The sequence below is a fragment of the Brienomyrus brachyistius genome, chromosome 15 (assembly GCF_023856365.1).
Source record: "Brienomyrus brachyistius isolate T26 chromosome 15, BBRACH_0.4, whole genome shotgun sequence".
Lineage (NCBI taxonomy): Eukaryota > Metazoa > Chordata > Actinopteri > Osteoglossiformes > Mormyridae > Brienomyrus > Brienomyrus brachyistius.
Genome location: NC_064547.1, coordinates 3,823,702 through 3,934,226, shown reverse-complemented (window position 1 = coordinate 3,934,226; position 110,525 = coordinate 3,823,702). Strand labels below are relative to the sequence as shown.

General features: G+C 44.2%; 4 protein-coding genes across 17 annotated transcripts; all 4 read left to right on the top strand.

Annotated features, from left to right (window-relative positions):
* The first annotated feature begins 3,809 nt into the window (after window positions 1–3,809).
* zgc:101100 (uncharacterized protein LOC445169 homolog) lies at window positions 3,810–7,813 on the top strand. 2 transcript variants are annotated; one of them, XM_048977592.1, is made up of 4 exons: window positions 3,810–4,963; window positions 5,404–5,604; window positions 5,830–6,005; window positions 6,172–7,813. In XM_048977592.1, exons 2-4 carry the CDS (start codon window positions 5,430–5,432, stop codon window positions 6,637–6,639), a joined length of 819 nt encoding a protein of 272 aa, XP_048833549.1. In that variant the 5' UTR covers window positions 3,810–4,963; window positions 5,404–5,429; the 3' UTR covers window positions 6,640–7,813. The 2 variants fall into 2 exon arrangements, with proteins under 2 accessions (XP_048833549.1, XP_048833550.1); XM_048977593.1 differs by having other exon boundaries at window positions 3,810–5,604.
* A 991-nt stretch (window positions 7,814–8,804) lies between these two features.
* Window positions 8,805–38,534, top strand: LOC125708578 (casein kinase I-like). Of its 4 annotated transcripts, none has more exons than XM_048976224.1 (12): window positions 8,805–8,948; window positions 17,645–18,499; window positions 24,233–24,302; window positions 26,687–26,835; window positions 27,172–27,406; window positions 27,780–27,865; window positions 32,973–33,057; window positions 33,364–33,512; window positions 33,926–34,009; window positions 35,028–35,129; window positions 35,862–35,968; window positions 36,130–38,534. In XM_048976224.1, the coding sequence occupies exons 2-12, from the start codon at window positions 18,266–18,268 to the stop codon at window positions 36,182–36,184; spliced, it is 1,356 nt and encodes a 451-aa protein (XP_048832181.1). In that variant the 5' UTR covers window positions 8,805–8,948; window positions 17,645–18,265; the 3' UTR covers window positions 36,185–38,534. The 4 variants fall into 4 exon arrangements, with proteins under 4 accessions (XP_048832181.1, XP_048832180.1, XP_048832183.1 ...); XM_048976223.1 differs by lacking the exon at window positions 8,805–8,948 and adding an exon at window positions 8,977–9,180; XM_048976225.1 differs by lacking the exon at window positions 8,805–8,948 and adding an exon at window positions 9,303–9,645.
* A 6,551-nt stretch (window positions 38,535–45,085) lies between these two features.
* LOC125708566 (nuclear factor 1-like) lies at window positions 45,086–85,388 on the top strand. 10 transcript variants are annotated; one of them, XM_048976191.1, is made up of 4 exons: window positions 60,464–61,065; window positions 63,034–63,096; window positions 83,504–83,554; window positions 84,004–85,388. In XM_048976191.1, the coding sequence occupies exons 1-4, from the start codon at window positions 61,063–61,065 to the stop codon at window positions 84,583–84,585; spliced, it is 699 nt and encodes a 232-aa protein (XP_048832148.1). In that variant the 5' UTR covers window positions 60,464–61,062; the 3' UTR covers window positions 84,586–85,388. The 10 variants fall into 10 exon arrangements, with proteins under 10 accessions (XP_048832149.1, XP_048832148.1, XP_048832151.1 ...); XM_048976194.1 differs by having other exon boundaries at window positions 60,465–61,065; window positions 63,039–63,096; XM_048976189.1 differs by lacking the exon at window positions 60,464–61,065 and adding an exon at window positions 61,074–61,505 and having other exon boundaries at window positions 63,039–63,096.
* On the top strand, window positions 84,896–86,605 carry LOC125709334 (splicing factor 3A subunit 2-like). Its single transcript, XM_048977655.1, has 4 exons — window positions 84,896–84,905; window positions 85,385–85,877; window positions 85,965–86,051; window positions 86,226–86,605. Exons 1-4 carry the CDS (start codon window positions 84,896–84,898, stop codon window positions 86,302–86,304), a joined length of 669 nt encoding a protein of 222 aa, XP_048833612.1. The 3' UTR covers window positions 86,305–86,605.
* The last annotated feature ends 23,920 nt before the right edge of the window (window positions 86,606–110,525 follow it).

Here is a 110,525-nt window from a genome sequence, read left to right as displayed (position 1 = left end):
TCTGATCACCTTTGACTGCTGGGGGGTCAGTAGGGGTTGTGACGGCGGACACAGGTCTGGAGAAAAGCCTGTGGACCCCCTACTGGGGGGGGGGGGGCTACTTTCAGCTTTCAGGCTGGTGCAGGAACAGCTCACCAGCAGATCTACCCCCCCCCCCCTCAAGTATCTCTTACCAGCTTTGTCATGTTTTTAAATTATTACTGTTTCAGAATCTAAATGATTTATTTCTTTCATGCGTGTTAGGAGGTTGGCCTGGCTGTGCCATCAGAACCTGGTGTTGCCAGTGATGATCTCCTTAAAGCAGCGTTTCCCTGCCCAGTCCTGGGAATCCCCCAGACGGTCCATGTTTTTGCTCCCTCCAAAACAGTCCATATTTAGGGAGCTGGGAGGTAGAAAAACGTGGACCATCTGGGGGACTCCCAAGCACTGGGTTGGGAAACACTGTTTTGTATTCAGCCATCAGGTCTGAAATCGTGGTAAAATCATTCTAAGTGCCTGTTTGCACACCACCTGCTTCCATGAAAACTTGACCTTGAAGATCCTTTGTTCTAAGATACGTTCACCTCAGAGCAAACTGTCAGTAAGACAATGGACAGAACATTTCACCCATCTCTGTTTTCCAAGTGGCACATCTCATAGTGCCCTCTGTGATTCTTCCATTGACTCTCCCCATGGGATCCCAGAGCTCCCCAGCGCATAACGTTCTGTCATTAAGTCAGTGTCCCCCCTTGCTCACAATAGCTGTGATCTGTCAGCCTCTTGTTGCCCAATTAGGGGGACCATCAGACCTCCTGGATTTTGACCCTCCGCTGGATAATAGAGGAGATAATGGGCGGATGGGTGTATCTTTGCTTTGTCGATAAGATGTACGATGATGGAGCTCCCTGTGGAGAGGGTTTGGGGGGGGCGGGGAGTCATTTTGGGAAACTAATCTGTGTGTCCAACTTCCGGTACCTGACACAACGCTGGAGCAGTAGTCTTGTTCCAGAGAACCTTATGCATTAACTAGTATGACGTTACAGTTCTTTTGCAGAACCTGGACAAATGGGCCTTTAGTAAGCTTAGTGTCTGAAGCTGTGCTGCTGGCAGCTTGGGGAATGTGTGTGTGTGTGTGGTGTGTGTGTGTGCGTGCGTGCACACACACACGTCTACGCTGGTGTGTCTGCTCTCAGCATGGTCTCCGCTCTCGGTGGGGCTTAGCATGACCCAAACTGACCTTCTGCTCGCTCTCGCCAGCTCTGCCGGGTCACACTCTCACTGGCCTCATCGATTTCCCCCCAGTGAAGAAGTCCTCAGCCCCTCCTGTGCCTCTTACCGCCCTCCTGCCCTGCTCCTGACATGGCAGCCATCAGAGACATCCAATTGTGCTGGGCTGCGATCGATGGAGCCGCCGTTCGAGGGGCCTCGACGTTAAGCGGCTCTCCCGCGGATGACTGACAGCTACAAAGCTCCCGTCCTGACAGCCACTTGTCAATACAAATTTCCACTATTGATAAGCATTTAAATGCAGAGAATGAGAGGGACGTGGGGGGTGTCCCTCACTGACCGTCTTCCGTTTAAACATCTGTTAAACAGGCACTATAAGCTAAAATTCCGCTTTGAAGAAAGGCTCTCTTTCATTCTGCCAACAAGGCCGATACACAAAAGATTCTCTAAGCTAGTCATTCAAAGTTTAAAACCTATGCTTTTAAAACGTAATTCCTGAAATTTTAAACATCTTGGTGACAGTAATACTGCAGTTTTTAGGGTAACAAGTCAAAGAAATAGTTCATAGCCCCGTGGCACAGAATCCTGTAATGGATCTCAACACTTTACTCACAACTTTGAAATTACTTTTTCTTTTTTCATAAAGGCATCTAGATAAACTGTATCTTCTTGGTATATGGCAGCTGTGTTCAGACAGTTGTTACATGTGTTGACAGGCATGTTGTGTTTTTGCACATGGTTCTTTGCATTCACTGAACCTTTTGGCTAATTTGGACATCATAATTATAGACTGCAGAGTATAAACCTCAACTTCATCTCAACTTTCCCCAAGTAGAATCAAATGACTAGTGATTTTATTGTCCTCAGTGTTAAATACTCCCCTCACTGGCCTCTCTCAGGGTGGCAAACCAGTGTCTGGATTCAGTTCTTGCCTGTAATCCCAGCATTTGTCTGATGATCTGTTTGAAACGGCATAACTCGAGCCATTTTGGGACGGGCCACGCGACCCAAGTCATCCCACGTAATGTGGCCCTGGTTACGCAGAATGGCTGCCGAGTGAAAGACGTTCGGGGGGGGGGGAGATGCCCTAAACGCTGCGGCACCTCCGCTCGCTGAGGACACGGGCCACGGCAAATGCAATCGCTTTTTCTTGAGGGATGATGGTAGTTTTTAAATGGATTCACGAAAAGTAAAGAGACCTGTCTGGAGGGCTTCTAACATTGGGGAGGATCAGCAAAGACGTCCCTCGTCTTGAGTAGAACCAAAAGTGATGCCGGTGCTGGGGGTGAGCTGGGGTGGGGGTGGTGGGGCAATGTGCCGGGGAAGGGGGGGGTGCACAACTAGCCTCTTTGTGTGCTTCTAATCCCCAAGCCAACACAGCTTTGGCCAGGTTTCATGATGAAAGTGCTATAGAATAACTACTCCTCTCTTTTTTCTAGCAGTAAATCTCCCTTAATCCTGAAGGCTGAGCAGACAAAGGCCCGCGGGCCCTAATCCTGGAGCTTTTAATGGGTTTCGGGCCTGCCTCTTCTAAATGACTTATTTTTATCGGACACTAATATAGCTTGACAGCCAAGAACGGGGGAAAAGAATCAGAAAGAAAAGGAGGGGGGCTGGAAGGACGTCAGCGGAGCACATTCGTGGTTATGGATTCCGAAGCTTTCCGTGGCCGTCACACCTAGCGATTGCGGAGAGCGCTGACAGCTGCGGGAAGCGGCGATGCTGCGCGGCGATGCTGCGCGGGGGCCCTTTGTCAGCGCCAACCCATGGATACATGTTAAACTGCTAAGGGATCAGGTTCGCTGGCTAGGAACAGGTGATAATCAGCCAAAGCAGAATGAGACCCTGCGTGTGCTTCAGCTGAGAAATTAGAAGTCGGTGTCTTCAACCTCTGGCAGAATATCCATCCATCTGGTGATGGCTGATCCTGCTCAGAGTTGTGGAGGGTGCCTGGAGGGTATCCCAGGGGGCACAGGGCACAAGGCTGGGGCACAGTCTGGACAGGATGTGATGGATGGCAAAATATGCCTTTGTGTAACTGGTACTTAAATGCTACTGCTGTCGCAGTAAGAAATACCACGGTCTGGATTGTATGGCGAATGCACAGGCAGCATAACACAGTATTTCTTGGCCAACCTGGATAAACTCGGCTTGCCAAGGTGCAGGAATTGTCAAATCGTAGTCTAGAGGTTTCAGAAAAGCAGCATGTATTAATTAAGCTGAATGCAAATGGGAGGAGCAAAGTCACAGTTTTAACATTGCCCAGATGAAGAGGGTGAGCGTTACGTATATGTGACGTTCTTGTTCCTAGAGAAATTACAGTATAAAAATAGTAACTGCAATAGTAATCAGAGCAGAGGAAACGGTACAAGCTAAACTGCTCTGGAGGTACAGCTACACAGTTAGGGTAAATATCGCTTGACTGTAACTAACTGATTATCAAAATGCCACTGGTTGATTCAGGCTAATAAAACTGCAAAATAAAGACAGATTACAATATACTTTCATTGAAAATGTATTGTTCCTGCAGCTGGAGACCGGGGCCACGGCGTTTCAAGAAAGTGGCTGCAGTCCTAGCATCCAGTGCTGCCTGTGACCCCCCCCCCCCCCCCCCCCCCTCGCTAGTGCTTGGCTGGTGATCTGGGTGCCTGTGTAGCCATCTGAAGGGAAATAACGCCCCAGGATTCTGGGATACAACTGATACTCGTGGGAAACATAATCTAGCCCTCTGCCTGCTTTGCTTTTCTGCCTTAAGCATCACAGAACTGGGCAAAGGTACGATTTACATCTCTAAACCTCACTCATGACCTAAAGCTAATTCCGATTTGCTGAAGATGATCTGGAGTGCGTGCCTGTTTAGATTTTTGGTCAGCCACTTTTTAAAGAAGTAATTAAAAGTCGCGCTTTTTAAAAATTTTATTAGCCAACTTATAATTTTGGGGTATTAGGCAACAAGAAGAAATATTGTTTACTTTGAATTCTTAAGTGGACCTTCGTTAATACTGTATATCCAAGACAGGAAAGTTGGGGGAAAAAAAAATAAACATCAACTTTTACGTTTTGTTTTGTTTTTTTTTGCTATAGTTGTTTTAGTTTTGATCTTAAAACATTTAGCAGGAAGAAAATTTCTTATTTAGGGAGACTAAAGTCAGAAACCAGACTCAGTGGGATGTGTCCAGTTTGCATTTCATGGGCTGAGTCTCTATGTGCAAAATACGGTGCCTGTTAGCAAAACAAACCACCGAGCAACCCCCAGAGTAAAGACTTAGACAGAGGGAAAAGATCGGTGGGGGCGGAGGGGAGTATCAGAACACGGGACAATCAAAGACTGTTATTTTAATCTGCTGGGCCCCGAAGATTAACGGACCACATTGTTTTAATTGTTTTAATAGGAAGGAGAGGAACGCCCGTTTATTGAGGGGGAATCTTTGCCGCAAACCTACCAAGTTCAATAGTTTCAAAAACTCGAGCCCTTGGACCCCCAAGCCCCCATCCTCGGACTTTTTTTTTAACCTCATCCCAACTAATCCAGGCTAATGCCTTTCTTTCTATTGGCTAATGGTTGAGGGAAAACTGGAGTTAATGCTTCTTAAATAGTGGAGGGTGAGAATGTGCCACGAAGAACTTTAATCCTAACCCGACAAACGCAGTACGGAGAGAAGATACCGAGGCCGCAGCGTTAATTCAGCTGAGCTATCCGACCTACAGCTAAAACAGCTGTTATTTGTGCGCAGTATCCTAACCGCCGAAAACGTCCGTAAGTATCATGTATTTTATACCAAACTAAACTTAAAACTAAAAAAACAGCCTTCAGTACTTTTTCATACTTAACTATTTATCGATATATAATTATGAAGATTATTGCGTTATAGCTACTGTACATATTATACTACAGTACTATATTATTATTAAACAATACGAATCAAATTCAGGCATAAACGAATTCGTTTTGTACTCTTTACATACTTGGATATGCAGCTTTTTCAGATATGTTAATTTTTTTATGTACATCATCCATATTTGTCTTAGATTCTGCTGAGTAGTGTTATCAATGACCCCAAGTGGTGATTTGTGTGCTATCTGCTATTTCACTTTAAATTAAATAGTCAGGAATATTACAGGTCATTTTGTACAACTTAATAAAAGAATCCGCACTGTTGGGCGTCATATTAAGATGACATAACGCTTGTTTTTCAGAGACACCGCAGTCCGCAGCTGCCGATATGAATTCCGTATATTTTTGCGGAAGATCGGGGGCCAGCGGCGCCTATCCGCAGCACGGCGTCACTTCCCTGGCTGTTATTTATGACCTGCACCGCCAGATGGCAGGACAGCACCGGATTACTTCCACGGGCAGCCCTTCGGGTCACACCGTCTCAGTTGCCGAGAGATTAGCAGGTAAAATCTCACTCGCCACGCAGTCAAAATGCAATCAATCAAAACAGAACGTTTGTGACAGAACTTGTATAACATTTAACTAATGACGTGACATGTACTTAATATAGGTTGCTATAGCAGCTGATAAATTGCAGTTGTAAAACATCGCTCGAATATAATAATGCGTTTCAGCTTCCTCATTTTACTAATGGGCTTTATTGCTGTATGGGTTTATGGACCTTGTAGAGCTGATCCTGGAAGCACGTTACGGGAATCAGCAGAAGCAGCGTCGCAGTCGCACGGCCTTCACCGTCTCGCAGCTGCAGGCTCTGGAGAAGGCCTTCCAGCAGACTCCGTACCCGGATGTGGGCATGAGAGAGAGGCTGGCCGTCTGCATAAACCTACCCGAGGCACGTATCCAGGTTAGTGTCCTCTGACTCTCTAAAGATGTAGCTTGTGCCGATGTGTCTAACTTAATGACTGCACACTCATCTTTGTCACCTTATCTGTCCTGCCTCCTGGAGGCTAGGCGATTAGCTTGTGCATCATATCCAAAAGTTCTGAAAAGCTCTTTGCTTGTACCTCAAGGTGTGGTTCAAAAACCGCCGGGCCAAGTTCCGCAAAGGTCAGCGGTTTGGTACGGCTCAGAGGGAGAGGTGTGCAGATGAGCCCCAACACATACTGGAAGGAAGCGAAGAGGACAAGGGAGGAGACATGGACTCCAAGCTGTTGAGCAAAGCTTCTCCTTTCAGGGGCATCGGTGATGGGTCTGTCGAGCCTGTTTCTGTAGATCCTGGGGCAGCCCACCCTTATGTAGGCCACCTAACACCCACAGTGTCTCCCTTTGGCGGCCGGGACTCTCACCTCCACATGCAGAATCATCATTCTTTGGGAGTATTTTCGGCTGGCCTGCATTTCACCCCTGGATTCTGGCCCCTGTACCAGGCACAAAACAGTCCTGCGTTCGGCCTCCCTCCTACAGGTGCCGGCCACAGCTTCACTTTTCAGGCCGTGACCCCTGGCGCCGTCCTACCACGTTCACAGCTGGACTTGTAGCGCAGCCCCAACCAGCACATGGTAGCTGGCACTGGAGGGGGGAGGGGGGGGGGGTTCGCGTGTGCAGATGAAGAGGACAACAAAAAAGAGGAACAAAGCGGGAGCCGAAATGGTGGAACCCTACTGTAGCTTTCAAACAGCAAAGGGAATGCTTTAGCAAATCCTGAAATGTTAATTACATCCCAACCCAAAGTTAGAAAATGACACCTTTGTGCTGCTGGATTACTGGCACTTCCACATGTGCTGTTTACTTAGCAGTTATTCTTGTATTAATAACACGGCTCTGAATGAGAGCTGTCTGAGCTCGGTCTGTTTTCAGACTATAATAACTGCCCTTTCTAGGTGTTGCCCATGTCATGGTGTCAGTCAATAATGGAAAACGGAGGTTGCCGAATGCTTAAGTGGGACTGATGTAGAGGTGAGTGGAAAAACAGACATGGTATGAACTCTTTATGACAGCATAGGTACCTAGAAGCACTAGGATTTTATTCATTATAACTTCTGTGCACCAGAGGCCACAATATTAAATGTCTTTATTTAATAAATTGTTTCTGTAGCGTTCTGAGGCTTTAATGAGGGCAGCACATTACATTTCAGAAAAATGACTAATGTTTCCTTATGTACATACCTATAAGCAGTGGCACCTGCAGAAAATTTTGATTGGGGTGGCCGACGGGGAACAGCTATGTTTCGAGGGGGGGCTGCATGGCACTCTGTCTCCTCTATGGTCCTTCTTAGAAAGTACTTCACTGGACACCCCTCTAAGAATTTTCCATTAAGAAGTACAAGATGCATTTTGTTCTGATTTTGGAACAACGTGTGCCTCCATTTTCATCAGATTATTATCAAAGGAGTCCGAAGGACGTGATACCCTGGCAGATTCAAGGGGCACAGCACTTGTCAGGGAGCCTCGAATATGTAAAATAAAACACAAAAAACTACTGAGAATATTTACACACTGTCTTTATTGTGGCCAAAGTGGATTGTAAGTTTAACTCGTTGATATTCTGAAAAATCTTGTTCTTCGTCTAAGACCATGGTTATGATAGGAAAGATCAGATGATTAAAAGGGAAATCATCTCGAAGTTTTGCCAGATTACTTCCTCCAGACTGGCTAGTAAAACAATGGAAGAAAAACAGACAAAATTCACAAATTAATGTTATTTTCCTAGTTTTTCCATGGCTGTGAATAATGAATATTTAGTTCAGATATTCCACTGAACAATCGTAAACCCTTGAATAACAACACGTGCGTTACTTTTAACATTTTAATTAAAGGTTAAAATTATTAAACTATCAGTATCCAATTTCAATAACAGAAATATGCAACGCAAATAGTTTTTAAAATTGCGCACGTACTTTTCAGCAATGTGCAGATTCATATAAATTGCTTGCCCGAACGCAAGTCCTTAAAAATCAATTTGTAAATTGACCTTAGAGTGGGTAACCCTATTTGAGACTTGTATTGTAGTTACTATATGTAATCTAAATTGTAAAAACTCTAAATGTCCAATTTTAATGAAGATGGTCTTAAAATCTATCCAGATGGATGCATCTCACCGTCTTGTACTACAGACACGGATCCGGTGGCTTACCTACGCACACATTTGTAGTCAATGACAGAGAGTTTACCTAGCTTTACGAAACATTTTACAGTTTACAAGTAACAAAGGATTCCTACTTTATAAAATCGTCAGTTAGGTTTTAATTTTTAATGACTTGTGATAACCGGATACATTTTATTATACTATGCTTATAATTTCAGTAGTATTATTACACAAAATACCAAATTGTTCTGATATTTTGTGTAGGAATGACGGACTCTGTAACTTCTCAAACATACATAGACATGGTCAGATCTACGGCTTACACCGTGTCTCGGACTGCCAATGCATGCCACCCAAATGCTTAAGCTGTGAATTAAATGAAAACTAATAATACGAGTTGTGTGCGCAGTTGACTACCGGCGCATTATCTTATTAGTATTCAATTTATTAAACAGCTCTGTCGTCTCCTACGATTAAACGAAGCAATATCATAATGTAGTTTAATGTCTGTATTCATTGTAGCGTTCGTTCATTTGACTACTCAAAATACTTGCATGCGAAAAGCTACTAAGCTCAGCCATATCGATCCTGCGTCGGGATGAACGAAGTAACGCGCTGCATTCGCCTCCGACTACGCCAATAGCGTCGCAATCCGCCAAATCCGGATTCCTTGGGTAGCGCTACGTCAGATACGCAAGGAAGCGCCGGTTATCCTGCTGGAAGAGTCGCGCTAACGCTGCGCACTACGATCCCCCAAAGGCGGTAAGGGCCCTTTTCCCTCCGACTACTTATTCGCAAAACCAGTTACGCCAGTTTTGCATCGTAACGGCAGCGTTGGGATTTCAGTGGAACGTTGAGCGGTCGCCTGTGAACTGGTGGAGCTTAAAGAGACAACAGCAAGGCAGAGCGAGGGAGAGGGATATGCAGTCGCGAAAAATTGCACCGAATACCGTCAAAATGGGGGGTTTCCTGCTGTAAACTTGCACTTGAACAGGTAGAGTTCCCCCCCCCTTTAACGGCCGGCGGCGCGCTCGACGGTGTTTGTCCGTTAGATCGACTGAAAGACAAATTAAATGGACCTCGGTTAAGGATTAAGGAGTTGCCCAGTTGATATTACTGTTGTATTGAAAATAAACGCAGCTTAAAGAGGCACAGGCGGTCATTTTCGGTCGTTTTCCAAAGGCAAACGCATGTGTATGGTATCTGTGGGCAGCGCAGCTGGTAGTTAAATGACTACCAGGCTGAGTGTGAGACCTTTCCGATATTGCAGCTATGTCCTGTTTAAACTTGTTCCGGCAGCAGTGGCTCAATAGGCCACATAAGCTTCTCTTGTTGCCTGCTGGCTGGCTGGCTAGCTAGCTAGCTAACGAGCTAGCGGCTAAAATAGTTTTATATAAATGGTGGTGGGGGGAGCCACGCACCAAAGCGAAGGTCCATCGACCGCAGGACGAGATATGGAGTAAGCGGGGCGTTTAGCGTGCTTGCAGTTTTATGCCAGACCGGGCTGTTAAGGCTTGAAGTTTAGCAACCCGCTAGTTAGCTGCGTGCTTTTCGTTTTATTTACAGCGTATTTTATTTACTGGTTTCATCCAGGTTGGTTATGTGTGACGATCTAGTACCGATTAACTGCTTTGAAATTAGGGGGGTCATCTTGAAAATATGTTGCCTTCAGGAACTCGGATAACGCAACTTGCCGTAAATATAGAGATCTAAGCTTACCTATAACAATAAGTAGATTGTGGGCCACTTCCAAAAGTTACCCGGCTACCAAGTGCCGAGGACGTTGCAGCTGAGTGCCTTTTGTTTTAGTAATGGGCGTACAAAGTAATGTTTTTAAAATGATTCAGTGTATTGGAATAGGTAAAGGACTTTGTTCAGGCTGTGTGTTAAAGATCATTGGACAACTTTTAGAGAAATGTGACGAGTGTCTTAGTGTGGGACTGTAAAATATTTATTTAAAGTTTATACAATATTGCTAGCCCTCACTTAAAATGCAAAATGTTGTTAATTTCTTTTATTGAGGTCAGTGATACTTGTTCAGTTGTTTTTCAAATATAATTAGCAAATGTTTTAGTCTTTCGGTTAATAAAATGAATTAAACTAAGAACGACAAATGACAAACAGAATCATTCTGAAGAATGTTGCTGTCCAGTTCATGTTGCTTTGATTGTAAGAGAAAGTGGTAAAAAGAGCTTGTACAAACGATTAACTGTGATCATATGCACCTGTATTCCCCAAAAGCTTCAGCATGTCTTTGTTCTTTATGCGCTTACTCTTTTCAGGCTTATAAGTCGAATATTTCAAGCACTGGGTGGCATTTGTCAGAGTAATGTATCGTTACCATTGACTGCGTTCACTCACTTTGTCCTGGGGTCTGTTGTATTATTACTAATGAGAGCAACATTAACCCACTTGGAATCCATATGGAATCCTTCATCCAAACAATGAAATTTACATGGTGTATTTCGCGCTTGAGAGGGAATGATGATTCTCCACAGAGGTGCAGATCATTCAAGTCATGTTGATTAGACAAGACCTGCACTAATATGGAAATAGCAATGAACTGGGGAGGCTGTGAATGGTTGGTTGTACACTGACACTGCCATTGAAACACCACTCATTCCACAGTTGTTAGTGCAGAGCTGTCAGCTGTATTAAGCTGGATGTAATTGCTTGTTAAGGTCAACTCAATTTCCTTTAAATAGTGGTATTATCGTGTATTTAATTACAATAATCAATTTTCATTACCTAGCATTAACTTCACAAGGCAAATGTGCATCTGTGTAATGCCTAATTTTAATTGAACAAAATTTCAAGGCATGTTAAAAATTAATACAAGTTTACTAGACTCCTTTAAAGTGTGTAGTCTGCGACTGAAATGTGAAGAAATGAAAATGACTCTGTATTCGTATTTCAAGCTGATATGGAATGATGAATGAACAAATAGGTACTCGGTAGATAAAACATAGCTATAAATTAAGCTATTATAATTGCAGAATTAAGAAGCTGCTTATGTGTGAGATTTTTGTTTTGTTTTTGTTTAAAAAGTTCTAATGTCCAGAGCTTATAAAAGTACGTGCTTATTTCCTAAAATGATGATTAAATTATCGCCTTCTCATGTTCTCCTAACCGGGTGTTTTTGTGCTCCATTTTTTCTGCAGGTCATGCCCTTCATTTTTTTAGAGAGAAGCTCATCAGGGGTTACAGCTGTAATCCTTGAGAGCTGGAGAGTATCTGCAGACTGTATCCCGTTTTATTATAGTCATTTCACTGTATTTCAGTGTTAATGGAACTTTTATACATTAAGTCCTGGAGGTCTGTGTGTTTGAGAGTAGGATTAATTTTAATTGTACATTTGTGGTTTTGCATGTGCTGCACTTGCAGATAGTTTTTATATGTTTGATTTCTTTTTATCCATTTTTACACTGAATTATACTGGGGAATTATAGATTTTGAACCTTTCTCAGACACTACAGCATGGTCATTCCTGTTCTGAAGTGGTTATCATGTTTCAGTCCACATTCTTAGCCCACAAGCTGCCTGCGGTCTCCCTTTCTAATCTCATATTCCTTTTGTTTTGGTTCAGTATTTCTACTGGCTTATTCGGAATTATTCTCTATTTTACATAATTCATATTAATATATGAGAGTGTTTGTGCTGACACGAATTACTGCAAACGTAGAGATTTTCATGGTCCTTTTTGTTACTACCGCGAGCCACTTTTATTTGTATGGCCTTTTTTAAAAATGTAAACTCGTTCATCGGCAAATGTATGTCTACTGTAAAATGCTCTTAATTTAAATAATTCTTCAAATTATTTACAACCATGTGATACTAGTGGCCCCAGTCTGTCTGATGATTGATGAACTCTCTGCTGTCGCTTTAGATCAGTCAGCAAGATAAACCCTTTTGGTGTGTCTCGCAATGTATGCTGACCCCCTTCCCATAGTGATGGCCATTAACCGGCCGTAATGGCAAGGATCTCAATGTGAGCATTTCAGATACTGCTCAGTTTAACTGTGCCCATTATCCATCCATGCATCTTCCAACCTCTTAGCCTGGACAAGATCACAGAGAGCCAGGAACCTACATGTAAAGCAGATTCAGCAAGGCGAGGGTGCATCCTGAGAGGGGTGTCAGGCCATAAACAGACTTAATGGGAAGCTTAGTCATGGCAGTTTACCTAAATGTCCATCTTTGAACTGGGGGGGGGGGGTGTACAAGCAGGAAATCCTTGCGACACAGACTTACACAGGTTGGGTTGAGTTGACAAAGCTGCCCTCTTGAGCGACAGTCACCTTTAGCTATGTCTGGTATTAGAAAGTTTACATCTGCAGAATAAATTTCTGAAGATGATTTAAATTCTAAAATCTAATATTAGTAATTCATAATGATTATATGTGTACATATTTACTACATTTACCTGTGTACCTGAAAGAGGAGCCCGTAGAATAATAAATAAGAAACGAGAGTGATTCAAAATAGTGTAAATTCAAAGAGTAAATAAAAATGGAATTGCTTTGGACATTGCATTTGGAATTTAAAGAAGTAAGTATTTCAATGGAATTTGCGTGTTTTCAATACTGTTGTATGGTAATTCCAGTTGAGGGACTCCTGCTGAAATGAAACTTTGCAAAGAAACGTTGGCATAAAGTGTGAATTGGAGAACTTGTGGAAGGATAAGCTTTTAGGTGCCAGTAACACATGAGAGTACACACACTCCCACTTCCAAAACCCTTAATAGCTTTGCCACCCTGAGGATTCCTGCACTGTATCGTTTTATCCAAGAATAGATCATCTCAGATCTCCTGCCAGGCTGATGTCACTGTCAGGTTTTCTGAAGATGATACAATACAGACGATAAAAGGTGGGAAGGTAGTTGAATTAAGAAAAATGTTTTGTTTTGCTTTAGATATTGCAATGAGAAATGTACTTCATAATGTACTTGTGTGACCCATCGGCTTATCGTTACTTTGATTGTCGTCGTGTGTCACTTTTAAACCTGAACTACATGTAATAAGTCTTGTTTTGAAATAATGGGAAATACTTGAGGAAGTTGACTCTTTGATGGCCAAATTTCGCATGGTTACTAAGCTTCAGTCAGAGATGCGTTTGCCAATTTAAATGTGTTTTCTAGTAGTTTTCTGGGTCTGTACTCTGAAAGAATCAGGACAGTCAGAGAGATGGGATATGGAATATGGGGTAATCTCGAGGTGTAGCTGATCTCACTATTCATCATAAACTAGATTTATCGGTAAGCTTAATATCCATAAACCGTGACTGCACTGTTTTATTTGCTCTTGAATGGTAATGAATGCACTTGTTCCTCCAGGTGCTCTGGTTTTCCCCCCCCCCACAGTCCAAAATCACACAGGTTAATTGGAGTTACCAAATTTCCTGTAGGTGACTGGTGTGTTTGTGTGCCCTGCGATGGGTTGGCGTCCCATCCTGGGTTGTTCCCTGCCTTGGGCCCGTAGCCTCCAGGATAGGCTCTGAACCCCCCACAACCCTGAATATGTTAAGCGGTTACAGAAGATGGATGGATGAAAACACATTTTTTGTTACATATTGGTTTGTTTAATTTGGCCCATTCTAAGTATAATACAGGAAATGTCAGATGAAGCTCTAACAGGAAATGTCAGATGAAGCTCTAACAGCAAAATTCACGTGGCAACCAGGTATTTCGCTTTGCAGATTTGTGTGTTTGTTACTAAGACACAAGTGTGTCCTGTCGAATTGCACCACTGTATGACGTGAAGAACTGGAGGTTCAGGATCTTTGTGTAATCAATTTGAGTGTATGTGTCATGTCTAGTGCAGAGTGGTGCATTGAGAATAAATATAGGCTTTTTTTTTTTTTTTTTTTTACCCCACTTTAAGTTTCGCAAGGTTAAGTTAAGCAGGAACACAGAACTTATTTTGTAGTTGTAGAAAAGGCACATTTGTACTGGTATTGATTTTATTTATTTTTTCCTCCCCAAGGAAATAGTATCAGTATTAATTGTACTCAGATTAGGAGTGCTCGTGTAGAAGACAGTGCTTGTTGAGCAGACTCCAGCATAATACAGACCTCTTGGTATGTCCTCTGAAAACAGAAACGGCCTTAGACTGTAGGAGCGTGCACCTCCACATTTGCCCAGGCCTTCCCTCTTGTATTTTTAGAGGCAGCACTCAAGAACACTGAGATAATGCTTCCTGGAATGGTGATTGCTGCCTTTCTTTTCCTTGGTAGCTCTCAATCAAGCACTTTTTTTTTCCTGCTGTATTTTGAGCAGTGGTAGAGCAGAAGCAGACTGTGTGTGTGTGTTTTTTTTTTTTTTTTTTTAAGCTTATCTTCCCTTCTGCAAGGGGGATAAAGAATGAAAATAATACGTCTTTTATAAGTGATATTTGCTTTACATAACTAACCTGTTTTAAACCTGTTCGTTTTGCCTGGATAGTCAGTCTGAGTCACAACTACAAACAAAATGAATGAAACTTCCTTTTAATTTAAAGGTTAAAAGTAATTGTTTCCTTTGTAAAACTATTGAATTACTTTTCGAATAATACATGATTAAGAATAAATGTGGTTTCTGCCTTGGTTTTGAAATGAGATATAATGAGGATTACTGAGAACTCATTAAATGCATGTATATTGGTATGTAAAGAACATCTTTAGGGTAGTGCTATGCAGTGTCAGTTTAGATAGACTGAACTAAGGAGATTACAAAATGTTACTTGCTAATTCTTTTAGAATTAGTTTGCTAAATTTCAGCTAGAATTACACGTCAAATCTTATTACCTCCTGTTAAAGGCTGCTTGACAATACAAGGCTGAGTATCAATATGCTTTTTTTTAAAGCTCATACTAAGTGGAGTTTGCTGGCTGCTACAATGAAGAATTATTGTAGTGTTGTCGCTTATACTTCTGAGATGAATTGAATCTAAAAGTTGTATGTATTGGTGATGCGTTTTGAGTATATGCTCAGAATCAGAGCGACGAACATTAAACATGTTGTTAGTTTTAGATAAATAGCTTGCTCACATAAGTTTGTAAGGCATCCCAAAGCTTAGGTGATTCAGGTGTATTGCCGTTCTCGTGCCTGCTTCTGAAGCAGGTGTAATAAGCAGTTCCTGTCATCTTCCATAAGGCGGTATCAGATGCTGGTGTCATACCTTGATTTTGGCTGCATTTCTCTTCTGGTAGCTGGTATTTAAGCACTGGCAACAGCCGGGACTCACAGCGGACAGCACCTGACCTGCAGACATCTTGTCCTGCTGGTGTTCGCCTGAGCTCTGCTAATGCTGACGTCGCTACTTGTGCTGTATGCGGCTGCATGGTGTCTTGTAGCAAAACTTGCTGTTTCGTCAGAATTTCTCCCTTCTCATTCAGTGTCCCACAGAGCAGTTGAGTGTATTTGCATGGCTTACACATTCTCTGCATAGATTACTGGAAACGTGCTGAGTTCACCCTAACGCATAGGTTTTTAGTACAGCTGTATCGATCCTGCAACTAATCGTTAAATTGTGATTGTTGGTCACATTTTTTCATTGATTATTTTGAACCTTTGCATCAGTTTTATTAATTTCATTGCTGGCCGGGTCAAATGTCTTGTTCTACAAACATTTTTTCAGCCTTTGCTAATTTAAAAATATGCTGTTTATGTAGCCTAAGTGGATTACAATGTGAAAATGCCGTGAAATATTTACCTCTGAAATGTTAAAGTTCATTCTTAAGTGTCATTCTCTTGCTGTTTTAAAACCAGTAATGTGCACTTTGTATGCAGAAAGAAAAGCATAGTTTATGCAGTTGGGAGTTGAAGTGTGCAATCGCTTTAGTCAGGATACTGACTCATCCTTGGTATTTAAAAGCAGCCTGTTAATGAAATACTGCCTTTTTAAAATTTTAGCAGGTCCAATATTAGGGTGTTAACCGCTAGTATATAATGGTAATATTGTGATGCACTGTATCGTGATTAGTATTGTATCATGGGGTCATATTTTTAGAGTATCGATAATACACTGGCTATCTATTGTTGCAGCTAGCCTGCATGGTTTTAGAAATATGTTGGTTCTAGTAGGCCTTAAGTTTCATCTTCCTTTGTTCCTTCGATTTTTCTTGTCAGTCTCGTGTAAATATATTAGCATTAAAGCAGTGTTCAATGAATGAGAACACTGAGGATTAGCAACAGTAAATTTAACCTTGTCTTTCAAACCTGTAGAGCAGGGGTGTACAGTCTTATCCGCAAAGGGCCAGTGTGTATGGGATAAGCTTTAGGTCAGCTGTTCGAACCCAGGTATGAGGACTCTTCAGCCAATCAGTCCCCTAATTAGTAATGTACAGCGGCTCTTTCTGGATAAGAATGCCTACCTGTGTTGTAGAGTCTGATTGCTATATGAAAATGCTTCTGAATAGGCAGTTGTTGACACCCACTGTATTAAAGGTTGTTTATTGCCTTTAGATAATCAGAAGCAGTGTCTTTATTTTGTGTGTTAAATATGATGTAGTGTTAGCCATTGTGATCACCGCATATACTAAGACTGATGGTTGTCATCTAACAGGAGTTGCTAGAGCTTAAGCTGGAGCAGTTTGAAATGTATACGGTATTTATTTATGCCAGGAGTCTGCTTTATATATTCTATAGAATTATTAGCCTCATTTCCAACTCACAAAAGTGCATTGCTGACGAGGCAGTTTTTTTCAAGTTGTATATTTGCCTGTAGAAAAGCAGAATAGAGGGAACCTTCTGTGACCAGGCCAGTGCACCTGGTAACCATGAATATACCAGTGCACCTGGTAACCATGACCATGAATATATTTTTTTTTCCCTGTTATTGGCAAAGGATTGCCCCTAAGTATTTATCAGAAACTGCCGAAATGTCAGTCTGTTGGTTTGTTTTTGTTTATTCAAGCCAGATAATAAATTAAAAGCAGTGAAATTTCTAATTCGTTATTATGGTCAGTAGTGGGGTTACCTTGAAATGACAAGAATGAAACTCTTGTACATCGCCTAGTATTGTATTAAATTAAAATCAGTTGATAAACTCATTTCTGTTTCTCACTTTCTGCAACTCTGCCGGACGTTTAGATGTTTCCTGCATTTTTGGAGCTTTGCTGTTTGTCTAAAGCAGCTGATGTGACCAAGATTTTCCTATGTTATCTTCTAAGATTGCGTGGAGTTCGGTTAGAATTAAATTTAAATGAATTTAATGAGGGATAAATGGCTATTAAGGCAAGTTTAATTGAGTCCGTAGAACTTTAATATTTAAGTTAAAATGATTGGTCATAATATGGGATTTGTGATTTATCATCAAATGCTGAAGGATTGAAGAGTTCTGGTCCCATAGCACCACCGGCTGGGAACACAATTTAAAATTGGATTTTGTTTTTTGATCTTGCGTTGGTCAACTGCAATTCCTGAGTAAGGACAGCCAAGTTGATAATTGCTGTTTTTTTTCTCCTGTTTTCTATTTCTTCCAGGTATTTGGGAATAACGGCGTCCTGGGACGGCCCCGCCCCCCTCGGCTGCACGTCGCCGTCGTCTTTGTCACCTTTGTCACGGGCTCTGCCTTGTTACGATGAGAGATGTCCGTCAGGGATTGAGCAGCCGGACGCCATGATGGAAGAGGCAGCATGTCACCTGCCAATGCTGTGGATCCACTAGCTGGCAGCTTGGGCGTGTGAGTGTGTGTGTGTGCGTGCGTGCGTGCGTGTGTGAGTGTGTGGGTGTATGTGGCTCTGTGGCCGCCCAGGGCATGCCTGCACATACACGGACGTAACCTGCCTGCTTCGGTGGGAGCCTGTTTCTCTGAACCGGAAATCTGGGAATTGCAGGAACGACGGGAGAAGGAAGAGCCTCCTTTGTAGGAGGGAGGAGAATAGGAGACGATTTGTCAAGAAGTTCCTGCTGCTCATGCAACTGTCGCCGCAGGTTTTTAAAACATTTTAAAACCACGACTACATGCGTATGCATGTCTGAGAGACCTCCTCTGTCTCATCCAGTACACCCTCCCTCTGCCTCAGTGGCCCGTTAGTTGTTCCGGCAGCTCTGGTTTGCCTGGCAGCAGCGTAACCGTGGAGAAGCCTGGGTATCACAAGCTTATGGATTTTGATAAGAGAGGAGGGAAGGGAGAGGCAGAGGAAGGGAAGAGGATGTCCAAGACAGGCGGGGGCGGGAGCAGGACTGCGCATGGGGGCCGGAGTGCAGGGGTCAACTCTGGGGTGCTCATGGTCGGCCCCAACTTTCGTGTGGGGAAAAAGATCGGCTGCGGCAACTTTGGGGAGCTGCGCTTGGGGAAGAACCTCTACACCAACGAATATGTGGCCATCAAACTGGTAAGGCTGGTCGGAGGTCACTGTGGCCCTGTCCCCCTGTGCGTGGTTTCAAACTCCTCCTAGAACCAGGTTTCTGAGGTTTCATCGTCATGAAATATTTTTGGTATGTGCCAAGCAGGTTTTGACCTGGATTCTGTGTGTCCCCTTTTCCGGGGTCTCTGGGTGCCTTGGTTGGTTACCCCACCCCCCTATGTTTCCCCTCCTACACAGAAACCCATACACACTTACCCCTGTTTCCTCCCATGAACACTCTGTATGAATCGCACTCCATATTCATCAGAAAAGAAAAAAAATTGCACTGCTTCACTTTCTCAGGTGGGTGTTACACAGGTAAGGAGTCACCACACATGTTGGTCAGGGAAAGGTTGATCTCGGCTGTGTCTGCGCCGTATGAACAGTCGGGCCTGCGTTCAGTTTTTGGGTTGCGAGAGGGGAACTGTGGGCACTTGGCACTCAGAGAGCCGATGCTTCCAGGTTCGCTCTTTGGTATGATCCTGCTGGGTGAGATGTGACATGAGGCTTCTGCAATGGCAGACTGTTCCTGTTGGTCAGAGTCATCCTTCTTGGTCCTCTGGAACGGTGTCCCAGTGTTTTCAGTTTCTTAATGGCAGTGGTGCGGCATCTTGGTACACTGGTGATTGTCGTTTCCTGTGAAATAACTGATTCAGCCTTGGAAATGCCTGTTAAGCGGATCTATGTTGCAAATATACATTTGTACAGAGTTGAAGATCACAGGAGGGGAGTGTGGAATTTTGTGTGGAAGTTTAAATGTGTGTACTGCTGATCTAAGATCACTGCATGGGCTGTTATGTAGTTGAAAATGACATTCGGTGGTTGATTTGATTTATAAATACATGCAGTGGAAGACGAGATTCAAATAGGAACGTTAAGCATCTGAACTAATGATGAACAGATGTTGGAAGTTTTATAGGTTTATTCTAATGTGTGCAACAATTTCCTTTACGTGTCTCCATTTCTGCCATGGTTTTATTCTGCAGTACAGAATAATGAAGCTTGCAGGAAGCTGAATCGGTGTCCCTAGAACAGCACCAGGCTTCCTCTGTGAGAAGCTAAACATCGGCATTGTCTTGTGGTACCATACCATCGTCATTGAATCTGTCCACTTACACTACCGGTGAAAAGTGTTGGAGCACATCAGCTTTTCTAGCTTTTTGGAAATGAAGGCAGGTTTAATATCAATGTTCAGTGAAATCAGAGCTTGGAACAAATAAGCAATAAGAAATCATTGTTTCCAAAATAACCACCTTTTGCGGATGGCCAGATCCATGTGACATTTTTTCCTTCATGGGAAATCATATATTCCAGAATGTTGTTCCTGACTCCTGCAGAAGTACCTGTGAATGTGTTGCACTTGTAGGTTGCTTTGCCTTCACCTTCCTGTCCCATTCATCCCAAACCAGCTGAGGACTGTGATGTCCACTCCATGTTTTTAAGAATATGGTTCTTCTGATGTCGTTCTGACACAGCCTGGAGGTTTGCTAGGCATTGTACCGTTTCATCCGTTATAACAATTTTAATTTCCTGTACAGTATCAATTTGTCATGTACCACCATAACATAGCTGAAACCACAGCTGTAATGCTTCAATAGGCAGCAAATATATAATAATGTTTGCTGCTAGAAGTGCTATGGATGGCTGTGCAGAGTGTATTGTGGCGAGGCCCCTGTTATCTCCGTGTTCCCTTCTTACTAAATTATAACTTTATTATGCAACAGTGCTCCATGTGACACTTGGTTTTTGTTGTTTTCAGAGTTCACAACCGTTTTCAAGGCATTTGTATTGTGTTTCAGTGGCAGGCTATTTGCATAACCAATAGATAGATGAAGCGGTTCAAGTCCCACCCCAGAGTACCAAAGTGATGTACCCCAGCTGGTTTGGCATTTTTATTACTGGAACTTTTGGTACTGGACTGGAAGTTTACTATCGGTAAAGCAAAATCCCTGATATGATCAATTTATCGTGGTAATTATTAAATTCATGCTGGTTAAGCAAACATGTTACCAAGAAAAATATATGCTTATCAATGAAATGCTGTCTGGCTAAGTGTACATTATTAATGTTATAAAATGTCAGTGAAACCATTATCAAGTACTGTTATAATCAATAAAACATGACAAACAATTTTTAATTAATAAAAACACCTATTGATGTAAACATTACTGCCACCGTAAGGGTGAAAAAATCCCATGAAACACGATAAATTTTTGGTCATGCTGCCTGCCCATCACTTCCTGGATGTCTGACTTGGGTTATTGTCTTGCTGTATGATGATCCCCTGACCAGCTAGACACAGACCAGTGGGTATTGCAAGGTAACCCTGTTGGTTCAGAATGCCCGTCACTCTGTGTAAATCATCAACTCTGCCTCCAGCCAAGAGCTCAAGACCATCACACTTCCTCCTCCGTGTTTGATGTTCGTGTCACACACTGAGGAGCTATACAATGGCCCTGTGTGATGAATCAAAGATTTCAAATTTGATTAATCAACTTTCTTCCTGTCTTCAGTAGTCCACTGGCAGTGGTTCACGGCCCACGCAAGCCCTTTTCCTCATTTTGCCATTTTAGCAATGGCTTTCTGTCACTTGACCTGTCTAACCTGCCTTTTGAAGTCTTCTCTCCACAGCTGAAAGTGAGACTGGCTTACTTTTTAACACTGTTAAGCTGTGGTCGAAGCTGTAGTCCAGTAAGGCATCTATCACACAAGCTGGTGACTCAAACTTGTCTTCTGATTTGTGTTTTGACTTTGGGTCTGCCAGATCTCTAACTATCCGAAATTTCTCCAATTACCATTGCCATCAGATGGTGTAGGACACTGTGCTCACTGACGCTTGGATATTCTTTGCAATTTCTAAATGAAAACCCTACATATGTTGTCCTGTCTCATTTTATTTAATTGCCATTATCCGAATATACTGCTTCCTGCAGTGCAGTATAGTTCAAACAAAACTTCAGAGTCTCTTACACAATTAACACAATCTCTTACAGAAATTCCATAATACTGAGGGTTTGTACCATTACATGCATGTGTCATTATAGCAGTTTGTTTTTAGTCCCCTAAAATTTTATAAAGAGCTATAAAACAGCTATAAAATTGTACATTATTTTATATAAACCTTCTCCCTCTTCATGTTTTAACCTTAATTCTGGTGGTATTTGGTTCATTTTCTGCAATTTGTCATTTGTCAGGCACTTCCCTCTCTCTCTCTCTCTCTCTCTCTCTCTCTCTCTCTCGTATGTGTGTTTTTTTTTTTTTTGTTTTTTTTTAATAAAATATTTCTTCTGGAAATGTCTAGGGCACCGTTTCTTAGGTTCTGGACAGTAGTAACTGCAGCTTCCATGTACTGTGAAGTAAATTTTCCTACTTTTGTGCCTGTTTGTAATTGAATGAAATCATCTGGCCTGCACTGTCAATGTGGCAATTAAGAAGTGATGAGTGAATTGACTTTATACAGTAATCGCATCTCCTAAAACCAGGGCAAGGTTTAATCAGCGGGGAGACAAGTGAAGAGTCATCATGGTGTGTTTAAGATTAGTTGTGGGGGGGGATGTTTCCATCTTTAGTTCTGTCCAGTCATTAATACATAATTTTTTTGAAGGGATTACTAAACCAGCAAATGCATATGTGAATACCCTTTGGAAGGCGATCTCATTATCTGTAAGACCTATAGATAGGTTGAAGTGCTTCAGTGAAAAGCTGAACTGCCATCACATAAATGAACTCCTCAACGTCCACACAGTGGAGGCCTCACGGCCCCCAGTGTCTTTCAGAGCTGTCGGTGCGACTGCTTCATGTTGCAGCAGTCTGTCGCTCCACCTGGGCCTGAATTTCAGTCCTGACTTGGGGACACTGTGGACATCACCCAGTGGCTGATTTCCCCATTTGATGTCTCCCCAAAACATTTCTTTTCATAAAACATGCCAGTTGCCCTCTTCTCTTCAAATGGGTTCTGTGTGGTATTTTGCCTGCAGTACCTGTTTGTACAGAGTTATTTTTGTATCAGTGGAAGCTGTTAGATATGTGCTTTTGATGTTGGGTGATCTATCTGCCGGGGAATTGTGTCAAAGTAATTGAGCAGAATGAATACATGTATCAATATACTGCAATCTTTATACGTTTTCAGGTCAGTTTTGTCACGTGTCGGCTTCATGCCACTGTTATACTGAGAGCGTCACAGGTCCAGATCTGGAACCATAGAACCCATTTTCTCACTCTGATAGAAAGAACATGTCACAAAAGACAGAGAGGCGCTGACCTCTTTAATGACTGCATCAGAATCTTTAGATCCATTTTAGATATACTTTTTAAAAATGGCTTAATAGCTTAAGATGGTTAGGGAATGCATGTATATTTTTAGAGGTGGTTTTATTTGGTTTTATCATAGTAATGAAAATGTATATGAATGGCCTGCTTGCATATCTGAGAGGAAAAAGCCTTTTGATAACCCTGAAAGCTCAAAATAAATGCTTAGAAGCTAAAATGATTAAAAAGAGTAATATTGTTAGGGGTGCAGGAATATGATGGTAGATTTCAGTCAGTTTGATCTGTGATGGACTAATCATATTTAGACCTTGTCTTTTGGTCTCAAATTGCAAATGAAACTGAGAACAGGAATCATTTATAAAGCAATCTTCATACAACTGTTAGGACGGTCGCCCTTTGGCGCACTGTCCGTGGAGTAAGCATGATTAAAAAAAAAAACGGGAAATCGCTATTGCTGTCGAGTTAATGAAATGAACGATATTTGGTATGATAATGATGGAGAATAGCATGAAATAATAGAAAGTTAAGGCTCTTACATTCCCCCCCCCCCTGCAGTTTTTATGTTGGTGATGCTCCACATTGTAAATGTGTGACTGTTACTAGACAAGTGACCTGAATCTCAGTGGCGCACATGAAGCCTTTGCTGTCAGCCGCGCACCAGAGGCCTGTCATTGTCAACATTTTCCAGAAACTTCATTAAGTCAACGTGAAGCCAGAATCTCATACAGCGCAGTAGGTGTTGTATTTAGTGTAGTAGATAATCTGGGACCTGTCTGTTCATCCCCATCTGCATGCTTACCTTATGCAATCTGCAAAGATATCAATTTATTGATTTTAGTGGATTATTTTTATTTACATGTGTAATCTCTGGTAATTTCAGATCAGGTTAATCACTCCTGCAGGCGAGGGTGCAGCCAGTGCTGCTCGTGCCACGTAGCATTGACATGGGAAGGGGCTTGTTCCTGGGTTGACTCAGCACAGCTCATGCTCAAGAAGTTCATTTTAGCATCAGCATTTCAAAGCAGCCCGGTCAGTTAAAATGGGCTTGACAGCTGGCTAATTTTGGCGTCGTGCATTAATTGCGGTTGTTCATTTCACAAATTGCATCATTTGCAAATCTTTCACCCGTTAATACATTTTATCTCATCTGTAACAGGATTTGTATGCAGGTGTTTTCGGTCTAACCTACCACTTTGGCAAATGACTTGTGCATTAGTGGAAATAGATGTTTCCATCTTCTGGTCACAAGATGCTACATTGAGATTTACTGATGTTAAAGAATAATGTGGTGGGTTAATAAGTCTTGGTTTATAGTATTTAATGGTTTATCAACCCTTATAATTCAGGGTCAGTGCGGAAATAAGCCTTAAGGCAGTTTTCTACATGCACTCCAGTCCTGCATTATGATCTCCATTTTGTTATTGCTCACTCTCTTGTATGTCTATTTTTCAGGAACCGATAAAGTCCAGGGCTCCTCAGCTACATTTGGAATATCGATTTTACAAACAGCTGGGAAATTCAGGTAAGACAAAGCTGCCTGCGATTCAGTTAATGTTTGATCCTCCAGGAGAGGTTAGGGAGGCCTCATTTCTGTCCTTGTTTTTGTAATGCAGTGTTCCGGTATCACTGGGAGGTGGGATGAGGTCATATTTGCTACCGTTAACATGAGCCAGCATGCTGACTTACCTCTGAATAGTCGGACTTGTGTTGTGTTCTGACACCTACTCTTCCATTCCTCAGAACACGGGGTCCTAAATTACCTGTCCCTCCCTGACCCTGTGCCTCCTCAGCCATCCCACGGTGTGAATTACACTCTTGCTTTTGTGGGAGCGAGGGCTCCCCTCAGCTAAAAATAGCCTTTCTCCGTGTCTCCCTGTCACTGCTGAATCACCTTGGATGTGTCCTCCACAGCTCTGAGGACATTCCAGTGTGGAATGAGCAGTGCACTCTGGTAGAGCCCACAGTTTGCATCTGTGCTTGGATGGATTTGTCTTATCGTCATGTTAGTATCTGTTAACTTATTTGTCTTTGCTAGGACATATTTAGTTTATTGAAACCGGACTGTCCTCTGGATCTTCTGAATCTGCTTGTGGTTAAATGCTTGTTACACATTAATAGGGGAAGGATCAAACTCTGGTTTGAATATACACATAATCGCTGTACAGCAGTAATGTCCAGTTAGTGTTTATGGTGATTGAATTATTTGTACTTATGTTGGAAATGCTGTAATTTGGGTTTGTTTCCAATTTGACACTTGTATAATGCAGCTTTTGTTTTATAGATATGGTTGTGGGAGTTAACCTTAGTCAGATCATTGAGTTCTTAAATTGTAGAAGCCTAAGGGGCTTCTCTGTCTGCCCTAGATCTAACCTATGAAATGCGTGTTTTAATGTGAATGTGCTGCTATCATGAGGCGTCCAGCAGTCAAGGCCTCAACTCCTGCTTCTGGGTAACAAGCCTTAATTTAAGGTGCTTCACAGTTTGTTGATTTTAACTACAATGTAAGCCTGATACATGGCTGATACATGAGGCCTGCTTCCATGCATGGTGCATGGCCGTCACCATTCCCCCAACGCTTCCATGCGGTGTTGGACACTGCAGATCTTTTATTTACTGGGTGATCACATTTCATCCTGGCTCTGCTTCAGGATGCCTGGCTCGTTCTGTCAGGGTATCTTTCTGCTCTCAAACGCACTCTGAATTGTAAATTTTATCCCAGCCTTCCTTTGATTAATGTAAAATTTTGCTTTCGGTCCAGTAACAGCGCAGTGTAATTCCAGAACGCTTGTCAGTTCTCTCATACTTGGTGCATGCAGGATTTAGGTTGAAGGAATGTGTTTGTCTCCCAGTAGCCATGAATCTTTAAGTCTGGGCATGCACTGTTTCTGGCCAGTGTGCTTTAATTTGCACCTCCGACAGCAGGTAAGGTGACCTGCTGCATGCTTTACTCAAGCATTGTAAATTTTGCCGAGGGTGAGTGAAAATTAGCACGCTGTGTGGCCCTGAAGGACCAACGCTGGGACCTTCTGGCTTATAGGAACGGACCGCTTGTCTCTGTGAGAAATGAGCTCCACTCGTGCACAGCTTTGTATCCATGTGATAAAAGTTAATAGTTTTTAAGGTTTTTTTTTTTTTTTTTTTTTTTTTTTTTTTTTTTTTGAGTGTTTGCAGTAACTGCTCCTATTTTGTACTTCAGTGAATTAGCCTCCTGCTGGTGTCTCTCTCTGTATCATTAACACGTAACGATCATAATTACTCATCACATTTGAAAGCCTGTGGGGTAGAGATGTTGCTTTTTACCTTCCAGGCGGCACTTGGGTCTTGCGTGAGAGTGACAGTGCTCTAGAAATGGGTAAATCCCACTGTAATCTCTCTCATGATGATGCAGGGCTCTCCTTGGCACCTTGCCCATGATGTGGTATTGCTGCTGATTTTGTACAGCCCCTGCATTCACAGATTACTCTCTTAGGGATTATGCATTGTAGGTCCACTGTGCTGCATAAAATTAAATGGTCAGGTGAATAGGTAGCTCTTTCTGTGGTGGTATATTAACTTGTGAGCCTTGCCTATTCTAGCAGGCTCTCTTGGAAAGACGATCGATTCGTGACTGCACAGGTGAGGTCACTTTTCCCCTGATCCTAACAAAGTGTGTGAGATATGAGTGAGGTCACTGCTGCCTGGAACAGCTGCGTGCAGCCCAGCAGAGCCGATTGATGCGGACCTTCTGGCAGTAAAAGCCGATGTGTGCTCAGGGTCACAGGGGCCACACATTGTCTGTTAAATCGGCAAATTGATTCAAGTGACCTGGGACATGAAGGTCAGGTGTGGGATGCAGACTGGCAGGCCGCTTGCTGCCGTTTGTGGTTTTAATATTGCATATTGATGTATGTCTCGCACGCCCGCCAGAGGGCATCCCTCAGGTGTACTACTTTGGCCCATGTGGAAAGTACAACGCGATGGTTTTGGAATTGCTGGGGCCTAGCTTGGAGGACCTGTTTGACCTCTGCGATCGCACGTTCACCCTCAAGACGGTCCTCATGATCGCCATACAGCTGGTAAGCCGTCTGCACTCCCAGGGTACTGAAACACAGGGCAACTTTTTGAGCAGAGTTGACAGGCAGTGTTGCTGACCGGTGTTTCTCGGTCACATTCCTATTGATGACAGAACACATTTCTATTTGATCGGCATTGGGCAACTTTTCGTGATCCTCCAGATCCAAATGAGTTGCCCTCTGTCTCACCTGGTTGGCAGCTGCCCGGCAACATTACTCAAAAAGCTGTCCAGTGTTTCATGACCTTTCCAGATACCCAAGAGATGAATGATTTACATGCAATTTGTCGTTGAAAATGTGTGTTGAAAGGCTTAAATCTCGAACATGTCTGTTTCCTAGATAACACGGATGGAGTATGTTCACTCCAAGAGCTTGATATACCGGGATGTCAAACCTGAGAACTTTCTGGTTGGGCGGCCAGGTGGCAAGAGGCAACACACAATCCACATCATAGACTTTGGGTTGGCCAAAGAATACATTGACCCTGAGACCAAAAAACACATCCCTTACCGGGAGCACAAGAGCTTGACGGGCACAGCGCGATACATGAGCATCAACACGCATCTTGGCAAAGGTGAGAATGGTGGTTTCTGTTCTGGACATATCCAATACATCTGTGTGATTCCCGTGGAGAACCTCCCCTGTAGGGTGTAAAGAATAAATCCCGTATTTCAGTGTTTCCCAAATCAGTCCTTTGGGGATCCACCGACAGTTTATGTTTTTGCTCCCTCACATCTCCCTGTCAGGCAGTCATTTTTGCCTGACATTTTTGCACCCTCTCAGCTACCTCCTGGGAGCTAAGAGGGTGCAAAAACTGGGACCGGCCATGGGTCCTCTAGGACCGGATTGTGAAACACTGCTGTATTTAATGCACTATTCTGCTTATGCATTTTTTAGTATCTGCAGCATGATGTCTCCGTGCTAAAGTGCTTTTACTCCTAATGCAGAACAAAGCAGGAGGGATGACCTGGAAGCGCTTGGTCACATGTTCATGTACTTTCTGAGAGGCAGTCTTCCTTGGCAGGGCCTCAAGGTAAGCAGCTTAATGGTCATGTGGCTTTAACGATGGTTTGATTGATTTATGCTCTTGATGATGAAAACACGCATTTCTGGGAAATGTAAAATGGCTGCTTGAAGTCATGATGCTTGTGAGCTGGTGTGGCAGGTAACACACAGTGGGGCACAGACCCTGAACGTCAGCAGTTCCTGGCCCTGCTCCATTACCACTGAGAGAGGTACTTTACCTAAATCACTCGGTATAAATGGGTAAAACCTAGGCTACTGGGGGGGGGGGGCGGAAAGTGTGAAGTATCTTATTACTGAATTACTGTTAACTGATTTCTCAAATTAAAATTCAGATGCTGCCTCTCAGTAGTTGTACCAGAAAAATTGCAAAAAAAAAAAAAAAACCTCTTTAGGGTTTCAGATTTTTTTGTAATTTAACAGAATGCTTTGCAAGGCTGCTTGCTATGTTGATAAAGAACAAGAGCACCTTCTTGAAGAAAAAGCATGCATTTAATTTTTCTCTCCTGTCACTTCCCATAATGTAGATGATTCAGCTCTGAGTGCCGGTGAGCTGCATGCAGGAGCCTGCTGGAGGCTTTTCACATTGTTGTGTGCTAGGATTTCTGCTCACAACCGCCTGAATGTGGCGGCGTTCCTAGGCCACTACCGTGCCCCTCTGCCTGACCTCGTTTGTCAGCACTCTTCCCAGTGCCTGCTAACTGGTTCATATCTGGGAGGAATCTGCTTCCCTGTCTTTGCTTGGCGACAGCTGCAATAATGAAACACCCCAACTCCTTTACGGAAATGCCGCAGGAAGTTACGGCAGCCGGCGGCCTGTACGGGTAGCATCTCTGCTAATTTCTGTAAAAGCATTTTGCGTGACTCGGCATGTAGGAGCAAGCTCTAGATACGCCTCCGAAATGATCCCAGTTCTTACATTATCTGATTCTGAAAAAAGGACACCAGGGTAATGTCTTATGGATCTCTGATAAAATGTCACCCCAGTAGACCTGCCCACCTGAGTCCGCCCACTCAGATACTCACCATGATGGAGCGCTGAAGTATCTCTTGCACTCAAGCTCTCAAATTCTCACATATCAGTTCATATCATAACTAACATAACTAAGTTTTAGAATGAACTTTGTGAGCCAAGATTTGCTGTACAGCTTGAAGCTGTCATTTGGCGTGATTCAGGTCCCATTTCCTCACCTTACAGAAGGCATCCTGCAGATGCTCCACATTTTTCCTGCTTATTTTGACATAAACCAAGGAGAGGTGTCCATCCCCTCTTCCTGCCTGCAGCCATTCGCCTGGCCCTCCTGTGTTGTATCACCCACAATCTCATGTTTGCAGATGACATTCTTAGAGCTGTAACACGTATCACAGCATTTACCGAAAAAGACCTCATTTTCTGGATGGTTTTGTCCTCTGAGGTCTTAGGCCTGACGAACATTCATGATGGGGCGCCACCTCAGGTCATTTGAAGCACTCCAGGCCTCCATCTCTTTCTTTATTGGGCGAAGTTAAGATTTTACTATAACCACATTGCACATTCCCTGAAGATATTAGTTTGTCATGTGCAAAACTTCTTGAGCAATAAGCACCCTAGTTTGATGATGAGCAGTAAGCCAGGGTGGGTTCCCCTTCAGTAATTCAAGCACATATACATGTAACTCAAGCAGAATATTCTCTTGTTGAAGTATTATTTGCATTACAGACTGTCCCCCGAAATACTCGGTTACGCTCCATCAGATGGTGTGAGACTGAGATTGGGATGGTTTGCCACACAACGCTCTGGGTGGAATTTAAGATTCGCTTTAAAATCCTGGTAGTTATATAGAGCACTAAATGGTCAAAATCCAGTCTGTCGGTCTGGTCTCCACCTCAAACATGCTGTTTCTTGTGCCCTTTGATCCTAGGATCATAATTTCTTAGTCGTTCTCTGCACATGATCAAAGACTAGGGGAGATGGAGCCTTTCAGTCTCCCGGGCTTTGGAATCTCCCGTCACAATTATGCTTGGCAGACTGTCGATTTTTAAGTTAAAAACGTTGTTTAATCAGGCTTTTGTTTAAATTTTTAATATAAACTGTATTATTGTGTTATACTTTATTTTAATGCATGTCTTAATATTTCTTGTTTACTTTTATTTGATTTTGTTGTACAGCCCTTTGTGACTATGTGTCTGTGAAAGGCACTTTATAAATAAAACTTACTTACTCACCTGGTAGTGTAGCAGTCAGGTGTACCACCTTCCAAACTGGAAGTAGAAAAATTTTAAGAAACTCAATATATTTTAAAGAAATTTGGACAAGAATCCACACTGACAATTCCAAGGTAATTTCACAAGCTAAAGCAGTGTTCTAGCATGTGCTATGCAGTTTTACACAAGTTCAAGAGCAAATTGTTATATTTGTTTAGTTTTAAGTATGACAAAAAAGGATTATGATTAGGTAGTCCTGTCATGGCAGCATCTGCATTGGGGTGTGCACCGTTTATTGGCTGTGTGAACAGGAATCGCCTTCGACACAGCGGTTGTATTGATTGGCAGAGGACAGAGATGGTACCATTTTCAACCCAAATTCCAGAGACCTTAAAACTGAGAATGAGATGTGGGTAATGCTCCTCAGTCAGCCCCGTGTTGGTGTTCTGGCATTGTCTTACTGATGTGATGAGAGAACAGTGCATTAGTTTGCACTTTCCATGTTTCCTTTCATTGATGTTAGAATATAAATGGATCCTTTCCAGTCTGTAAACCAGTGAGTTTTTTTTTTCCACATCTGCTGGCAAAATTTAGTTTGCACTTTGATTCTTTAATTGCTTATAGTATTTCTTTTGGAATATCGTCTTTCCTCAGGGCTGATCTCACCACCTCTTCCATTATTGAAGATCTTTCCATGTACTGACACATTTCCTGTAGGGTTCCTCTCTGCAGCCTGTCCATCTTCGCTTCATCCTTGTGCCATCAGTTATTTTTCCAGCTAATACTCGAGGCCGGAACTTCTTTCGAACTTTATTGATTTTCTGAAAATTAGCCCCTTTTCCGTGTTTCTTTATTTAGTGTCTTGGTTGATGTAATATTGGCTTCTCCTGGTAATTTTCTGGAATCCGTGATTCAGTGCTTTTAAGATGATCCTTCCTGAATCTGACTGTTTCTCTTGCGGTCTCCACTGTGCTTTCTGTCATCCACTTTAATTTTTTTTGGCTCATTTTGCCCATTCTGATTTCTTTAAATTCCATCCAGAATTCCTCTGGTTTCGCAGGTCTAGCATCTCAAATCAGGTTCCAGTGTTTTCATTGAAGTCAGTGAGTTATTTCTTGGAATTTATATGGCCTTGTTCAGTTTTACTTGGAGTTTGTAGTTTGTGATCTGTTGTACAGTATGATGTTCTACAGTGTCCTCCAGGTGATGTGACATGATAGATACTGACAGTTGAGTTTTTCTTTTTCATGGACTTTGTAGTCTATACTGGTCAGCGGTATTTTCCACCTTGCAGTCTTTAATTAATTACCAGGAGTCTTTCTCATTTGCTGCTCCTGTCAATTTCCACCTGAACCTGGTTGCAATTTTTTTTTCTTAATTTGCATCAGATATTAGGGCATAAACCTAATTTTCTGCTGTTTAAGGGATTTGCTCCTTGTTTTAGTAGGTGAAGCAAAATAAATGTCTGCCAGATTGTCATATCCTGGTATTTTTGGTTATAATCCCAATCCACGATATAGATTTTTTTAAAAAAAATTGACAATGTATAATAATTTTAACATTCTAACCACTTAATTGGCAAGTCTGTCCTTACAAGAAACACTGCTTGTAACATAATAAAATTTATCATGGTATGTAAAATACTTTACATATGAAAATGACCTATCATAGCAAAGGCTTTTCATTTCATTTTAATTATTATTTTTTTTAATATATATTATGGTTTCAAAAGTTTGTGTTCAAATGAACTTGTATCACTTTGGTGAATAACTGAATGTCTGAACACAGTTTACAACAAAGAATGGATACATATTAATATTGAGAAATACGATTTTGAGTTTTTTGCGTCAGTAAGGAGTTTTGCTTTGCTTTGGTTACTCAAAATGTGTGGAAAGCTCTGCATTTCAAGTAGATCATAGACCTGGAGAGAGAGAGTCCTGCAACGCAGGATGTTCTTGCACATATATCCATGGCCAGACATCCCACGGGTTTGGGGACCCGGGTTTTCGGTACTGAAAAAGATTGCTGTATTTCCACCTGTTGTATGAAAACTATCTTTGCAAAGTTTGCTAATTATAGTAGCAGGTCCATGTTGGATTTTGCAAATACAAACCATTTCCACACAAAGTAGAGCCTGTCTGAGCTGAGATGCTATGCCGGCTGAAACCGCCTTTTTTCGCATTGGTCTGTCTTTGTGGTTGTTCTGTTGCGGCCTCTGAGCATGCAGGAACTGTGTAATAGGCGGTTGCTGGTTTGTTGTATTGATCATAATAGTGTTAAGAAACACTCTTCTAACTGGACATTCAGAAGCTCAGCTGAGCTGTATCTATGCCTAATGGACTCCACAACATGTTTGTTTGTAATGTACTAATTGCTTTACTTGTGCGTTGCTTTGGACAAAATCGTCTGCTAAATTAAATTTTAGTGCCGTATTGTAATTCTTGAGATTAACTCTGAAATGTGTGTCGTAGATATAGTTATAACTGGTTACTGTAAAATATCGCTATGTCACCCACCACTAGCTTACACCCTGAAATTACACTTTTGTTCATGTTCTGTTGATCTGGTGAAGGGTAGAGGAAGATTTTATTTCCGAAATATGTTGCGTTGCAGGATTCCGCTGGCACTTCTCTCTGTCTATGATCTACTTGAAATAGTGCCTTGGCATCTCTTTACATGGTATATCCTTAAAATATTTTTCCTTTCTGGGCCAGTTTGAAGTTATCCTCACTTTGCATTAAGTCATTTTACTTTTGTCAGTATCCACTTTAAAGGGATTGTGTAGAGAAACTTGCATATTTTGTGAACTCAAGATACACTTGCATGCATTACACCCTGTTATGGTCGCTTCCATTCAGTACCTGAATGCTTATTTGTAGTATGCTTTGAGAAAGGTGGAATGCATGCAGCAGACCTGTCTGTCTCCATCGCAGGCGGACACACTGAAAGAAAGGTATCAAAAAATTGGAGATACCAAGCGAGCCACGCCCGTCGAAGTTCTCTGTGAAAGCTTCCCTGGTGAGTCGTGTTTCTGTTCCGTACCTCTTTGAACGGTACCTTGTTAGTGCTGCACTGTCATTTCACAGCATATGCGTTTAAAACATTATTTCTTTCACATCCCCTCCCTGCCCATTTTCATTTCTAGTCACCTGCGTTCCCATTCCTCTACACAGCCCTTACACCCACCTTCATGCTTTTTAATGTAGTAGTTACACTCATCCATGTCTGCCGGTCAGATTCTGGCTTCTTTGGTCTGACAGATTTGCATCCATTTCTTGTAGATCTTAAAAAATCATTTCCTCTCTTTCTTTTTCTGGTCTGCAGAGGAAATGGCTACTTATCTGCGCTACGTAAGGAGGCTGGACTTCTTTGAGAAACCTGATTACGACTACTTAAGGAAACTCTTCACTGACCTCTTTGACCGGAATGGCTACATCTTCGACTATGAGTATGACTGGGTTGGAAAGACGCTTGTGAGTGTCAATCCTCGCCTCTATCCCGATTGTTCAGTCAGTCGCTGATTTAGCCTCTGACAGCTGCTGCTTCTTGCAGATGCTTACTTTCCCACCCCCTACGCCAACTTGGAAGAAGTGGTATATTGTTATAAACTAATAAGCTAGGCTGCACATTGATCTGAGCAGTTTTTGTTCTGTGTGCAAAAGGCAAAAAAGCATTTTCGGCTGTGGAATCTGACAGATTGGAGGTGGTTAGCCATGTTGTCATAACTATGAAGCCCCCCCCCCACACACACACACACAGCCTGTTTCTTTTGTCCTGTTAGTACTTCTGTCTGGGTTCTTCTGTAGGAAGCGGTCTGCACTGAGGCTATTATTAGGCTCTGCTCTGTGTATTTGTTTTGAACTTCCTGTGTTGCGCCCCCCCCCAGCCTACCCCAATCGGCCCCATCCCAAGCGACACGCCCCTCCAGCCCAGCGGCAGAGACAAAACACAACAGCAGACCAAAAATCCGGTAAGCGCCGGGGTCCCGTCTTGCTGAAGGCACTAAGCCCTGGTGGTTTGGGTCTGTCGGGACCCTCACTCTGCCTTTTATCCCTTTAGTAAAACCGGGACGGAAATGTGAATCTGGCTTCTAGCAGCAGCGACGCTGAGATCAGGGCTTACGACTGTGATCTTGTATCTCGTGCAGCATCTCATTAAGATGCTGATATGGGTTCAGTTACGAAGAAGCATCTCTGAATGCCACAGCGAGTTCAGCTGCAGCAGTGCGCTGGACAGTGTGCAGTGCCCTCAGTTGTATTAATGTGTCGCTGTGGCTTGCCACTCAGATGCTGTGCCATCGTCTATTTCCTTTGTGGCCAATGAGGGTGACACTGTCATATGTTTTTCTCTGTCTGTCTATTTATTTATCTATGTCTTTGTTTATGCACATTTGGCTTGTTCATTAAGATGTGATGAACTTTTGTGTGTAAACCCGTCCGCAAGTGAACTCTACGGGAATTCGTTAGGCACTGAAGTACGAAGGATGCCCTGAGCAGTGAACTTGCGGTTAAAGACATTTGTCCGGATTCCGATAAGCTTAGAAGCTTCTGGCCTGAACTTGACGTTGATGGATGTCGCTGTTTCGCATATACGAATGAACAGATGCATAAATAGTGATGTTTTGAAGATGAAATTCTGCTGAGAATTAGCCCGCATCATAATGGCCAGATGGGTTTTTATTTGCTTGCTGGGATTTTTTAACGATCACATTAAATCCTGCGTAATGAAGAGCATCCATACAGTGGCAACACTGTTTCGAGCTGTCAGGTTGTAGTTCAGGTCTCTATTCCTTCAGCATGCTGTCTTCTCCACTTAATTCCTTCTTCCATTGCTGTTGCCTTGGTTAACATGCCTGCTTTTGCATGCGATATGGTCTGTAATTTTTTTTTTTTCTTATTTACTTCTCAATCCCCAATGAAACCATCTCTGACCCCCCCCCCCCTCCCTCCTGCCCCCTTACTACCCCCTTTCCTGTGGGCCGGCACCAGTCGCCCGAACCCAAAGGAAGTGAATCGCAGCCCACACCAGGGACCAATAGGGAGATCTTGGGATCTCATCTGACATCTGATAGGCTGGGGGGCTCTGTCCAGGTACCGCTAGCTGCATGGCCTGCATGGTCTTCTCCGTTTGTGTTTTAGCTGAGCCACACTTGGCTACCGGCGAGATGTAGATGAGGCCATGCCCTGGTCTTCATGGTTCCTGCAGTTCTTTACATGCCCGTTCCATCCTCCTGTTCAAGAACATAGATTTAACTTGTAAAATTCACTCGTCAGCTTTAGTACTTAGATGGGTGAAGTTTTACATTCAGTGGTTCAGTGGAGTTCAGTGGTCTTCTGTGCACTAGAATAGCTTGTCTGGTAATCAGAAGGATGCTTCTGCTAATTAGTTACTTGTTTGCAGTTTTTAGCAGCAGTGGTTCAGGTAAAGCAGCACCTTCTATCGTTCACCTTTTATCCATATCTAATGGCCATTGAAGATATTTATACTGCAGCGCAGTGTTTGGTGCCATCTAGTGTTGTGTTCTGAAATTGCACTGTTGAGTGGTCAGCATTGCCTGGTTTCAAATGACTCGTCCTGTTTCTGACTCTAGTGAGGCCACTTCGTCATTCAGGTACAAGCAGTGACTATGAGTAACTTTTGAACAGGCAGTCCAGTCAGCTGCTGTATTTAAGAGTTTATTAATATGTCTATGATTAATATCTCCACCACCATGTACTTTTGAGGGCTCCTTCAAACAGTCCTTCGCTTGGTATCCCTGTGCGCTTCACACCCTAATGTCCGTCAGGCTCCTGCTGACACCCATGTGTGTTGCGCGTGTTCAGGTGATGAGCTCCACCAACGGCGAGCTGAACACTGATGACCCCACTGCCGGACACTCCAACGCTCCCATCACAGCGCCGGCCGAGGTGGAGGTGGCCAATGAGACGAAGTACGCAGCTTCTGGTTTTCCTACACTGACCCTGCCTGTGCATCCCTCAGAAATCGCTATTCCTTGTGTATAATTGTTGTCGTTGCTTAAGTCTGAATCGGCCGTTCATTTGCGACTGTAGTCGCCTTCAGCCGGCAGTAATCCTTTCCCTGCCCTCGCAGGTGCTGTTGTTTCTTCAAGAGGAGGAAGAGGAAAGCCCTCCAACGGCACAAGTGAAGAGGGGACATCAGCGTGAACTTGACACATTCTCCTTACTGTCTAGTTTTAAACCGGGAGCTAACACACAGGACGTACCCATCCATTCTCTGGTCTTTCGATGATGCGCCCTGTCTACTGGTGTTAACAGGAACAGAGCTGACCCAGCTATGCGCTGGGTCGTAAAGCAGACTGTGGTTCCTTAACTGAAAAAAACAAAAATATATAAATACGTAGGATAAAATGTGGGATTCAATAAAAAAAAAAAATAACCATAACGATACAAGAAACACCTTGAAGTGAATATAAAAAAAACTGCTGTTTGAAACAGCTATTGTTTCCTAGGTGTAATGCAGAGCTTGTGATTTTATCTGGTTGGAGAGACATAAGCAGATCAAGCACAAGACCATGTGATCCATAGAAATAGTTACTCGTGGGATCGAAGTCAGAGGCATTGAATGAACTATTTAAGTAGCGACCCCAGCATCAGTGAGAGCACCAAGAGCATCGCGTCTGTACCTGCATCGAGACGTGTGTAAATTCATTTTTCTTTTTGTAATTTAAGTTGTCTGAAGGTCTGCTCTCGTCGTACTTTCATGCTGTAGCATTCTGAAATTACTCTTTCCACCTGTCTGTTTTAACTTTTTTGTTTTATTTTTTTTTTGGTAAACGTGGATTTTGTAGCATGGTCGCTGGCCTTGAGTACTGTGCAAGACAAACTGATAATAGTCTCATACTTTTGGGAATTCGGAAAAAAGTAAGAGTGAAATATCGGGTTTGAAATGAACGAATGAAAAAAGAAATGGATAAGAACTGTTATAGGAAGCTTCCTTTACCAGGGACTCTGTACGGTGGCGGAAATGACGGGGAGGATCATGTTCTGTTTAGTTTTATTTCTCACGTCAGAATGATTTACCAGGAAAAAAAAAAACATAGTTTGTGCCTTTCCGAGTAAAACGTTAAAAGCTGAAGCCTGTCTCCCGCAGTGAGTGAAATGCGTCTGTGTCTGTCAGTCTGTGTCCCGTCCTGCTGCCTCTCCACGCTCACCTGTAGGCCATGCTGTCGCCTCTCTGCGATGTTGATCTGCCTCTGCTATGACAATCATGGAACGTTCCAGATGTTGAATGTTGGCTTCTGGGCTCTGTTTCTGATCATGGGAGTTTTGGAGGCCCTTGACATTTTATTATTATTTTTTTTTTATGATTTAAAATTTGTCTTTTTTTTTTTTTTGTGTTGTATAGTCTGAATTTGTTAGTCTATACAGCATATCAAAGCCGTGACTGGAGCTGTGGATGGTTAAGGTAAAACGCAAAGTTAAACTGAATTATTAATTTAAACTAAAGCAGTGTTTCCCAATCTGGTCCTCAGGGCCCCCCAGATGGTCCATGTTTTTGCTCCCTTCCAGATGGTCCATGTTTTTGCTCCCTCTCAGCTCCCTGCCACATGATCCATGTTTTTGCTCCCTCCCAGCTCCTGGTAGACAGGAGACACCCTGCACACAATCCCGGTAGCAAGCTGGGAGGGAGCAAAGCCATGTCTGCCTGGGGGGTCCCGAAGGACTGGTTTAAATGCTGAACTAAAGGGACTCTGTGTTTGAAATTATTTGTGATGTTGCAAATACAATGTGATGCTTGGGGTTTTTGCTTGTCTAGCCTATGCCGTTTTCCCTGTAGAGCACATGGGTGGTGATGATGAAGCTGTTGGCTTTCCTGTCCCTCACTCATACGTCTGTGTGTCTCCTTCACCACTATGGATATATGCAAGGGTTTCTGGGTAGGAAGTCGGCTATTCATTTATTCCAAGAAACTTTTTTTTTGACATCAAATACTGGCAATATTTGCAACCCAACACTTCACCCAAGATCAGCTACGTTGTGCGCCCCCTACTGGACAGTGGTGGTGTTTGAATATTGACATAGTGTAAAGCTCCTGAATACAATGTAATAAACTTACTTGTGCTTTTAGAAGTGCTTTGAGGAAGCTTGGTGTTGTGGCCAGTATTATCGCAATAGTTGTTCGGATCCCTGATTATTTCATGCAGTGTACAGTGAGACCATCCCATCCTCTTAGCAGTGTTCAAGATTGCGCTGTATGCCCTGCCTTTGCCATCGGTTCACATGTTTTACCAGCTGCTATTTCCCATTGTACTTTTAATTTGGAGCCAGTTTCCATCTGTGTCTTAAACCGCAATCTAGCCAACAGAACACTGTGATTCCAGTGAACTTGACTGAGCAGTTTGGTGTTGTGACCAAGCACCTACAATATGTCCAAATCTCGTAAGAACAGCATCCATCTGGAATTAATCACTTCTCAAAGAAATAGTAGTTGGTATTTCTGGTGTAGTTAACTGTTTATTAAAGTTAATAGCCCAATGGTGGTGTTCTATTTTTTTAATAGGAGATGTGGATATTTCAAACAATATTTGAAGTACAGTCGAACCTCGTTACTACGTACAAGACAGGATATCAAAAACATGTACGTTATAAGCATAGAACGTTGTAACCACTTACCGGTCGAGCCAACCGCCGCTTGCATTAAAATTTACAATGTTCAGCTCTCGCGCAATTTCGGTTGATTTTTCAGTAAGCAGAGAACCGCTGATTGACACATGTTTGCCTCTCACCTGTTCAAACCATTTGTACAAGGCCTTTTCCAATTCAGGGTTAGCCCCCCCTCGAAGCCGTTTGCCATCTTTACGTAGCCGATTGTTTTCAAATTCAGACATAGTATTGTCTTGATTATGTATGATAGTTGAGATTGTGCTTCTTGCTAGTCCATTGTCTTCAATTAGTTTCGACTGTGACACACCATTACGATATTGCAGAATTATTTCTGCTTTCGTTTGTAAATTGATCTGCTTTCGTTTTGGAGGAATTTTGACACGTGCTAAATGACGAGGAAAAACGTACGGGGCGCACTGCAGTTATTACCGGAGTCCGGCCGTGACGGAATAAAGCCAGCGTTGCCAAGCAACGCAATAGACAAATGTGCATTGTCGGGCGAAGATCAGGTAGATACAGGTAGATGTAGCGACACAAGTTGTGGTGGGCGGGGAGAGCGCTGTACGTTGTAACGATGGTTAGTTTTCGTATTTTCTCTAGAAATTTGGATGTTGTATCGAAGTTTACGCTGTAAACAATGGCTGCTATTGGAATAATCCATAGCCTAAAAACGGGAATTAGAAACCTGTACGTTGAAAAGGTGAAAACGTTGTATCCGGGGTACGTAGTAACGAGGTTCGACTGTACTTCCTTTGAAGTTACCTCAGTCACTTGAAGTGTCTGCTTATTTTGACACCTTTTTGCATAAACTGAAAAATGCATTTCCAGTAGTTTCAAAGTTCTGTGTCATATTTATTGATGAGAATTATTCATTACATTTCAAGGGGGGAGGGGGGCGGGAGATCTTTCTCATGGTCAAGGTTTTCTGTAAATGGCAGCGCTAGACGTGCAGATATTTGTGTTTAACGTTGCGTCATTGGGATGTGTAAAACTGGGGGCAGTTCATGGTAGAAACTGGCTGCGGAATGACGGGTAAGGTTGGCTGAGGTAATGCTGGTAAAGTTATCTGTTTTGATATTTCTATGAATGTTTAAAATACCAGAGTACAAAGATCCTTACATGCCATCCTCTTCACTGCATAGGAGTCTAACAGAACGTCTGTTTTATTTTTGTGTTTAGCTGACATCTGAACCAAATGTACAACTTAAATCCCTTTTATAGTTGGAGTTAATCAAGTAATTTGTTCAAAGGTACAACAAGAGACCTCTTCTGGGACCAACCACCTTGCTTCTGGTTTGTTATGCTTAAAGATTTAATTACGTTTTAAGACCCCGCCGATCACCATATTTTCAAAATTCTGCTGTTACTTTTACCTGTACTTTAGCCCTCAAGTAAAACACCTGCGCTTGCAAGATTGCAGGTAGATACCTGTAGTCTATAATAAATTTGATGAAGGAAGTGATGTTTTCTGGAAGGTGATGTGAATGGTGTCTTTGTTTATTGCGTAAAAAAGCTCTCTTGCATAGTTACCAGTGGGATCCTGGCTGAAGAGGACTTGTGCCAGTTCATCACACCCCTACGGTGGGGGTGATTGTCTGTGCTTTTGGGAATACTGACTTCCGTGTCATTTGTGAGGTTTAGTTTGCTATCAGACGCAACACACACACACACACACACACACACACACACACACACACATATACATAAATTTAACTTGAGCTTCAAAATTGTGTGTGTAGCTTCCTGAGTGTGTGTTATGTATTATGTAACCATTCAGATATTTCTCGTTGTTACATGTCTTGTTGGAAATACTTTTCCAGATGCAATTCCTTTTCAAGTATGATATGATATACACCCTTATTTTGAGAATTTGGAACAAATGTACCTCCAAGAGAATTTGTTAAATTATTTGTAACTGAATTTAAGTTTAATTGGGTTAGTTAGAACCAAAATCCAGGTTTGGGGGAGACGTGTATTAGAAGTGGTATCCAGTACCAGAAGTGGTACCACTGCTCTCTAATGCAAAGGGCGAGTTATGTAACTGCAACTCAACATGTACAGCATGCAGGCAGTTAAGGAGCTGCATGCTACCACACGTGTTCCTGTGGTTTAAGGGTCTGGGGGGGCCGCATACCCAAAACAGCCACCTTCATCTAGAAATGCACTTATGACAAACTTCCCAATTTTTAACTGAATAAATGTTACGTAAATCTGTAACATATAACATGCGTTTCTGCATTTGGACGTAACTCTTATCGCTACCTACCTCTGTCATTATAGTGACTCCCTGGGCAGTTGAATTGACCGGCTCTTTCATCTAGTGACCAAATAAAACTAGAGGAAACCTATGAATTACATTTGATGGGAAAACCTGGACTGTCTTGATACAGGCACCATTATGCTTTGTTAATAAATGGGAAATAAAGGTGCCCACATTCTTGCAGGTGGTTCGTGGATGAGTGGACTAAGCCTCTGTGCTTCTGATCGCTGGTTTGAGGCCTGTCTTCAGCAGGGCAGCAGCATGTCTGTGGGCCTTTGAGCCCCAGCTATGTACTGTAGGTGCTGCAAGGTGGCTGTGCTGTGAGGAAGACTGGGTCAGGATCATAGACCGTAGACCTGGGGGGGGGGGGGCTGGGTAACACAGGGTAAAAATTGCCTACAAATTACTAAATGCAAGCTATTAAAACTTTTATAAAAATGTCAATAATACCCCCCCTCCCCCCCAATGCATTCCGCAGCCTGTGTTCAGAATGGAAAGTGCTGCATATAATTGCCCATCCATCCTCATATGTACCTGTCACCTGCCTGCCATGTTGCCAATGTTCAGAGTCGTTACTGCTGACTGTGTTGTCCAGCCGCAGACAGGTAAGAACCCGTGTAGGACGTTCAAGAGGAAGGAGCCAATGTCTGGCAGTATAGGGTAGGGTGCCATGCAGACATTTAGCATTGTTTTGTAGAACTGGCTTGCTTTGTTAGATTTATTTAATCAGGGATTGTCTTCAGGCTTCAGGATACATACAGGTATTGTCTATACCACAACAAACTTGTAGAACATTCTGGCAGTCTGCTGCTCATTTTGGAAGATCTGAGCCTGCACTGATCTTTCTTGAACAGCAGTCTAGCTACCCTGACTGCCTTCCTTTGAAGAGAACCTCACTGATTAGCCGGATTTCCTGTGCTGTTCATATAATCCTTGCTACCAACTTTGACTCATATAGATCATTAGTGCATAAACTCGTCTATTATGGGGCAATTAGTGACTTATTTTTTTCTCCATGGCAACGCTCTGCAATCAATCACCCTGTACCCCTAAGTAGATTTAGATGAAGTCTAAGAGTTTATGTTACGTGTAACGCTAGTCAACTTCATTTTAACTCCACCGCTGCCAGTAGAGAGAGAGACTAGGAGCCCGCAAAAAGATCGAGGCGTGAATCTGATGTCTGATGGTTTAGCCTGGCGGGTCTCACATGTCCTTAAAGCAGGTCAGCGGCCATTTCTTTTTCTGTTTGCCGAAGTGTTTGTGTAACGTAAGCGCAATGTTAGGAAAATCGACATCTGCAAGGCGTTAAGTCGTGAGCGATGCTGCCTTTTGTTTTGACAGATGCTGCGGAATTATCGTTGTGGTCGTCGGTTTTGTGTGCCCTGCAGTGGGAATGTTGTCAGCATGTTCTACGTGACGGTGTGGTCATTCCCCTCCAATCTCAATACGGTGCTGTTCTTTCCCGATGATTTTGTGCACACAACCTTGTCATATGGGTTTCATATCTTAAAAATAGCAGTTTGAAATTTGAACTTACTGTCATGATTCTGAAGACTGGGCGCGGTGACCTGCCTGGCCCGTTTGGTCATTTAGCCCTGCTTTCACCATATAGTGATTAATTACGTTTTAGTTACTTTTGCCTTTCTAAAGAAAAAGAGGGAAGAATGGATTTATGGATTCAATTATATTGAACACCCTTTTATACGGTGTTGAAGCTGTGCGCTTTATGTAGCAATTTTTGACACCAATTAAATACAAAATACACCAGGAGTAATGTATACACTCACATGGTGCATGTGATGTTGTAAATCACTGTTGTAAATCACTTTCCAAACAGATATAGCAACATTTATTTACAGCTGGAGAACAAGAATGAACCTTTTTCTTGAATTATACCTGCATGTAATGCATCATTTTTAAAGGGAGCTGTTTTTTGGTACAGGAGTATGACGTGGTTTTTCTTCCTCATACACCATCTCGCTGTCATTCCAAGGCACAAATGCTTAGAGGTTAGGGTGAGGCTGGGGATCTGAGCACAAGGTCAGCTGTTCATCTGTGCTGTGCGGCATATTCTGGGATGTTATGTGCTTTGATGAAGGACTCGGTGGAGATTTGGGACTCGAACCAATGACCAACTTGCTGAGCCACACACACACACACACCAACACTAAAATAGAATTTTTTATTTCTTTGTTTCCTTTTAAGCGTAAAGCTTTATATAAACTATATATTCCCCACCAAAAAGCAATGCAGCCGCTCATCTTTCTTAATGTTACAAAATTTCCCTTTAGGTTACTCAGTAATGTGACCTTATAAAACTTGGGGTTTTATCTATATTTAGCCGAATTCTCTCTTGCTGTATTTTGAAAGTGTTTTGGAAGCAGTTGAGTTTGCTGTGAGCTGAATTAAAATTTAATTTGACCAAAATGTATCTAAAAATGAAAATGTTAGTGTTCAAGTGGTTTGTCTGCTTTTCTTTTGGGCAATGATTAGGCAGGGTTGTTGATGATGAGGATGACTGCAGATGGTCCTTGCTTCTTTTTGGACCACTTTGTGTTTAGTGGCATGGAAAAAATGGACGCTGCTGTTTGCTGGTGACAGACTTTTGTGGATGCCTGGATAGAACGATTGCTTAGCTGTGTTTTGAACAACTGCGAGCCTTTAAATGCGCTTACAGCCTCTCATGCGGGCAAGGATATAGCAATTTTTTTTTTTATCTATTCTTTTGAAATGGTTTTCGCGGCATGCCTCTGAAAATGCCACCACGGTCTTGCCACGTTGTCCTAATCAAAATGAAGGAAAGTGGACTGAGAACTATAGAGGGAGAAGTTGCTGTTAAAAACCTGTCATTATTGGTGGAGCAGGGATATGCTACCATTCAGCGTGGACGGCCAAGACATGCACAAAAGCCGCAACTGCGCCAGTGCATAGGTCACATATCCACATCAGACCTGCTAGAACCAGAATTACAACAGCCTCGTAGCTTACAACCTAACTATATTACAATTACCACAATACCACGCGTACTGCTGCCAACCGGTAAGTTACTAGTTTGAGTACCAAATCTACTATTCCTGGCCGTTCATCCGGAAATATAAAAATGGTGACAAAGATTGTCATGGTATTTCGATATTTATGCTGCACAATTGTGGAGCAGTGTTGTCCTTTTTTTAACAGCTCACCCTACGGGCCCCGCTGGGCCGTTACTCAAAGCAGGTGAAGAAACAGGCGATTCACGGTGATTCATCGCCGCTGTAGCACCAGTGCGACTCACTGGTGCTGTTGCTAAATCCAGCTTCTGTTTCACTCCGGTCCCAGAAAGGCTCAAAATAAAAGAAAATAATGTCCAGAAAGTTCTGAATATTATTGTGAATGACTGCTTGTCGCTGTGTAGCGCGCATGGCATCTAGATTTATGCTTCTGTTGGCGCTTATGTGACGGAACTGTTGATTCTCTGGATTCTCTTTGTTTTTAGACATTTAAAATTGTTTCACGGTGGTGAAATGTCATACCTGAATGAAAAACTAAGAGTATGTAAACAGCAGATACTGCTGAGACCATAACGGTGGGCACTGGTGGGTGAAGTGTTGAATTACATGGACAAATTGAAATAAAAATGTAAAAATCAGTCTAAAATGCCTTAAGCCTCATAACGCAGTGCGATGAGCCCATGATTAACACCTGCATAGAGAGAAAGGGGGAACAGCTGGGCTTTGCCAAGTGACTTCAGCTTCATCTCCTCGTTGTGATCCCGCCCATTTCCCAGTGTCTACCCAGGGTGGACTTCCCGTCATGTGACCTGTCATGGGGCTGCCCCTAGCCATTGCAGGTGGGCCGCTGTGAGTACGTTCCCCTTCAAGGCCTTCACTTTCTCCCTTTTCCTCTCTGCCGCTTCTCCTCGGCCATGTCGACTGACTGGCCCACTGTTGTTTTGATGCATGTGCTTTGCGGTAAATACTGCAGACTCACCTTTTCTTGTGCTGAGCCTCAGTCCAGCCTACGCTACGTGGTCATGTGGTTAAAGGGGAGGCTTTTCTTAGCCCCCCCCCCCCCCCCCGCTCAGTACTGGAACATATCTATGAATGAATGCACAATTGGTGTGTTTCTGTTAGTGCAGCTGGCCCAGACTGGGCTGCCTATCATTCTGCGGGAGCTTCCTGTTTGCCGTGCTTCCGCACGCTGCAGTGGGACCTGCTGCCCCCGCTCTCCCAGTCCTCCTCGCCTCTCCCTCTCGCCTGGTCTCCTGCTGGGACACCCAGGGGGAGGACAGGATGAAAGGTGGGAACGCCGGCGAAGGCAGGAGGGACACACCACCTCTGACCTAAAGGCACGTGTCCGTCGTGCTCCTCTAGGTGGCTGCGTTCCCGACGCGGCACTCGGTGCCCCAGATGGACCTCACCGGCATGGCGCAGGCGAGGGGCCGCTCAGCGGAGCAGGCAGTCAGGTGGCAGCTCTGCTACAACATGACAGCCAAGACTTGGTGGATGGTGAGTCCTGCTCTCTGGCTTCACGTCTTTCGCCGGTTGTCAGACCCTGGTGTTTCTCGAAGGCGGGTTTCCTCACTTGATTTCTAACAGGTTTTTTGTTGGGTTAATTCGTTTTATTACCTGTTTGCAATTTTCTGCTTTTGTGTCCTCTGAGACTTGGAATTGGGGATTTTGCATATCCTACAGCTACTGTTTAACTGTTGCTCAGTGCTGACTGGACAGATTTCTGAATGGTGTCAATCTCTCCATACCCTGCAAGTGTACATGTTCAAGGTGTCTTACATTTACTGGCTCGTGTTTCTTGTGGAGGAAGAGCAGGAAAAGCTTTTATCGTTGTTTCCTTTGTGTTCTGGATTAGTTTACTTGATCTGTAACAATATATTACTGATTTGCTGCTGTCAGTTAGATGATTTTAATTATTCCTCTGAAAATTCTGCTTTCTGCATAAAGCCTTCATTTTGCAATCTGTTTCAACCAAATGCCGAAGTAACTTTTTGGTTTTTTAGTGGTTCCTTCTTATACTTAAGAGGAACTGAATGTATTTAGACCTTTGAGATTTTCTTGGGACTGGGGTAAATGTTGAGCACGTCATAATATTAGTCCATTCACACAGAAAGCATAGTGTTTCTTAAATTTATTTTTCTGCATCCCCCAAAGAAAATAATACTGACAAACAGATGTATAATAAACAATTCAAGTATATTTTTTTATAGAGAACAGAGAGCACAGCCATCAGACGTCCTTGTGCTAAGTACTGGCCTGTGTTGGGAATGTAATAATATGTCACAAATCAACACCAGGCATAAATCTACTTCATATTTTCCCCCACATACCCATGTTTTAATTCTTGGCTGTTTGCTGGTAATGTTAAAGTTTATCATAATTCTTCTAAGAATATTTCAAGATCTAGAGTAAAGCTAGTGCACAGTGCAAAGCTATACAGCCGCACTGTGTTGCCTTTTGCTAACCTTGAGCCGAAGCCCGTCTTTTAAATGGATTCACCGTCACAGAGCTCCTGACCTCAGTCCTACTGAGAATCTGTGAACTGACTTCAAAAACTGCTGCCCATAAGCAATTTGCAGTAACTTGAGCACATTTTCCCAGCCGGGTTGGTGAAAATGCATCAGACCAGCTTGCTAAGTGACTGTAACTGTTATTTATTATATGACATTTTTGTTATCTGTTGCACTAAAGCTTTATTATAATGACGGCAAACTAGAAATAAAATCACCACCATATCTTCCATTGTTTCTTGTGCCAGTTTCCAGGGTGTCAAACTGAGGTGTTGCAGTTTCCAAATTAGAATATTAATTCTATTATTCTATTTTTGGTATGAAAAACGCCATTTTTGGCTGTAACTTTCTTCAATTTCCTTTGCGCCTGTCATCTATCTACCAATCATCTATCTACAATTATCTATCAATCTATCCTCATTCAAATCTGATGCACTGTCATTAACTTTAACCATGTCAGGAAGATAAGAGTTACTGACCCAGATGTTATCGAGAAATACTGAGCGAGCAGCTTAGGAAATTTTTAAAAGAATGTTTGTATCGGCGATCCTAATCCTCACTCAGTGGGGAAAGCGTTTTGAGTATTGAGCCTCTCCATGTAACGGATGGCCTCACACAAACCCCCAGATATCAGAGAAGGAAGTCTTTGAAATTCTCCATTTGTAAGCAATGTGTTAAATGTGTGAATTTGCAAGTTCAGCATCTTATTTTAAATCTGGACCCTGCTTTTCGCTCAGCCGGGATTCAGCTGTGATGAGTTAACACCACCCCCACATCGGTATTAAACTTCCCCTTACTTCATTAGCCACCCACGTGTTCGGCTAAATCAGTCCGATCCGCACGGCTTTCTACAAGCTCTAATTAATGAGAAAAGTTGTCCTTTTGATTATTTTTGGGACTCAGTTTGAAGAATTATGTACTCACAGGTCCCGCTGTTTCACACATGGTGACTACGGTCTGCTCGCTTTTGATCTTATAATAGCGAGAATGAGCCATAGTTCTCAATTTTGTCAGCATTGTATGAAAACTATTTTTATTTATTTCCTGAGAAGATGCCACTGCGGTGCTGGTTCGGATCTGCCTGTGCGACCATATTAATGACTTCTGTAGTACAGTAGACTAGACCACTCGTTTTCTACATCAGTTGTCTCGCTGGCCCTCTTTTAAAGGTGGATTGTGAAGGTACAAGAGCACATAATATTGTCAAAAAAATGGGGTATCGGTCGACCTTAAGGACAACAGCATAGTACAATAACATACAGCATAGTACAGTACTGTATGCAGTTACTTAGTTATTACCTTATAATTAAGTGGCTGTATTTTTCTGACTTACCTACAAGTTTGACTTAAAGACATACTTAGGGAACCGATTTCGTTTGTGTCATGGGGACCACCTATGTTCACTGTAGGGCAGTGATATATATATATACACACACACACACACACACACATTCATATGTTTATGAGGACTGTCCAGTCATTTCTGTGGGAAAGACCCTAATCCCAGCAATGACACCCTTGACTCCCACCCAGCCCTAACCTTAACCTCAAATAGCCAAACAAAATACAAGACTTCTGGCATTTTTAGTTTTTTGATTGTGTTCACAAATTTTTCTAAAATTGAGTTTCATTTTGTGGGGACCAAAAAAATGTCCCTACAAGGTCAAAATAGCAGGTTTTTATCACATTGTGGGGACGTACGCCTCTGTCTGGGAAGGCATAGAATGCGCTGAATCCGCTGGCTGTCTACACAGAAATCCGGCCCTGATAGGCCTTTGACTCCAATGCTGTATGTTGCTTTGGACCAAAGAGTGTGTTGAGCAAATATATTTAATGTATGTGTTAGAAAAGGTTTGGTTGCTAGATATTGATTTCTATCAGCAGATTATAAATTGTCCTTCCCGTGGGCCAGTCCTTACAAATCCGTGTGCTGCTGGAGAAGATTTTATTCCTCCATTCCCCGGCTGGCTGCAGGGGTAATCAGATGTGTACTGGACTGATGTGGTCTGCAGCGATTTCCAGGGTGACTGGGACACATGTTGCAGTTTGGAGCAAAGTCTTGCCACTTCAAGACAACAGCAGGCTCTCAAACACAAGATTTGTGGATGTTATGGCTCTGCGGTCGTGTAATGGGTCGCGTTGTTTTCTAAGACAAAAGCTCTGGGAAGGATTATCAGAATGGGATGAGAAACACATTTTATAGTGCTTGCGGTTGCTCTGTTTAAAATTGGATTTACAATTTAAAACCGGCTTCTCGTTAAGTAGCTAAATCTCACACAAACATGCCAGCCATACGGACCTATATGGGCGTCGAGTTTTAATTCTGGTTTCCTAACTTCAAAGTCAATCCTTAACTACCTTCTCTGACTCTGAAATGTAAGGTGTAAGCAGTCATTTCATGTTCTGAAATTCTAACAAAAGGCCAAAAAATGGTTACTTTGACAACCATCTATCTATCCATCCATCCATCCATCCATCTATCTATCCATTTTCTGAAACCGGTTAACCTATTCATACTCACGCACACACAGGTCACACGCACGCCATACACTCACACGCCGTTCACTCACACACGAAAACCAACAGGAATTTCTTCTGTTCTCTATAGAGTCTCTGATATCTCCTTGGATGGCTAGATGATCACCACTTCAGTTCCCAAACCTCTCCTTGGGGGCTCCCCAGTCCTTTTCATGTAGTTGTTAAATTTCACAGCCAGCTCACTTAATGAATTTAACTAGCATAAGTCAATGAGGTATTGATTAGCTGAATAAGGTGTGCTAGTGGTCGAGTTAAAAAAAAAAAAATAATAAAAATAAAATTAAAAAAAAATACGTTGCTGTATTGGATGGTCGCTGCAAACACTAGGGTGACTTTAGGAGAGGTTTCGAAGTGGCCAAGCTGATATTTTAACAGACACAATATCACATATCACAGTTTTGCACCAACATTTTACATACAAATAAACATTTTAAACAGCATTTTCTTTGACTTCCTAAGACTTTTGCACAGTTCTGTACATGTTATATACAGAGACAATACAGAAGACAGGGACTGTTAGGAATTGCTATGGACATGACGGTGCTCCAGCATTCTTGCCCTGTAGAGGGCGCCCAACCACATCCTCACTGTCTCTTTCACAGTATACTTCAAAGTACTCTCCTGCTGTGAGACCATTTCTGCACCCGGTTTACCGCTGTATAGAGAACAGAGGGCTTAGAGACACTCAGGGCTCGGGTGTCACCGGTATGAACTGCTAGGATGGGCCTGCATTCCCTGTGTTCCTGCTTCAGCTTTGTACTGTGCAGATGTGTGGTAAACTTCGATCGTTAGAAGCTAGGTCAGGGTCCAGGCTTGTCACCAACGAGGGTGACGGAACGTGTGGTGAATCTTTCCCTTGTTCTACAGCAGCAGGAAGGTCAGTACTCTGGTCATGGTTCGACTCCACAGCAAGTCGCCCAAATTTAGGAATCCAGATGGTCACTTCCTTTAAAGTATAAAGGACCTTTTCTGCCTGTGTGTTCATATTCACATTTACTTCAGCTCTGCTGGTTTGACCTTGGGAAAACAAAGGAATTTATTGTGATGCGGAGGAGAACTCGGATTTCTATTCTGTTTAGTTGTTTCCGTGTTAGAATTACAGTTCATGCTAATTCAGGATGATTATAACACCAGATTCAGTATGCTGAAGTCAGGGCAGGAAAAGCGGTTTTATATTTCTAGGTTTTGGCTGAACAGCAAGCAAACTAATCTGCTGGAAGGTCTGTGTTCAGAAACGGCAAGCCAACCCTGCGGCTGTGTTTCCGTACACGCACACCACAAGTGTCTGTCACAGAACTGAAAGGTACTGATAAGGCAGTCTAGCAAGTTGAAGATTATACTCCTCTTCAAAGAGCAAAACATTTCATTTCACAGTCTTGGAAAATGGCCCAGGTTAATCTGCACAGTATCTGTACCACTCAGCCAAATATGCTCTCTCTCAGTAGCACATCCTGTCTCTCTCCTGCAGTTTCATTCACCCCGTTTTCTATCATTTGCTTCCTCTTGTAGTTTTCTTGAAGCTGATCGCCGAAACCTTGCGGCGCACGAAGGGATGTAGCCAACCCTCAAGAGTAAAAGTGCTTCTGCTTTTCAGCAGATGAGGGATTCGGCACCTGTGTCTAATGAAAAAAACTGACCATAACATTTCCACCCATCCATCTTCCAGCTGCTTACTTTTCCCCAAAAACTTTTTCCTGCGCGGTCAGCATGCTCGAGACAGCAGCTAGCTAGCTTTGTATCTGATTGGTCAGGTGAAGAGTATTAAAAAAAAAAAAAAAAGTACCGTAATCTTCAGACACGTCCACAGACTCCAAAACCATCTGTTTCGGCATGGAAAGAGGTAACTGGGAATCCAAAAAGACAGAGACGGAAATAAATTTGTTAAATGGTGGTTAGATGGATTCATCCGCAAGTACAGCGAAAGATTTATCAGTCTTCATATATTTGGTCCAAGCAATTTAGCTCTTTGATGGAAAACCTGACCACCTCCTAAAGACCATAAACAGCTCTGATTGCTTTTTCTGAAAATGCATAGGCGACAACGAGCAAATCTTAGGAATTTTTGGCATCATACAAACACAGGAGAGAGTGCCAGGAGCATTAGAGTAATTCATGCAATTTCCAGAAAGCCCATAGACTTTTTTTAGGTAATGAACATACCCAAAGAGAACTGTATTACATGCATCATGAAGAGAGAATTGGAACCTCTCTGAAAATGTTTTCTCTCCAATGCCCAGATGTAGCCCAGGAACCCCTTAGTGGGGGGTACCCTAGGATACCAAATTTTTTTATTTATTATTGGACTGGCATCCCATCTGGGGTGTCCTCTGTCATGTGCCCTCTGTATCTAGCTCCCTCATGACCCTGTACTGGAAAAGTAGTTGGTCAATGGATGGATGGATGGATGGATGTATTTTTACTCTGATACTGTGCTTCAGTCTGTTTTTTAGGCTCACTGTCGACATTCACTGTACGTATTTCTGTGTTCTGTTTGCTGTTATGTTCACCGTATGAAAATAAATAACAGGAAACTATTTTTCCCAGTTTAAATTCCGGCTGCTTCTCCTTGGTTCTCTGGGAAATCTTGGCCCTATGAGAAGGAAAGACTCATTCAGGTGACATAATGAAAATATGGAAACATTACGACTGCTGCCAGGGAGTGACATGCCTGGAAAGGCAGAAATGCGCCCTTTCTGTGAGAAACACTCTTGGAAGGACTGAAGGCAGAGACGTTACCAGTCACTTCATCTACGCGGCTCGGCTAGTGGAAAAGGGAAAAGCTAATCTTTAGGGAGAAAAAATAAAACCGCCCTTTTCGTTTTCCGCAAGTGGCAGAGATGTGCAGACTTCATTGCGGACCACTGGGGGGGAGGCAGTAGGACACGTGACGCTAACACTGGGCGCGGGGGGGGAAATGTGCCATTTCCTCTCTTACTACTTATTTCCGAAGTGTCACCAAGCACTGGTGGCACTGGGCAGCGTCCAGAGCACCACTTGTCCAGCGGGAAAGTACCACTGAACATGTGGATGGATGGACCACCCTAGACGTAACACTAACCACTGCTACTTATTAGCAGTACTGGATTTATTTATTTAAAATTAAATAAATATACTTTTTGATATTACTGGGGGATGAGGCTTCATCATTACAGACTGTACTGGACCACAATTTGCATGTAGACTCTAAAAATAATGTCAGTAGGCCATTTGGTGGCACCCTACCGATCAGTTAACCTCGTGGTTTTTGCTCGGATATATTTACTGCTTATTAACCAGACACTGAATAAGAAGTTATTTAAAAAATTGACTTTCATAACTATTACATGTAGGAATTGATAAAGTATGATGTTCAAATACAGACAAAGATTTTGAATACACAAAACATGAAGAATGGGTACATTATTACTGCTATTTATTCGCTTAATGTAAATATTCTGCAGAATGGATGATTAACAAAATGCTTCAGAGCACGGACAAGCTTCGAGTCAGTGAGACAACTGGCATCTTTTCATGTAACCTCTTGGGCTGAATATAGACAAATTCTCAAAATATAACTTAACAACTACAATGTTTGAATGAATAAAGACAGAAATATGTATGTTTGTGTCTATTGTTCCCCTTTAAAATCTGCGTTGACTTGTCCATCCGGCCCCCAGCCAGAGTAAATTGGGGGAGGGGGCGGGTTGGTAATGTTACTATGAATTAGTTGCTGTTGACATCCTGGCCCCACCTTAGCGTGCCCAGGTCACCCGAGCTCAGCTGTCATATCGCCGTATTTCCTGCTGAATATATTGAATAGCAATAGAAGTAGGACGTTTCTTTAAATGACCCCCCTGAATGTGGGGCTCTTCCAAAAAAAAGTTTCTAAAATTTCAAATAATTTCGAGTTCAGTCATTTCAAAACTGTTTGCCAGGAACTTTTCCCATCCCTTCAGAATTACTTTGTACTGAAAGATGTGCACTTATAGTATGTAGATGTATAAAGATCTCAACCAAACAACTCAACATGCATCTCAATTTTGGTTCCTTTATGGCTTGAGCCACAACTGGTTTTTGACTAATCATGTGACTTTTTTTTTTTTTTTACCTCTCACTCTAATATAAAAAAACTGAGCTGACATTTAAGCATATAAACCAATAAGCAGTGTGTGATGCAGCTGCTTGGCTTACACTAAAGTTTATGCTAATTCTTTTGCCATTTGTACGATTACGCATTCACAGGCATTCTTTCTCTATGAGACCACAGTTTGGGGTCAGGGTACATTTTTCTGGCACCCCCTCGAGCACTTTTTGGGGTTAAGAACCTTGCTCAAGTTTGGAATGTGCAACAGTGATACAATCACCCTGCCAGCCAGGGGTTTCAAACCAACAACCTCCCGGGCAGAGGTACAGACTCCGAACCTGCTGAACCACCCGCCACTCAAATGGCGAAAGCTACTCTTATTTTGAACTTTAAACGGGAAACACGTTCTAGTACACTGCTGTCAGATGCTCTCATCTTTTAGCAGATTTCCCCTAAAGTTTCCTCCGGAGTATGTTACCCCTTACCTCTGAAACATCGGTGACCTTATGCTGTTCTTTGAGTTTGCCTCTGTGCCCCTCTCTCTGGTAACAGTAAATGTGGAGGTTTAGCATTTGTGTGTTGTTGCCCTGTGCTTCTGTGAAATTAGAACATTTCAGATACACATTCATATGCTCTTAAGCAGTGTAAGTAAAGAGAAAGAATTTGTGGTTTGGGGCGGATGCCAGCGGGCCGCTTCACACACCATTCTGTAAGCCGATCCATGGGCTGGGAACAATGGCACTTGCGGTGCAGTCAGAAATTAAATTAAGTATATTGTCAGTTATCATCAACGTTGAAGTAATGCAGTGAGGCTCAGTTCTGGCCAAATTTTCTCAGAAACGGGACTATTTCAGTTCTGTTCTGCTTGGCCGCATCGTCGATCGCATTGATTAGATTATTATAAATGTGATGTTTGTGTTCATGTATGCTAGTTTAGCTTGAATTTAGTTTTGTAACGTGAAGGGCTCCAAAATTTGTGAGAGGGGGCCTTACTGGTGGAAGCGATTTCTGCATCAGTGTAGGGTTCCCATCTAAGCTATGTATGTATCCTACACGGCTTCACCCATAGAACTGTGCAGGCTGGTGCTGTCAGATGCGGAGCCTCAAATGTCTGCTAGTTCCCAGTGGGGTAGCACCCCGTTCGGTACACACACACTGGAATATACAAGGTTTGTCAGGCCTGGCATCTGTTTTTGTTCATTATTCTTGTAATGCACCCATTGACCACTAGTGGAGGCAATTGTTCCAGGTTTGTTCTATTGTCCTGTAATTTTACATTTCTGTCCTTATGGGTGCATTGGGGTATCGTTTCTTTTTCAGGTGCATATAATTGCTGCCAGGGAAAATAATTATATTCATAATCAGGGAGTATCCTCTCGGTGCGTTTATGTTACAGAATCTGTTGCCCAGAATGCAATTGTCTATGTGCTCGGGAATTGCCAAGAGTTACCAGATGTCTCACTGATGACAGTCAACTTCTGTCCTTTTCATTAATGTCTTCCTTTGGCCTGCTATGAAGATGAATACAGCTGCTGGAATCTATTGATTTATACAGTACATGGAAAGTCAGTACCCGTCTAATGCATTTTACAAATCATTTCTGTGCCATTAATACACACATAAGATTATATATACATATACAAATAAAAATATGTACAAACTTAAACCCAAATGTAGGTATTAAAAAGTATTACAAGATAGACAATGAACTGTGTACACATTAAATTAGAAGAAAGAATTTGACGCTCTAGAAAAGAGAAAATATTATCGAATTCTCAAAAAGTCTATTGGTGTTGCAGTAGAAACCATTCTGCTGAAAGAGACACAAAAGCAGCTGAGATGAAACAGATGTACTTAAATAAAAGAAAGATATGCCCTAAAGAGTATGAGAACAATGTACGCTGAAGATAAAGTATGAAAGGAAGCCAGCAGAGCTACGCTGAAAGGAGAGGCCAGGACCGGCCGCTTCCATGTGGAGGTTGTGCTGTGACAGAGGTGTACAGTGATGTCAGGCTACGTTGAGCACTTAAGATATGATGCAGTAAAAGTAACAGCAGGTAACGTGTAGCTCTGTGGCAGAAATGAAGACGCCTGAAGAAAAATCTTTGGTCTACAGTGATTAAAATGATGCATATTCAAGTAGGTCATGCATCGGTCGCCATAATAGGGGCGTTCAGCTTACTAATTTGAGAACAGTCACACCAACCGAAGTCGCATCCGTGACCGGGCAGCCTCGGCTCACATGTTGACTGCTGCGTAGCTTATCGTGGGGTTAACCCGAGCTTCACACGAGCTTTCGAGAAATGTAGCAGCAGGAAAGGTGCACTGATCGGGTCGAAAGTGACTCCAAAAACTCTCAAACGAAAAAAAAAAAAACTCCCCAAGTCAAAGCTCATAAAAGAAAACCAGAAGTTACCGCCATCAGTAGGAATCGCATGCAAAAAGTCAAACGGCTGCATTTTCAGACTCGCAAGTCTGTCGAAGTCAGGTGACGCGCTGGGATGAAAAGTCAAGATACTGCGGAACTTCAGTAACTGAAAGTCCAGGCCGGCCTGGTATCTCCATGCCAGCCAGCCCGCTCATCCTCTCGAAAGGATCGCTGGGGGCACAGGTGCAAAGACACTGCTGCTGGACACCTGGCACGGCCCCCGCGTGGAAGCCGTCGGGCAGGACGCGGCACAGCCTCACTCGGGGGCATCTGCTTGCCAGGCTTTCAGGAAAATCCTTTTAATCGCAGCGGCTCCCATTGACTGAGAACTATTTAAAGCGACATGGAAAAGCTGCAACTGAAATTTAGGAAAAATCCCTGCCAACCTCTACATGGGCCACCAGCTATTTGCCAGATACTCAGAAAGAAGAAGAAATATATATCAAGTTATTTACCACTTTTTCAATAGAAGTGCGTGTCTCTTCTACCTGAAAAGCTGAACAGTTTTATACTGTAGGAAGAATCGTTTTAGGTACGTGAAACAATGGCTTCAGTTTTCTGCCCCAAACCTAAGAGCAGTCTGTGAGTGTTTTGGCCAAAGCTCTCCCTTGGCTAGGGAACGTTCCAAATTGCTCTCTGTTCTGGAGCAAAAAATGTATCAGATCAATGTTTTCTACTTTGCGGAACTTTTTGAGAGCAATCTGTATATTTTGCATGCATACGAATCCATTTTGTGCTCATATTCATTGGGAGCATGAATACCTGCATTTATCATTAATGAATTTACCAAACACGTAAAGAGAACATTATTCAGAATTATTTCTCACTATAATAACATGGACACCACAAAGAACATGGATTAACGATTAGATTTAACTTCACAGGTCGAAAGTGTACAATGAAAATCTGCAGATTACATTTAAAGATACAGTGAGATTGTTATTCTTAATGAGACATCTTCACGTTTGTATAATTGCATTCTGTGGATTGTGTTATGCGAGATTAGACTATTGAAGATAATAACATTGTCGGTAAACGGCGCGCTGCTGCAGAGGTTCTGCGGGCTGCTCGGTAAGAACTGCCACAGAATTTCCATGACACTATAGCATGTTGTCGGAAGGTCTGTGGCACAAAAAGATCAACATGATAAAAAAAAAAAAAAACGCGGTGAAAAAAATACAGCAGTATCCTGGCTATTTGCGTGGTAAACAGGTATGACATTATTTGCATTAACGCCCTTCCATACATTCCGAAAAATTAGTTTTCTCGTGACGAACATTACTTTCATACAATTTACCGCAGCACTTCTGTCATGCTCTCATATTTACGAACCTTGTGGATTTTAGCAAGGAATACTTTTGTGGCTTGCTAGATACAGCATGCGTATGTTGCACCGAAACTAATATAACAATATGCCGGGGCAGGTAACAAGGGAGTAGGGTTAGGTTCAGCATTGATGGGGGGCAAATCATCCCTGAACTCCCCACCCCCCTGCACATATACCGTGATGTATAATATCGGTAGGTCCCTACTGTCCATACCCACACCTACGCCCTTGGCAGGTAGAGAGAAGCGTTGTCTGAATGAATCTACATGTAGGATGTATATGGCAGGCGGGGGGCAGGAATGAAAGCTTAATTCCATCTGGGAGCAGCACCGTGTGTGAAAAATAAGATGATAAAGAGTGTAGACGGTAAACAAAAGGGGATCGGAAGAAAGCGCGAGCAGCAGTGAATACAGCTCTGATCCATGTTAGTGGATGGCCGTGCATTCATGCTTGTTGAGATTCCTTAAAGCAACTCATGCGGCAGTCTTCCCCAAATGCGCCCAGCTGTCAACAACTTTGAATTAATATTAAAAGAAGAGCTGGTGGTGTGCGAAACCGAAAGGCCGAGCTGTGGAATCTGCCTTGAGCCCTTCATACTGAGAAAACTGTGTGTGTTTTTTTTTTTGTAGTAAAAACAAAGGATTTATTTGCTTTGTTTTTTTGTTACTCATTTATTTAACCAATGGAATTTCAAGTAACCAACATTTCCCTGAGGACAAGAGTTGAGTAAACGAGACTGGCAATACGGTAGAGTTTAGGAATTATACATAAAAAGATATATTTGCTTTGGTAGACAGCTTTGTTTAATATACATGTGCTGACTGCCGCTGTACACCTTAAGCATCTGTTGGATATTTGCTAAAACCGTTCAAATGTCGCGTCCGGCGTGGGAATTACTGAGACCTGACCGACCTGTTGATCCAGTACATATATGTGAGAGAGGCGGTTTATCTGAGACGTGTTTGCAAAGTGAAGCTCACCACGCTGTCCTGAGTCCTTCACTGTGACAGTGCGCACTGACCGGCACCGAACCTCAGGCTCCCCGCAGCGCCTCCACAGTCCCAACAAAGTTCGTGTCTGTGTTGGAAGAATTTTAGATGCATTAACTAACTCCTTTCCATGTTGGAGACCACAGTTTAAAAAATATATAATTGGTAACACAAACAAAAGTAATCGGTTTAAATATGTTTCATTTTTAGTTTTGTTTTTAGCGGGAGAGTTCCTAGCCGTTGAAAAGACCAAGTCAAGTTTACCTGCATGGGATTTGACGTTTTGTCTATTACTGAAAGAAGATCGAGGCTAAAATACAAGCGATCTTACCTAACGACGCACATGGGTTTTAGTGCGGTCTTCCAACGAAACACGTTAATTCAACTCGAAACATCTTAATTGCCCCTAACAAGTGTTGGTCTCCAACCACAAATCTATTAGCCAAAGCATATTTCCATTAGCCGTGTTAGTAATTAGACTACGTTTCTATCATGTAATATACTTTCACGGTAACTATTACACATAAAATTTAAAGACTTCATATATAAATCTAATATATTTTTTCGGTTAAAAGGGTTAAATCTGGTTGCACAAAAATAATAATGGTGGTTTAAATGCTTGTAATACTGTTGCAATCTGTAGGCATAAATCGTACGACCCCCCTCGGGTTGTTGAATAATATAGATACAACTCAAAATAAAATACAAGCATTATACTGTCAACTGAAGGGAACCTCTTCAATGCCAGAATATATTTTCAGTATTTAAACATGCAGTGTGCCCCAACCGAGGTGAATAATTCACACAAAACTGTATGATGTATGTGTATCTAAGAAACGAGACTAATTATGTTACTGGAATATGAAAATGTAATAAGAATGCTGGACACAGCGTAGTGGCGTCAAGTAAAATCGTACTAAGATATATTTAAGAAAATAAAACATTAAAATGTTTATATAAAGAATGTCTTAAATAATAGCAAAACATAAAAGAAACTGCCGCCCTAATAACGAGTTATTTTAGTAATTACATTTTGAGTGTGGAGGAAGTATTTTAAATGATTTTTTCAATTTTGTGCTGTTTTGTAACTTTGTGATTTTACGTTGTGTGTTGTATATTCTGTGCAAAACGACAGTGATAACGTTTTTATTAACGAGCAATTATTTGCTAGAGCACACAAATGCATATCATTTTCTGCAATATAAGACTGCTTAAAAATAAATCAAAATCGGTATTTTGGCAAGTTTGGTTGATACATGAGAATCTACAACAAGAAAGAAAAGGACCGGACTTTGACAACGCATAAAATCTGATCTCAGCATGTAAACACTACGGGCCAGTTTAACTGTACAGCATCTGAGAGAATGTTATTGGAATGTTACAAATATTTGGTGCCTAAGTTATATTTACATATATTAATAACGCTTATTTATCTATGTTGGGAACCCAAAGATGCCAAATAAATAAAGTGCAGAACTTTAATATTTTGCAGTTAAAATGACTAATATGAAATATAAATAGGGTATTCAACAAGAAATACTAAATCTTAGTTATTCTGTAAGTTGTGCGGTCTTTCACACACAATTGGTAAATCGCATAGAACTATTCCTTTTAATTGAAATAAACCAGAAATCCGCATTGTCTTTGTAAGGCATATACAACGCATTTTAAGAGGGTGAATTTAACACGCTTAACTCAATCTCTGTTGATTAGTCTTGGTCACGAAAAAAATCACTTTCCCCTTTAAAAGTGAGATGCCCAAGTGGCCATTTCATTACATTTTACACTGAATTTTATGTCCCTTTCAAAGCATTTATATTTATTTTGGTTTCCATTGATTTATCGGACTTGTACAGCAACATATAAACTTGCAAAGGACATGCAAGTTTACTTGGTGTTTACTCGATATGTAATAAAGCAAATGCTACGAAAATTGGTTAAATATATATATATACACGTTTCCTGTGACATGAAAATATGCTGCCCACAACAGCAGTGATATATGACTGTAAATTATAGTAATAAAATATTAAACTTACATAATGCAGTGTCTAAATAATTTAGAAATAGTGTGTAAACAGGTGTAAGGGGTCATATAAATTATGGTTTGGAACAGTCTGTCCGACTTGTACGTAATAAAATATGGAAATAAGTATACTCATGTATTGCTTATTTAAAGACATTTTACGCACTTCTTTTGAAAACGGTCTTATTCGGCTGTCATTTCTTACATATTGATCACTTCTGGCTATCACACTCCGTTTTTTAATTGTCGGCCAATTAAACTTGCTGTATAGAATAATGAGAACAAATTTTAAGCCAGCCAGTGCTGTATGTGCGGTTGAAAACACGGAGCGTGGAGCAGTGGAATGGCTCTGAAGGAAAAAAAGAGCTCAGGATTTTAAAACGCGAAGGAGACAGCGCTGGCGGATGCCATAGGCACTCTCCGGGAAGCAAGCTTCCCTCTTTTGGACTAATAAGAAGATTGTACGTGTTAATATAACCTCGAGGCACACGTATGTTGAAAAGCATTAAGTGCCCCACCAAATATAATACAAGCAAGTCAACTAACCGAATATTTGGGGCTGTTTTTATCCGGTTGAGTTTACTATTTCTGCCGCTTTCTCTGGCAATAGGCTGTTCTTAAGTGTTTTTAAAATCTCTTCTCCCCCCCTTTTATAAACTACGCCATCAAGTGCAATACTAATATATTACCAGCAACACCCCCCCCCCACTCCGTGCGTCTCATCTATTCCTTCTCCCAGGCGACAGTAAGATCTCATAAGGAACCTCTGTTCGGGCCGCCTGAATGGACTTTGGGGAGGAAAAAAAACGGACGATCCGCTGATACCATCAAACAAACCAATATATCTGGACAATGTTGCTGCATGTATGAGACCGAGGACACGTTACTGCAGTTTTACACCAGCACGATACAGCAAGACACTATCAAGCAATATACTGGTAGCGGGCAGCCAGGCAGCCTACGATCCTGCCACAAATTGTACAAGCTGTATAATATTATTGTAAGATCTCTATTTTGTCCTCTTGTACCTTGTAAGGGAGGGGGGGGGGGTTCTGATCGGATTGCGGTAGACTTCGTGCCGGACGTTTCTGTTTCATCTGCACGGGTTGTTTCTCCCCTCCGAAGATCACGGATTACTTCTTTGCGAAGAGATATGGATGTATAATAATAAAAACACCAACATCGACGAGATGACAAGGCGCTGAACTGTAGTGCCGCTAAAGCCTATTAGCTCCAACTTTTAGGGGGGTTGGCAGTTTCGCTTGGCAATGGTACGTTAACAAATAAATTTCATCATTATTTGTCGTTATTCCAATAGACGCACTGCAGGGCTTGTTAAGCGACGTGCGTTTTGAAACTATAGTAAATATAGCGCACATGTATATTTGTTTTTCCTTCTTGTCTTACTGGAGTTGCTCCTTTTTGTTGATCCTTAGCCGGAACGAAGGTTTGTGGGAAGCGCTACTATGCTAAATACTGGCGAATATTTCTGTTATAATGTGCATATATGTGGAAATGCGTGGCCTCGCTGCCATTTTCTGCGCCGCACAACTTATCGGCGTTATGTGCACCGTGCTGCGGAGACGCATCGCCGCCGCGGGACCCTCGCAGGCCAAGTCGAAGTTCAAAGCGAAACAGACTCGGTAGCCGGTGCGGAGTTTGCGGAGCTACGGCAGAAAATGGCCGCAGCCGGAGCCCGAGGCGCGCCGGCGTGAGTGTGAAGCACAGACCGGCGGAGGCGCTCGGTCGCGGTGCCCATGTCACACTTAGCCTGCCGATGTCACACAAACTTGCAAAGATGGTCCCTGTCTGGGCCGGATACATAAAATAATCTTCACTTGCGCAGTTTTAAAATTTAACTTCGGGCCTAAAAATACTATGCTGACAACTCTTAAATGCCGGAATAATCGCATATGGAAATGTCACTTGTATGTCTGGCTTAAAGCGTAATAGTAGCTCATCTTATAAGTTTTTAGAAGATAATACTTTATTCCCAAACGGATGTTAAAATTTTATTTTGTGTCCACACTGATAAACAAATATTGTGAAGTCCCGCTGGTTAAATGTCAATATTATCTGCATTTACTTTTATAGGGCCTAAACCTGATTAAGTTTAACAACTGGGATACGTATAAGTTTTTATACAACAATTTGAGAGTTAATGCATTTTTGCTGGTCACCACTATTCTATGCATTTGTAATATATCATTAACAATATAATTTAAATAGTCCTCTATTTAAATTGCATTATCCTCTTAGTTAAATATAACTCTGCATACAATATTTAACTAACAGACGTCACGTAAGGGGTTATGGTGATAGGAATAGCTGGTGATGTTCAGTGGTCTTTGCTTATTCCTTTAAAGTCATAGTTATCCAGAAGTAAGCCTACAGAAAACATTTAAATCAATATATTTATCTTGCCTAGCAAATTTAGTTAGGCTGCCGTATTAACCCCCTAATTTTGTATTTTCTCTGTTACCCCTTGTCCCTTTAACCGAATATGCTCGTCTATTATGTGTTTCTGTGGATAATTCCCGTACAAGTAACCGTCACCTGCATATTATCGCTAAACCGGGCGGTTAAGATGCCTGCAGATCGCGACTGGTCCTTTGGCCGGGCGATGAGGAGGAAGGAGGCACGCAGACAGACTGCCGGGGGTTCATGACAGAACCCGGATACCAGGGTGGCTTCTTACCCAAAGCTGCTTTATAAGCACGGTTAATTGGACACATAGATAAAAATAGTACATTGGCTTAATTCCCTTAGTTGTGGTTCCCATGTAATCTATTCTGTTTTTGTTTACGCTATTCCCGACAGACCGGAAAAGTGCTTTTTGTGGTCTTCATATTTTGCTTCTCAGATACACTTGTGGTTCACAAACGGAATATTAATGACCTACCGGAGAGCCACTCTGTTTTCGCAACTGTAATGTTTCCGACAAATAGAAGCAGAAATGGAAAAAAATGTATAAAATGTAGGCATTTATTGATTTATGCGTTCTGCGGCCTTTAAAGCGTTATTAAATTAAGTCTTTTAAACCCGAACGCTTTGACATACACTTTCTCGCTGTGTTTGTTTAATTAGATATTTTATGCACAATATACCCTCATCACTAATAAACACTGAATTAGCCGTCTAGGTCAGTGAGGCTGCATTCTCATCAGACTTTTTTTTTGTACAATATTGTCTGTAAAATGAGCGACCTAACTGAAGTGAACTGTTGTATGACCACTAAGGACAGAATCCTTTGGACCCCTGCAAAGGCGGACCCCCTTCACCCCATGTGTGCGCATTTCTCCGTAAGTGATCAGACTTTTCTTAATTTCTTTATGATGGATAATCCGCGTCCCCTGGCCGTCTGTGCATCGTGGCCTTAAACTCCTCAATTTGGGACTATAACCTGCTTATAAACCAAGCAAACTGAAACTCGTATAATTATTTGCTACTATACTGTCGATTTTTGACTGGGGAAAAGGAGGGAGGGTTTGTGTGCGTATATATGGAAAACTTCAAGTCATATTGTTTCTGTTTATACCCTGCGAATCAGCCTGTAGGCTTGTCACTCGTTCTATATTGTGCCGTGTGAACGGATGACTCTGCTCTGTGGAAATCAGGGATACTGCATCTTTAAACTATTTTTTTTTCTGGGATGGGCTATATTCATAACGTCATTTCTCGTTCTTTAATTTTTTTCATCATTTCGTAAATGGAACAGATTTGCCAACACTCCACCTTTCCAAGTGTCCTCTGAGTTTTATTCAAGTTGTTATTGCTATCCTCCACGAACTTTGCATGTGATCTATGTGATCTAGCACGTCTCATTCCGAAGCCGTGCAATTCCAGCGGACCTAAAAGCGAGGCAGATGTGATGATAATGACGGTGTTGAAATGTGAAACAAATATTTTGTAACTTTCTCCGTCTTTTGCCACATTTTCAAGTCATTTCCATTGCATCATGATGTATTCGCCCCTCTGCCTTACTCAGGTAAACGCTTCGTTTTTGCCTCTTTAGCCATAACTTTCAGCGTGTGTGCGCGCAGTCTGCGTGGCTGAAGCGTTTCAGACGCAAAGGTGAGAAAAGGGCGGGTTACAGCTTCTCCAGCTTCTCTCACCTTGCCGGGTTTTTTTGGATTTCGGTTATGATTGTTTAAATATGAAAAAAAAGTTTTTTTAATGCCTCAGGGGAGTGCGATTTAATGTGTGTTGTTGTTTGTTTCTGTCATCGCTTTATTAAATCTTATTAGATATAAAAATATTTAAATGATGTGTGCGCTGAGGATTTACGGTGCATATTTGAAATCACATTCTCGTTATGTGTGTGGGCTTGCTTTCAGTGTTACGGGGAAGGTTGCGGTGGAGATACAGTAGCTTACTTAAAATGCGCTAAACTGTGCGCCAGAAAGGGGGGTGTTTTCTCCGTTGCTGGCATCGCTGATTTAAAGTTGCAAGTTACCGTGCACGTATCGCTAAATAACTAACAGTAGAAAACAAACGTGAAAACTTTTCCAGACAACTTCCAAACCCGCTGCATTTCTGCAGTTTTCTGCTTTTCAGCTTGTTTATAGCTTAAGGCGCATTCTGTGAGCTGCATACAGCGTTTAATGGACAGTAAATGACAGTAAAAGTAATTGAGACATTTAGACTGGACCGCCGGCAGAGATACTTAAATGTATTGGAGCGCAGATGAATGTTGATTGGCAGGGAAACAACTATAAGTTTTCTTTCATTATTTATGTCAGTAAGTTATTGTACTATGTGGAGGCAAGGTAGACTTTTCTCGCTAAATAATAACATGTGTACAGCGTATATTCTTGAAATATACAGTTCACGACGTTCTTAGTATTTTGTCTTATAACCTAAAAACTTAACATAGGGATGTTCTCCTCTAAGTACGACAGCATTGCCTGGAATGAAGATGTAATTTGTCCTAAATTCCTGCCATCTTACGGTAAGGAGTATTTCCACAGAAGCGTGCATGCGTGTGCCAGAAACAGACATATCGGCGCTTGTCTTTGGTGAGGCACGAACGGAGATTTAGTCACATTTACATTTTGTTCACTTGGCAGCCGGTTTTAGACATAGAACAAAATGGACTCGGTTCTACGTGATGAAACAGAATGTGAGTTCGTATGCTGATAATTACAGAACACTTATCAGAGTAGGAGTAGGTCTTCATGTCCAGCATGATAGATATATATGTGTATGAATGTATATGTGTGTTTATATATAAAACTTTAGCTTCTTGCAGGGTTAATGACTGACAAATCCCTGGACAATAAACAATTTAACAGTTCCAAAACGAATTAAATTGTAGGCATTGAGACAACTTACCCATGATCTTTAGCTTGCATAATTAAAAAATGTGTTTTTGAAGTTTACTTTCCATAAACGGTTTCATAAATTATGAAATATGACAGCAAAAATAAACATTGTAAATTTCTTTTCATTGTGCTCCAAGTCACAAATCAGACCAATATGTTGGCTGTTATGGTAATCCTGTACGTAACTGAGCAGTGGTAATTCTAAAATTCAAGTCGCTTTTCACTGAGATCTGTCCTGGATTCGGGGTGCAGTAGGAATCTCACTTTACTTGAAGGCAGCTTCTGCTTCAGAGGGCTTTAGGTCCAGCTTTACTGACCGTGAGTAAAATACGCAGGAATATAGTTGGATGAAATTTGTAAGCCGCTTCGGATGAGGCTGTAAAGATTCAAAGTGTGAAGCTGCTGTGTTTGTCGGAGAAGAAGTTATTGAACGAGAGTCACGGGACGCGGCCTTTTCGTGTTTTCAGTGAATTTATAGGTGATTATAAAAGCCTTTGATGGAGAGCTCCCTGCTAAGTCACAGGAGTTACATCATCCTGAGGTAACGAGGGGGTGTGAAAGAAAGCCATGTGTTCTGTAGGCAGCAGAGAGACAGTGTGTGGCCCGGCAGCCACTATGTGGTCACCCCCTGCACACACAGCCTTGGTAGCATAGCCCCCACTTCAACACATTTCAGGTGCCACCTTTCCGCAGACCTGCTTCTGCGGAGACTCTTTGCGGAATCTTTGAATCAACCAGTTTACCGTAAACATGGAAAGTGTTTTAACGCGATTGTTCATATCAAGGTTTCCTGGTGCTTATGGTGCTCCGGGGGTCCTGTTTAAAGACCTTTAGCGAATTTATGTCAGTTTTAAATGTAAAATATATTGTTGTTATTACTTTTAATACAAGACCTTTGCAAATGATTTCATTGTACAAAAAAAAAAGAATATCCAGGGGTTGAAAATTCAATTTTAGGTTCTTGTGGGGAAGTAGAAGCAATAATATGAATCGATTGTGTGAAACTGCTCAAAAATTCTGAAAGCTATATATTGATGAATAAACAGGCGAGTAAGATTTGCTGGCTGATATTTTGAAACCACAGTCTTACACAATTATGATGTAACCTTTTAATTTCAAAATATCAGTTTGCTCTTTTATCAAGGTTACAAGCCCCGCTGTGAGACGCTTTTGCAAACACATTCATTAGCCTGTCGTACGTTATTTATGATCCTTGGGTCCCCATCACTGATTCAGCTTGAAGAAGAAGACTGACTGTGATTGCTGTGGTCCGGCCCGGTCCGGTCCAGCTTGGCCTGACTCTTTCTTGGGTGTGGAACCTGTCGCAAGGCCTCCCCAGTGTGGCCAAGTTGGAACCAATTTTCTAGCTACTTGTGGCTGGCGATGTGAGCCTGATTAGATAGCAGGGTTTGTGCTCTATAACAGGCCAGCTCATAGGATACCTGCCATGTGTGTTTAACAAAGGATATATTTGCTTAGATTTACTGATGGATTGTTCTGCGTATGAAGGTATATAAGACATATGTGATTATATGCCTTCAGTTATGTATTTTTTTTGGCAGATTGGTTTATCCAAAACTACATACATTTTTGAGAAAGCAAAGTCTGCCAGTCCCTGAAGCAATTTGGGGGGGGGGGGGGCAGCGCTAAGAGCTTCACTCAATAATAACGTCCTGCCAACTTGGGGATTTGAACCAGCGACCTCCTGATCACAAGCCCAGCATTCTAACCCAGTGAGCCACCCATAGCTCAGCTTTCCTCCTGACTTGACTTCAGTTCTCCAATGCTAATGGGTGATTTTTGTTCTTCATATACTTTGTCGTTCACATATTTCTGAGTTAATCGCCTTGGCACATGAGATCGTAGGCCTGTGTTTATTTCTGTAGGCACATTACATTTTACCGTAAGAAGACACTGGCTGCAGAAGCACATACATTAGTATTGGATTAAAATGCAGTTCTTTTCACTTTAGAATGCCTTCGTCAGCTGGTTGAGTTATGTCTTTTCTATCATCGATAAATGATGTTTTCTTAATGTAAGCAGATGGTTGGGGCAAATCCTTTTGGAACCGGTTGACTCTGCTAGTACTGTCCTGATCATTATGTCTTTGCTGAAGAATGCATTTGAACTGACTTTTAAAGAGGACTCTGTGTTTTTGAATGTCACTACTATATTATAAAGTAATTAATCCCATTGCTTTCAGTTCTTTTTGACCGATGGTGTCCTTTTAGATAAATTTTATGTGCCGGAAAATAAATATAGTTTGTCGTTAAGCAGTGAACAATTTGTGCATTGTTTTTGTGTGCTCTCAGTGGAATTGGTTCTTAAGGTTTTACAGCTATGAGCAAACACTTTTTCTCTTGCGCTGATGCCTCACAGTTAGTCCCCATTTATTTAATTAGTCATGTGCCTGTTTTGACGGCCGGCACGGTATGGAGAGGGACACCTTGAGGGAAACTGCTGAAGTGTGACTTGTTGGCCATAAATTTGAGTCTGTGTAACCTTTACTGACTCTTCTTTACATTTTTAAAGATTTTGTTATTTTTGAGGGACTTTTTGAGAATGAATCATGAATTTTGTGAATCAAATATTTAATTTTGCCGTATTTATCTTCTCTGTTATTGCAGACTCCTTTCAACCTGCAAAATTTAGAGTATTGCATTTCTACCGTCCATTCGAGATGTCAGTTCTCCTTTAAAAACAAAAGTCTATCTTTCATAAATCCTGTTGCATTATCATGAATGTTAAATTAAACATGAGACGAGTTGGCCACAGTTGCTCTGTAGTGCTTGTTGGTCAGTTATCATTGGCGATACTCCTTCCTGGAACTTACATAATTGTTGTGATTTTGGCAAATCTTCCTCGAAGTTTCTATCTTGAGAAGCAGCGTTCATATTAGATGGTTTTGTAATAAATTACCCAGTAATGTTCACAGGTCTCTCATATGTAGAATGATTGCAGTAGATATGCTGACATTACGTTTCACCAACGAAGATCCATAGCACGTGAGAATATTCTTTCTTTAATTTATAATTCTACAGTTCTGTCCAAATTTTTACTCAAGGTTTGACTGTAGGAGGTAAATACCCTGTTTTGAACGTATAGCTTCCATCTGTAGTCCGTGTGATTGTGAAGATGGTCGCTGGCTGAGAGCCAACGCCCGCAGCTCCCGTGTGACGGTCTGTGGCAGTTCTGCTGATTCATTACACTTCAGCTGTTATCCTGACCATCAACAACAGGACGCCGTTGTACAAAAGAGGCACGGTCAGTGTAATTACGGCTTGTTTTAAAGCCTGGTGTGTTCGAGTGGAACTCAAAACCAAGTAAATTCGAATTGCTGACTGTTGCAGTAGCTGTGTCGCCCTTCTTTATGTTGGCTTTTGTATTTGCAGCCTTGTGTAATGCTAATCATGTGGAATATTAATAGTTACTGCAGTGTTTTTTGGTGTTGACAGCTTGTTAATTGAAAATATTAATATTTCTCAGTTTAAGGCTATAATTCATATGATCATCATAGATCCTCGTAGATCTTCTTAGATCCTCTTAGATCATCACAGATGGTCATAGATCTCGCTGTTGCCTGGATGACTGATCCCTGCCTTTCCCGCCGCACCTCTGCATGTGCTCCAAAAACAGGGATCCTAAAATCTTCATTCGCTGACCTATCTTTCCTTACATAGTTGGAGTTTCGTATGTTGACGCTTTCTGTTGAACCTTGAGTCGTTTAAGGTAACCATAGGGCTTATCCTTTTGGTCTTTTTGAGGGGTCGTATTTGTCGTCCGCTAATTACTATTTGTATTCTGCGGTACCTTTGCTGTTCTGTGTGCGTTTTATTCTCATTGCTCGATGTTCCCCGTGCGTCTTTCTTTTGCTCTTATTGAGTTACCTACCCAAACAACGGATTCTCTTGTAGCTTGTTTCAGGGGCGGTATGCGGCTCACTGGGTAGGCTGCTGTGCCTGTGATCGCGAAGGTCACCCGTTCAGATTCCACGGTCGTCAGGGTAGTTTTACCGTGGGCCCTTGAGAAAGACCCTTAACCCCATTTTCTCCAGGGCCTGGCTGATCCTGCTGTCTCAATTGCACATTGTTTTGGATAAACGTGTCTGGTTAAATAAAGAGAATGTGATTCTGACCTATCAGCAATCCCCTTTCACACTACCTCTCAAGGTCAGCTGACCACGCCCCCTTGCTGTCCCCTATCGGCCTGGAAGGCCCTCTCACTGATCGTGCATATGTGATGCGTGGTGAGTTTAGGGTTAGCGGCTCGCTTTCGTTCCAGAACCACATGCACTTCCCTGAAATGCTTGTTTTTTTTTCTAATTTAACATGAGCCTGGACTTGCTTTTAAATCCCGGGTTGCCAGTGTGGGCTGCGTCTCTACGCGAGGCCGTCCTGGCAGATGTTTAATGGAATCCTCACATCACACCCAGCTTCCATAAGGAGCAGGATGGTATGGAGCACCTCCAAATATTTATACAGCGAGAGCTTGTTTAAATCCTGTCTGAGTGTCCTGCCTCGTCTGTTTTGGGGATGAGAACCGAAAGAGATTAACTGTTTGCATACCGCTGACGACAGGTGAGCTACGGGCGAATGAATCGCTGAATTGTAGCCTCTGGGACAGACTGGCAGGTAGGACCTGGATCAAAGTGCTGAGGTGACACGAGAGCCACGGGTCCTGTTTGAGCTCCAGCAAGACCAGTTTCCCAGCCTGGTCTTGCTGGAACTCAATCTAAATAATTGTTCCTCATTTTGTTGTTTAGTTACACATTTGCAAAAATGGTTTTCTTTTGTTGTGTTGAGTCTTTATATAACGATTTCTTAGCCAAAGTTTGAGTGTTGTGCTGTCGTAGATCATAGCCCTCTTTAGTATTGAAAATATGAATGTTCATGAGCTTTTGACTGGGGGGGCGAGGTCATGCTCTAAGGCTGCTTATGTCAGCTAGTGTGTTTTAGGGCTGGGATGCGTACTGGGGGCACACAACCTCTCACACAGTAACCTGTGTTTTTGGCATCTCAGATTCAGCTGGGGGGTCTAATGCAGTGTGTTAAAAATACACTTCAGCCTCGAGCACTGCACTATTTATTTCATTCATTTTTTTCATTTCATCTTCTATCAGCTATTGTTTTTTTGTGCCGAATTTGTGTGAACCTGTTTGTGGATAATTTTAGTGCTGCGTTAAATGTCAGGTTTATGCAGTGAATATGCGTTTACGGAATAAGGATGTTCAGGTTTAGATCAGTCAGATATTAACATACATATTCCTCTGAACGTTATGCTTTTGATGACCGTGCCGATGACTTTATGTAGAACGATTACATAGCTAAGAGTAACTCATGCGGGGGGAGCAGTGGCTCCATTAAGTCACTCTTATGTTGGGGCGAATTTACTTCACCAGAACACCCTGTGAAATAAATACCCCCCTGCTCTGTGATGGAGGCACAGCGGAGAGAGCCAGGCACTCAAACGGCAGAGGAGGCTTTGCGATGGTGTTACGGTGCTCTGCGTGGGGTGGGAAGATATTTTTTTACGTAAATGCTTGTTTTTTTTTCCGCTGCAGTGAATTTGAGCGGCTCGCAACTGGTGACGATGCTGCATGTGAAGAGAAGGGGGGGGGGGGTGCATCCGAAATTAAAGCAATAAAGGCGTACATTTAAGGCCGCAGGCAGCCGGAATACCCTTAGAAATAAACTCGCATATTTATCTGTGCCGAACATTGACTCATCAAATGCCCAGTTCGGTTCACTGTCCTTCATGCACAGGAAACTGCAGGCTGCCAGCAGGAAGGGCGCAGGAGCTGTGCGGCAGTGCGGAGTGGGGCGTCCCGTTTCATACAGTACGACGGACACTGCGCGCATGTGATTAAATCCAGGTGACTCCACTGCAACATTTTGCAAAATTGTATTATAGTTTTTAATTGAATATATCTCAATTCATTTCTGGAAAAAAGAGTGATATTCGCAGAGCGGGAGGCCGGAACATAGAGACAGAGAGAGCCTTTGTGCAGTATTAGTGCCACCATTGGTGTGAATTAAGCGTGTGTCTGTATGAACTGGTGAAAAATGTAAAAGCATTTTTATGTGGCCAGAGTGCAGAATATCGGTCTTTGTTAAAAGGAAGCCAGAAAATACAGTAAGAAGTAGGGGAAGTGCTGTGGATCTGTGGGCCCTGCGGGGCTGCATCTCCTGCATGTTCAGACGGAGATCTCTGTGAATTTGGATGTGCTCCAAAGGCTTGTGAAGGAAGCACCTCAGCCTTTTGCCGTTCACCCCGTGTGACTCTGCAGAATGAGGCCAGTTTACGGTTTTTTCCTCCAGTGTTCTGATCTAGAGAAGCTGTGATCTTTGCCCCTGCTCTCACACCGTGCCCTTTGACATTCTCACCTCGGTCTATTGTACGATAAAAGCTCACTTTACGAATCCTGATAAAACGTTAGAAAAAAAATCAATTGGTCCATTTTTATCGCCTCGACTCCAGCTCTTGAATAAGCCGAAATCAGACCAGGTTTTCATGGTTCTACCTCCGTCGCCATATCCTCTAAATCAGGACGCCGAGGATTGTGGGAAGGGGTGCTGCGTTCATCGCGTTCCCGTTGGCGGTTTGATTAACCAGGGTTTTCAGTGCTCCATTAGGGGAAAGAGCTTCAAGCACCCAGCTCCGGTTCTGCCCCCACGGGGCCTGCTGGCTGTCGACGTGGGCCGGGGCGTCTGTGTTCTGTTCTCCACCCGCGGAGGCCCCAGGAGTGTGAAGGAAGCGGCGTGTTTTAGGCCCGGCACAGCACTACGCTGCAGCACACCAGGGATTATGGAGATTAGCGAGATACAGTGTTATGTAATTGACTGTAACAGTTACTATGGGGCTGAATATCAGGGCTGGATGGGTGCGGGTGAATTATGAAAAAGGTTTTCTGTTATTTTCATTGGGTTTAAGAGGAAGCTAAAAGAAGAGCACATACATCCTCTGTGTGTTTGTCCTACAGTTGACTTAATTACTTTGTTCTGAGTGTTTGTAAAACCATCCATCGCTGAGTTCTGTAGCAGTTTCAAAGCCGTGGTTCAGAGCTGACAGTCTGACACGTTTAACCCATTTTTGAGGCAAAATGTGACTTTAAGGCACGCTGAATTCGACACGTTGGTTATAGCGATGCCTCAGATTCATCCCTTACACTTCATGCCGTGCACCCAGTGTCTGTGTATAACAGGATGTAAGATGTTTGCAAGATCTGCTTAAATTAAAAATAAGATATTAAATATACGTAGCAATATTTGCAATAATTCTGCTGTTTGTTTAATGGAGTTTCAACATGTGTGTTACAAAATATTACCTACGTTACTATTTTAGCGTATAATTATCAGTGTCATTTAATTCCCACAGTACTTTAAGTCATAAATAATGTGTTTTGAAATGTAAACTTATTTGGATATAGATATTTACTTGGTGTTTTTCTTTTCTTGAGATGAGCTTTACTTGCTCGGCTGCATTTAACATTAATTTCTGCATAAGCATTTCAATTTGATAATACACATAATTACAGTCTCGAGACTCATTTGCACACAGTGCAATGACTATATTATTTAAGGCTGTGCATTTTCCAAGCTGTTGAGTGCTTGACCTCATATATTGCCCTGAATTGCTCTGTAACTGTTTACCGGACGGCTTGCAATGTGCAGTTATCAGCCCAAGTCGGTTGCTCGCTCAATCACAACTTCCTGTTTGTGTGTTTCGCGTGTTGCGTGACGTGTGCATGTTTACTGTAATCCAGCGGAAGACAGCAGGACTCGCGTTTTGTTTTTGTCCTGCCTTTGGCAGGGAGAGTCCGACCGCAGTTTCCTGGCTGTTCGAGGGGTTAGGGTAAAAGAAATGGGAGTCTTGCAGGTGTCAGTGTCGAGGGGCGGGGGGTAGCTGGGGAGCTGTTGGCAAACTTCTTAAAAGCGCGTGTGCCCAGCTGTACACGTGCACTTTGTTGTTGGAGTCGAAAGGCCAGCGTAGGTTGAACGGTAATTAGGTTATGAATCAGCAACGCACTCTGACATTCAACAGGCTGCAGCTCAGTCAGAGGTGACCCTGGAGAAGATGAGTGTCTTCCATCCAGCCTGCCTCTGTGAGCTCACCGCCCATCCGGATTCGCCCGTCGCATTTGGTGCGGTGATAAGGTCCAGTCAGAAATGCGATTGGCGTGCAAATTAAGCATGATGCATCTCATTCTAACTTTAGTTACTGCTGCACGAATCTGTCAAGAAAAAGGTTTAGAAAATCTCACCAGAACGTCGCGATTGAGCACAAAGAGGAGCTGTGAAAACGAGCAGCACTTTGAAGCACACTGTGCAGAAGAGTTTGACTGCATGCAGTTAGACATATCTATGCACAAAGATATGGTCTGAGGCCTGTGTAAAGGCTACATTAGTGTGTCTTATCTCAATTTAAGAAAGATTTCAAGCCTCTGTAGCTCATACATGTATGTTTTTCATATATTATCTGGCAGTTTTTAGTATAAAATCCTCTTGCAATGGTGCAGTGGTTTGCACTGTTCCCTTCCCCCTCTGGGACCCGGGTTCGAGTCAACACCGTGGTTCCAGGTGTGTGCATGTTCTCTCCGTGTCGTCGTGGGGTTTCTACAGGTACTCTGGTTTTGTCCCCACAGTCCAAAAACATGCTGAGGCTAATTGGAGTCGCCCAGTCGCCCATAGGTGGGTGGGAGTGGTGCGTGACTGTGCCCTGTGATGGGTTGCTGCCCCATCTTGGATTGTTCCCTGTCTTGAACCCCTGTGACCCCGAATAGGATAAGTGGTTACTGAAGATGGATGGATGGATTGTAGTTGCCAAGTTCCTTGTGAGTGTGCGTATCTCCAGTGTTGGGTGGGTGCCCTGTCCTGAGTTACTCCTGGCTTTGTGCCTGTGTTCTTCAGCGTGAAGGAGTTAGAATTTAGGGGTGTGTTTTGAAGGTCTGAGGGCCAGTTTAGTGCGATTAAGCACATGTCACTGGACCAGCGGATACTGGTTAAAGCAGCAGAGAGGGCAGGCCTGGAAAACAGGCCTTCTCTATCTGCCCTGATCAGCCATAAGACTTAGCTGTTGACCTAATGGGTACTATAGTCTATTGTGCACTCCACGGTCAGATCACACGGTCTGCTCATGCAGATTCCAGTCACTGTTTCACATTAAATATAAGAAATGTTTATGTAAGACTTCAAGTGCATTCACACCCATTTAGTTATAAATCATGATTCTTTGAAGTAGTCATTTTTAGGTCGGCATGAGAGTTAGAAATTTTTTTTATACATCTTTTAATCAAAGGTTATTGTAATTTTTTGCTCACATTATTTTGCCCAGTTGCACCATCATTTTGTTAGGGGACACGCTCGAATCTGGCTCGGTGCTGCCACGAATGACCAAGTGTGTGCAAAGACTCCCAGCACCATCTTTTATATCCTATATTTGGAACTTTGCATTCTATAACGTAAAGGGACACTTAGATATGAGCACAGCTATCTGCAAGATTTGCCGCGGTAAAATCTTGTGGTAATACCGCTGACATTCGTGTGTATCCTTCCCGACACTGAAAGTTGGATGACCACAAACCCACAGCTACGTCTGCAAGGCAACGACCTTTAAACAATAGCTCAATAAACGCTTTTTAATGTAATAAGATAGTCTTTACTGAGGGTGTAACGGTACACACCTCACTTTTGGGTTCATAGTTCGGTGCAATTTAAATACAGCAGGGAAGAGAATTTATTTTGTAATAGTTTATTATTAAAACTGCAAACACGATTAGGGACAGCACCAAACCAAACATAAGGCGATGTGTCTAGAGACATGTCTGAATAACAAAACCCCAGCGATGCTCATTTGCACACTAAAAAATAAATGTTAAATTAAGACAGCATAAAAACTATCATAATCAAATAATATAACGAGGTACAGACTCTGATGTCATATAAAGTGAGTTAGCGTGTTAGACGTATTTCCAGTAACAAATTTGAGTTTGGTATAATAAAGCCAGTCTTAGTCTTTATCAAATACTCACTTTCTCTCCAGTGTTGGTGTAATTTATCGGGAAACCTAAAAGTTCTCAAACTTACGATTTACGTGATGTTGAAGGGTTTCTGAGCTCTTTAGCACTAGCGCTAACCAACTTACAGCCATAATTAGCACAATATTTTCCATGTTGATCATCATACTTGTGAATTTAGGTTTTGCCCACGTCAAGAACTGAAAAGGATGTAACCAAATGGCACACAATGAATAAGTGCACTGTTACATCCCTTGCACTTCAGATGCAGACCTGAATTACTTGTCAACAAAACTATTTAGAAATCGCGATACATATCGAATTCAGCGAAGAAATGCTGACATATTATCGAATCAGGAGGTCAGCCAGTTCCCTCCCCTAATTAACAGTTTGGCAGAGTCTTGCAGAGGTTATTCCTGCATCAAATCTTCTTGTTCTTTTTTCTGTTTGATTCGTAGCTTTAGTGTAGCGTGTTGCTGATTTTGCAGGCCTTTTTTTGTCCTCATGAGCGCTTTGAAGTCGTTTCGTCATCCGTTGAACAACTTTTATTAATTCCGATGTTGTAACGCAATGTGACGCTTCTCATCCACTTCGTATTACAGTTCATAAAAAAAAAAAATATATAGAATTTTTTACTTCCTAGCTCATTTTTTATAGTAGTAGCTCTGGGCGAAATTGCATGTAGTTGTTGGGGCAAAAGGGGGAACTGCGGTGTTCACGATGTCTGATTTAGCTCCAGGGGATTTGCCCTGACCTTTGAGACACATATGCACGTCTGCTTCCTGCGTAGTTTGGCTGCAGGTGTATTCTGGGATTATGGGTTCTTCACAAAGACGTTTGTTGGTTCTGAGTGTGAAAAACACTGAAACGATTTTGCGGGATCTATGTGTTTTATAGGAATGAATGCATACTCTAGTTGCGGAAAAGATAAGTAACTCTGCGTAAAAATGAGATGCAACAATGCGTCAGAGGTTTTAGGGGAGTTTACTGTATGACAACACAAGAGTTTTCCAGCACTGGGCTGTTAGCATGACTGGCTAATGTCGCCCGCAAAGTAGCCTGGTTTGCTGTGGCTTTTTAATGGTTATGTCAGAGTGGTTGGTGCGCTGTGCATTTCGGATGATTCACAGCTGTTTTTCAGCTCAGAGCACAGTATTCTTCTAAAAGTCGTTGAAAGTGCCTCGTGGCGCCCATCCAGTGGGTGTCCGCCCAACCGCTGCCAGATAGCTGGTGCACCTGAGCGCTGACTTGTTTTAAGACACACATGGCCAGGTGCCAATAATCAGAGAGTTTAAAAGGAGCTTTCTGCTAAGCTAAAGGGAACGGAGGGGAAGGAGAAAATGGATGGGCAGCGCCGGCCGCGGAGGCCTGAAAGCATTCACCTTTTGACCCCAAAAAGGTGTGTTTTTTTTCCCATTTTAAATTAGTGCTTGCTCGATCAACATTTTTTCCAGCGGTGAGCAGAAGTAGGGCCAGAAAGGGAGATAATTGTAAGGCACAGTCGGGAGCACACTCTGCAGTGTCCGGAAAACCAAGAAGCACTGCCTGCGAGCGGCACGAGTTTCGAGAAGGGCGGAGTAACGTCTCAAGCAGGAGAAGAGAGCGCCCAGCCTCGGTGTGTGTGTGTGTGTGTGTGTGTGCGTGTGTGTGTGTGTGTGTGTGTGTGTGACTGCACTGGGATCCCTGACCACAGGCAGGAATCTGTATGCCAACACTCTCTTTATTTCTGCACAGAAAGCATAACACACTGTTGTCACCCCGGAGGCTGCAGCTCAGTGCTGACACTCTATCACAGCCTGGAACATACAGTGCAGGCAGGCAAGAAGCAGCCCAGTGTGTCTTTATATTCACTATTCAACTATATAATCACTATGTGTGTGTGTGTGTGTGTGTGTGTGTGTAGGTCAGATATACATTATATTGTGGAGACGAAATGTCCCTGCAGTTTCAAAACCTGTCATTTTGACGTTGTGGGGACCATTTTTTCAGTCTTCACAAGAGGAAACTTAAATTTTATAAAAATCTGACTGCAATCAAAAAGCTAAAAATCTAGTATTTTCTTTGGTTACTTATGGTTAAGGTTAGGGCTGGATAGGGGTTAGGTTTGTCCTGATTGGGATTAGTGCTTTGCCCATAGAAATGAAAGGATCTCCACAAACGTAAGTGCAGGTCTGTGTGTGTGTATATATTTGTATGTGTGTGTGTATATATATGTATATATACAAACATATATTTTGGAACAATTGATGTAATTCTTTTATGATTAGATAATATGTAATGAACAGATATTTAAAGCCCTTTCACTTATTGACTTTTAAACTTTTACAGTAATTTCTTCCTGGATAAACTAGTACAGCACTTGTATTCTTCATGTATTGTAGAGTTTCTGTGTAACCTCTAAAGGAAAAGCAAACATGTGATCCTCTTCAACGTATTATGACCTTGAGCTGTGTTCTAAATCCTGCAAAGGTTTGTCAGGCTGCTGGGTTTTACACCATGATGTCCAACCACCACCACCCCCCCCCCGGCTCCTAGCCCCTATGCTGTAGCTGAGCAGTGAATCCGTAGTGGTGATTACAGACAGAAGTTCACAGGGTTGTACCTGGCATTTTATAAAAGATTGCCTTGAATTCCTGGCGCTGTGAGGCACGTCTTTTTATCTGGGTCATTTGGGGAATATTGCTTTTTTTTTTTTTTTTGAAGGTCAGCGAATTGAATTGAAAAATGGCAGATTGTACTTGGAGCTCAAAGGAGTGTGATAAGAGAGGCGTAAGTTATTCAAAGTGGGACAGAGAGCCATGCAATTATAATCACGTCCATGACGACTGCATTGTTGGGTCTGAAGAGGTAGGATCGTCGGAGGAAAACAGATAATGCTCTACATAATTACAGGCATTTAACAGTAACTGAATGAGGTGGACAAGGAGGCGTTATGTAATGCCTGGCTTTCAGTGTTAGTGAAGGTATTAAGTGTGCAGTTACTGCTGCTTCAGGGGGCTCGATGCTCAGTGACATTTTGAGAATCTGTTTGCTTGTGCCCTGTATGATGCGGCTGCATCATGGCAGACAGAGGTGTGCGGACTTTTTCCAGGCGCAGACCTGGCAACCGGCTGCACCGCGGATCGGATGCCAGCCGTGTAGCACCATCTTAAAGACGTGAGACGCAAACAGTAGACTGTAGTTTAAACTGATGGTAAATATGTAATTCTGTCAGAATGAAACTGTGCGTCTTGAATACCAGCTTTGACTAGTTGTATGTCAGGAGGGGGGGGTTAACACCATTTTTCAAACCCAGGGGCTGGGGGTCCCAGGGGGGTGCAGGGGTCCGGGGGAGCGGGGGTGTCGGAAGATGGGTTGAAACCGGGTAAGCTTTTAGGCTCCTAAAAACGGAGCCCGCGGGCCAGCCGGCCTCTCTCATGCACGGTGTAATCCGTCCCAATCCTCAAGCGACTTGAAGCAGAAATTAGATTCAGTAACCGATGCAGGAAGTGAGTTTGCTCACTTTTCTCTTGAATATTTCTGTTCTAACAGCCGCCTTTATATCCAGAGCTGATTCATCTTACGCTGAACAAGCCATGAACTTCACGGCTATTTACATTTTGCACCCCCCCCCCCCCCCCCCGAACCAATGCCTGTAATTGCCACTGTAAATAAAGGTGTCGACCACATTGATAAAATGCAAGATATGTGTTATAGAGATGGGCTGTTTGTAATTCTGCTTTCCTTAGGCCTGTAAGCACAAGCTTCTGCAGTAAACCTATACTGATACCCTCCATACATCTGGCTTAAGCAGCAAGTTAAAGAAAAGACAGCAGTCAGATATAAGCATTTAGACTAGAGATTGAAAACATATATTTAGGTTATGGATTGCTGGGAGTGTTAGGGGTCACTTCTCATGAATGTATTTACATTTGCCCTCACCTTCCTGGGGTGCGTTGATGTCATTTTAAGGTCAGTCTTGCAGGATTTTAAAAACACTTTTATTTTCTACAATCAGCCCAGTTTCTGACACACAGCTGATCAAACACACCGAGACGGCACACCTAAGGTCCAGGGAGCGGATTTTTATCGCTTATTTTGTGCAGCATTTTGTGGAAGTTAAATGTAGCTTTAAAGTCACAGAATCCTGAGCTTAGACATCTGGTAATATTACCCTGAGGTGGATGGAAAGTCTCTCTGCTGGCTAGTTTTTGGAGGATGGGGGGGGGGGTTCTTCTCCTGTATCGCTTTCCGAGCTGCAGTGAAGGTCCTGGAGCAGGAGAGCGGCTCTGATATCCTCGCATTGCCCCTTTGCACAGGCTTCTCACAGTCTGCTGGGCTCACAATCAATACAAATAAAATGGCTCGAATATACTGGACCATTACAAAAATTCTGAAGCAAAAAAAATGTTTCGATGCGGTTTCTCCAATGCAAATGGTAAACACAAAATATTGTCAAATATATGAATGTGACGTGGCACAGTAGCTTTGAGGGTGGCACTTTTGCTGCACAGCTGCAGGGTTGTGGGTTCAGATCCCATCCACGCTGTGAGTAGAATATGCATATTCACCCTGTGTGATGCGGTTTCCTCCTGCAGTCTCAAGGCTTGTTGTTGGGTGGGTTGATGCCTCGAAGATGCCCGTAATAAGTCAGTTTGTGTGTGTCTGTCTTCTGCAACCAACTCGCACCCTGCGCGGCTTGGGCTGAGCGCCTGCTGTCTGGCATTGGCTCCAGGTTCATTGTGACCTGCTTCAAGACTTGTGTAAGTTAGGCCTTGTTCTTTTTTTGCTATTGTCTAATCAACTATAGTCCTATCGAATTAAAAGTTAATTTAAAAGTCTTAAAATTCATTGTGTTAAATAACGAAGACGTCAGTTTAGAAAGTACCTTTAGAGAAGACGTACACCACTTAAAAGAGAATAAATGGCAGGGAAATCAGCCATTCAGTTGTATAATATGGCATACAGTGAACATGTGGGGGTGAGATTCTGGTGCGTTAATGCTGACCACAGGGTCTCATGAGTCACTGGGCTTGTAAGATGTGCTGAAGTGCGGTAGGAGAAGGCTACCTGATCCACGGCGCCTACTCACCAGAGCGCTGGTGCCCTATGTGAGCGCGCTGAGGGCCTAAGTCCCCCCTCCCTGCCCCTTCTCCATTGTGTGCCGCGAATGAGGGAGGGCTGAGTCAGCGATCGTGCGTCAGAGCGACCGGATGAGTCACAGCTGGAGTCAGCAGCAGCTTCCCTTTGACCCACTTTGAGCTTCTTGTCTCCTGCTGGGGATTTTCTCATGACTCTCTTGTGTTCAGCCCCTGGGGTGGGGTGGGGTGGGGCAGGGGGGGGGGGGGGTTCTCAGCTGTTTGTGGGCATAATTAAAACATCTGAAGCACCTCGCAGGATGTGCGGTGTTTCCGTGACCTGCTCCTTCATCGGCGTGGGCTGATCCGTGCCGTCTCTTGCCGTTGGGCTTGACGTGGTCTGGATGCCCAAAGCTGCCATGCATTGGTGAGTGTCCGGGTGACGGGCGCTGCTGGCATCCACAGCCTGGGGCATCTCTCCTGCTTCGCTGGTGTGTCACACCTGACCTACATTTTGCACTCGGCGAGAGAAGCCTCCGCTCACGTAGCTGGCTGAAGCTGAAGCTGTGTCATGTTTTTCTCGTCCACGATGTTGCGTGCTGTGCTGCCGATGGTAAAGCCCCTATTACTGTCCTTTTCTGCCCCCCCCCCCCCCCAGTTCTCCTTACTGGCTCGCATGGCATGATACAGCAAGCACACGGGTATCTCAGTGTCACTGGACATTATCTCAGATTCTGCTGCAGAACTGCTGATTCAGTTGACAAAAAAAAAAAAATGTAACCGTGGTAACCAACCACAATAAAAGTCTCACTAGTCCAGGACAATAACAAAATGATTAAATTGCTGCATATGCATGGAGCCACGTATCAGCTCTCCCCACAATGTTAATGCAAGTGGCCTGGCTGTTATTGGGCGCTCTCCTAGCCGCGTGTTTCTGAACATCCAGGCCGACACGGGAAAGCAGGAACAGGGCTCAGAGCGGGAACGGGGGGGGGGGGGGGGGGCGCACAAAGATTCCTATGCAACACCTGCATCAGACCACAGGGGCCCTGCGTGTCTGCTCATGTGGTGCTCTGGGCTGCATTTGAAGACTGCAGGGGAGGGGAAGGTGTAAGGACGGCTGTAATTGCCACCCTGGCTACTCGTTTTGCATTAAAACTGACTTCTGCCTCATTTGTGGTTTCTGGAAGAGTCTGTGTAAAGCAATGAAAAAAATCTGATTTTATGCAGAGGAGATTCTGTCAAGGTGGGATGTCACATTCAGGCATGAAGAATCAGTTTGCCAGTGATTACCCACGAGCCATAAATTCTAGCATTAATATTGTAAGGATAATTGTATTATTATTACTGCGTTGATATACCTTCCCATTTGTACGAAATTGACTTGTTCGTTTTTGGCTCATGACTACCACTATTTGGGCCCACTGGGTTTTTTGTTTGGCCCTCTTGTTCTGGTTAGAGGTCTTGCACTCAGTCGTGTTTATGCTTCGCATTTAAATAGTAACTTTATACTTCTGTATTCTTTGCCTGATTGCAGTTTTCTGTTTGTTTGGCAAATTCCTGGCGCATGACCAGTGCAGGCTGAAGCTCCAAATTATAGAGAAACGTCCCGTGCATTAAAACACGATGCAAAGCCATCCGTTTTTACCGTTATCTCACAGTAAACCGAGATGGTTTTCATTTTTGCATGTTGCGAGAAGCTGGTTCAGGGTGATGAAAGGGCATTTTTTGGGTGAGTACTACCTTTAACGTGATGTCAGGGCATTTTCTGGGTGAGTACTACCTTTAACGTGATGTCAGGGCATTTTCTGGGTGAGTACTACCTTTAACGTGATGTCAGGGCATTTTTTGGGTGAGTACTACCTTTAACGTGATGTCAGGGCATTTTCTGGGTGAGTACTACCTTTAACGTGATGTCAGGGCATTTTCTGGGTGAGTACTACCTTTAACGTGATGTCAGGGCATTTTCTGGGTGAGTACTACCTTTAACGTGATGTCAGGGCATTTTCTGGGTGAGTACTACCTTTAACGTGATGTCAGGGCATTTTTTTGGGTGAGTACTACCTTTAACGTGATGTCAAGGCTTTTTTTGGATGTGTACTACCTTTAACGTGATGTCAGGGCTTTTTTGGGTGAGTACTACCTTTTACGTGATGTCAGGGCTTTTTTTGGGTGAGTACTACCTTTTACGTGATGTCAGGGCTTTTTTGGGTGAGTACTACCTTTAACGTGATGTCAGGGCTTTTTTTGGGTGAGTACTACCTTTAACATGATGTCAGGGCTTTTTTTGGGTGAGTACTAACTTTAACGTGATGTCAGGGCTTTTTTTGGGTGAGTACTAACTTTAACGTGATGTCAGGGCTTATTTTGGGTGAGTACTACCTTTTACGTGATGTCAGGGCTTTTTTTTGGGTGAGTACTACCTTTTACGTGATGTCAGGGCTTTTTTTTGGGTGAGTACTACCTTTTACGTGATGTCAGGGCTTTTTTTGGGTGAGTACTACCTTTAACGTGATGTCGGGGCATTTTTTGGGTGAGTACTACCTTTAACGTGATGTCAGGGCATTTTTTGGGTGAGTACTACCTTTAACGTGATGTCAGGGCTTTTTTTGGGTGAGTACTACCTTTAACGTGATGTCAGGGCTTTTTTTGGGTGAGTACTACCTTTAACGTGATGTCAGGGCATTGATGTAACTTTCTGATTGTGGAAGAACATTGCAGGAAAAAGAAAAACGGGAAGTAGCGTGTGATAATTAGTGCTGCTTTATGAAGAACAGACTGAGGCACACGTTAATGAGCCAAAGCCCTTGCTCCATGTGATCCTTTGCTGCAGAATGAGTGGGCTTTTTAAATACACATCTAAAGGCGTGTTGTTTGTTTCTAGTGAGCGGCTCACCGTCGGGGCAGCTGGAATCAGTTAAAATGTTGTGCTCGTCGTATAAGACACAAAGGGAGCCGTAGTCACTCTCAGTCTCTCTCTCCAGCAGCCTTGGCTCGGGGTTGGCGTTGGGTAACGCGGGACCCCCTCAGTGGACTCAGTTTCACCACTCATTATTCATTAATGGGCCACTCCTGGCACGTTTCCGCCTCTGACCAATGTTAAAGCTCAAACATCTGAGGATTTACATATATTTGTTTATAGCGCTACGAATGTAGTACACAAGTACTCTAAGGTGTTGGATTACGGTGGTACACTTACTAGAGTAGCCACAGGTAGGAAGGTAAAAGAGCATGGAAGTAAAGGCACATACTGCTTTCTGTCTGTTTTTTTTTTTTGTTTTTTGTTAAAAACATTGTGTTTTTTTTTTCTATACAGAACTGGGAGAGAGTGCATGTTTACTCCTGTGGGCCACGCGCATTAAATGGGGTATGTCATTGTTCCTGACAGTTATAGGGCCGCAGTTACTGCGGATTAGGGAAGCTTTAAGACGGGAAAGTGATGTGAAGGTATGGAAGCAATTAGCGACACCGATGAAATGTCACCACGCAGCTGGCCCTCAAACAGCCACGCGGCTTTGGCACAGGGACTCTGTAACTTCTTGTACACACACACACACACACACACACACACACATACACACACACACACACACACATATATGGTGTTGAAATCTTAAACCGCAGCAACTGAAAAAGTTATCATCGAGTTCAATTAACAAGCGATTTATGTGCGGAGTGTTGTGTTGTGGAGGGCAGCGCAAAAGGTCTTAGCCTAGAGATTTGACCCAGAGAGATGTGACTGGAAGGTGGGTCCCCCCGAGCACCGCTGTGTCGGTATGCTAACCCTGGTGTTCCGCTTCGTTGTTTCTCCGCCAGGATGAGTTCCATCCGTTCATTGAGGCCCTCCTGCCGTATGTGCGCGCCTTCGCCTACACCTGGTTCAACCTGCAGGCACGCAAGCGCAAGTACTTCAAGAAGCACGAGAAGCGGATGACCAAGGACGAGGAGCGCGCGGTCAAGGACGAGCTGCTTGGCGAGAAGGCCGAGGTCAAGCAGAAGTGGGCGTCCCGGCTGCTGGCCAAGCTGCGCAAGGACATTCGGCCCGAGTGCCGCGAGGACTTCGTGCTGACCATCACGGGCAAGAAGCCGGCCTGCTGCGTGCTCTCCAACCCCGACCAGAAGGGCAAGATGCGGAGGATCGACTGCCTGCGGCAGGCCGACAAGGTGTGGCGGCTGGACCTGGTGATGGTGATCCTCTTCAAGGGCATCCCTCTGGAGAGCACGGACGGCGAGCGGCTGGTCAAAGGCGGCCAGTGCACAAACCCCGTGCTCTGTGTCCAGCCTCACCACATCGGCGTCTCCATCAAGGAGCTCGACCTCTATCTGGCCTACTTCGTCCGGGAGAGAGGTGGGTGTCGTCATGGGGCTACCACTGCAGTGTGGGGCACGTACGTTTAAAGTTGGAAACCAGATAACGTCCGGCATGTGGGTCCCATCTCAAGTGCTGCCTTGCGCATCAAGTGCAGTGGGCCAGCGAGACATGGCTGATTGTCCTTCGGAATTAGCTGTGCTCCTGACTAGCGGCTAGCTAAAGCAGTTACAGGAGCAGCTCTGTCTGGCAGTAGAAAGGCAAAGGCAAACTCAATCGTTCTACTGATTTTTGTCAAAATGTGTTTACTTGCAGAGGGGTTTCATAAATAAATGACCATCTGTGCGACGGATCGGTAAACATGTTTATTTGTTAGCTTACGGTTTACGTATCCTTTAAATGCACCCAGGTGGGGCGGTGGGGACCACAAACTAAGCACCTCAGGGGTCACGTAGCTGGAGAACGTCATGCCTCGTTTGGGTCCTGACATCGGTTTTTCATTTCCAGTGCGGTCGTGTGTCCGCCCCTGTATGCAGCTCGTCTGTTTTCCTCCCTTTCCTCCGAGGTGCTGACTTGGCTTATGGTAATGCCAGTCTGGGGGTGCATTATAAAGGCACATCCTGCTGCAGCTCGCACACTCTGTTGAGTGACCTTTTTAAACAAGCATTTTATTGTCAGAGCCAGAGGCACGGAGCTCAGCAGAGTGCTGGCTTTACTTGGGAGAGAAAGAATCGACTGGAGCCAAGCCCTGACACTGTAAATCATTTTAAATGAGCAGGGTCCGGAATGCCAACTCGTCCAGAAGCTCAGCCTGATCCACGCCTATCAGGACTGATGCCTTGGCGTTCTCTCTTTGTATATCTTCATTCTGTGTGTCCATCTTCCCAGGTCCTCATTCCGTCTGTCCATCTCCCCAGGTCCTCATTCCGTCTGTCCATCTTCCCAGGTCTTCATTCCGTCTGTCCATCTTCCCAGGTCCTAATTCCATCTGTCCATCTTCCCAGGTCCTCATTCCGTCTGTCCATCTTCCCAGGTCCTCATTCCGTCTGTCCATCTTCCCAGGTCCTCATTCCGTCTGTCCATCTTTCCAGGTCCTCATTCCGTCTGTCCATCTTCCCAGGTCCTCATTCCGTCTGTCCATCTTTCCAGGTCCTCATTCCGTCTGTCCATCTTCCCAGGTCCTCATTCCGTCTGTCCATCTCCCCAGGTCTTCATTCCGTCTGTCCATCTTCCCAGGTCCTCATTCCGTCTGTCCATCTCCCCAGGTCCTCATTCCGTCTGTCCATCTTCCCAGGTCCTCATTCCGTCTGTCCATCTTCCCAGGTCCTCATTCCGTCTGTCCATCTTCCCAGGTCCTCATTCCGTCTGTCCATCTTTCCAGGTCCTCATTCCGTCTGTCCATCTTCCCAGGTCCTCATTCCGTCTGTCAATCTTCCCAGGTCCTCATTCCGTCTGTCAATCTTCCCAGGTCCTCATTCCGTCTGTCCATCTTTCCAGGTCCTCATTCCGTCTGTCCATCTTCCCAGGTCCTCATTCCGTCTGTCCATCTTCCCAGGTCCTCATTCCGTCTGTCCGTCTTCCCAGGTCCTCATTCCGTCTGTCCGTCTTCCCAGGTCCTCATTCCGTCTGTCCATCTTTCCAGGTCCTCATTCCGTCTGTCCATCTCCCCAGGTCCTCATTCCGTCTGTCCATCTCCCCAGGTCCTCATTCCGTCTGTCCATCTTTCCAGGTCCTCATTCCGTCTGTCCATCATCCTGGTCCTCATTCCGTCTGTCCATCTTTCCTGGTCCTCATTCCGTGTGTCCTAACATTGTATTGACATGTGCTGGGACATCATTGCACAACAGAACTGTGTGTGTGTGTGTGTGTGTGTGTGAGAGAGAAATAGTGAGAGCTGACTGTGTGTATAAACGTGTTTGTATAAGTGTGTATTTCTGAGAGGCTCTGAGAACGTATGTTGAGTTCCTCCTTTCACTGCCACTTTGGCCCAGAGCGTGATTGTGGCTGGGAGCATCTCCTAAGTCATTTAAAGGTAAATTGTGTACGTCTTGTTAAGCAGTTGGTCTGTCAAAGTGATAAAAAGTCTGGAGGGGGTGGTGTTCACAGTGCAGTGGTTGGAATGACTCACTGTTCTGCCATCAGTACAGTGTCCAGAAAGCTTCAGTCACTAAAACAGAACCTTTGAATTTTATTGTGTTATTTTAGGGTAATTTTTGGTGCCTTTACTCTCATTTGTCTAATGTCTTGATGGGTAAGCTGGAGCCCCGTCTCTTTGACGACAGGCCGTGTGTATTTCTGCTTTTGCAGTTTTGCACGTGTCATGTAATTGTATGAAACAGAGTCCTTATTTATAAAGGTGCCCTGTCATCAATGGGATCCTTGGACCTCTTTTGCTTTTCTCATGATGGCATGAGAACGATGTCCCCCATTCAGAAAATAATTTTTCTGTCAACGTTAAATGATTTTTGTTTGTGTGCCTCGCCTTTAATACATGTGATTCGCAATCATGTTATTCATGGTAAAGAATCATGTTTACAAAACAGGGGAGCTGATATGGCTGTTTTGACTGGATCCGTTTGCTGCTTGTTTGCAAACGAGTGTGGTGTATATCCAGATGTAAGTGGATCCGTGGATATTGCCCCTCCTGCTGTCCCCACCTTCTCGCGGTGACCTTCACCCCCCCCCCCCAGACGTCTGGGTCAGGGTGGCACATTCCCTGTCACCTGACCTGCTCCCCAGCCGCAAATGCTCCGATAAAGAGCTGTGGCTTTCCACTTTCACTGAGACCAAAGCGAGTGGGAGGTGGCCAGCAGAAGGGGGGGGGGGAGCTGCAACCAGTCAGCATTTGCTCTTAAAGGCACAGGCCACACTGTCCTACACAAGGAGTTTTCTGTACTTGCTCCCCCTGCTTTCTCCTAGCTGTACAAACCCAGGCAGTGTCCCCCCCCCCCCCCCCCCCCCTTCCCAAGCATGAGGTGGCATTCTCACCCTCAGCTGCACGCTGTCCCGCATCTTCGTGATTTTTGCTCGCAGGTTGGTGGGGGCCACGTAAAGGCTTCCACAGTGCTGCATTCTTAGCTAATGATCAATCGCAGGAGATGGCCAACAAAGGCAGATTATTCAGGTATCCGAATTGTGATATTCTCCCTAGCGCGGGGCATGGGGGTGGGGCAGGATGCAGTTATTTTGCCTGGCCATGTGACTTCTTATTTTGACACCATAAACAAAGATTGTTTACTAGTTGTAACTTGTATCTGAACTGCACCCAGCGAGCCGCTCTGCGTATCCTGTTATCCATGTAGTCCAGGCTGCCCTGTGCCCCCGCTGCATGCCAGCGTGCATGTCAGCGCCCGGCCAGTGGACGCGGGGGCGCGTGTGTGGGTGTTCCGAGAGCTTGTGCTCCGCAGTCGCTGGAATGCGCTCTGCTGCTCCGGCGAGATAAATTTAGGGAAGAGTGGAATGGAGGAAAGGGTAATTTAAGGTCAAGTTCAGAAGAACATTTTTTTTTTCCCAACAGGGGGGAGGTGTGCTGCTCTCACCTGCTTTTTAAATCGGCTGCACTGACAGGAAAAAGCTACGGTTCGTTTTGCACGTGTAAATATAAGATTCCGGCATGAAAAAAGAAGCTGCTTTGCGCATCTGCTGTTGTGTAGCTTAAAGCGCTGCTCATTGTCAATGCACTATGTCCCGCTTTACGAACCGTCATTTTAAACCGCTTTTGTTTTTCTCGATAGACCTACATTTGCTCCTGTTTTCCCTTACTGGAAAAGAATCATGGGGACTTACGCTTTTATGAAAAAAGGGGAATACCGAAAATAGTATTTATCACTTGTTTATGCCCGTTATAGTTATATAGTCAAATGCCACATATCGACGTTTTCGTCAACAACGGACCACAAATATGATGGTGGTCCCATAAGATTATAATGGAGCTGAAAAAAATCAGTCGTAGCCGTTATAACGTCATAACACAAAGTATGGCTCACACACAAAGTCGTGTAAAAGTAAATCATGCAAAACTATGTGGCGTACATAATACTTGATAATAAACAACTTGGTTGCTTGCTTTTTGCATTTGCTGTACTGTACTTTCTATCATTATTTCGGCTATACTTTATAGCAGGCTATATCATCTAGGTTTGTGTAAATGCACTCAGATAATGACGAAAATGACACATTTCACAGAACGCATCTATGTTGTTAAGCGACAAATGACTGTTGATTCTGGTAAGTGAAACCTCACTGTACATACATTATTTCTACTTCATAAAGGCTGTGTATTTATCATAGTATTCCTGCTATGATAAATACTGTATGTATATGTTATTCTAGGTTTCATGTGTTCTTTGGTTGGTTATTTGTTCGACCTGGGAACGCTCAGAAATTTATCCCGTATAAATTAACGGTAATCGCTTCCTCGCTTTCCGCCAATTAGACTTGGGGAAGGTTTCTTAAGAGCGCTCTACTTTCGTAAAGTGGGGAAACCTGTATCCTTATTGCTAAAATGGTCCAAATATCTTTCTTTTAAGTAAACCGTTGAGTCTGGGCGATGATGTTTCTAACTGATCTCTTGCCTTAATTTCCTCGGTGATTTAAAAGCTGATGGGAAAATCCCTGTAAGTGGCGCGGGTACGTCTGTCTCCACACAGTTGCTCACATTCTGTGTAGTTGCCGTGTGTTATCATGTAGTTTTGCATTATATTTTACGAACTGTCTGATGGCTGTAGGGGGTCGGCGCCGAACCCGTAACCGACAGCTGTTTGTGGCGTTGTTGTATGGAGACCCCATGTGTCACAGCTGGCTTCAAATGAAGGCTCCACCATAAGGAGGCCGATCGCGGCTATAGCTGGAGCGAGAGAGGAGGAGGACGATTTGCCAACTGAGCTCTCCTCCATCGAGTCCTTCACTGTCTTATTTGAGGACTTCCTTATGTTTTCTTGCTAATAAAATGCTTTGCACTAACCCCCTCCTTGGCTCAAATCGGCCTCTCATCCTGCCTGTTTCATATTTCCTGTTCCATGCGTATAAAATATGCAGCAAAGCATTGAGAGAAGGAGACGTTCTTTCCATAAACGTGGCTTGATGCCTCCCTACCTCAGACAATGCAGGGGTCTGCTTTGACTTCACAGACTGCATAAGATGCCTCGTGTTGGGGGCTCTGTGGTCCGGTGGGGCCCGTTGGGGTCCACGGTACCGAGGGAGTCGCCTTAAGCTTGTTCCGCTGAGTGTCACTACTACACCTCAATGCTGCCCTGGTCGTGCAGTCTGCTGTGGGAGTGTTTTATCGGTGCGTAGAAGTGTCACAGCAATACGTGTCTTATCATGCATCACTCGATAATACTGTCGTCGTTCCTTTGACTTGGTTAAGTACCGAAGTGTTCATTGGTTGGGGAATGCTCTGGAATAACTTTGCGTTAAGCACTCAGATTCTATGGCTGAGCCTTCCGGACTTACCGGACGTGACGTTCCTGGGAGGGTCCGGCGTCTCTATGGGGGTGTGGGGTGGTACGCTGGTGTGTGTGAGATGTTAGATGTAGGTTGATATTGTAGGAGGCAGGAGTCCTTCTTTATAGGAGGGCTGTTTGAGATTTTGCGAGCAACATCGAGGCGGGTAGCCGGCAGACAGCACTCATGGTGCCAGACGGGAGCAGAGCTTAGCCATTTGGGTTCTCATCCCGCCTTTGTCTGTTATTCTGGAAGGCGTGCACATCCTGTGACTCATAAAGGTCGGCTTTAGCTCTGCGCGTGGAGCTGCCAGCTGGCGCCCGTCGGAGTCTCCCTCCATCAGCCAAGCCGCGCGGGCCGCTGTGCAGCCTGCCGGCTGCGCGGGTCACTGACCAGGACTTCCCCATGTGCCTTTGGCTAGCGGCACCTGCTTCTGGTATTTAGATCCTCTGCTCTTCATGCCCCTAAGTGCCTGGTGGAGCACTGAATCCTCTCCCCACCTCTGTGCCGAGGAAGGCACGCCGTGCAGAGTTCTGGGAGGGGCTGCGGCCTTTTTGGAGAGAGGCTTGGGCTGTGTGGAGGTCTTAGACCCAAAAGGGCCTGTTTCGGTAGGTTGACGGCATCACCCCGTTTGGGGATGAGGCGGGCGACCACGGAGTAATGGATTCCTGCCCGTTCGGTGTGTCACCCAGCTGCCGTCCCGTGCACAGCCCGCCTCATCACTCCCCTGGCTGCGTGCGCTGCCGCTAGGCTTGCCACGAAGAGCAAGTGTCATCTTTCCAACACATTTTCCATATGGATCCAAAGCGTGGCTACAGCACATAGTCATGAGGGAACATGCAGAGAGAGGGAGCGATGGGTATGAGATTGAGTGAGTTCTCCTCATGTTTCCGTGGAAATGGCAGGCATTCAACATAGTGATTTATATCTTGGATTGTAACTCATTCCCTCACCTGTCTCTCTCACTCTGCGATGAGATGCAGTTCCACACCCAGCTGTGTAGAATACCTCAATTCTAAGCTTCTGTTGCAGTGATGTTTTTCCTTGTGCTGTGTCGATTTCAGGGGCTGCATCTATCTAAGGTTGCACACATAGTGTGACAAGGCTGGTCCCATTTGGAAGCGTCCTTCAAATTCGGTCTACAAATGTGTCCTTCTTTTGCCATGTTGCAAAGGATACACCTGACGGATTCTTTGCAGCCTAGAATATCCCAAGATTCATTGCACAGAGGTAAAGTGGGCGTGTCCCGGCCAGGCGACGGGAGCGGTGCTTCATGACCCAAAGGTAAGGGGCGGGGACAGCTGGTGACGCAAATAGGAAATTATCCGTGGGCCAGACCGTCCCATTTGACAGCACCATCGAAGAATGCAGCCTACAAAGGCTACACCTTCATAGACCACATCCTTTGAAGGATGCAGGCCCTGAATTTAGACACTGCCCTTGTGTGTGAAGTACTTTGGGCCTGTTAGACGCACAGTGGTCCTCACTGCCCATCCTGACCCTGCTTATTGGCCCCGCGGGCTCCGTTAATGACCTCCTCCTGTGGGCTTGTCCCGGACCTTCTCCACAATGCAGCATGGATGCTGTCATAGGGTGACCATTTCAGCATTTCGAGAGGCTGATCGAAATTGTGAAACCCATATGAGACACTATGAGGTGCTTGAAAAGAATGAGAGCTTTCGGATCAAGCTTCATAATATTCTCAGTTTCGGTTTTATTCAGCTTGAGTCGGAACTTTTTATATCAAAGGGGAAATCAGTCTCCATTGCACTTCCCATCTTGAGTAGGTGTCCGTTATGATCATCGCCGTGATGGTGACAAGCTCTTTCGAAACAAATTTACAGTTTGTGAGGCTATTCTAACCAAAAGAGGGTAATTGCTGGCATCATGAGACGTAACCCATTTTTCAGTAATGCACATTAAGTAAACTGAACACTAATTTATAGAGTGAAACTTAGTAACGGTGCACTTTTGACTTCTCAAAACAGTGCTGCAGATACATTTATGTTTGTGTCAATGGAAACATTTTTACTCAGCCTTGTCGGTGGTTTATAATTGTTTCAAAGATTATAATCTTCAAGCTTTTCGAAGATTACAATGTTTATTAGTTTTTTTAAAAATTATTTTTAGGTTAAGGTGGGGCTGGCTTTAAATGCAGGAAACTACTTTCTGCCAGAGTGTCTGAAGGCTTGATTCGCAAGATCGATACGCATAATGAAAATCACCTTCTCTGGCTGTCCTCTTGAAATAAAAATACTAGAAATGTTTCATTCAGGGTGTTTTTATAACACCGTTTGCATTTGTGGCTAGAAATATTAGATGTACTGCGGACCAGTGTTTGCCTGTGTTTTGACTTTGTCTTGAATGCTTGTGATAAATGCAGAGTCACCTTGCAGCTAAAACAACAGCGGTTATATGCATCATCCTGACAGACACAGGGCAGCTCCACTGCCCTAAAACGAACTAATCACCTCTAACCTCTGTTAACGGGCAACAGGTAACAGGTTATGTCTTTTATGATGGGGGAAAAGTAAACGCGCTTGTTGACTTGCGTAAAATGTTTGGAACGTTCGCAATTTGTTTTTGTTGTATTTCTGTGCCTGTTTTTCTAAGATTTTTTTCTAAGGTTTTCCGAACAATGTTGAAGAAATATTCAAGCTAAGCTATTTAGCTATTTGTCGATTATGGTTATGAATTAACACAGAGAAAATCTGCAACTTTGCAGAACGTCAGAATGTAGAGGCAGAAATGTGAAATGAGCTTTTTTTTTTGTATTTAAACATCTATTTTTATATTTACTCTGTGCTGTGCTGGATACCGAGCGCTGCTCTTAAATTGCTCCGGGATTTAATGTCTTTAGTTTAAATGTGGGCTATTTAATAGGAGAGCTGGTAGTTGGCTTCCTCGAGGCTTGATATGCCTTCGTCATGGCCAGTTCATTATGTTCTTTGAGACGCAGCCACAATGCTGATACCACAGAGTTAGCCTTCTGTCCCCCAGACTAAGACGTCTAACTGGGGGTCCTTTGAGAGAGGTGCCTCTGGCAGACCAATTGACACCAGCAGTGGCAGCGGGGGGTTAACAGTGCGAGGCTGCTCTCTCTGGTGTCTGCTTTTTGGCAGAGCAGAGAGCTGGAAAGGCGGAAGGGCCTGCGCCCCAGATTTCACTGTGTTCCTGTAAGTGCGAAGGTGAGCCGCTTCATGTCTGACATGAACAACTTTTTCAGCAATGAATTAATGCGTCATCGGAGCGTAATGTGACACTTTGCCTCTTTCCACTGCTGCATCTGAGGTCATTTTAGGTAATCGAAAATAACCCCTTTGGAAAGTATGTTTGTAATGTTTATACTCATGCTCTGAAGCAGTGTTTCCCAACCCGGTCCTCGGGGACCCACAGACGGTCCATAGTTTTGGTCCCTCCCAGCTCCCTGCCAGACAGTTCACATTTTTGCTCCCTACTGGGAGCCAAGGAGGGAGCAAAAGCACGTGGGTCCCTGAGGCATCGGATTGAGAAACACTGCTTTAAAGCAATCCTGGGACAGAGAAAGAGGTTGAATGAAAGTGTTTGGAGAAGGTTTATCCTCAGCAGAGTGGATGGCATTTGGATTCTGTGTGGCAAGGGACGTAATAAGCATGGCAGAGATGGGCAGTGCTGCCATATGGAGCCAGAGGAGCCGGGTCGTGTTTTCCGGCCAGTTCGGCTGTTTGCTGCGCTGGTCGCTTTGCGGCTTTCGGTAAATGAGTCAGGCTTCCTTGACAGCAATGGAAAACATAAACGGCTCTGCTGAGCTCTGTCGACCCCCCCCCCCCCCCCCCCCGGCCCATCAGCTCCCCACATGTCTTATCCAGTGCTTCTGCAACAGCCACCACACCAGCCTGCCAGGATCTCCCGAGAGTCACATTCCCTGAGTGATTTACCCCCCCACCCCCCCAGCTCGCCCTTCACTGTCCACAGAGGTCTCGGTCGCTTCATTTCGGAGAATCCATCCTCGCGGGCTTGCCTGCCCCGTCCTGACTTTAGAGTCAGCTTCATGGCCTCTTCATCATCCCCTCTAAATTGAATCCTTTCAGCCCCCAAAAGGAAGCAATTAATGGGCTTCGTTAAATGCCGCGAGTCGGCAGGGACGTCGCAGACCAGTTTGACGGCCAAATGAACCATAAGTGGTTCTTCAGAAGGAGATGGCTGGTTTGAATAGCGGGGGCCAAATTGAGGTCTGAGAGATGGGCTGCAGATGGGGGGTGGGTTGCGTTTGAAGCGTCTGCAGCCTCCTGGAGTCGTTCGTCATTCATGTAGCCGCCGTCATGCCGCACGCGGCTCTCCGGCTTCCCTCGCGGGCAGGAGCCGGCCGTCTGTGAGCTGTGTCTCCCCGAAGGTTTCTCTGCAGTCACACTTCCAGGCACCGAGCGAAGCACAGGCCGGCCGAATGGGGGCAGCTGCGAAAGTTAACGCCACGTGTGGCTCAGTCTCCGCTCAGCTGCCTTCCGGACACTCACCTGGGCGATGGAGATAAACAGGGACAGGAAGTACGGCTTTCATGTGCTCGGCGTAAACCTGCAGACCGAATCGTTAATCTGCAGAAGGGAAACATCGGTCCTGTTCCACTGCAGACATCATTCTTTAAATGTAAACCCTGCAAGATTGCACTGTTGTGTGGTTCTTTAAGCCGCTGGCTTTTTTGGTTATCAAGTATTTAAGGATCCATTGCTAATCAGTGTGGATTTATGCTATCGTTATATACGGAAGAAGAGCGCCCTACCCTTTAAGAGGAATTCCATCTTAAAGCACTTTGTATCAGGTCTTCAACCCCGAGGTTTGTTTTTTATTGGCCGTATGCGGCATCTATAGCAACATACTTCAGTTTGCTGGTGTAGTCATCAGTACTGGCTCATGGGTCAGTGATTTAGGTGTTGGATACATAATATGTAGAATATCATGTTACAGGCTGCTTTAAAAATACTGTTATACTATCCTCTGATTAACGTTGGCTTTGGTTGGTCCCAGAAGCTGTGCTGAAGTGGCCCTTGGCTATCCGTAGTTTGAATGATGGCTTTAGTGCGGGCCCTTTCCATTTCGCATATACGGGGTCCATTTTTCTGCATTTTGCATTTAACACTTTAAACCAGCATAGTATCACTTTTAGTTGCCCATGTACGGTCAGGTAAAACAGAATGGAACAGAAAGAAGAGTCTGACAGATTAAAGTTTAGGCATCGAGGTAAAAGGTTCTGTCTCTCTCTGCTTTCTGATGGCAGAGGTGCCTATGTCCCCTGCTTGTATGCCCAGCTCCCCGTGACGCCTCATGCAAACCTGCCTGTCTGCGATGGCCTTGTGCCGCATAGCAGGGCGAAAATAATGATCACCGTAGGATTTGCCGAGCTGTCGTTGATAAGCTCGAGAACCACCTCAAGGCTGTTTCGCGCTCCCAAGCAGACGATAATCTCACCCGGTGGAAAAGCGGCGCTCTCTGATAATCGGCCTTACTGAGCTGACGGATCCACCCCTGACGGCTGGTGCCTGAGACTACCACTGTGGAAAATAACACAGCATGTTGCACGGCTGGCTTGTACCACCATGTACCTCTCCTCTGAGTTTATAATGAATTATGCAGCGAGAGGATGTAATTGCTGCTTTGACACAGTAATGCAGGTTTCTAGGCCCATGCAAGACCGTTGCAGGCAGAGCTGCATCTGCGAATGCCACGCCTGCTTTTCCGCATGCCTGAATTTTCGTTCTGACCAAGCTTATCCGCCGTCTTGAATTTCCCTGGTTGTGTCCCTGTCTAAGTTTTGGAGACACGTGAGCTCATCGCGAAAGTAGCTGGTCCTGTCATTCTGAGAGCGTGCGATTGGACCTAACGAAAGGCCTTCTGTGCTTGGCGACCAGATGCTGTCACTCAGATGAGGAGGTTTTATGAATGGTGCTGGGGGGCACTTTGTAAGATGATGTCACAAAATGCATTTGGCTCTTACGCACCGCAGACTTCGGTGGGAATATCGATGTTTATACAGGCATGCCTTGTTTTGAGATGTGTGTTACAGATTATGTGAGGTGCCCTTTGGCGCTCAAAGGCGGTTCGTTGGCTTTTCAGGCTCGTTTGCCTATTCTGGTAAAATGAAACAGAGATTCGCGGGGTGTTCCTGCTTGGGCTGCCTTCGTGCCTACAAGATACCAATGTGATCTTTTCGGGTCTGCATGATGTGACATGCAACTTTACCAGTGGCGATCGGTTAGATGTGCGGTTTATTGTGGGTCACTGCAGAAATGAATGCACTGCATGGACTAGATGTACTATGCGTTTGGTTCTGTAGTTATGCACACTGCCGCGTAGGTTCTGGACCTGATGTAAGCAGTGCAACTTCTGGCCTGCTCTACTGTTTACAGGGCAGCTGTTAGGGGAGGGCGGGTCACTGCGGATGGGCACTGGTGGCGGCGTCGGCTGTAGTACCGCGGCACGGGCATGAGACGTGACTCCTGATTACTGGCTCAGCCAATCCAGCCAGACATTTTCACAGTGGTAATAACAAGGCCCAGCCTCTCTGCATCTACAAAAATAAGATGGGACAGGAAAATGATTTTGGGGAATAACGGAGCAGCCATCACAGTGAGGCCCGTTTGAGTAAGCAGCCGACGGCTTTTCAGGGTAGCCGCCGGAATACCATGACAGCTAATCTGTGGTCAGGCTTAGAAAGAGTGAAACCGGGGGGGTTTCCACTGGAAAGACCCCAATGGCCGAACACTGGCTCCGTAATGGATTCTAAATGGGCAGCGACACGCACGTTCAGGATCCTGGCACCCCAGAACCAAGGAGTTCAGTGCAGTGTTCAGGAACCTCGCTCCTCTTCCTCCGCCCTCCCCCCATTTTCGCAGTTAGTTGCTCTTTATTTTTCCTTTTCTGTGACCTCATCAGCAGTAGCACAGTGGTATCATAGGCAGTGTGGGATAGAACCAGGACCAAGCCGGACCTGGCCCTGTTATTTTTATTTATATATATATATATATATATATGTGTGTGTGTGTGTGTGTGTGTGTGTGTGTGTGTGTGTGTGTGTGTGTGTGTGGAAGCCGGGAAATGGCTGAATGTGCAGGGTGAGGTCAGCACTGTCTTCTCATGCCGGGAGGAGAAGCCGGCCGGCGCTCGGCATCTACTCTAAATTGTAACTGACAGCTAGAAATTTAAGGTTTCTGAGGATCACTAAGGGCTGTGTTTAATAAAATAAGTTACCGATTCTTTTTTAAGTAATGGGCCTCAGCCGAGGTGACGTTGGCCTTAAAACCTTATGAACAATGACTCCTCAGCCGAATGGCTGAACTCCGTTACCTCCCGTCGATTAACCGAACGTGACGGGACGTCGTGCGATCGCTCCAGCTGTCAGCCGCCGAAGCCAAAAAAAACACAACCAGGGCCGCTTAATTGTATTCTCATGTAATCAAGATTTCGCTGCTTTCCGTGAGAGCTGGGCTATTTTTTAATGTCTTTCTTGAAGTATGATTTTGCTTAAATCAGGTTCACATATGTGAGCCTTTCAAACTTATGCTACGTTAGACAGATGAAATCCATGATCACTGCCAAGTCCTGGATTTATTGACCACGGGAGGCCTGAAACCAAGCTAAACGCAATTCATAAAGTAATTATTTAGAATTATTTTTAGGCTGAATATAGATGTGTCTTGGCATAATCATTTATGATGTCATGGAACCTCCTCTGGCCATCCTCTGTCAAAACATTCTATTTAACTATAACCAGTAATATTATTTCAGCATATTCCACTTTGATGAATTTGCGCTGTGAATATTATTTTCATCATAGCGTTTAACTTTTTCTTTTTGAAGAAGCTTCTGTGGGGCGGCATGGTGGTGCAGTGGTTAGCACTGTTGCCTCACACCTCTGGGACCCGGGTTCGAATCTCCGCCTGGGTCACATGTGTGTGGAGTTTGCATGTTCTCCCCATGTCGTCGTGGGGTTTCCTCCGGGTACTCCGGTTTCCCCCCACAGTCCAAAAACATGCTGAGGCTAATTGGAGTTGCTAAATTGCCCATAGGTGTGCATGCGTGAGTGAATGGTGTGTGAGTGTGCCCTGCGATGGGCTGGCCCCCCGTCCTGGGTTGTTCCCAGCCTCGTGCCCATTGCTTCCAGGATAGGCTCCGGACCTCCCGCGACCCAGTAGGATAAGCGGTTTGGAAAATGGATGGATGGAAGAAGCTTCTGTCTGTCTGATGCTGATGTGCACGTCCTAATAATTGGTATAAAGAGTTAAAAGAAATTCCAAAATCTCAAAAAGACTTAAGACAAACTTAAATTAAGAAAGAAATCTGGCAGGAGAAGGAGATTCTTCACTTTATGTCAAACTCATAACTACCATGACAACCGCAGAGTAAAAAACTAAAAGAACTAAAATCAAAGGAACTGTTGTATAACTGATGATGCCACCAAAAGTTCTGGTCACAAAAATTTTATGTAATTCTGTATGTTTGATTTAAATTTAATGCAGTGGTACAATTTCTTGTCAAGGTTCCTGATCATCTGGAACGTCCATCAGCTTGAAGGTTCCCATAATAATTATAATTATTATTATCATTGTAATATACCTTTCAGGGCCAGCAATGGAATGTAATCCTACAAACCTCATGCTGCTGGTAAACACTGTGTACTCGTGTACCGACTGCGAGCTTGTCTACCGATTCAGTTTTGGTATTTTCAGCTGATATCGTTACAACCCCTGCCCGCCATTCCGGTTCTCATTTCTGGATTATGCTTTATGTGGCTCTGAATAAAGTGATATGGAAATGTGAGGTTTGCATCATTAGGTTGGGAGCTGATGTTCTGAAGACTTTGCTTACATTTCAGTTACTATCATGATAGATCTGCTCTCAGTGGAGTTTTAAAGGCTTCTGGGTCCCTCAGTCCATCAGAATTGCCAAGCCCCTTTTGCTGTACGTTCAATTAAATTCAATTAATTTCAGTTCATTGTGACCATGTGAGAACAATGGTCTGGAATTGCAATTATGTAATTATAATTATAGTTAAACTATTCCAAGTGTTTGTTTAGTCTGTCTGTTTTGCACCTGTATAATTGTACCGATTAACACTTCATTATGAAGGGGGGGCAGGGGGCCAGCTATCATAGGTCACCCCTGTTATATTAGCCCCAGAACCACGAGGGGGTTGATGGCTCTGATCCTCAGAGAACATGTACGGATATTCATAATCGTCCATTTTCCGCATTATTTGCGTCAGAGGTGGCCTTTGGGTTGTTACCCTGCAGCTGACCCCCCCACCCCCCACCCCCGTCGCACGTTTTTCTGCAGACTTGGCCATTTTTCAAGAAATGTGTTTGGGTTTCTCCCTTTTCCCCAGAAAATGAATTTATCAAAGATAAAGAGGCATGTGCAGCTGCGGGGCCGGCCCCTCCCCCTGTCGCCCCCTTCTCGGGGGGGGGGGACACAAATAAACAAAAATAAGCTGGCATCCTTCCCTGGCGGAGGGCATGGGAGCGACGGTGAGGCGGGCGGCGCGGCTCCCTTCCATCTGGTTTGGGAACAAAAGGGGGAATCCTGGTAGCAGCTGTTCCTGACGGATGTACACCTGGAACCTCCGTGAGGGTGGGGGCCTGGGGGGGGGGGGGCAGAGCTGGGTAGGTTGTCAAAGTTAGGGTTAGGGTTTTTCCCCATAGAAGTGAATGAAAGTTCCTACAAAGATATAGACACCTAATCTGTGCGTGCGTGTGCGTGTGTGTGTGTGTGTGTGTGCGTATGTGTGTGACTGCATGCCTGTGTGTGGGCCGCCTTTCTTCCCACACTGGATGGTACTGTCAGTCGGCTCCTGCACTCAGAAAACTAAAAGCATGCAGACGTGCTACATGCATAACCGCACTCTCTGAACAGGAGGCCAGACGTGGGAGTGCTGCCCGTGCAGGATTCCACGCAGATCCACGCAACTATCCCTAGGGCAGTTACCTATTGAGCAGATCCTGCGCCCCCCCCCGGCCCCTTGCATAGCTGCGTGCCCTCTGGCTCCTTCCCACAGGGCGCCCAGTGCCGTGCCAGCTGTCCTTGTGCTGCGTGGAGCCACGCCAATGGTGGTAGCGGCGGGACAATGATTCCGCCAACTGATGGCACGCCTGGCACGCAGCCCGCTCGCCGCGAGAGGCCCGGGATGAAAGGAGCGAGGAGGGAGGGATGGAACAGATGAGAATGATTCTGCTGGAGGGATACAAAGAGTGAATAGGCAATTGCGTGGGCGTCCAGGCCCCTCTCGGCCCAATGCCTGCCCGCTCCGCCCCCACCCCACGCCATCCATTCCTGCTTTTGATTCATTAAGCCCTAATTAAAACGCTCTTGAAGACACAGGCTACATCTGTGTGAAAGAGGCAGCTGTCTGCCGGCGGGGGAATAATGGTGGTGCAGGGCGACGGGTCCGCTCACTCCTGCGTGTCGCACGCGGTGTTTGTAGCCCATGTTTCGGTAATACGGCCTGCATTAGCTCCCTCACCTTTGTCTGCCATGGGAAAGTTGCTGTCCTCCACAGCGGTGGGACGAGGCGGAGACCCTAATGTTCCGGCAGCGCCGTGGCGTGAGAAATACTGCCCCCAGGACGCGCAGTGCCCTCCCGTCTCAAAGACACTGCGTCGTTAATGGGTTATTTGGCGTCTAATTATTCAGTGGCTTACTCTGGTACTCAGGAAGACAGCGGGGTGCGGGGCGCCAGTGGGCTGGCTAACGAGGTGATCACAAGCTGATTACTGCTGTGATTGTGAGGGTGATACCTGCTTGTTAATTTTAATAAACACCCTATTATGCTTTTAAAATCCAGAATTACAAATGAAACAAGCCAAAGGCTAATGTATTATTTAGCGTGGGTCTTACCAAAGGGTACTTTTTTAAAGTACCATCTACTAGCTGATTATCCTAGTCAGAGTTGCGGGCAATATAAACTAAATGTAAGTATTCCGACAGATCTGTTGTACCCGAATGTGCATGCAGTGTATGTCGGCGAATGCAGGCATTGGCCAGTGGTGCAGTGGCACAGTGGGTAACACTGGCCTCACGCCCCCGGTCCCTGTCTGCAGTTTGCTTCTCCTGTGTGGGTTTCCTTTGCTTGTCTTTGTTTCCTCTCGCTGTCCAAAGACGTCCATTTAGGCGAATTGACTGTATTGTGTGATCGTGTGCCTGTTCTGTCATGGTCTAACATCCTGGCTAGGATCTTCTGGCGCTGCCTGGGATTCATGCTTCATATGCCAAGGAAATATTAAAAGAGTAAGAGTTACAATCATGAAATTTGTCATTTTTAATGGCTCCCTTCAGTGCTGATTTGAATTTTTTTAAGGTAACAATTAATTAGCGATGATGATTTGAGGATATATATTAGTTCATTGTTCTTTTGCTTTATTGGTTTTTAAAGTGGTCTGACAGCCACAGAAGGAAGCCATAATTAATTTGACTAGTTAATTAGTTACAGTGAGTTAATTAATTATTGTATTTAAAGGTTACCTTTAGTTTCTGGATTGAAGGGTAAGAGCTGGGAATGTGCTGCTCTCAATCTCACTAAGAATGAGCTTAAAATATCTAAGTCTAATATCATTCATTCGTTTTAGTGCTTCTCTGGTTTGACTGCACTAAAACGTTGTGTTTTGTAAATCACGGGAGACATAAACGATACGTGTTGCTTTTCCATTTACACTTGGTATGTCTGTCGCAAAGTCTCGCTAATCGGAGACCGTAGATGACAGCTCCCTTCACAGGATACATTTGCTAACCTTGGATACATTGTGAATAATTTCTTAATGCCAGTAATAGTTCACACTATCGCTGCTGCATTTTCATAACAATAGCTCCTGTCGTCCGATTCTTAAGGTTGCACTATTTCTAGTATTTATCTCGTAATGCTCTCTGGCGTTCTGTGTTACACCAACAATAACACAAGCAGTTCACTCGATATTTATTAGCAAGCGCTTGTTGCTTGGTAACCTGCCGTTCACATTGTTAGAAGCTTATTGATCTTGGTGATCTATGAAGTATTTTGCAGAAGCATTAAGATTTTTTTCTCTTTACACTGCCTGGTTTTATCTGAGAGAGCCGGTTTGGGTTTCGGTGCTGCCCTGTTTCAGCTGTGGTCCCATGGAGATTGTTCTCAGGAATTCTCCCCTGTTTCATGGCGCACGGGTCTGGCTTGGGGCGCGGTATTGCCGCACTTTTCCAGCGGGGGGGGGGGGGGCACAGATCTGGCACCTCAGCGCTTGGCAGCGGGCTGGCGTTCCGTCCCAGACTCCGCTTCCCCGGATTAGCTCCAGATCACGAAGGCTGATTGCCAAAGTGCTTCACGGGAACGGCTGAATGGATGCATCTGGCCTGACGGTCCTCTTTAAATGGGATTTCTTTTTGCTCTTTGTGTGTTTGGGGGGGGGGGGGGGTCCCGCAATAAGGCATGAAGGAGCTCTCAGAGAAGCACCTCAGTGTGAAAGTAAGGAATTTCCAGCCGGCGGTACTCCATGGCGACGTTACCGTTAGCGAAAAGCGGGGGAGACGCCGGCGTTTCTGTATCGCGCAAACAATCTGAGCGCGATGTCGTGAGGAATTTCTCGCCGTTTGCCCGCTGACTTGTGTCCGAGTCGGGGCCCTGGTGGGGGAGCAGGGTATCCTCTGTTTAACAGCTGGTATCTGGAGATCTTAAACAGAGCTGTGTGGACAGGGAGGCTACGGAGGGAGAGGATGATGTGGAACAGATGGGGTGGGGGCACTGGGAGATGCAGCTGGAGGAACGCATGCCTTTTTTAAGGTGTATTCACTGTAGTACTCGCTCCTTCGCTGTCCGGTGATGGATGGAAGGGTCACATCTCTCTGAGTTGCTTCTCAGTCTGTCTGCCCTTTGTTCTCTGCCGGGAGTCATTAATATCCTGCCCCGAGCTTTAGGGAGGTGGCACAGTGTTTAAAATGCAAATATCCATTCCTTGACACGTTACCTAACAGGAAAGAGAGTTAATACCTCGCTTTGCCTCGCAGTCGGCCATCTGCAGGAGCGCAGGAAGAAGATACAGAAAAGGATGGATCAGATGGTCTTCAAAGAGAAAGCGATGTTTTCATCCTTCAGAAATCATTCATACTTTTTACGCCCTGACCGCTGTGTGTTTTGTCTGCCCTGATTGCTTTGTTAATAAGGGAATCAGCCAAACAATTCAGGAAACTTCAGGACAGCATCTTGTCATTCTCATATATTGGTTCTGACTTTCTTTACCTCCCGCTTCTACTTCTGCTCCATTTCTTGCATGTCCGTTTCATTTATTTGGTCGACGCCTTAAACCCAAAGCAACACACGGTCGAAAGTAAGGTCTTGCGATCCCTGGAACAATGGGGGGATAAGGGCCTCGCTCAGGGACCCAAAAGCAAAATCACTCTGCTGACTCTGGGATTCGAACTAGTGACCTTGTGTGCAGTTTGTGACTGTGGCTTACATTCCTTTGCTGCGTTTTACCTCACACACAGTTACAGTGAGTATGGTCCTTTCCTCTGCAGGAAAAATTCCTGAGTGCCCCATATGAACCTGAAAGAGTTCCAGGTCCAGTCGTATTAGTAACAAGATTTTAAAGCCCTCTGCGATGAGGGGGATCGGGTTTGGGTGTCTGTGGCTGGATATGAGCGATTGTAAATTATACAGGAAGAGAGGAACTGGCAGCATGCTCACGTCCTGGGTGGAGATACAAAAACGCACTTATTGTTACTATCGGAATATGGGAGCAATATTTAAAAGAGGAAAATACATTTTAGGAGTCAGGCTCTTCTCTGCATATCCTGAGGGATCCTGTTTTCTTCCAGGAAAGGAAAAACATGTAGTAAGATGTCTGCAGTTTTAAGAGTCTGCTTATCAAGCATGAGGTGGGCTGGGGTGAAGGGGGGGGCGCAGACTCCAGAGTCTCAGCCTGGATTTCAGAGTGCCAGAGAACTCGATACCCGGCTCTGGCTGTGCACGCTGCCCCCCCACGTCTGCCCTCCCCATCTCTCTCTCCCCCCCCCACGTTAAAGTGATTGAGCGCAGGGAAAGCCTACACTTGTACCCTTGCATTAAGTCCACCCAAAATATGGGATATTTTATTTGCCTGCCGATTTGGAAGAGAGAGAGCTTGCTGTTTTGGGGTTCGGGTTATAGACCCACTGTCACCCTTGTCCTCTCCACCCCCTTGGGGGGGGGGGTGGTGGGGGGGGAGGGAAGATGCTGTGATACTATCTTCCCCAAACTAATTGTTTCCCTAAAGTCACATGGTGCTACACAGGAGGGGTGGTTCTCCTTGTTGCTGGGGGGGGTCTCTAGATGCTGGGGAATGTGACTTGTAGGACCGTGAACGAGCTGTAGGAGTCACTGGTGCACCGGTTGGTCGACATGCCTTGCAGTTACATCCCTGTGCTGCAGATCTCCAGTTCGCTAGAAGACTCATGGGAAGTGGGAGGCCCAGCCCCATAACACTTCCACCCGAGCTCGGGGCGGGGGGGGGCATATGCAGTGCCCGCCTTGCGGAGGCAGATTCCTAGTCGCTAATGTGAGGCTAGAATCTCCTGTCTACCCCCCCGCGTTCCTCCCTCCTGTATATCGATCAGCGTCCCCGCCCCCCACCCCACACTGGGTGTCCAGGCTATTCATAGCGCTTTCCCCAGGCAGTGTGAGTCGCTAGAACGTTCAGATCTTTCGCTTCTTCACTGCGTGATGCTTCTAAAAGGCGCCAGCGGGTGCATTTCCTTCATGTAACAGTTTGCGTAATGATGATAATTACGATTGATATTTGGATAAAGTCACCAATGTAACGTTATGGGTTTTCGTACATGATCCTGCCTTCGATGCGATGGGAGGGATGGTACCAAAAGGCCAGTGTGGATTTGCTGGGCGCCATTTGGGAATTGGTGATTACGGTTAATATGCAGGTCATGATTATAAAAGCAGCACACAACACTCAACCTAAACTGAAAGATTTTATTGAAGAGAGATTATCAAGTGGAAATCCACCATGTGAAATGGATTCATTGGGCTCTCTTGGTCATAGATACCCCAAGAAACAAAGCTGATCGTGATAAAGAACTTCCGCATTCATGCCGGCTGCGATCACCAGTTGCCTGTAGCTGCTCCGAGCTGCTCCAGCTGTTGACTGTGGCCTGTGGAATGTCGTCCCACGGTTCAGCTTCTGTGTGAGGCTGCCTGATGCTGGTACGCTAATCCAGAGCATCCTGAAGATGCTCGATGGGTGACGCGTGGTGAATATGCAGGCCACATGGTGGCATGTTGCACAATTCAAAAGACAATCTTTTTGTATTTTTTTTTTCCAAACTAATGTAATAGGGAGAAAAACTGAAAGTGTTGCTTTTCTGTTTTTGTTCAGTGTTTGAAGGGTACTGAATGGTTGGCTGCTCTCTCTCTCTCTCTCTCTCTCTCTCTCTCTCTTGGTTTGTAACGCGCAGAAACAGCAGCGTCCTGTTTGACTAAGGTCTTATCATTGGTCTGCATCGTGAGATTCAGCTCTGGGCATTGGTTTCCTTGTGATTCAGCCTGTCAGGGCACCATAGCCTTTTGGTCACTAGGTCAGAGAGCTATTATTGTCTAATGCTGGACGTTGCCAGAGATTTCTGAAGTCTCTGGAGGACTGAAATAGGTTTCCCTTGAATATTTCTCTGTTCTCTGCGCCGCCATTGTGCCTTTGTGTCGTCAAACACACGATATTGTGTTGACAAGAGGAGCAACCTGCAGGTATCACGCTGACCTTTGATTTGTATGGACAAAACATAATGTGGAACTTTTGCTCCAAAAACCGTGTCTTCAGTGTAATTGCAACATTAGATTGCTGATGTTATAAGGCTTTTATATGTGTTTCCATATGACATCTTCTGATTTTAAGCCCTGTGATGGACTGGCATCCTGTCCAGGGTGCTTGCCAGCCTTGTGCTCCAGGCAGCCTGGGATTGACTCCATACTTCACCCTGAAACCCCGTATGGGACAAGAGACTGGAAGAAGGATGGATGGATATTTTCAGAGGTGGATAGTTCAGGTCCAGAGGGTAAAAGTCCAGACCAAGATTTAGTTTCAACCAACCAGCTGAGTGCTCTGTGTCTGTGACTCTTTACACTCTACTGGTTGGTTGAAACAAAATCTTGGTCTGGACTTTCACCCTCTGGACCTGAATTACGCACCTCTGAATATTTCTATATTGCACACTTATAGTATGCAAAGGCAGCAATGCACCACCATACTTGCTATTGTACTGCGAGACAATATGTATATATATTTCGGACAACCAACCATAGTTCTGCATGGGGGGGTTTTTACAGAAATAATTTGATGGATACGATTAGGTATTCATTATATGCATTTATTCATTTATTGATCTTGATATAATTGCCGTCTGTCGCACCACATACTGTACTTGAACAGTGCCTAGGAAACTGACAATCGGGGTCAATTTGTCTGGGGGGAAAACTGGGAAGTGATGGGGGGGGGATTTGAGAAGGGGCCGTGCTCAGCTCGCTTGCTGCTAAGCCTCCAGATGGCTCCAGCCTGATCTTAATGTTTACCACATTGCTGAACTGTCAGAGAGCGCCTGCGGTAGAAAGAAAGAGAATGATATAGAGTGCGGGGGGGGGGGGGGGGGGGGTGAGGGAGAGGGGGGAGGTAACCACTGACAGCGGAGGGCGAGCGTTTATGGGAGGGGAGAGAGCAGGCGTGCAGCGAGGAAAAGGCCGTTTCAGGACACGTATAGTCATACATCAGTGTCCATCGCTCACTGTACAGCTCTCCTCCCTCCGCTGTTTCTGTCCGCTCAGCACATTCTGTTTCGTACACTCGCCCCCATTTTTCTGAGCAGGGGGTCACTCGGCGTCTACGGCAGGTATTTCGCACAATTCCGTGGCACGCGGAGGCCGCGGATAATAACTGACCGACGGCTTTCGGGAATCCGTCAGCGCTAACAATGTTGCAGAGATCAGGTGACGTATAATATTTATGCGGCTGGGCTGTTAGGGAGTCGACAGGAATTCATCGCCAACTGGGGCGTAGGGTAGAGGAACTGGACCCTTTGACCCTGTGAGGTTTTATGGGCTCGCATCCTGAAATGCTTCGGCAAAAGGCAAAGCACTGGGTATGACTGATACTGAGCAAAACCTCCGTTCTTATGATGGATGAGACACACCAGCCTGTGTTATAACTGTCACACTTACAGCACGACCGAACTACAGGAGAACTTGCTCCTTGTTCAGATGCCTAATGCAGAACGATCACATTCTAAAACTATTAATTTAGTTGAGGGTGATTTATTTAGTGCTATGCATTTTTAGAACGTATACCTGTGTTTACTGTAAAAAAAAAAGCTGCTACTTGAAGTGTTTGTTTCATTTGAGTATGAGTATGAGTACTACAGTATAGTAGTGAGTATGAGTATGTAACCTCGTCTATGGTTCTGAGGAGTGTGCTTCCTCTGTATCGGGTTCTCCTGGCTCCTGGCCTGATCCTTTTGTTGTGATGAGGTACAGGCAGGATTATCGATGCCTGGCTTTTTTGCCTTTTTCCATTAATGCGACTAGTTATGTTTAGGTGACCCTGTGGCTGAACAAACGACTCGATTCTCAGGTGTTACTTATGTGTGCACCCTTTTTCCACACCCAGACTAAACGTGGTTAGTGAAACCCGTCGTGTAGCTTGCCGTAGAGAGGTGACAGGCGGTAAGCACCTGTGACATTCTCCTAATTGACGTAAATATGTGCATCTTCTACCCAATGCAAAGTCCACACCTTGTCACTGAGGAAGATTACTTAAGTTCATTGTAGGGACCTTCCACTGGGGATCTTCTGGTTAGCGTCGATTAATTCCACTCATCTGTCCCTGTGACTCGACACATAACGATTCTTTCTCATTTGTGAAGCAAGACGCGCCCATGAATAGTGTAAACACACACACACACCTACACAATATATATACTTTTTCCTTCCCTTCCAAAATGGAAATTTTACTTCTGTTTATTCAAGAAAGTTGTTCCATTTCCTCCCGACTCATCCATGAATAACACGCCCGTCCAGCCCGCACTTTCTGTCCCAGGTGGCTCTGTTAACTGCCAGGACTTTCCACACATAGCGATTATGATTCACGAACAAAAACCATAATAATATAACGATCCTTTACTTGATATTTCAGCGAGAACCGATTTTAAGTTTATTTTTCCTCACAAGATAACATCCTGCATATCCAAAGGAAAGTTACATTTTACATTGTGATATCTCTATTTGATCACAGTTTATACTAGCGCTGTACAGACAGCAAATACTATTTGCATTGCAAATTGCTTCTTTTCTGAATTTAGGCTTACATTTTAGTTGCCTGCTATCTATGCTTGTTTAGTTTTAATAAACACCTTCCTGTGTGTTTTGTGGATTAAGAGATATGATTTCTCTTGAATCTCAGACTCTCTGATAAGGTGCAGATTACGTGAGCTGGTAGCAGCACTGAAACAGCATCTGAGTCACTGGCTTGGAATGAGAATGTGAAAACGGTCGTTTGCTAAACTAAATAAGTATTTTCCTGTGGAGCTGGGTTTCGCTTTTCAGGGGAGAATCCTTTTAAAGATATCTTATGCAGGACATTGAAGCAAAAAATGCAGTGAAATTTAGCATTGAGCTCCTGAACGAAAGGTGTATGGGGTTTTTCACCCCAGTATCGCCCTTACGCTGCACGTTGGTACCTCCTGCACTCACACACCTAACTCTGACGCACTATGGCCACTGTGTCATGTGATCCATGTCATCACTTTATCTGATTATGCTGGTGTGCTATTCATTCTGTTTTAGGGTTTTAATTTGTATTCTTTGTATCAAAGTATATATATTTCATGTATTACTCTTCGTAAACAGTACAGAGAGACAGAATTGTCAAGACAAGCCAGCTGTAGGTGTGTCTATAGGGGAAATTCAGATCTCCCATCTGATTAGCCGCAGTCTCCTCTGCTGCCCCGATGTGATTGGCTGTTTCACTAGAATCAGTCTCCTGAGCGTACTTGTGCTGAATCAGCAGATCATTGCTGTAGCTTCTCCCATTTAATATCACTGGCTCTTCTTAAACATCTGAATAGGCTTCCCTGATTCGGGTCCTGGAGACCCAGTCTGCACCACAGTTTGCAGATTTCCATGCTCAAACACATTTTATCCAGCTCACTAGCCAATTACCGGGTTTAGTAGGTATGCTTGAGCAGGACCTTGCCTTGCAGCCTTGCAGGACCGGAACTGGGGAACTCTGATTTAAATGTAAGCCATCCCTGGTTATCCCTGGACGCCACGGCCGTCTGTCTGCGGGCCTCGCCTCCGGCTAGCATGGAATGGAGAGGAAGGGGTGCGCTGTCAAAGGCGGCGGCCATCTTGCCGGTCTGTAGGTGTTCGTCAGCGGCAGAGACCACACAGCGAGCGGCCGTCTCTTGTTTTCTTTGGAGACGACAAAAATGTGGCTGTCGGGGGTCTGGCCAGAGAGAGGGAGAGCAGGAGAGAAGAAAAGAGAATCGGGGCAAGAGATTTACATCCCGGGAGAGGAGGCCCTTTGGTCGTACGGCTGTTATGAGCGCGCTTTAGCGGTTTGTGAATAGTATTTCCTCATGTCAATTAAGTGCTTTGAAAAACATTATTGTCATTCCAATAAGGTCTGTTGGAGCTGAGCTGAAACGTGATAGGGGGCTGGGGTGGGGGGGGGCGTGGGAGGTGGGCGCTGAGGCTCTGACCGCAGGCAGTCAGGCTCTGCCTTAGCGGTGGACGCATTACTTTAGTGCCGTGCCAGGTGTGTTGGGAGGGGGGAAGTGACAGAGGGTGGCCGGTGGTGATTCCTCTTCGCTGAGGGTCCTGACGGGAGGTGACCTCAGGGCGAGCCGCCGTCATCCATCTCCAGGCCAATCAGGTGGGGGCACCCAACACAAACAGCCTCACCCGTGCCGGTGTTGAGGGAGGCATATGTGGAGGTGGGGCGGGGGGTGGGATCTTGAAGTCCGTCTTTCTCCCCCTATCCTGACCTTATCCTGCCTCCACTCCAGTTGGCTATGAATCTCCTTCACTGAGCCTGGCCTGGCATCTCGCTAATTATCGTCATCTCCTCCGTCCTTGACGCTCGTTAGCCCATAGTTCCAGAGCCACTTTAAAATGGGCCCCAAGGTAGCTGGGTCAGTGGAAGAGCCAAGCAAACGAAGAGGGTGAGGCCCCCATAATGTCTGCATTGCCCCTGTGTGACCTGTAGGGGGCGGCGTGCGTGTGTCCCCGCAATCGACATGCCACACTCAGATGGAAAACATCGTGGGGAGAAACCATTATGGGCAATCCGAAGGGGATGGTGGGTGGTTTCAACCATTTTATATAAATAAATATATTTAATATGCCTGTGAAACCTGTCCAGAAATAACTTTTAAAGAACATGGCGTTCGCATCTGGTTTTTATATTGCGGCTTGCGGAAAAGCAGGAAAAATACTTTTATAATACTTTGCACACAATACGAGGGAGGCCTTCTCTCCGGCTGTTAAACCCCACCGCCGCTCTCCATTGTCGTTTAATAGCCCCCTGCGCTGGAATGACCCCCCCCGACCTCGACCGGTGTG

What these genes read in the sequence shown, in the direction of transcription:
- zgc:101100 (XM_048977592.1), top strand. Translation starts at nt 5,430, where the DNA reads ATGAATTCCGTATATTTTTGCGGAAGATCGGGGGCCAGCGGCGCCTAT. An exon ending in AGTTGCCGAGAGATTAGCAG is followed by an intron (nt 5,605 to 5,829) that starts GTAAAATCTCAC and finishes TGGACCTTGTAG; the next exon opens with AGCTGATCCTGGAAGCACGT. An exon ending in TACCCGAGGCACGTATCCAG is followed by an intron (nt 6,006 to 6,171) that starts GTTAGTGTCCTC and finishes TTGTACCTCAAG; the next exon opens with GTGTGGTTCAAAAACCGCCG.
- LOC125708578 (XM_048976224.1), top strand. Translation starts at nt 18,266, where the DNA reads ATGGATTTTGATAAGAGAGGAGGGAAGGGAGAGGCAGAGGAAGGGAAG. An exon ending in TTCCTTGGCAGGGCCTCAAG is followed by an intron (nt 27,866 to 32,972) that starts GTAAGCAGCTTA and finishes TCTCCATCGCAG; the next exon opens with GCGGACACACTGAAAGAAAG. An exon ending in ACTGGGTTGGAAAGACGCTT is followed by an intron (nt 33,513 to 33,925) that starts GTGAGTGTCAAT and finishes GCCCCCCCCCAG; the next exon opens with CCTACCCCAATCGGCCCCAT.
- LOC125708566 (XM_048976189.1), top strand. Translation starts at nt 61,261, where the DNA reads ATGCTAAATACTGGCGAATATTTCTGTTATAATGTGCATATATGTGGA. An exon ending in GGAGCCCGAGGCGCGCCGGC is followed by an intron (nt 61,506 to 63,038) that starts GTGAGTGTGAAG and finishes CACTAAGGACAG; the next exon opens with AATCCTTTGGACCCCTGCAA. An exon ending in CCATGTGTGCGCATTTCTCC is followed by an intron (nt 63,097 to 83,503) that starts GTAAGTGATCAG and finishes TTTTCTATACAG; the next exon opens with AACTGGGAGAGAGTGCATGT.
- LOC125709334 (XM_048977655.1), top strand. An exon ending in CCGTCTGTCCATCTTTCCAG is followed by an intron (nt 85,878 to 85,964) that starts GTCCTCATTCCG and finishes CAATCTTCCCAG; the next exon opens with GTCCTCATTCCGTCTGTCCA. An exon ending in CCGTCTGTCCATCTTCCCAG is followed by an intron (nt 86,052 to 86,225) that starts GTCCTCATTCCG and finishes CCATCTTTCCAG; the next exon opens with GTCCTCATTCCGTCTGTCCA.